General features: G+C 40.8%; 2 protein-coding genes across 2 annotated transcripts; one reads left to right on the top strand and one right to left on the bottom strand.

Moving 5' to 3' along the window:
- Positions 1–19,702: 19,702 nt before the first annotated feature.
- On the bottom strand, positions 19,703–86,026 carry CCNB3 (cyclin B3; the record flags this gene model as incomplete). Its single annotated transcript, XM_082864371.1, has 12 exons — positions 85,960–86,026; positions 72,424–72,555; positions 62,125–62,211; positions 57,222–57,319; positions 48,120–51,288; positions 47,105–47,200; positions 45,650–45,742; positions 28,010–28,147; positions 24,519–24,674; positions 23,533–23,682; positions 19,997–20,127; positions 19,703–19,775 (listed from the first exon to the last, which is right to left on the bottom strand). Exons 2-12 carry the CDS (start codon positions 72,517–72,519, stop codon positions 19,703–19,705), a joined length of 4,287 nt encoding a protein of 1,428 aa, XP_082720497.1. The 5' UTR covers positions 72,520–72,555; positions 85,960–86,026.
- A 5,855-nt stretch (positions 86,027–91,881) lies between these two features.
- On the top strand, positions 91,882–103,805 carry AKAP4 (A-kinase anchoring protein 4; the record flags this gene model as incomplete). The annotated part of the gene is given in 9 exon segments (XM_082864972.1): positions 91,882–92,049; positions 92,580–92,678; positions 93,754–93,804; positions 94,364–94,465; positions 100,708–102,015; positions 102,017–102,491; positions 102,494–102,606; positions 102,610–102,843; positions 103,650–103,805. Coding segments are annotated over 8 exon segments (2,538 nt in total). The 5' UTR covers positions 91,882–92,049.
- Between the last annotated feature and the right edge of the window lie 12,253 nt (positions 103,806–116,058).

Here is a 116,058-nt window from a genome sequence, read left to right as displayed (position 1 = left end):
CACTTATCTGTTCTTCTGCCTCAATTATTCTGCTATTGATCCCTTCTAGAGAATTTTTAATTTCATTTATTGTGTTGTTCATCACTGTTCGTTGGCTCTTTATTTCCTCTAGGTCCTTTCTATACGTTTCTTGTATTTTCTCCATTCTATTTCCACGATTTTGGATCATCTTTACTATCATTATTCTGAATTCTTTTTCAGGTAGACTACCTATTTCCTCTTCATTTGTTAGGTCTGGTGGGTTTTTGCCTTGCTCCTTCATCTGCTGTGTGTTTCTCTGTCTTCTCATTTTACTTAATTTACTGTGTTTGGGGTCTCCTTTTTGCAGGCTGCAGGTTCGTAATACCCTTTGTTTTTGGCGTCTGTCCCCAGTGGCTAAGGTTGGTTCAGTGGCTTGTTTAGGCTTCCTGGTGGAGACGACTAGTGTCTGTGTTCTGGTGGATGAGGCTGGATCTTGTCTTTCCGCTGGGCAGGTCCATGTCTATTGGTGTGTTTTGGGGTGTCTGTGGCCTTATGATTTTAGGCAGCCTCTCTGCTAATGGATGGGGTGTGTTCCTGTCTTGCTAGTTGTTTGGCATAGGGTGTCCAGCACTGGAGCTTGCTGGTCATTGAGTGGAGCTGGGTTTTGATGTTGAGATGGAGATCTCTGGGAGATTTTTGCCGTTTAATATTACGTGGAGCCGGGAGGTCTCTTGTGGACCAGTGTCCTGAACTTGGCTCTCCCACCTCAGTGGCACAGCCTTTATGACTGGCTTGAGCACCAAGAGCCTGTCCTCCACGTGGCTCAGAAGAAAAGGGAGAAAAAAAGGAAAGAAGAAGATAAAATTTTAAAATAAAGTAAAATAAAATAGTTATTAATATAAAAAATAATTATTCAGAAAAAATTTTTAAGTAAAAAAAAAACGACAGACAGAACCCTAGGCCAAATGGTAAAAGCAAAGCTATACAGACAAAATCACACAGAGAAGGATACACATACACACTCACAGACAGAGAAAAAGGGAAAAAGAAATATATATCTTTGTTCCCAAATTCCACCTCCTCAGTTTGGGATGATTTGTTGTCTATTCAGGTATTCCACAGATGCAGGATACATCAAGTTGATTGTGGAGATTTAATCTGCTGCTCCTGAGGCTGCTGGGAGAGATTTCCCTTTCTCTTCTTTGTTCGCACAGCTCCCGTGGTTCAGCTTTGGATTTGGACCCACGCCTGCGTGTAGGTCGCCTGAGGGCGTGTGTTCTTTGCTCATACTGGACGGGGTTAAAGGAGCAGCTGATTCAGGGGTTCTGGCTCACTCAGTCCAGGGGGAGGGAGGGGTACGGATGTGGGGTGGGCCTGAGGCAGCAGAGGCTGGTGTGATGTTGCACCAGCCTGAGGCGTGCTGTGTGTTCTCCTGGGGAAGTTGTCCCTGGATCACAGGACTCTGGCAGTGGCAGGCACCACAGGCTCCAGGAGGGGAGGTGTGGGTAGTGACCTGTGCTTGCCCACAGGCTTCTTGATGGCTGCAGCACCAGTTGTAGAGTCTCATGCCCATCTCTGTGGTCTGCGCTGATAGCCGCGGCTCATGCCCGTCTCTGGAGCTCCTTTAATCGGGGCTCTTAATCCCCTCTCCTCACGCACCAGGAAACAAAGAGGCAAGAAAAAGTCTCTTGTCTCTTCGGCAGCTCCAGACTTTTTCCCGGACTCCCTCCCGGCTAGCTGTGGTGCACTAGCCCCCTGCAGGCTGTGTTCACGCAGCCAACCCCAGTCCTCTCCCTGGGATCTGACCTCTGAAGCCTAAGCCTCAGCTCTCAGCCTCCACCCAACCCGGTGGGTGTGCAGACAAGCCTCTCGGGCTGGTGAGTGCTGGTCGGCACCGATCCTTTGTGTGGGAATCTCTCTGTTTTGCCCTCTGCACCCGTGTTGCTGTGCTCTCCTCCATGGCTCTGAAGCTTCCCCCGTCCGCCACCCACAGTCCCCGCCCACGGAGGGGCTTCCTAGTGTGTGGAAACCTTTCCTTCTTCACAGCTCCCTCCCACTGGTACAGGTCCCATTCCTATTCTTTCATCTGTTTATTTTTTCTTTTGCCCTACCCAGGTACATGGGGATTTTCTTGCCTTTTGCAGGTCTGAGGTCTTCTGCCAGCATTCAGTAGGTGTTCTGTAGTAGTTGTTCCACATGTAGATGTATTTCTGATGTATTTGTGGGGAGGAAGTTGATCTCTGCATCTTACTCTTCCACCATCTTTTTTGTTTTTTTGTTTTTGTTTTGTGGTTTTTTTTGCAGTATATGGGCCTCTCACTGTTGTGGCCTCTCCCATTGTGGAATACAGGCTCCAGATGCACAGGCTCCAGATGTGCAGGCTCAGTGGCCATGGCTCACAGGCCCAGCCTCTCTGCAGCATGTTTTATCTTCCCAGACTGGGGCACAAACCCATGTCCCCTGCATCGGCAGGCGGACTCTCAACCACTGCGCCACCAGGGAAGCCCTCTTCTGCCATCTTGAAGCTCCTCCTCATTCATTTTTGAATGCTATCTATTTTTTTCCTTTTGCTCTCAACCTATTATATTTGAAGTGAGTTTCTGTATGTGACATACAGTTGGGTTGTGTTTTTAATCCATTTTAATTTTTGTCTTTTCATTGGCATTTAGACCATTTAATATAATTATTGATATGACTGGATTTAGGTTTTCCATTTTACTGTTTATATTCTGTTTGGTTCCTCTGAATTATTATTCCTGTTTCCCTTCTCCTGCCTTCTTTAGAATTATTTAAACTTTTTTAGTAACCAATTTTTTTTTTAGTAACCAATTTTAATTTATTTACTGTCACTTTGACATCTCTTTGTCTAATTTTTTTGGTAGTTGCTCTAGGGATTACAAAACACACACTTTTCACAGTCTATTTAGAATCAATATTTTACCACTTTATTTGCAATGTAAAACCCTTTCCAGCATTTTGGGCCCTTTACCCTCTCCACTTTATGCTATCATTTCCTTATGTATTACATCTACATACACTGAAAATCCCATCAGAAAATGCTGTAATTCGCTTTCAATCAAAACTCAGGAGAAGAAAAATAGTCTATTATATTTACGCAGATTTTTACCATTTTTGTCTTCTTCCATCATTTGTAATGTTCCACTCTCCCTTCTGGTATCATTTCACTTCTGTATGAAGAAATTCCTTTAGCAATTCTTTTTCAGCAGGTCTGCTTGCTGTGAATTTTCTTAGTTTTCCTTTACCTAAAATTGTGTTTTAAATTTTACCTTCATTCCTGAAGGGTATTTTTTGCTGGATTCTCTGGATTGATAAATCTTTCAATATCTGAAAAATTGTTTGTTGCTTCTTTCTGATCTAGAGTTTCTGATAAGAAATCTACAGTCATTCAAATCAATGTTCCCCTATACATAATGCATCATTTCTCTCTGAATGCTTTCAAGATTTTTTTACCTTTATTTTTCAGTGGTTTTCTTATGATGTATCTATCTATGGGTTTCCTTTGGCTTATGCTGGTAGGGATTTACTCATTTTCTCGAATCTGTAGGTTGGTGTCTTTCACCAAACTTGGGAATTTTTCAAGCCATTATTTCTTCAAAGATTTCTTTTTTTCAGCACTGCTTCTTTCTCCTTTCCTTCTGGATCTCCAGTGGCATGACTGATAGACATTTTATCATTGTCCCATGTGTCCCTAAGGCACTGTTTATTTTTTTTCTAATCTTTTTTCCTCTGTTGTTCATATTATATAATTTCTATTTATCTACCTTCAAGTTTATTGACTCTTTCCTGACATCTCACTTCTGCTATTAAGCCCATCCAGTGAGGTTTTTTTAAAATTTCAGTTATTGTATTTTTCAATTCTGAGTTTCCACTTGGTTTCTACTTCTTTATATCTTCTATTTATCTAATTAGACTCTGTATTTTAACATTTGTTCCAAGAGTGTTTGTGCCATTCATTTGAGTTTTTAATAGTAGCTGATTTAAAGTCTTTGTCAGATAAGTGCAACATCTGCATCCTCTTGTTAATATCTGTTGATTGCCTTTTGCCATGCAACTTGAGATGATCATGGTTCTTTGTATGCCTGGTAAACCTGGAGTATATCCTGGACATTTTGATATGACATTATAAAACTCTAAGTCTTGCTTAAATTGTATGGAAAACATTTACGTTTTTGCTTTAGCAGTCAATCTGATTAGGTTCAGGTCACACGTTCCCACCAGCCTTCCGTGGGCTGATGGTTCAATGTCAGCTCAGTTTTCAAAGCTTTTGCAGTGTTATTCAGATCTGTCTGGTGTGTGTGTTTGTGTGTGACTAAGTGGTCAGTCTGGAATCTAGATGGATGCCTGTTATCTCAGTTCTTTGGTATGCTCATTCGGATCTGATCAACATAGGCACAGGTTAGTGGTGGGTATCTAGGAGGTCATTAACAAAAAACATTATGGGGTCAGTTTCCTCCTACCTCTCCACAGTCTCCCCAGTGCTACTCAATTCCTGGGACTTCCCTTTCAGTCCTCCAGTTGGAAATTGTTCACTTCTGCAGCTGTGCCACATCTGGAAACAAGCAGTGGGAAAAGAGAGATAAAAAAGCAACAGTGTGTGGCTCAGCTCTCTTGCGGCCAGAGCTCCATCAGAGACTAAGGGTTCCCCTCTCCAAGAGTATTGGTTCCTGAAGGCTCTCACTGCTGCCACTGTTGCTGCCACTGCATGATTGCCTGAGGGTTGGGATGTGAGAGAAGAGAAATAAAGGGAAAAATGGAGGATTTCCCCCCTTCTCTCACTTCTCAAGCAAGAACTAGAGGGCTTCTCCTAGAGTTCTCTGCCTGTAGTATAGTACTCACTTCCAGGTTTCCAAATGCATTAAGTTCAGGTCAGGGAATGGGGTGGGGGGAGTGGGAAACTCACCATTTGTTTGTTGGCTTCTCAAATGCTGGTGTCCTTCTTCAATCTTCCTGCAGCTACTTACTTTTCAGAACTCTCAAACAGCTGTGCCATGAATTCTGTCCAGGTTTTATGATTGTGCTCAGTGACAGATAAAGAGTAGCAAGTACTTAACCATCTTACCCAGAACTGTAATCTAGAATCGAATTTTAAATAAATCACTCTGGTGGTTATATGGAGGGTGAAGTAGAAGGGAACAAGACTGAAGATGGGGAGACCAGTTAGGAAAGTACTCTAGTAATCTAGGCAATAGATGAGATCTCAAACCTGGGCAGTGATAATAGAGATTATGATGAAAATGCCAATTCAAGAAATATTTGGGAGGTAAAATTGATGAGACTTAACAAGGTCACCCTCTTACAAGGCCATAATTGAAATATGTAAGAAAGGAACTGACAGTGATCAAGACTGATGGCTCCATTAAAAAAAATATACTTAGGGATAAATATAACAATAGACATATAAAAGTTACACTCTGATAACTATAGAACATTGTTGAAAAGAAATACTTAAATAAATGGAAAGACATACCATGTTGCAGTATAAGTCCTGACATTTGGATTTTCTCTTTTTTGTAATGCAAATGTCTGACTTAAGCTTTGATTGCCCAGACATCACTTCAAAGAGGCACCCACTTCGAAGATGGCTACCTCAAAAAACACATTGCTAGTCACCCCCACCCCAGTTCCTACTCCTTTGTTTTAGCAATCTTGCTTGATTTTGATAACTGACCATTTGGGTTGCTTGTTTTTTCTCTTCTCTAGCTTCAAATTCCCCTCTTCTATTTTCAATTCACCAATAATGAGTGAGCCCCAGAATCCCTAGTTTCCCACCTTCAATAAAAGCAGCCAGCTAGGCTTGCTCACTCATTCTCTGTCTCTCTGTATGTCTCTCTGTCTCCCTCTTCCCGTTTCTGTCTCTGTGTGTGTCTCTCTCTCCCCCAACCCTTGACCTTGCTATGTGGCTCCAGGTGTGCTGTGTATTTTCCAGGACCTGTAAGCAAAAAACTTGTCTCCTTCAAAGTTTTTCTGATGGTTATTGCTGGGGGGATCTTGCAATCATAAGAACCACAGGGCAAGCCAAGCCACAACATTGGTTTTGAACAGGTTGAGACCAGCACAAAAGACATTTTCATAGATTAGAAGACTTAATATGGTTAAGATGGCAGTTCTCCCCAAACTGACCAATAAATTTGATGCAATCTCTATCAAAATCTCAACTTTCTTTTCAGAAATTGACAGGCTGATGCCAAAATTCATATAAAAATGCAAGGGACCCAGAATAGCCAAAACAATCTTAAGAAAAGAGGAATGAAGTTGAAGAACTCACATTTCCCAATTTCAAAACTTACTAAAAAGCTTACTAAAAAGCTAATAATCAAAATGTTATGGTACTGGCATAAGGATGACATATAGGTAAATGGAAGAGAATTGAGAGTCCAGAAATAAGCTTTCACATTTATAGTCAATTAATCTTCAACAAGGGTGCCAAGATAATTAAGTGGAGAAAGAATAGTTTTTTCAACAAATGGTACTGGGGCAACTGGATATGTTACCAAGGCTGTTGCCCCAGAATCATATCCCTGTCCCTTCCTTGAATGTAAACCAAGTGCTCTTACCTAAGTTTCAGGAGGAAGCTGCAAAGAGAAAAACAAGAACTGGTTAGAACCAGCTAGGCCCAATATGGTGGAAGATTTGACTTCCAGTAGGCCTTGAGCCTCACGATATGCTCATTGTAATACATTAGTAGGCTAAATGACACACCCACCAGTGCCTTGACAGTTAACAATTGCCATGACAACAATCAGAAAAGTCCATACAAGGACTAAAAAGGAGTGTTGCCTCAGTTCTGGTCCAAACCACACTTCTATTCTCAGATAAATCATGAATATTCCTCCCTCTCTTTCCAATTCCCTCCATTTTACATCAATCCTCCTATATATATGGTGTCTCCACCCAAATTGGGTTGAGAAGCTGATTTGCAAATGAGGTTCCCACTTCCCCATTCTTTGGCTATTGAATAAAGCTTGTGCTGTTCCAGTCTCAGCATCGGTTTCATTACTGGCAAATCGGATCGGAAAAAGAACCTCCCTGGCCAAGACAACAGGACTTGGCCTGGGCTAGGACCCCGGCGTGGGTCCAGGCGACCAATTCAGTAACATGTCCACATTCAAGAAAATGAAGTTGGACCCCTATATCACATCGTATACAAAAATTAATTCAAAATAGATTTAAGACCTAAATGTAAGAGCTAAAACTATAAAATTCAGAGAAGAAATATTGGGGATAAATCTTCATGACTTTAAACTAGGTAATGGTTTCTTAGATAAATTAAATTTCATCAAAATTTAAAACTTGTATGCTTCAAATAACACAATCAATAATGTGAAAAGACAATCCACAAAATCAGAGAAAATGTTTGCAAATCATATATATGATCCAGATTATATAAAGAATTCTTACCACTCAATAATAAAGAAATAAATAACCCAATTAAGACTGGGCAAATAATGTGAACAGACATCTCTCCAAAGAAGATACATATATGGTGAATAAGCACAAGGAAAAAAATGTCCAACATCATTAGCCATCAGGGAAATGTGAATCAAAACCACAGTAAGATACCACTTTATGCCCATTAGAACTGCCATAACAGATAATAAAGAATGTTGGAGAGGATGTGGAGAAACTGGAACCCTCATACACTGCTGGTGGTAATGTAAAGTGGTCCAGCAATTTCCCTCTTCAGTATATACCCAAGAGAAATGAAAACACATGTCTACACAAAAACTTGTACATGAATGTTCAAAGCAGAATTATTCATAATAGTCAAAAAGTGGAAAAAATCCACATTTCCATCAACTGATGACTGGATAAACAAAATGTGGTATACCCATACAATGGAATGTTTTTCAGCAATGAAAGGAAATGAAATACTGACACATGCTACAATGTGGATGAACCCTGAAAACATTATGCTAAGTGGAAGAAGCTAAACACAAAAGGCTACACATTGTAAGATTTAATTTATACGCAATGTCCAGAACAGATAAATCTATAGAGACAGAAAGTAAATCAGTAGCTGTCTAGGGTTGGAGGGTGGGGATGGAGACTGACTGCTACTGGGTATGGGGTTTCTTTTTGGGGTGATGTAAATGTTCCAAAATTAGATCATGGTGATAGATGTACAACTCTGTGAATATATGAAAAACTATAGAATTGTACACTTTAAGTGGGTGAATTGTATGATATATGAATTATATCTCAATAAAACTGTTAAAAAATCCATAAGGTTACAAAGAAAACCAGTTATACTGAACTAGAAGAATCAAAATATAAACACAAATTCTTGATAAAGAAATAGATGTGCTTCTTTAGAAAGGCATTAAACAACAAGATCCAGATCTAATAGTTACCTTAACTCTGAAGTAGTGATGAGTGTAAAATAAATTTTGAGACATGTGCAATGATTATAACAAAAATGATTGATGGTTCCACTAGCACCTCTAAAGAACAATGGAGTTGGGGAAAAGGAGAGGAAATAAACCAGTTGTTTCCCCGATGAAGCTCCAGAATTGAAACGCAGGTACAAACAAGACACTTCCTTTTAGTGAGGCTGGAGATTTGCAAGACAGCTTCCAGCCTAGTGCTTTTAGCATGTTTACACTTAGTTGGCTGTGCCAGCTAAATCACTGCCAAGCAGCTTGGACCTCTGTGGCTGTACCCTTTAGTCATCCTGCAAAGCAGTGGGATGGGGCAAGAGGGAACCTAATGATATCTGGTCATCAAGGCAAAGCAAGTTGGGAGGGAGAATGGAAAATTGACACAATGGGTAAGAAAGCACTAAGACTATTTGCAAACAGAGCGACCAACAAGGGTTTAATCTCCAAAACATACAAACAGCTCATGCAGCTCTGTGTCAAAAAAACAAACAACCTAATCAAAAAATGGACACAAGATCTAAATAGAGGGGAAGGCGGAAGATGGCGGAAGAGTAAGACGCGGAGATCACCTTCCTCCCCACAGATACACCAGAAATACATATACACGTGGAACAACTCCTACAGAACACCTACTGAAGGCTGGCAGAAGACCTCAGACCTCCCAAAAGGCAAGAAACTCCCCACGTACATGGGTAGAGCAAAAGAAAAAACAGAGGCAAAAGAATAGGGACGGCACCCGCACCAGTGGGAGGGAGCTGTGAAGGAGGAAAAGTTTCCACACACTAGGAAGCCCCTTCGCGGGCAGAGACTGCGGGAGGCGGAGGGGGGAGCTTCGAAGCTGCGGAGGAGAGCGCAGCAACGGGTGCGGAGGGCAAAGCGGGGAGATTCCCGCACAGAGGATCGGTGCCGACCGGCACTCACCAGCCCGAGAGGCTTGTCTGCTCACCCGCCGGGGCGGGCGGGGCTGCGAGCTGAGGCCGGAGCGCAGGGAGAGGACTGGGGTTGGCGGCTTGAACATAGCCTGAAGGGGTTAGTGCACCACAGCTAGCCGGGAGGGAGTCCGGGGAAAAGCCTGCACCTGCCGAAGAGGCAGGAGACTTTTCCTTCCCTCTTTGTTTCCTGGGGCGTGAGGAGAGGGGTTTAAGAACGCTGCTTAAAGGAACTCCAGAGACGGGCGCGAGCCGCAGCGCGAACCCCAGAGACGGGCGCGAGCCGCAGCTGAAAGCGCGGAATCCAGAGACGGGCGCGAGCCGCGGCTGAAAGCGCGGAATCCAGAGACGGGCGCGAGCCGCGGCTGAAAGCGCGGAATCCAGAGACTGGCGCAAGCCGCGGCTAAAAGCGCGGACCCCAGAGGCGGGCGGGAGACGTTAAGGCTGCTGCTGCCGCCACCGAGGGGCCTGTGTGCGAGCACAGGTCACTCTCCACACCCCTCTTCCGCGGAGCCTGTGCAGCCCGCCACTGCCAGGTTCCCGGGATCCAGGGACAACTTCCCCGGGACAGCGCACAGCGCGCCTCAGGCTGGTGCAAAGTCACGCCGGCCTTTGCCACCGCAGGCCCGCCCCGCACTCTGTGCCCCTCCGTCCCCGCCAGCCTGAGTGCGCCAGAGCCCCCAATCAGCGGCTCTTTTAACCCCATCCTGTCTGAGCAAAAAACAGACGCCCTCCAGCGACCTACACGCAGAGGCGGGGCCAAATCCAAAGTTTAGCCCTGGGAGCTGTGAGAACAAAGAAGAGAAAGGGAAATCTCTCCCAGCAGCCTCAGGAGCAGCGGATTAAAGCTCCACAATCAACTTGATATACCCTGCATCTGTGGAATACCTGAATAGACAACCAATCATCCCAAATTAAGGAAGTGGACTTTAGGAGCAAGATCTATGATTTTTTCCCCTTTCCTCTTTTTGTGAATGTGTATGTGTATGCTTCTGTGTGAGATCTTGTCTGTATAGCTTTGCTTCCACCATTTGTCCTAGGGTTCTATCCGTCCATGTTTTTTTTTAATTTTTTTTTCTTAATAATTAATTTTAATAACAATATTATACTTTACCTTCGTTCTTTCTTTCTTTCTTTCCGTCCTTCCTTCCCTCCTTTAGACAACGAATCATCCCAAATTGAGGAGGTGGTCTCTGACAGCAAGATTTAGGATTTTTCCCCATTTACCTCTTTTAGTGAGGGTGTATGTGTATGCTTCTGTGTAAGATTTTGTCTGTATAGCTTTGCTTCCAACATTTGTCCTAAGGTTCTTTCCGTCCCTTTTTTTTTTTTTCTAAATAAGAATTTTTTAATTCAATAACTTTATTATACTTTATTTTATTTTTACTGTATCTTCTTCCTTTCTGTCTTTTTTCCTTCTTTCCCTCCTTCCTTCCTTCCTCCCTCCCTCCCTCCCTCCTTTCTTTCCTTCTTTCCTTCTTTGCTTCTTTCTTTCTTTCTTCCTTCCTTCCTACCCTCCTTTCCTTCTTTCTTTCCTCATACTTCTACTAATTCCCTCTACTTTTTCTCCCTTTTATCCTGAGCCGTGTGGATGAAAAGCTTTTGGTGCTCCAGCCAGGAGGCAGGGTTCTGCCTCTGAGGTAGGAGAGCCAACTTCAGGACACTGATCAACAAGAGACCTCCCAGCTCCACATAATATCAAACGGCGAAAATCTCCCAGAGACCTCCATCTTAACACCAGCACCCAGCTTCACTCAACAACCAGCAAGCCACAGTGCTGGAAAACCTATGCCAAACAACTAGCAAAACAGGAACACAACCTCACCCATTAGCAGAGAGGCTGCCTAAAATCATAATAAGGCCACAGACACCCCCAAACACACCACCAGACGTGAACCTGCCCACTAGAGAGACAGATCCAGCCTCATCCACCACAACACAGGCACTAGTCCCCTCCACCAGGAAGCCTACACAACCCACTGAACCAACCTTAGCCACTGGAGACAGACATCAAAAACAGGAGGAACTACGAACCTGCAGCCTGCAAAAAGGAGACCCCAAACACAGTAAGATAAGCAAAATGAGAAGACAGAAAAACACACAGCAGATAAAGGAGCAAGATAAAAATGCACCAGACCTAACAAATGAAGAGGAAATAGGCAGTCTACCTGAAAGAGAATTCAGAATAATGATAGTAAGGTTGATCCGAAATCTTGGAGATAGAATGGACCATAGATTGGACAAAATGCAAGAATCAGTTAACAAGGACCTAGAAGAACTAAAGATGAAACAAACAACGATGAACAACACAATAAATGAAATTAAAAGTACTCTAGATGGGATCAATAGCAGAATAACTGAGGCAGAAGAACGGATAAGTGACCTGGAAGATAAAATAGTGGAAATAACTACTGCAGAGCAGAATAAAGAAAAAAGAATGAAAAGAACTGAGGACAGTCTCAGAGACCTCTGGGACAACATTAAACGCACCAACATTCGAATTATAGGGGTTCCAGAAGAAGAAGAGAAAAAGAAAGGGACTGAGAAAATATTTGAAGAGATTATAGTTGAAAACTTCCCTAACATGGGAAAGGAAATAGTTAATCAAGTCCAGGAAGCACAGAGAGTCCCATACAAGATAAATACAAGGAGAAATACGCCAAGACACATATTAATCAAACTGTCAAAAATTAAATACAAAGAAAGCATATTAAAAGCAGCAAGGGAAAAACAACAAATAACACATAAGGGAATCCCCATAAGGTTAACAGCTGATCTCTCAGCAGAAACCCTACAAGCCAGAAGGGAGTGGCAGGACATACTGAAAGTGATGAAGGAGAAAAACATGCAGCCAAGACTACTCTACCCAGCAAGGATCTCATTCAGATTTGATGGAGAAATTAAAACCTTTACAGACAAGCAAAAGCTGAGAGAGTTCAGCACCACCAAACCAGCTTTACAACAAATGCTAAAGGATCTTTTCTAGGCAAGAAACACAAGAGAAGGAAAAGACCTATAATAACGAACCCAAAACAATTTAGAAAATGGGAATAGGAACATACATATCGATAATTACCTTAAATGTAAATGGACTAAATGCTCCCACCAAAAGACACAGATTAGCTGAATGGATACAAAAACAAGACCCTTATATATGCTGTCTACAAGAGACCCACTTCAGACCTAGAGACACATACAGACTGAAAGTAAGGGGATGGAAAAAGATATTCCATGCAAATGGAAACCAAAAGAAAGCTGGAGTAGCAATTCTCATATCAGACAAAATAGACTTTAAAATAAGGACTATTAAAAGAGACAAAGAAGGACACTACATAATGATCAAGGGATCGATCCAAGAAGAAGATATAACAATTGTAAATATTTATGCACCCAACATAGGAGCACCTCAATACATAAGGCAAATACTAACAGCCATAAAAGGGGAAATCGACAGTAACACATTCATAGTAGGGGACTTAAACACCCCACTTTCACCCATGGACAGATCATCCAAAATGAAAATAAATAAGGAAACACAAGCTTTAAATGATACATTAAACAAGATGGACTTAATTGATATTTATAGGACACTCCATCCAAAAACAACAGAATACACATTTTTCTCAAGTGCTCATGGAACATTCTCCAGGATAGATCATATCTTAGGTCACAAATCAAGCCTTGGTAAATTTAAGAAAATTGAAATTGTATCAAGTATCTTTTCTGACCACAACGCCATGAGACTAGATATCAATTACAGGAAAAGATCTGTAAAAAATACAAACACATGGAGGCTAAACAATACACTACTTAATAATGAAGATATCACTGAAGAAATCAAAGAGGAAATCAAAAAATACCTAGAAACAAATGACAATGGAGACACAACGACCCAAAACCTGTGGGATGCAGCAAAAGCAGTTCTAAGGGGGAAGTTTATAGCAATACAAGCCCACCTTAAGAAGCAGGAAACATCTCAAATAAACAACCTAACCTTGCACCTCAAGCAATTAGAGAAAGAAGAACAAAAAAACCCCAAAGCTAGCAGAAGGAAAGAAATCATAAAAATCAGATCAGAAATAAATGAAAAAGAAATGAAGGAAACAATAGCAAAGATCAATAAAACTAAAAGCTGGTTCTTTGAGAAGATAAACAAAATAGATAAACCACTAGCCAGACTCATCAAGAAAAAAAGGGAGAAGACTCAAATCAATAGAATTAGAAATGAAAAAGGAGAGGTAACAACTGACACTGCAGAGATAAAAGAGATCATGAGAGATTACTACAAGCAACTCTATGCCAATAAAATGGACAATCTGGAAGAAATGGACAAATTCTTAGAAATGCACAACCTGCCAAGACTGAATCAGGAAGAAATAGAAAATATGAACAGACCAATCACAAGCACTGAAATTGAAACTGTGATTAAAAACCTTCCAACAAAGAAAAGCCCAGGACCAGATGGCTTTACAGGCAAATTCTATCAAACATTTAGAGAAGAGCTAACACCTATCCTTCTCAAACTCTTCCAAAATATAGCAGAGGGAGGAACACTCCCAAACTCCTTCTACGAGGCCACCATCACCTTGATACCAAAACCAGACAAGGATGTCACAAAGAAAGAAAACTACAGGCCAATATCACTGATGAACATAGATGCAAAAATCCTCAACAAAATACTAGCAAACAGAATCCAACAGCACATTAAAAGGATCATACACCATGATCAAGTGGGGTTTATTCCAGGAATGCAAGGATTCTTCAATATACGCAAATCTATCAATGTGATAAACCATATTAACAAACTGAAGGAGAAAAACCATATGATCATCTCAATAGATGCAGAGAAAGCTTTTGACAAAATTCAACACCCATTTATGATAAAAACCCTGCAGAAAGTAGGCATAGAGGGAACTTTCCTCAACATAATAAAGGCCATATATGACAAGCCCACAGCAAACATCATCCTCAATGGTGAAAAACTGAAAGCATTTCCACTAAGATCAGGAACAAGACAAGGTTGCCCACTCTCACCACTATTATTCAACATTGTTTTGGAAGTTTTAGCCACAGCAATCAGAGAAGAAAAGGAAATAAAAGGAATCCAAATCGGAAAAGAAGAAGTAAAGCTGTCACTGTTTGCAGATGACATGATCCTATACATAGAGAACCCTAAAGATGCTACCAGAAAACTACTAGAGCTAATCAATGAATTTGGTAAAGTGGCAGGATACAAAATTAATGCACAGAAATCTCTGGCATTCCTATATACTAATGATGAAAAATCTGAAAGTGAAATCAAGAAAACACTCCCATTTACCATTGCAACAAAAAGAATAAAATATCTAGGAATAAACCTACCTAAGGAGACAAAAGACCTGTATGCAGAAAATTATAAGACACTGATGAAAGAAATTAAAGATGATACAAATAGATGGAGAGATATACCATGTTCTTGGATGGGAAGAATCAATATTGTGAAAATGACTCTACTACCCAAAGCAATCTATAGATTCAATGCAATCCCTATCAAACTACCACTGGCATTTTTCACAGAACTAGAACAAAAAATTTCACAATTTGTATGGAAACACAAAAGACCCCGAATAGCCAAAGCAATCTTGAGAACGAAAGAAGGAACTGGAGGAATCAGGCTCCCTGACTTCAGACTATACTACAAAGCTACAGTTATCAAGACGGTATGGTACTGGCACAAAAACAGAAATATAGATCAATGGAACAGGATATAAAGCCCAGAGATAAACCCATGCACATATGGACACCTTATCTTTGATAAAGGTGGCAGTAATGTACAATGGAGAAAGGACAGCCTCTTCAATAAGTGGTGCTGGGAAAACTGGACAGGTACATGTAAAAGTATGAGATTAGATCACTCCCTAACACCATACACAAAAATAAGCTCAAAATGGATTAAAGACCTAAGTGTAAGGCCAGAAACTATCAAACTCTTAGAGGAAAACATAGGCAGAACACTCTATGAAATAAATCACAGCAAGATCCTTTCTGACCCACCTCCTAGAGTAATGGAAATAAAAACAAAAATAAACAAATAGGACCTAATGAAACTTCAAAGCTTTTGCACAGCAAAGGAAACCATAAACAGGACCAAAAGACAACCCTCAGAATGGGAGAAAATATTTGCAAATGAAGCAACCGACAAAGGATTAATCTCCAAAATTTACAAGCAGCTCATGCAGCTCAATAACAAGAAAACAAACAACCCAATCCAAAAATGGGCAGAAGACCTAAATAGACATTTCTCCAAAGAAGATATACAGACTGCCAACAAACACATGAAAGAATGCTCAACATCATTAATCATTAGAGAAATACAAATCAAAACTACAATGAGATATCATCTCACACCAGTCAGAATGGCCATCATCAAAAAATCTAGAAACAATAAATGCTGGAGAGGGTGTGGAGAAAAGGGAACACTCTTGCACTGCTGGTGGGAATGTGAATTGGTTCAGCCACTATGGAGAACAGTATGGAGGTTCCTTAAAAAACTACAAATAGAACTACCATATGACCCAGCAATCCCACTACTGGGCATATACCCTGAGAAAACCAAAATTCAAAAAGAGTCATGTACCAAAATGTTCATTGCAGCTCTATTTACAATAGCCCGGAGATGGAAACAACCTAAGTGCCCGTCATCGGATGAATGGATAAAGAAGATGTGGCACATATATACAATGGAATATTACTCAGCCATAAAAAGAAACGAAATTGAGCTATTTGTAATGAGGTGGATAGACCTAGAGTCTGTCATACAGAGTGAAGTAAGTCAGAAAGAAAAAGACAAATACCGTATGCTAACACATATATATGGAATTTAAGAAAAAAAAATGTCATGAAGAACCTAGGGGTAAAGCAGGAATAAAGACGCAGACCTCCTAGAGAACGGACTTGAGGTTATGGGGAGGGGGAAGGGTGAGCTGTGACAGGGCGAGAGAGAGTCATGGGCATATACACACTAACAAACGTAGTAAGGTAGATAGCTAGTGGGAAGCAGCCGCATGGCACAGGGATATTGGCTTGGTGCTTTGTGACAGCCTGGAGGGGTGGGATAGGGAGGGTGGGAGGGAGGGAGATGCAACAGGGAAGACATATGGGAACATATGTTTATGTATGACTGATTCACTTTGTTATAAAGCAGAAACTAACACACCATTGTAAAGCAATTATACCCCAATAAAGATGTTAAAAAAAAAAATTAAGTTCCAAAAAAAAAGATCTAAATAGACATTTCTCCAAAGAAGATATACAGATGGCCAACAAACACATGAAACGATGCTCAATATCAATAATTATCAGAGAAATGCAAATCAAAACTACGAGGTAACACCTCACACTGGTCAGAATGGCCATCATCAAAATGTATACAAACAATAAATGCCGGAGAGGGTGTGGGAAAAAGGGAACCCTGCTACACTGTTGGTAGGAATGTAAACTGGTACAGCCACTATGGAGAACAGTATGGAGGTTCCTTAAAAAACTACAGATAGAACTACCATATGATCTAGCAATCCCACTCCTGGGCATATATCCAGAGGAAACCATACTTCAAAGAGATACATGCATCCCAATGTTCACTGCAGCACTATTTGCAATAGCCAAGACATGGACGCAACCTAAATGTCCATCGACAGATGAACGGATAAAGAAGATGTGGTACATATACAATGAGCCATAAAAATGAACGAAATAATGCCATTTGTAGCAACGTGGATGGACCTAGAGATTCTCATACTAAGTGAAATACTGAGCCCACGTGCTACAACTACTGAAGCCCGTGGGCCTAGAGCTCGTGCTCTGCAACAGGAGAAGCCACTACGATGAGAAGCCCACACACTGCATCGAAGAGTAGCTCCCACTCACTCTAACTAGAGGAAGCCTGTGTGCAGCAACAAAGACCCAACACAGCCAAAAAATTAAATAAATAAATAAATAAGAAGAATGGGGCTTCCCTGGGGGCACAGTGGTTGAAAGTCCGCCTGCCAATGCAGGGGACACGGGTTCATGCCCCAGGCCAGGAAGATCCCACATGCCGCAGAGCGGCAGGGCCCGTGAGCCATGGCTGCTGAGCCTGCGCGTCTGGAGCCTGTGCTCCACAATGGGAGAGGCCACAACAGTGAGAGGCCCGCGTATTGCAAAAAAAAAAAAAGGGAATGAAATAATGCCATTTACAGCAACATGGATGGGCCGAGAGATTATCATACTAAGAAAGTCATACAGAGAAAGACAGATACCATATGATATCATTTATATGTGGAATCAAAAAAAAATACAAACAAACTTACTTACAAAACAGAAATAGAGGCATAGATGTAGAAAACAAACTTACGGTTACCAGGGGGGAAAGGGAGGGAAGGATAAAATTGGGAGATCGGGATTGACATATACACACTACTGTATATAAAATAGATAACAAATAAGAACCTGCTGTATAGCACAGGGAACTCTAGTCAATACTCTTTAATGACCTATATGGGAAAAGAATCTAAAAAAGAGTGGGGGGCTTCCCTGGTGGCGCAGTGGTTGAGAGTCCGCCTGCCGATGCAGGGGACATGGGTTCATGCCCCAGGCCAGGAAGATCCCACATGCCGCGGAGCGGCTGGGCCCGTGAGCCATGGCCACTGAGCCTGCGCGTCCGGAGCCTGTGCTCCACAACGGGAGAGGCCACAACAGTGAGAGGCCCGCGTACTGCAAAAAATAAAATAAAATAAGAATAAAAATAAAAAAGAGTGGGTATATGTATATGTATAACTGATTCACTTTGCTGTACACCTGAAACTAACACAACATTGTAAATCAACTATACTCCAATTAAAAACTAAAACAGACTCACAGATTTTGAAAACAAACTTATGGTTACCAAAAGGGAAACATGGAGGGGGGAGGGATAAATTAGGAGCTTTGGATTAACATACACACGCTACTATATACAAAATAACCAATGAGAATCTACTGTATAGCACAGGGAACTCTACTCAATATTCTGTAATAACCTATATGGGTAAAGAATCTGAAAAAGAACATATACATATATGTATATGTATAACTGAATCACTTTACTGAAACTAACACAACATTGTAAATCAACTATACTCCAATAAAAGTTTTTAAAAAATAAAATTTGAGGAAACAATAAAACGTTTTTTAAAAATAGAAAGCACTAAGACATCTAAGGTCATGACATGCTCTCCCTCCTGTGTCCAACCCTTCAGAAAAGGAGATATGACCAGACTAGCATAGGGATTCTTGGGTCAGAATTGGGGAGTCTTCAATGACTGCCCCCCCTACCAGATATCCATCTCCAGGACTAATTTTCAAAATATTTGACAAGTGATAACAATCAGCCACACAGCAATCACAACAGTTGCCAGCCACAGTACTAGAACAGAGTCCTGGAGGTCTCCTGCTATGACAGATATTACTTGATTCAGTTGCTAGATTGTGGGGAGGTCCCAGAGGTCCTAGAGGCAAGATTGAGGCAGTGGCTCTTCATCAACCAGCACAGAAGATGTTCAAGTCCTCTGGTAACAACTGAAGTACCTGTACCAGTACACATTACCCCAAAGATAGGGGAGAGAGAGAGAGAGAGAGTAGAACCTCCTTAAAGCTTTATGAATGAAGGATTGAGCAACTGGTTGATGCTTACATTCATGGGACATCTTGCTGATTTCACAGGTGGAAATTTCTCCTCTTTACTGAAAGACCAAAAGAGACTTCAGTGCACCACTCAAAGTTTTTTTCAAATTTAGACTCTAGAAAGACACCTTACTACAAAAGTAGGGGTACATTTCAGTGAAAATCCTTATCCCTACCTTTTCATCATCTAGGAAGAAGCAAGGAAAGCTGGCAACCTGAAATGGGGACCAAAGGGTATTGGCCCACGTTTCCAGCTGCCCCAGATCTGAACACTGAGGCCTGTCGGGTAGTGGGGTCTCTTTGGACTACCCCTCCCACCACAAGTCTACAGACTCATTCATCAGTTCACACCTAGATCAATTCCTCTTCCTGTGAAGAGAAAGTCTCCAAACAGAGAGGGAAATTGGATAAGCTAGACCCTGAGGCACAGCCTTTACTAGGCAGGAAAAAAAACAGGGCTATGTGTGGGGCTCCTGAGCAATAAGGGGGGAAGTGAGCCATGTTAACAACAACCATTAATTTTTATTAAATTTCTAATCAAATACAACAATAATTTCTTCTCTTTCATAAAAAAACACAAATATTTACAACATTATCAGTTTGGGAATAGACAAACAGTAAAAATGAAGAAAAGTGATGAAAAGACAAATTCAAGGACAGAATAAATACAGCTTATTTACACGCCTGCCTGGCCCCGGTGGCTGCTGCCAGAGTACCAGACCCTCAGCCTCAGAATTAGCAGCAGTTCAAAATCTCCTCCAGTTTCAACACGTCCAAGGGTGGGATTTTGGTGACTTCAAAGAAGACCCTGCAAAAGGAAGCGGGGTCTGCTCAGTGTAAAATAGCCCAAAGCAAGCAGGCTCCATGGAATAAGTGGGACATAGGCCCTTGGTTCCCTATCTTGCTTTAACTCTGGAGCAGAAAGTAAGGTAAAAAGTACCTGAATCTTTCTTTTCTCTTAAATTAGGTTAGTCTGGGCCTCCCCATGACTGAGCACAAACCCAGCCTCAACTGGAGCTTGGTACTTACTGGTGGGAATACTTGGAATGCACAGTCTTGAGCCTATTGCACAAACGCAAAGTCAGCAGGATGTTCAGCTGCCTGACCAAGGGGTGAAGATCAGAGGTCTTGTAGCCACTGTAATACTCCAGGGTAGGAGCCTGGAAGAAGCAACATGGACAGTGACTTTTACAACAGGAAGCAGATACTTCCTGTCTCCAATACCCAAATCGAAACTTCCTATCCATAGTACAGGCAGGGAAGAAAGTCAAACAATTCAAAGACTCATAGAGCACAGACACCGACCAATAATTATAGGGTACTACCTAGAAGACTATGTTCCAGCTGCAGGCTAGTGATATGGCTATATCCATATGCACCAGCTGGATATTAGCCCTAGCCATAGGTATTTAAACTGAAATCCACCAAAGAATTTAAGGAACAGGACTGACTTTGTTACTTACCCTCAGGTTAAGAGCCAATGGCCAGGCAAACCTCAGAACAAACTTGAGGTCCCAACTAAATAGCCAGCAGGAACTTAAGGCTGTTCCTCCTCTCTGGCTCAAACAGCTATCATTTCATGCATTCATTTTCTCAGTCAACTTTAAGGATGCCTATCATGTGGCAAAAGGAATATAGCAGAGTGTTTAAGAGCAAAGGCTCTGGAGGCCTGGGTTCAAATTCCAGCTCCATTAACAGCATGGCCTTGAGCCAGTTACTTAACCTCTAGGTGCCTCAGTTTCCAAATCTGCCAAATAGGGACGATTGCAGTAATTATATAACAGGCTTAAATGAGTTAATAGACATAAAGCACACGGAACAGAGTCTAGCACATACCCAAACAATGCTAGCTAGGATATTACCAAGCCCCATACAGGATGCTGGGAATACAAAGATGACTAAGAGATGACTAAGGCTCCTGCTCTTGAGGAGTCTGTAGTCTAGTTGGGGAGACAGACATGCACACATAGAATTATAAAATGTGTGGGAAGTGCTACAATAGAAGGGAGCATGGGACAGTGGAGGAACAGAGCTGCAGGACCCATGAATTTTGGCTGGGAAAGTCACAAAAAGCTTTGCAGAGGAGGGCACATCTGCAATAGGTACTGAAAGTCTAGTGGGAGTTCCACAGGTAGAGAAAAGAAAATTCATTATTCTGTGAGGCAGTGGTTTTCTTAAAATGTCTTAAATTATTTTCCCTGAACTCATGTTTTCCCAAGTATCTTACCTGGAAGCCCAAATATCTTACCTGGAATTGGGGGTGGGAACTAAGAAGCCCACCAATTTGGATCCCTTTACCTTTTACATGGCCCCTGGGCCCCTGAGATACTTCTGCAGGAATCCCAAGGCTCTACTGAATACTCTTTGGAAACCACTGCCACAGGCAAAGGGCAGTCATTGGCATGCTGAGCAGGGGAGTAACACATGGGATAATACATCATATTGGGTGTGTTAATTAAGATTAACAGCCCTACTGTCACTGCCCCAATTGTTCACATTGTTCAATTGTTCACTGCCCCAATGCTTCACATTGATAATTATAAAAGCCCACTCACTGGTGTTGATACGTTCACATACGCTCTCTCATCTAATATACCTTCCATACTGCTATATACTAGTACTGTTTCCAAAACATACAAACAGGAAGATGTCACTCCCCTGCCTTAAAAACTTGCAATGCCTTAGTGTACAATAGATCTTTCAGCATGGCATCAAAGGCCTCTCACAATCTGACCACACTCTACCATTCTGGTCTCACCTCTCACCATTCCCTACTCATACATCCTCTGCTCTATCCATAGGAAATGTCTGATTCTGCCCTGAATACATCACACTGTTTTCTTATTGCCTTCACATCTTTTCAATTGTTGTTCCCTCTGCCTAGAATGTCTCTTCTCAAGGTTCCTACTCATCTCTCAAGACCCAACTCAAAAGTCACCTCCTCTGTGAAGACTTTCTCATCTATAACAGTATATATAGTGTAGAGGACTATGGATCCAGACTACCTGGGTTCAGATCAGGGCTGACACTTAGCTGATACTCACTGGTACAGCCATGCCAAGTGTCCAAACACTGAAATATTTTTATACTGGTTGGCAAGCAGTTTGCTGCCCTGAGCCTCTCAACTGTCCTCCCTCAGGACCTACCAGCCTTCCCCAGGACCCAAAGGTAAAAGCCTGGGTCAGCATGGGGCCTCCAAGATCATGGCTCCAGGGCTACGGCCACATCCATTCTGATTATAGAGTAGGTATATTCTTTGAACAGACTCCTAGTTCCCAAAATCCTAGCTCTGCCTCTCATTAGCCAAACATGGGAAGTTATTTCTTATCTGTACAATAGGAATAATAGTGCTGATCTCATAGGGTTGTTGTGAAGATTGAGTTAATAGACAAAGTGTTTAGTTCACTGTCTAAGAACTCAATAAATGCTAGCCATTATTATTACGTATTCTTTCTCATCGCCATCCCTGCCATTTACTTAATGCTTTCTCTGTCCCAAGAAATATCAGTGCCTTGTCCAAATTCACACAACTGTTTATAGGGTTTTTCCTCAGCACACAGAGGTTTCTCCATCAGTAGTGGTGCTAGAATTTCTAGGCTGCAGGGTCTTAGGAGTGGTTGGGAAGAGTATGCTCATTTGTAAGCATACTTTTTCTATTGGATTGCATGTTACACGTCAGTAAAAATTCATAGTTTTCTAAAGTTACTTTTATTCACAATTTTTTATAAAATTGAGAAAGTATCAAATATGCATTTTATTTGTATTGGGGAAGGAGGCTGTGGGGGCCTTCCTCCTCAGAGAAGAGCACAATAGTATATCTGAGTCCCCTGTTATACACATGGACAGTTGCTTTCACTACTCTGTTCTCTGGGTCAGTGCTTTCCAAATCCTGTTCCAATGAGCTCCCTTGGGGGGCCAACCTTGCTGAGGGGGCTGCAAGGAGCAGGGGTGGAATGGGGTAAGGCAAGAAGTGGGTCCACGCCACTCCCTGCTGCAATCAGAATAATTTCACATTAGTCTGTTTTGTGATACTGGGCTTTCAGGTAAGCTGCCTTTGGAAGAAAGGGTACTGTGATGAAGAAAAGTGAAATAAAATACTTTAAAACCATGGCTCTAGAAACCCTTTAGGCAGCCAGGCCCCTAAGATGTCAAGATGTTAAAGGATTCATAATGGCAGGTATGTAGTAGTTTTGTCACAGAGTTTCCCACAGCCCTAGTTTACACCTTCCTCCTGAGCTGACCCTGTGCTTTTAAATCCCTATCCCTGGGACTTTCCTGGTGGTCCACTGGTTAAGAATCTGCCTTCCAATGCAGGGGACGGGGGTTCGATCCCTGGGCAGGGAACTAAGATCCCACATGCCACGGGGCAACTAAGCCCACGTGCCGCAATTACTGGGCCCACACACTCTGGAGCCCATGTGCCACAACTGAAGAGAAGCCCGTGTGCTGCATGAAGAGCCCACATCCTGCAACTAAGACTCGATGCAGCCAAAAATAAAATAAATAAATAAATATGTTTTTTTTAAATCCCTACTCCTCCTTCCCCACCGCACACAAGTGTTTACCAAGTGTCCGAGCTTCTTCATGTAGAGGGCAAGGAGGAAGGAGCCAGCAGCTAGCTTGGAAGCCCTCTCCTGGACATAGTCGTATTCCTGCAGGGTCATTTCACAGATGAAGCGGGACAAGGTCAGTGTCTTCATGCTGGCATGGACACACTAAAGGCAGGAAGAAGACTGGCTCAGCAATCAATTCAGAACACTGGCACCAAGCAGAAAACCCCCTGCACTCACTCACTCCAGTTATCCCACCTTGGGCCTAAATGGCTCTCTGCCTGAACAATGTACCTCTTTTGCCACCATGACTCACACTAAGGACCCTGCCCCCAAAGCACAGAATCTTTAGGAGGGGGGATTACGAAATTGGCAGTGGTATTTGCCATTTTCAGGGTTTTAAACCAAATTATCAAGTGTGATTGTGGTACCCTCCACCTCCCCTTTCTTTGAAGAGCCGAAGGCCTCCAACTGTTGACTTTTCACTGGGTTCCAGACTAGGAGGTATTTCATGCTCCAAAAGAACTCCTTCCCTTTTCTTGTTTGAATATGTGTGTGCGTGTGCGTGTGTGTGTGTGTGTGTGGGCGCGCATGTGTGTATACACACACACACACACACACACACACACACACAAATCCTACAACAAGACACACTTGTATAATACAAAGTGACTTCCCCTGTAACCAATATTCAGGTGAAGGAAGAGAACTTTGACAGCATCTCCCCTAAACTTCCCAAGTGTCCCTTCCTGATCAAAGAATCTTCTTCCCCTCCCCTACTCTGCCCTCACCTCAAAACTTTATAGGCATACCATGGAAATATGCAATTTTCTTCCCCCCACACTCCATAAAGATTGCCAATCTAGGAGGGTGGACTGAAGAAGAAATTCCCCTGTCCCCAGTTGTCCCTTTCCCTTTTCCTACCACTCAAGCAGCCACTCTGGGAATGGAGGGGACTAACCCAGCAGTGGTAAAATGAAGATGTACCTGCCCTGTCTTACCTTAGCATATCTGCGCAGAAAATGATAGGCGATGGGAATGTTGATATCAAATTTGAGGGTTTTTAGGATGCTGATTTCCATGGCGAGCATCTCATCTCGCTTATAAATATCATCACAGATGTACAGGAAGTCATCCACACAAGGTGGGCTGGGCTCCTATGGGTGGAGAGGAGAGGCAGTCACAACCAGGCTAAGACAGCCCACTCCTCTCTGCTTGGAGATGAAAGGCAGGGGAGGAGAGGGGTGAAGGATAGGAGGTAATAACATTCCCTGGCATGAACCTTCAGGGTAGCTCTGAGAGCCAGCTTCTGGTTTTTGAGTAGTACATCTGAAAAACAAAATCAGAGAGATAGGAGGAGAGAGGATAGGGCCTCTTGTGGTAGATTCTTATAGCACTGGAAGCGGCATAATATGGCACAGGGACTGGAAGCACTGATCTCTCTTGTAATGAGTGAGAGCCAGAAATGGGAAATCTAAGGCCTACTCTTGGGGAAACAGAGGGAAGGAGACCACAGGAAGGGAGCTAGAGATGGAAAATAAGCCCGCACTTTGTTTTCTTGTCTAAGGAATGAATAAAGATGTTTGGGAGGGGGCACTACTGGGGTAATAGGCAGTGAGAGACAGAGAGAGATAGGCACAGAGGGAACCTAAGCAGAGACTGAAGACCAAGGGATGGGAGATGTGCAAGGGGGCTAGACTGGGAAGGTCCAAGCCAAGCCAAGGGTGAGAAGAAAACCCCCCTCCACAATCTGGGGCACCTTTCCATGTCCTGTCCTTTGCAGGTTGAACCTTAGTTTGGGGGAAAGGACTAGGAGGCAGGTAGACCCCTGAATCTTTTCTCTAGCTGCACCTCACTGCCCACCCCAGCCTTCTTCTCACACCTTTATTTTCAGATCACAAACTGGACCAACCCTCTGGGTTTGCAGACAGGGAATTTGAGGCCCAGAGAGAGGAAGTGACTTGCTCAAGGTCACACAGCAACCTAGTGACAAGACCAGGACAAGAAACTCTCCCTTCTACTGCTCTACTCACCAGGGGCTCCTTCCTTTCTTCTCTTCTCATATCATCTCCATACCTCCCCTTGCAAAAGTCTTTCTGTACTTCTCAGTCCTGTGAGGGGAAGACACCCCTGCTCCAAAAAACTTAGTGGAGGTCCTTTGTCCTGATAACCAAAAGAGGGGTGCTCCTTGTTCCAAAATTTGCTAACGAGAGCACCTTGCACACTCCTTCTCCCTCCCGCTCTTGGTTGTCCAGGAACCCCCAGCTGCTTTTTTAACCCCCTTGAGGCTGAGACAGGGAGCACTTGCTTAAGCCACAAGGACATCCCTAGGTAGGTGGAGGAAGGAGGAGAAAGGGAGAGACGTGAAAAGAGAAAGGAAGGGGAGCAAGGGAATGAACCAGGAAGCCAGTGAGCAGGGAAGGAAATGAGCTAGAGAGGGAAGCAGGGAACAAGGGAGAGAGTGAGGGAGGAGGAAGAGAAAGAGGAAGAAAGGTAAGGAGGAGGCTAGGGAGCAAGGGCAATCAGGAGGGAGGGAGGATGGGAAGGAGGGAGAGAACCAAGGAGAAAAGGAGCCAGGGAGGGAAAGAGGGTGGAAGGGAACAAGCATGAGTGGGCGGGAGGGAGTGACCACGGAAGTGAGTGAGAGGGAGCTGAGCAGAGAGGGAGCAGGGAGTGAGGGGGAGCAAGGGAACCAGGGAGCAAGACAGTAGGGAAGGCAGTGAGCCAGAGAGGGAAATGGGGAGAACGAGGGAGGGAGGGAGGGAGGGAGGGAGGAAGGAAGAAGAGAGAGAAGGAGGAAAAAGGAAGGAGACAGGGAAGGAGGGTGTGAGGAAGTTAAGGTGGGGGGAGTCATGGTGCCAGAGTACCATGGAGCAAGGATGGGAGATACGGAGGGAAGGAGCAAGCAGGGAGGGGAGAGAAGGAACCAGCAGAAAAGGAAGGGTGAGGGAGGAGGGGAGGAGGAAGCAAAGGAGGAGGGAGGGGAGCACACACTAGAGAAGCAACAGGGAGGAGAGGGAAGGAGGAGGAAGGGAGAGAGGGAGTGACAGAGGGAAGAACATTAGCTAGGGAAGGAGAGAAGAGAGTGAACAAAGGAAAGGGACAGGAAGGGAGGGAGGGTGGAAGAGAGGAGGGTGGAGTAGGAGGGAAGGCGCAATGGGGTGGGTAGGTGGGTGGGAAGGCATGGAGGAGTGAGGGATAGAACCAGGGTGGAAGGGAGAGGGTCATGGAAGGAGGGATCAAGTGAGGAGGGGAAGGAGTGAGCGAGAGAAGGATAGAGAAAAGGAGAGTTAGAAAGAGCAACAGAGAGTGGGTGGGTGGGATGGAGGGAGGGGCCCAGCATGGAGTGAGCGAGTGTACAAAACAGGGATTGAGGGATCAAGGGAGGGATTGAAAGAAGGCTGGAGGGAAGAAGGGAGCTACCGAGCAAGGGCAGAAGTGGAACAGGGCAGAAGTGGAGCGAGGGTGGAAGTGGAGCAAGGACAGAAGTGGAGAGAGAGCAGAATTGAAGAGAGGGTGGAAGTGCAGTGAGGGCCGGAAGTGGAGTGAGGGCCGGAAGTGGTGAGAGAGGGAGGCAAGTAAGGAGCAAAGGAGGGGTGGAGTTAGAGAGGGAGGTACTGATCGAGGTAGGAGCTAGTGAGTAAAGGAGAGAATGAAGAAGGGAAGCAGAAAGCTAGTTAGGGACAGATCTGAGTAGGGAACACAAAGACAAATCCACAGTTCTAAAGGTTTTTGTACTCATAAAAGTTGCTACTTCTCTGTTCCTAAACCCTAAGGTTTTATACTATTAGCCTATCTGAAGGAAAAATGAGAGTAGAACAAGATCATTTAGCATATAAGGAAGAGGAAAGACTCAGATAAAGTAGTTAGATGGATATGGTTATGAAGGAAAGGCCAGCTACTTGCTTTTATACTGCTACTTCAAAAATAACTAATTTACTTGGACTCACTACCATCTACACCAGGCCATTTTCTCTTAAATGTCTCCAGCACCTAGATTTGGAAATGCTTCCTTATATAAGCAATTCAAGACTCCACTAGATAGAGGTGGAGTTGCTGGAAGAAGAAAATGGGGTGGGGACAGAAAATTATGGTCCAGAAGGAAGCTTTAAAAAGAACAATCCATTTAACTAGTAATATGTCCACCTACACACATCTTCAAAGAGGAAAAGGGAGAATTTTGTTGACGCCAGGAAACAAATACACCAGCATTTGCACCCAACACCAGTTTCCCTGCTTAGGAAGACAAAAAATCGGTAGGAAAACTTATTTGTGTGCATGTATGTAATTGTATACACACACAAATACACATGTGAATGTACACACATGTGTATATATATGTATATACATGTATATAATATATACATACACATATGCATGCATATATATACATACATATGTAAATGTGCATACATACATACATACATATATATCTGGCTTGGATAGAAACCGATTGATTAGTTTTCTCCAGGTCCTATGGACTCAGGCTCACCTCAAATTTTGCTGCAATCAGAAAAGCAGTGGAACCAAGGAGTTGTAGCTTGTCCCTCTTGCATATTACCTCCATAAGGTAGTGATCTACCAGCTTCACTGCCAAGTACAGGGTCTCATGACTCATCTCAAAGGTCATCTGGAGGAACACACAAACAGGGCAGGAATCCACGTATTGTCCAACTCCAAAGGCACATCCAGATAGATGTAACTACCTGGTCTGTGGTATTGAGGACAGTGGTGCTACCAGGCCTGGCCAGCTGAAACTCTGCTATGAATGCAAGAACTCATTCAGTTAGGGGTCTGGCTATATCTCTAGTGTCTTTGAGGACCCTGGCATTATCTATCCCTACACATTTGGGTAAGTGACCAATCTTACATCAGAGGGAGATGCTCTGCCTTCTCTATGAGCACCTTGAGTGAACACACCCTCTCTCTTTCATCTCCAAAACTTAGATTCTTGCTTTCCCCATTTGCTACTTTGTAGTGTAAACCCTGACGGTTGACTTTTTGTAATGCAAGTGCCTGACTTAAGCTCTGATTGCCAAAGCATCCACTTCAAAGAGGCATTCAGATAATAGGGAGACATCTTCAAGATGGCAGAGGAGTAAGACGTGGAGACCACCTTCCTCCCCACAGATACATCAGAAATACATCTACACATGGAACAACTCCTACAGAACAGCTACTGAACGCTGGCAGAAGACCTCAGACTTCCAAAAAGGCAAGAAACTCCCCACGTACCTGGGTAGGGCAAAAGAAAAAACAGAGACAAAAGGATAGGGACGGGACCTGCACCAGTGGGAGGGAGCTGTGAAGGAGGAAAAGTTTCCACAAACTAGGAAGCCCCTTCACTGGCGGAGACGGGGTGTGGGGGGGGGACACTTCGGAGCCACAGAGGAGAGCGCAGCAACAGGGGTGCAGAGGACAAACCAGAGTGATCACCGCACAGAGGATCGGTGCCGACCAGCACTCACCAGCCTGACATGCTTCTCTACTCACCCACCAGGGTGGGTGGGGACTAGGAGCAGAGGCTCTGGTGGGTCAGATCCCAGGGAGAGGACTGGGGTTGGCTGAGGGAACACAGCCTGAATGGGGTTAGTGCGCCACAGCTAGCAGGGAGGGAGTCCGGGAAAAGGTCTGGAACTGCCTAAGAGGCAAGAGACCATTGTTTCAGGGTGCGCGAGGAGAAGAGATTCAGAACACTGCTTAAAAGAGCTTCAGAGATGGGCACAAACCGCCGGCAACCACCACAGACAACAGAGATGGGCATGAACTGCTAACGCTGCTCCTGAAGCCACCAAAACTCCTGTGTGCAAGCACAGATCACTATCCACAGCTCCCCTCCAAGAAGCCTATGCAGCCCACCACTGCCAGCGTCCTGTGATCCAGGGGAAACTTCCCCAGGAGAACACAAAGCACACCTCAAGCTGTTGCAATGTCACTCGGGCCTCTGCCTCCACAGGCTCACCCCGCCTTCTATACACCTCCCTCCCCCCGGCCTGAGGAGGCAGAGCCCGCGAATCAGCCACTCCTGTTTTTTTTTAACATCTTTATTGGCGCACAACTGCTTTACAATGGTGTGTTAGTTTCTGCTTGATAACAAAGTGAATCAGTTATACATATACATATGTTCCCATATGTCTTCCCTCTTGCATCTCCCTCCCTCCCACCCTCCCTATCCCACCCATCCAGGTGGTCACAAAGCACTGAGCTGATCTCTCTGTGCCATGAGGCTGCTTCCCACTAGCTACCTATTTTACGTTTGGTAGTGTATATATGCCCATGCCACTCTCTCACTTTGTCACAGCTTACCCTTGCCCCTCCCCATATCCTCAAGTCCATTCTCTAGTAGGTCTGTGTCTTTATTCCCGTCTTACCCCTAGGTTCTTCATGACCTTTTTCTTTTCTTAAATTCCATATATATGTGTTAGCATACATTATTTGTTTTTCTCTTTCTGACTTACTTCACTCTGTATGACAGACTCTATCTAGGTCCATCCACCTCATTACAAATAGCTCAATTTCATTTCTTTTTATGGCTGAGTAATATTCCATTGTATATATGTGCCACAACTTCTTTATCCATTCATCTGATGATGGACACTTAGGTTGCTTCCATGTCCTGGCTATTGTAAATAGAGCTGCAATGAACATTTTGCTACATGACTCTTTTTGAATTATAGTTTTCTCAGGGTATATGCCCAGTAGTGGGATTGCTGGGTCGTATGGTAGTTCCCCTTTAACCCCCTCCTGTCGACACCAGAGGGCAACCTACATGCAGAGGCAGGGCCAAATCTGAAGCTGAGCTCCAGGAGCTGTGCAAACAAAGAAGAGAAAAGGAATTTTCTCCTTGCAGCCTCAGAAGCAGCGGATTAAACCTCCACAATCAACTTGATGTACCCTATATCTCTGGAACACCTGAATAGACAACAAATCACCCAAAATTGAGGCGGTGGACTTTGGGAATGAAGAGGAAATAGGCAGTCTACCTGAAAAATAATTCAGAATAATGATAGCAAAGATGAACAATCTTGGAAATACAATGTTACAAGAGACAAGGAAGGACACTACATAATGATCAAGGGATCAATGCAAGAAAAAGATATAACAATTATAAATATATATGCACCCAACATAGGAGCACCTCAATACATACGGCAATGGCTAACAGCCATAAAAGGAGAAATCGAGACTAAAATCGACAATCACAGTAGGGGACTTTAACACCCCACTTTCAACAATGGAAACATCATCCAGAAAGAAAATAAATAAGAAACAAAAGCTTTAAATGATACGTTAAACAAGATGGACTTAATTGATATTTATAGGACATTCCATCCAAGACAACAGAATACACATTCTTCTCAAGTGCTCATGGAACATTCTACAGGATAGATCATATCTTGGGTCACAAATCAAGCCTTGGTAAATTTAAGAAAATTGAAATTGTATCAACTACCTTTTCCGACCACAATGCTATGAGACTAGATATCAATTACAGGAAAAGATCAGTAAAAAATACAAACACATGGAGGCTAAACAATACACTACTTAATAACCAAGCGATCACTGAAGAAATCAAAGAGGAAATCAAAAAATACCTAAAAACAAATGATAATGAAGACACGACGACACAAAACCTATGGGATGCAGCAAAAGCAGTTCTAAGAGGGAAGTTTATAGCAATACAATCCTACCTTAAGAAACAGGAAACATCTCAAATAAACAACCTAACCTTGCACCTAAAGCAATTAGAGAAAGAAGAACAAAAAAAGCCCAAAGGTAGCAGAAGGAAAGAAATCATGAAGATCAGATCAGAAATAAATGAAAAAGAAATGAAGGAAATGAAAGCAAAGATCAATAAAATTAAAAGCTGGTTCTTTGAGAAGATAAACCAAATGGATAAACCATTCGCCAGACTCATCAAGATAAAAAGGGAGAAGACTCAAATCAATAGAATTAGAAATGAAAAAGGAGAAGTAACAACTGACATTCATTGCAGAAATACAAAGGATCATGAGAGACTACTACAAGCAAATCTATGCCGAAAAAATGGACAACCTGGAAGAAATGGACAAATTCTTAGAAATGCACAACGTGCCGAGACTGAACCAGGAAGAAATAGGAAATATGCACAGACCAACCACAAGCACTGGAATTGAAACTGTGATTAAAAATCTTCCAACAAACAAAAGCCCAGGACCATATGGCTTCACAGGCGAATTCTATCAAACATTTAGAGAAGAGATAACACCTATCCTTCTCAAACACTTCCAAAATATAGCAGAGGCAGGAACACTCCCAAACTCATTCTACAAGGCCACCATCACCCTGATACCAAAACCAGACAAAGATGTCAAAGAGAAAGAAAACTAAAGGCCAATATCACTGATGAACATAGATGCAAAAATCCTCAACAAAATACTAGCAAACAGAATCCAACAACACATTAAAAGGATCATACACCACGATAAAGTGGGGTTTATTCCAGGAATGCAAGGATTCTTCAATATATGGAAATCAATCAATGTGATAAACCATATTAAAAAACTGAAGGAGAAAAACCATACGATAATCTCAATAGATGCAGAGAAAGCTTTTGACAAAATTCAACACCCATTTATGATAAAAACCCTGCAGAAAGTAGGCATAGAGGGAACTTTCCTCAACATAATAAAGGCCATATATGACAAACCCACAGACAACATCATCCTCAATGGTGAAAAACTGAAACCATTTCCACTATGATCAGGAACAAGACAAGGTTGCCCACTCTCACCACTCTTATTCAACATAGTATTGGAAGTTTTAGCCACAGCCATCAGAGAAGAAAAAGAAATAAAAGGAATCCAAATTGGAAAAGAAGAAGTAAAGCTGTCACTGTTTGCAGATGACATGATACTATACATAGAGAATCCTAAAGATGCCACCAGAAAACAACCAGAGCTAATCAAGGAATTTGGTTAAGTAGCATGACACAAAATTAATGCACAGAAATCTCTGGCATTCCTATACACTAATGATAAAATATCTGAAAGTGATATTAAGAAAACACACGTATTTACCACTGCAACAAAAAGAATAAAATATCTAGGAATATACCTACCTAAGGAGATAAAAGACCTGTATGCAGAAAATTATAAGACACTGATGAAAAAATTTAAAGGTGATACAATAGATGGAGAGATATACCATATTCTTGGATTGGAAGAATCAACATTGTGAAAATGCATCTACTACCCAAAGCAATCTACAGATTCAATGCAATCCCTATCAAACTACCACTGGCATTTTTCACAGAACTAGAACAAAAAATTTCACAATTTGAATGGAAACACAAAAGACCCTGAATAGCCAAAGCAAACTTGAGAAAGAAAAATGGAGCTGGAGGAATCAGGCTCCCTGATTTCAGACTATACTACAAAGCTACAGTAATCAAGACAGTATGGTACTGGCACCAAAACAGAAATATAGATCAATGGAACAGGATAGAAAGCCCAGAGATAAACCCACGCACATACAGTCACCTTATCTTTGATAAAGGAGGCAAGAATACACAGCAGAGAAAAGACAGCCTCTTCAATAAGTGGTGCTGGGAAAACCGGACAGGTACATGTAAAACTATGAAATTAGAACACTCCCTAACACCATACACAAAAATAAACTCAAAATGGATTAAAGACCTAAATGTAAGGCCAGACACTATCAAACTCTTAGAGGAAAACATAGGAAGAACACTCTATGAAATAAATCACAGCAAGATCCTTTTGACCCACCTCCTAGAGAAATGAAAATAAAAACAAAAATAAACAAATGGGACCTAATGAAACTTAAAGGCTTTTGCACAGCAAAGGGAACCATAAACAAGACCAAAAGACAACCCTCAGAATGGGAGAAAATATTTGCCAATGAAGCAACTGACAAAGGATTAATCTCCAAAATTTACAAGCAGCTCATGCAGCTCAATATCAAAAAACAAACAATCCAATCCAAAAATGGGTTGAAGACGTAAACAGAGATTTATCCAAAGAAGATTTACAGATTGCCAACAAACACATGAAAGAATGCTCAACATCATTAATCATTAGAGACACGCAAATCAAAACTACAATTAGATAGCATCTTGTATCGGTCAGAATGGCCATCATCAAAAAATCTAGAAACAGTAAATGCTGGAGAGGGTGTGGAGAAAAGGGAACCCTCTTGCACTGTTGGTGGGAATGTAAACTGATACAGCCACTATGGAGAACAGTATGTAGGTTCCTTAAAAAACTAAAAATAGAACAACCATATGACCCAGCTATCCCCCTAATGGGCATATACCCTGAGAAAACAATAATTCAAAAAGTGTCATGGACCAAAATGTTCATTGCAGCTCTATTTACAATAGCCAAGAGATGGAAACAACCTAGGTGTCCATCAACAGATGAATGGATAAAGATGTGGCACATATATACAATGGAATATTACTCAGGCATAAAAACGATTGAAACTGAGTTATTTGTAGTGAGGTGGATGGACCTAGAGTCTGTCATACAGAGTGAAGTAAGTCAGAAAGAGAAAAACAAATACTGTATGCTAACACATATATATGGAATCTAAGGGAAAAAGAAAAAATGGTCATGAAGAACCAGGGGCAAGATGGGAATAAAGACACAGAACTATTAAAGAACAGACTTCAGGATATGGAGAGGGGTAAGGGTAAGCTCTGACAAAGTGAGAGAGTGGCATGGACATATATACACTAGCAAATGTAAAATAGATAGCTAGTGGGAAGCAGCCACATAGCACAGGGAGATCAGCTCGGTGCTTTGTGACCATCTAGAGGGGTGGCATAGAGAGGGTGGGATGGAGGGAGATGCAACAGGGAAGAGATATGGAAACATATGTATATGTATAACTGATTCACTTTGTTATAAAGCAGAAACTAACACACCATTGTAAAGCAATTATACTCCAATAAAGATGTTAAAAAAAGAAAAAAAAGAAAATTACAGACCAATACCACTGATGAATATAGATGCAAAAATGCTCAACGAAATACTAGGAAACAGAATCCGACAACACATTAAAAGGATCATACACCACGATCAAGTGGGATTTATCCCAGGGATGCAAGGATTCTTCAATATATGCAAATCAATCAATGTGATACACCATATTAATAAATTGATGACTAAAATCCATATGATCACCTCAATAGATGCAGAAAAAGCTTTTGACAAAATTCAACACCCATTTATGAGAAAAGCTCTCCAGAAAGTGGGCATAGAGGGAACCTACCTCAACATAATAAAGGCCACATATGACAAACCCACAGCAAACATCATTCTCAGTGCTGAAAAACTGAAACCATTTCCCCTAAGATCAGGAACGAGACATGGATGTCCATTCTCACCACTATTATTCAACATAGTTTTGGAAGTCCTAGCCACGGCAACCAGAGAAGAAAAAGAAATAAAAGGAATAGAAACTGGAATAGAAAAAGTAAAACTGTCACTGTTTGCAGATGACACGATATTATACATAGAGAATTCTAAAAATGCCACCAGAAAACTACTAGAACTAATCAATGAATTTGGTAAAGTTGTAGGATACAAAATTAATGCACAGAAATCTCTTGCATTCCTATACACTAATGATGAAAAATCTGAAACAGAAATTATGGAAACACTCCCATTTACCATTGCAACAAAAAGAATAAAATATCTAGGAATAAATCTACCTAAGGATACCAAAGAACTGTATGCAGAAAACTGTAAGACACTGATGAAAGAAATTAAAGATGATATCAACAGATGGAGAGATATATCATGTTCTTGGATTGGAAGAATCAATATTGTGAAAATGACTATACTACCCAAAGCAAACTACAGATTCAATGCAATCCCTATCAAATTACCAATGGCATTTTTTACGGAACTAGAACAAATCATCTTAAAATTTGTATGGAGACACAAAAGGCTATGAATAACCAAAGCAGTCTTGAGGGAAAAAAACGGAGCTGGAGGAATCAGACTCCCTTACTTCAGACTATACTACAAAGCTACAGTAACCAAGACAGTATGGTACTGGCACAAAAACAGAAATATAGATCAACGGAATAAGATAGAATGCCCAGAGATTAACCAATGCACCTATGGTCAATTAATCTATGACAAAGGAGGCAAAGATATACAACACAGAAAAGACAGTTTCTTCAATAAGTGTTGCTGGGGAAACTGGACAGCTACATGTAAAAGAATGAAATTAGAACACTCCCTAACACCATGCACAAAAATAAACTCAAAATGGATTCGAGACCTAAATGTAACACCAGACACTATAAAACTCTTAGAGGAAAACACAGGAAGAACCCTGTATGACATAAATCACAGCAAGGTCTTTTTTGATCCACCTACTAGAGAAATGGAAATAAAAACAAAAATAAACAAATGGGACCTAATGAAACTTAAAAGCTTTTGCACAACAAAGGAAACCATAAAGAAGACAAAAAGACAAACCTCAGAATGGGAGAAAATATTTACAAATGAATCAACGGACAAAGGATTAATCTCCAAAATATATAAACAGCTCATGCACCTCAACATTAAAGAAACAATCAACCCAATCCAAAAGTGGGCAGAAGACCTAACTAGACATTTCTCCAAAGAAGACATACAGATGGCCAAGAAGCACATGAAAAGCTGCTCAATATCACTAATTATTAGAGAAATGCAAATCAAAACTACAATGAGGTATCACCTCACACCAGTTAGAATGGGCATCATCAGGAAATCTACAAACAATAAATCTGCAAACAGGGTGTGGAGAAAAGGGAACCCTCTTGCACTGTTGGTGGGAATGTAAATTGATACAGCCACTATGGAGAACAGTATGCAGGTTCCTTAAAAAACTAAAAATAGAATTACCATATGATCCAGCAATCCTGCTACTGGGTATATACCCAGAGAAAACCATAATTCAAAAAGACACATGCACCCCAATGTTCACTGCAGCAGTATTTACAATAGCCAGGTCATGGAAGCAACCTAAATGCCCATCGACAGATGAATTGATAAAAAAGTTGTGGTACATATATACAATGGAATATTACTCAGCCATAAAAAGGAACGAAGTTGAGTTATTTGTTGAGACGTGGATGGATCTAGAGACTGTCATACAGAGTGAAGTAAGTCAGAAAGAGAAAAACAAATATCTTATATTAACACATGTATGTGGAACCTAGAAAAATGGTACAGATGAAGCAGTTTGCAGGGCAGAAGTTGAGACACAGATGTAGAGAACAAACGTATGGACACCAAGGGGGGAAAACCGCAGTGGGGTGGGGATGGTGGAGTGCTGAATTGGGCGATTGGGATTGACATGTATACAATGATGTGTATAAAATTGATGTCTAATAAGAACCTGCAGTATAAAAAAATCAAACAAACTAAAAAAACAACTAATACTAAAATTTCTTTGGGTTATTTGTATGGAAATATGTTAATATAAATGTTTCAGACATTACCTGAAATTTCTAAAAATCTTATATGTTCTGTTATAATGTTATAAGTCATAATTCTAGTTATTACTTTAAAATGTATATCTCAGAAATAACTAAATTACCTTGTCAATTGCATTATTATGAACTTTTATCAAATCTTTAACCATGGTCATTTTTAAGTCTTTTGTCATGTACAGACAGTTCTGGGTGCACTCTGATGCTTTTGCAAAAATGTTCCTATAAAAGGGTTTCATCTTCAAGTAATTCATGGAAAAGACTCTGACAAGTACAGGTTTCTGGTAACTGACTATACTGCTGAACTGAATGAATCAGCATTTTCAGAACTCTAATGGAAAACTGATGAATTCATAAAAGTGCTAACAAAAGATGAAGATAAAAAATTAATTTTATGGGACTGAGTGAACTGATGAGGATGATTATAATTTTTGTGACTTTCTGTTTGAATAAAATAAAAATCCCACAAGGACTCAGAGGCAAAAAATATACAAATCAATTTTCACTGCAAAGTAAAGGAGCTGTTACAGCGGAGGATTACTGGACTGAATGTCAATATTATAACATAGTATGAGTGTGTTTCATGTTTGGTAATTGCAATCATTGTTGCTTTTGTTGTGGTCATCCATTTACAATGCTTGGTGTCAGTTTATTTATCTCTTGTAAAAATAAAACACTGTGTGTGTGTGTGTGTGTGTGTGAAAAATTTAAAAATTAAAAAATAAAAAAGTAAATTAAATAAAAAGGAAATAAGAGAAGTCTGAAGTCAATAATCTAATCTTCCATCTCAAACTACGAAAAGAAGAGCAACTTAAACACAAAGCAAGAAAAAGGAAACAATAAAAATTAGCATAGATATCAATAAAACTGAAAACAGAAAAACAGAAAACAAATAAAAGCAAAACCTGGTTCTTTGCAAATATCAATAAAAATGATAAACTCCTAGCAAGACTGATAAACAAAAAGAGAGAACACACACATTACCAAATATCAAGAATGAAAGCATCATCAGGAAATGCTATGAACATAAATACAACAACTTAAATGAAAGGACCAATTCTTTGAAAACCACAAAGTTCCAAATTTCATCTGACATGAATAGATAACTTGAATAATCTCATAACTATTAAAGAAATTATATTCTTAGATAAAATTCTTCAGAGAAAAGAAAAAACTTCAGGCCCAGATAGTTTCACATGTGAATTCTACCAAACATTTAAAGAATGAATAATATAAATTCTGCACATCTCTTCTAGAAAAGAGAAGAGAAGGGAATACTTCCCAAATTATATTTTTAACATCTTTATTGGAGTATAATTGCTTTACAATGTTGTGTTACTTTCTGCTGTATAACAAAGTGAATCAGCTATATGTATAGATATATCCCCATATTCCCTCCCTCTTACATCTCCCTCCAACTCTCCCTATCCCACCCATCTAGGTGGTGACAAAGCACCAAGTTGATCTCCCTCTGGAATGCAGCTGCTTCCCACTAGCTATCTATTTTACATTTGGTAGTGTATATAGGTCAATGCTATTCTCTCACTGCATCCCAGCTTACTCTTCCCACTCCCCGTGTCCTCAAGTCCATTCTCTACGTCTGGGTCTTCATTCCTGTCCTGCCCTTAGGTTCTTCAGAACCTTATTTTTTTTGCTTACATTCCATATATATGTTTTAGCATATAGTATTTGTTTTTCTCTTTATGACTTACTTCACTCTGTAAGACAGACTCTAGGTCCATCAAACTCACTACAAACAACTCAATTTCATTTTTATTGGCCGAGTAATATTCCACTGTATATAAGTGCCACAACTTCTTTATCCATTCATCTGTCAATGGACACTTAGGTTGCTTCCATATCCTGGCTACTGTAAACAGAGCTGCAGTGAACATAGTGGTATATGACTCTTTTTGAATTATGGTTTTCTCGGGGTATATGCCCAGTAGTGGGATTGCTGGGTCATATGGAGTTCTATTTTTAGGTTTCTAAGGAACCTGCATACTGTTCTCCACAGTGGCTGTATCAATTTACATTCCCACCAACAGTGTAAGAGTGTTCCCTTTTCTCCACACCCTCTCCAGCATTTATTGTTTCTAGATTTTCTGATGATGGCCATTCTCACTGGTGTGAGGAGATACCTCATTGTAGTTTTGATTTGTATTTGTCTAATGATTAGTGATGTTGAGCATCCTTTCATGTGTTTGTTCGCAATCTGTAAATCTCCTTTGGAGAAATGTCTATTTAGGTCTTCTTCCCATTTTTGGATTGGGTTGTTCGTTGTTTTGATATTGAGCTGCATGAGCTGCTTGTATATTTTGGAGATTAATCCTTTGTCAGTTGCTTCATTTGCAAATATTTTCTCCCATTCTGAGGGTCATCTTTTCATCTTCTTTATGATTTCTTTTGCTGTTCAAAAGCTTTTAAGTTTCATTAGGTCCCATTTGTTTGTTTTTTATTTCCATTTCACTAGGGGGTGGGTCAAAAAGGATCTTGCTGTGATTTATGTCATAGAGTGTTCTGCCTATGTTTTCCATTAAGATTTTTATAGTGTCTGGCCTTACATTTAGGTCTTTAATACCTTTTGAGTTTATTTTTGTATACGGTGTTAGGGAGTGTTCTAATTTCATTCTTTTACATGTAGCTGTCCAGTTTTCCCAGCACCATTTGTTGAAGAGGCTGTCTTTCCACCATTGTATAGTTTGGATCTATCCTGGAGAATGTTCCACGAACACCTGAGAAGAAAGAGTATTCTGTTGTTTTTGGATGGAATGTCCTATAAATATCAATTAAGTCCATCTTCTTTAATGTATCATTTAAAGCTTGTGTTTCCTTATTTATTTTCATTTTGGATGATCTGTCCATTGGTGAAAGTGGGGCATTAAAGTCCCCTACTATCATTGTGTTACTGTCGATTTCCCCTTTTATGGCTGTTAGCATTTGCCTTACGTACTGAGGTGTTCCTATGCTGGGTGCATAAATATTTACAATTGTTATATCTTCTTCTTGGATGGATCCCTTGATCATTATGTAGTGTCCTTCTTTGTCTCTTGTAATAGTCTTTGTTTTAAAGTCTATTTTGTCTGATATGAGAATTGCTACTCCAGCTTTCTTTTGATTTCCATTTGCATGGAATATCTTTTTCCATCCCCTCTCTTACAGTCTGTATCTATCCCTAGGTCTGAAGTGGGTCTCTTGTAGACAGCATATATATATGGGTTTTGTTTTTGTATGCATTCAGCCAGTCTATGTCTTTTGGTTGGAGCATTTAATCCATTTACCTTTAAGGTAGTTATCAATATGTATGTTCCTATTACCATTTTCTTAATTGTTTCAGGTTTGTTATTGTAGGTCTTTTCCTTCTCTTGTGTTTCCTGCCTAAAGAAGTTCCTTTAATGTTTGTTGTAAAGCTGGTTTGGTGGTGCTGAATTCTCTTAGCTTTTTCTTGTCTGTAAAGGTTTTAATTTCTCTGTCGAATCTGAATGAAATCCTTGCTGGGTAATCTTTTTTGTAGGTTTTTCCCTTTCATCACTTTAAATATGTCCCGCCACTCCCTTCTGGCTTGCAGAGTTTCTGCTGAAAGATCAGCTGTTAACGTTATGGGGATTCCCTTGTATATTATTTTTTGCTTTTCCCTTGCTGCTTTTAATATTTTTATTTTGTATTTAATTTTTGATAATTTTATTAATATGTGTCTTGGCATGTCTCTGCTTGGATTTATCCTGTATGGGACTCTCTGCACTTCCTAGATGTGACTGACTATTTCTTTTCCCATGTTAGGGAAGTTTTCAACTATAATCTCTTCAAATATTTTCTCAGTCCCTTTCTTTTTTCTCTTCTTCTTCTGGGACCCCTATAATTCAAATGTTGGTATGTTTAATATTGTCCCAGAGATCTCTGAGACTGTCCTCAATTCTTTTCATTTTGTTTTCTTTATTCTGCTCTGCTGTAGTTATTTCCTCTATTTTATCTTCCAGGTCACTTATCCGTTCTTCTGCCTCAGTTATTCTGCTATTGATTCCTTCTAGAGATTTTTAATTTCATTTCTTTTGTTGTTCTTCATTGTTTGCTCTTTAGTTCTTCCAGAAAGAACTAAAGAACCAGAAAAATACAGTACACAAATATTTTTAAAAAGAACACTACAGATCAACATCTATCATAAACATAGATGCAAAAATCCTCAACAAAATATTAGCATATAAGATTTGCAATACATAAGAATAATACTCCAGAACCAAGTGGAGTTTATCCCAGGAATATGAGCCTGCTTCAATATTTAAAAATCAATATAATCCACCACATCAATAGGCTAAAGCCAAAAACAAAATCAATAGATGCAGGAAAAAAGCGTTTGACAAATTTAACATTGTCATGATAAATATGTATCAGCAAACTAAGAATGGAAAGTAAATTTCTCAACCTGATCAAAGGTAGCAGCAAAAACTCTACAGTTAAGATCATACTAATGGTGAAAGATTAACTGCTTTATTTCGAAGATCAGGGACAAGACAAGGTTGTCCACTCTTACTGATTCTATCAACATCATAATTAAGTCCTGCACAGTGCAGTAAAACACAAAAATGAAGTTAAATGTATACAGACTGGAAAGGGATCAAACTGTCTCCATTTGCAAATGACATAATTGTCTATGTAGATAACTTCAAGAAATCTACCAAAAAAAGAACTCCTAAGATTTAATAAGTGAGTTTTAGCAAGATCACAGAAAACAAGGTCAACACACAAATATCAATATTTCATATTGGCACTGTACAAATGGAAACCAAAAAATTTTTTAAATACCATTTACAATAGCTACAAAAAAGAAAATACTTGGGCATAAATCTAACAAAACATGTACAGGATCTGTATGGTTTTTTTAAAAAAAACAAAGAAAATCTAAATACATGAGAGACATACTACATTCATGGTTCATGGGTTGGAAGATTCAACATAGAAAAAAATGTTGATTCTATGCAAATTCACCTATAAATGTGTATTGGGGGTCCCCAAGACCACCTCCAGGTACAATGATTCCTAGGATGACTCACAGGACTCAGCACATAGTCACACTCATGGCTATGATTTATTATAGCAAAAGATACAAAGCAAAGAGAAAAGGAGCATGGGCAAAAATTGGTGAAAACCAGAAGCAAGCTTCCAAGAGTCCTATTCCCGCAGAGTCTCTCAGGATGCAGTTAATTCCTCCAGCAATAAGACGGAACAATACGTGTCAAGTGTTGTGTAACAGGGAAGCTCATTAATGACTCAGTGCCTAACATTTTACTGGGAGCTGGTCACATAAACACTCTACCTAACATGGACCAAAGTTCCAGACTCGCAGAAGGAAAGCAGGTGTTCAGAATAAACCATAGTGTTTGCACAAAGAGTTTAGGCACAGTTATCATTAGGGGAGAATTTTACAGCAGTGTAGGGAACTGCTTACCAATCAAGTTCCCAGATGCCAGCCAAAGGGCAACCTTGCAAACAGGCCTTTCTAAGGCTAGCAGCATCATGCCTGTTATGTTAACTCTTTTCTGCACAAGATGTAATTCAATTCCAATCAAACCCTCAGCGGGATTTTTTAGTAGATATAGACAAACTGATTCTAAAATTTGTCTAGAAAGGCTAAGACACTAGAATAGCTAAAACAATTTTGAAAAAAAAGACAGAATAGGGTTGGAAGAATCATGTTACCTCGTTTTAAGACTTACTATAAAACTATAGAAATAAAGGCTGCAATACTGGCAAAGGGATAGACACAGATCAATGAAACAGAATATTTTAAAAAAGTATAGAAATAGACCCACACAAATAAGGCAAACAGATTTTTGGCAAAGGTGCAAAAGCAATTTACTGGAGAAAGTATATTTTTCCACAAATGGTATTAGAACAATTAGACATCCATATGCAAAACAATGAAACTTGATTTCAAAACCTGCATACCTTATATAAAAATTAACTCAAAATGAATTATAGATTTAATGTTAAAGCTATAAAATTTTTAGATAAAATATGGGAGAAAATATTCATGACCTAGGTTTAAGCAGAGTTCTTAGATATGACACAAAAATTGCAAACCATACAGAAAACATTGAAAAACTGGACGATCAAAATCAGAAATTTTTGCTCTGTGAAAGACACAGATAAAAGAATCAAAAGACTACAGACTGGCAGGATATGTTTGTAAATCACACATCCAACAAAGGATTTGCATCCAGAACATGTAAAGAACTCTCATAACTTGACACAAAGAAAATAAACTACCCAATTTAAAACTGGGCAAAAGACACAGACACTTCATCAAAAAGGATATACAGATGACAAGTATGATGTTCAACATCATTAGCAAATGCAAATTAGAACTACGGTGAGATTCCTCTACACATCTATATGGCTAAAGTTTAAAAAAAAATACCCAGTGCTGACCAGGAATTCAGAGCAGCTAGAACTCTCATACACTGCAGGTGAGAGTGCAAGATGATACAGTCACTCTGTAGCACTTTCTCATTAAGTTAAACATACATTTATCATATGACACAGCAATCCCATTCCTGGGTATTGATGTTAGGAATGAAAACTTATATTCACATAAAACCCTGTAAATTAATGTTTATAGATGTTCTTTTCACAGTCTCAGAAACTGGAAACAACCCAAATGGCCTTCAATGGGTGAAGGGTTAAACTAACCTTGGTACATCCATACCATGGAATACTACTCAGCAATAAAAAGGAATGAACTATTGATACACACAACTTGGACAGACCTCAAGGGAATTATGGTGAGTGATAAAAGTCAATCCCAAAATGTTACAAAGGTCAAAAAGAGAAAAACAAATACCGTATGCTAACACATATATATGGAATCTTAAAAAAAAATTGGTTCTGAACATCCTAGGGCCAGGACAGGAATAAAGATGCAGACATAGGGCTTCCCTGGTGGTGCAGTGGTTGAGAGTCCGCCTCCTGATGCAGGGGACACGGGTTCGTGCCCCGGTCAGGGAAGATCCCACGTGCCGTGGAGCGGCTGGGCCCGTGAGCCATGGCCGCTGAGCCTGCGTGTCCGGAGCCTGTGCTCCGCAACGGGAAGGGCCACAACGGTGAGAGGCCTATGTACCGAAAAAAAAAAAAAAAAAGATGCAGACGTAGAGAATGGACTTAAGGACACGGGGAGGGGGAAGGGTAAGCTGAGACGAAGTGAGAGAGTGGCACTGACATATATACACTACCAAATGTAAAACAGATAACTAGTGGGAAGCAGCTGCATCGCACAGGGAGATTAGCTCAATGCTTTGTGACCACCTAGAGGGGTGGGATAGGGAGGGTGGGAGGGAGATGCAAGAGGGAGGGGGGGATATGGGGATATATGTATACATATAGCTGATTCACTCTGTTATACAGCAGCAACTAACACAACAATGTAAAGCAATTATACTCCAATAAAGATGTTTAAAAAAAAAGCGGGGGATAATAAACACACACAAATGTTAACACTGTTTGTACGTTGTGGGATCACAAGTAATTATAATTTCTTACTTTGCTATAATAATTATGAATTTTGTGCAATAAAAATAACAAAACTTTTTTATTAAAAGATTCAGTTCATCATTCCAGCTGCTAGAGATATTTTATCTGTTATCCATTTATTTTCTACCCCTACTCCCAGTTTCATGCCATCTGTGAATTTGATGAGATGATCTTCTCTGTTCTCATCTACATCACTTATAAAAATATTGATCAGAACAAAGTCCACTGGCAGTCTACTAGAAATCTCTTTCTTGCTTGGTAATGATCAGCAATCTTTGTGATCAATTTTACTTATTTAAGATTTACTCAAATTCTACTCTTATCTAATTTATTATTTTGCATCATTTCCATAAGATGACATTTTCATGCTTTGCTGATGTTCAAATATACCATGTCTACCACATTTCCCTGGTCTATCACTCCAAAGTGAGACTGAACCATTACTCTGGTACTTAAAGGATATTAAACTATATTACATTTTCTTCCCAATTATATAGTAAGCCTCTGCTGGGCATATACTATGCTTTATATTTCCTTGCAAACTCCACAGCAATCCTTTCAATTCCATTCATTCAACAAATATTTATTGACACCTACTACGTCCAGGTACTATTCTGGACTACCTTTGTTAGTATAAAGTGATAATTAAGTATTCATAACAATATTCCCTCAACATCCAACCCTCAACAAACAGCCATCTGCCCTGTTTGGGGCTACAATGTCCTTCCTATTACCCATCCCATCCAAAGCTTGAGAGACTTTGTCACTAACCCCTATCCAAATCACAAGATATACTTTTACAGGATTTTGAGAATGATTAAACTGACATACCATCATTGCCTTTTCTAGAAATCTCTCTCCTTCCACTGGGTTCTCCGAGTGTCTTATTAATAACATTCTTATAGTACTTAGTATATTCTACTTTGTATTGTTCTTATCTGCCTGCTTGTCTTATCTTGTCCCCTAGGTCATAAGCTCCCTGAGGGCAGGAATCATGGCTTATTCAGCTCTGTAGACCCAGTAAATTTTTACTACGTTTGGGACCTGGCAATGCTGACTGAATAATTGATAAAGAGAATATCAGCCCCTTAAGGCAGCAGTTGTCAGGCTTACCTGCACCTCCACCAACCAGTCCACGAGAATGGCCCTCATGTCACTGTTGATATCATTCTGCCTGGTCATGTATTTTTTAAGTATGAACTTTTCCTGGCAGCAAGAAGAAAGAAGTGTTAACAAATAAACTCTTCCTGTAGTTCAAAAATTGTAACTTGGGAAAAAATATTTGCAACTAATATCTCAGAAAAAAATTGTAACCTAAGTAATTTCCTCAGGGTTCTAAATCATTATTTTCAGCTGGTATCAGATAGGGGCAGATAAAAGTATCCTTTTCCAGACAAGTTTCAGTTATCCTTAGGAAATGGACACACATGATATTTAAGTGTCAGGGTGGATAGCGAGGAGTCCAGGAGAATATGGAATATGGGCAGGAATACACCTATGACTATAGATGAATACCAAAGAGATTCTGCCCCTTCTTTGCAATTCAGTCTAAAGCACAATACCAGGCTGTGTAGAGGAGTCCTTCTCAAACTTTAACATGCATATGTGAAAGATACTTGAGGATCTTTAAAATTCACATTCTAATTTAGAAGGTTTGGGGTGAGGCTAGGTTTCTGCATATCTTTTTTTTATTTAATTTTATTTATTTTTTATATAGCACGTTCTTATTAGTTATTGATTTTAGTTAGTGTATATATGTCAATATATATGTCAATCCCAATCTCCCATAAGATCCCCAGTGAAACCAATACTGCTGAGCTAAGGCCTGCACTTTTAGTATAGTAATCTCTTGCTTCCTCCAAGGTATACTAGAAAAAGTACAGGCATTGGAGTCAGTTAATCTATTGCTGTGTCTCTAGAGAGAAGATGAGATACTCATCTTTCCTCTTATGCATGGCTTGCTAAAATTCTAGTTAGTAGATAACCTTGGTCCCATCTGTTCCACTGAGAGACAGAAGAAAATCTGGAATTGATGAATATTAGTGGTAAAAGAGACTGGCAGATTTCAAAGGAGAAAGAAAATTTCACCAGGTTGGAGAGCTGGAATAAAAGGTCTGGTTTTACATATGATGCCAGAAACTTGCACAGAGAAAGGAAAAGATCCCTAAGAGCAGTCACTCAGAAAGAGCCTGCTTGACAATTTTTGTGTCTGAGATTAGCTCCTCAACAATTAGAGGTGTAGGCTTATGGTCTCCAAGGTAGTTAGACTTTAGTTCATATCCCAGATCTACCACATACTATTTGTGTTGACTGAGCAGTTTCCTCCAACTATAAAAAGGAGATAATAATACCTACCATCATGAAGTTATTGGGAAAATTAAACAAGATAATGTTTATAAATCCCTTAGCACAATGTTTAACTCATAGTATGCTACCAGTAGATGTCAGTTGCTGCTAATATTGTTTTCATCATCATTATTACCTCCCCTTTAAACTTGCATTTGAAGGATGTGTGATGAGAAAATGAGAACTGGAAATCATTGCCCCTCACCCTCACCACCTACACACCTCTCTCTCCTTCATGTAACTGAAGATATCCTTAGCATATATTGAGTTGAAAAATGGATCACTGTGGTCCTTGTCAATATCCTCCAGTGGGGTCATCTGCTTGGAAATCACCAGAAAGACATATTAAGAGAAAGATTCCAAGGAAAGCTTAGCACACATACATAAAAATGACTCCTTTCTTCCCACTGTCATCTCCTCCTAAGGTTCCTCAAGCCTTATATGTCCTGGGCCATAACAGAGCACCCCTTGGCCCTGTAATCCTCATACTGTTGAGTAACCAAGAAATGCTTAGTCCTCCTGTACATACCTGCTCTGCCCTAAGAAACAGACACTATTTTTACAGGTAAACTCAAGATTCTCCAAGAAAGACATTCTTGTCTTACTCTTTCAAATTATGTCACCTGTCTTCTTAGGTCCCTTGTTATGTCTCAGTGCTTTGATCTGGCCCAGTTCATCTTCTTGTTAGCCTTTTCCTCCCTTCTACACATTTAACCAGGTTGTTCTGCCTACAAGAGGGGTCTTTCTTCTTCTGCTTGCCAAATTTCATCCCTTAGTCCTTCCAATTTACAACTTAAAAACCATCTTCCTTGGAAGATGCCTCTGTGAACTTAATCCATCTTTAGCTAAGGTCCAATGTAATGCAGACTGCAATTACTAAGAAAGGCAATTTCCTGAAAGAAATTGTCTAGCCACTACTGAAAAGCATATATATACATACATATATATATATTATATATATATGTATATAATATATACACACACACACACACACACACACACACACACACACACACAAACACAGAGTATTCCAGACCCTTGGGGGTATTCCTGGAATAAATACTTTCTAATTGCTCAGGTACATCACTACGCCAATCACAAAGTCAAGAGATTCCACAAGGCCAACTTGATTTAATACCAATTGCTTAGGAAGGCAAAAAAAATCTCTTTGCTAGCAGCCACCTCCAGGCCAACAAAGAACACTTCATCTAATTTAAGAAGAAAGAAAGCAGAATACCTCCTTCTCTGATCTCTTGTCCTGAGATGAGAAAGGTTCATTGGAACTGGATTCACAAGTACTGGACTGGCTTGTGGTACTGAACTTGCCCACACTGGACATGGTGACAGTGCTGGACAAGCCTGTTCTAGAGTCAGGGGCAGTGGTAGACACATGTGGGCTGGTTTCAACTTGGAGGATGATGAAATCTTTGATAAAGGTGTCTTCTTTGTGAGTGAGATTCTTTTGCAAGGCCAATGGCTCCTTGGAAGACAAGTCTTTCTCACTGCTGGGCTTCTCCTGCAAGGCCAAGTGCTCCTTCAGGATAGGCTCCTCCTCAATTGTGGGATTCTCCTGCAAGGCCAAGGGCTCCTCAAAGAGGGTCTCTTTCTCACTCGTGGGCTTCTCCTGCAAGGCCAAGGACTCCCTCAAGATGATTTCCTTCTCAATGCTGGGATTCTCCTGCAAGGCCAGGGGCTCCTTCAGGATAGCCTCCTCCTCAATTGTGAGATTCTCCTGCAAGGTCAAGGACTCCCTCAGGATGGTCTCCTTTTCAATGCTGGGCTTCTCCTGCAAGGCCTGTGGCTGCTTAATTAGGGACTCCTCTTCAATGGTGATGTTTTCTTGCAAGGCCAACTGCTTTTTCAAGAGGAACACCTCCCCCTGAGCAGTGGGCTTCTTCTTTAAAGATAATTGCCCCTCTATGCTCACTGCCACCTCAGTGGAGAGCTCTTCCTTCAGAACCAATGGTTTCTTGAAAAGGAATTCCTCTTCAGTGGTGCTTTTGTCCTGCAAAGCCAACAGTGCCTTCAAGGAGTCCTCTTTGTTATCAGTCTTCTTCTGCAAGGCAAAAGACTTCCTGAAGAGGGACTCATCTTTGTTGGTAGGTTTAACATGCAGTGAAAATGGCTCCTGAAAGGGGAATTCCTCCTCAGTGGTAGACCTCTCCTCCAAGGTCACTGTCTCCTTAATATATGATTCTTCTTCAGTGGTGATATTCTCCTGCAAGGCCAATGGCTTCTTTGAGAGGGACACCTCTTGCAGAGTGGTGTGCCTCTCTTTTAGTACAGATGGATCCTGGAAGAGGAACTCTTCAGTTGTAGACTTTTTTTTAAAGGGCAACAGCTCCTTAAAGAGTGACTCCTCTTCAGAGGTAGTCTTCTCTATGACCAGTGGCTTCTTTAAGAGGAACGTCTTCCCCTGAGTGATTTGCCTCTTTTTTAAAGATACCGGTGTCTTGGTTAGAATTGTCTCATCAGTTGAAGACTTCTTCCTAAATGACATTGGCTCCATAAAGGAGGAGTCCTCACCTTCACCAATCATATTCTGCAAGTCCAACTGTTCTTGGAAGATAGGCATCATCATTTGAGTGGTACACTTTTTCTTCTTTAAAGATAATGACTCCTTGGTAGAGATTGCCACATCTGTGGTATGTTTCTTCCTAAATGACACTGGCTCCATAAGAAATTCATCTTTACTGTCTATATTCTCCTGCAATGCCCATAGCTTCTTTAAGAGGACCACATCCCCCTGAATGGTGTGCTTCTCTTGCAGTGCAGATGGTTTCTTCAAGAGGGACTCCTCCTCAGTGGTAGGCTTTTTTTTAAAGGATAATGGCTCCTTAATGAGTGACTTCTCTTCAGAAATGGTCTGCAATACTAGTGGCTTGGTCAAACAGGACATCTTACCCTGACTGGTACACTTCTTCTTTAAAGACAACAGCTTATTAGAGGAGGTTGCCTCCTCAATGGTACGCTTCTTGTTAAAAGCCAAAGGCTCCCTTAAAAGGGACTCCTCCACAGTTGGAGTCTTCTGCAAGACCAACGGCTTCTCCAAGATGGACAACTCCTCCCAAGTGGTGTGCCTCTCCTGCAATGCTGATGGCTCTTGGAAAAGGGACTCCTTAGTGGTAGGCTTCTTCTTAAGGGATAACGGCTCCTTAATGAGTGACTTCTCTTCAGAGGTGGTCTTCTGTAATACTAGTGGCTTCTTCAAGCGGTACCTCTTCCCCCGAGTAGTATGCTTCTTCTTTAAAGGTAATGGCTTCTTGGAAAGGGTTGCCTCCTTAGTAGTATGCTTCTTCCTTGAGGAAATTGGCTCCATAAGAAATTCATCTTCACCATCCTTTTTCTCCTGCAATGCCTCTGGCTTCTTCAAAAGGGTAACCTCCCCATCAGTGGTGTGCTTCTCTTGCAACACAGATAGCTCCTGGAAGAGGGACTCCTCCTTAGTGGTAGGCTTCTTTTTAAAGGACAATGACTCCTTAATGAGTGCCTTCTCTCCAGAGATGGTCTTCTGCAATACTAATGGCTTCTTCAAGTGGGCTATCTTCCCCTGAGTAGTGCACTTCTTCTTTAAAGATAATGGCCTTGTGGTGAAGGTTGTCTCCACTGTGGTAGGTTGTTTCTTAAAAGCCAATGGTTCCTTAAAGACGGAATCCTCTGCAGTGTCGATCTTCTCCTGAAAGGCCAATGATTTCTTCAAGATGGACACCTCTTGTTCAGTGGTGTGCTTCTTTGGCAATGCAGATGGCTCCTGGAAAAGGCACTCCTTCTCAGTGGTAGGCTTTCTCTTAAAAGACAACAGCTCCTTAGCGAGTGACTTCTCTTCAGAGGTGATCTTCTGCAATACTAGTGGCTTCTTCATACAGGACATCTTCCCCTGAGTGGTACACTTTTTCTTTAAAGATAACAGCTTCTTGGTGGGGGTTGCCTCCTCAGTTTTAGGCTTCTTCCTAAAGTTTATGGGCTCCATAAAGAAAGAATCCTCTTCAACACTGATGTCCTGCAATGCCAACTCCTCCCTCGTGCAGGACTGCTTCCCCTGATGTGTGCACATATTCTTTAAAGATAATGTACTCTTGTTGATGGCTGCCTTCTCAGTTTTATGCTTCTCCCCAAAAGTCACTGGCTCTACAACATCACTGTCAGTCTCATCCTGCAAGGATAGTGGCTTCTCTAAGAGGGACACCTCCCTCTGATTTGTGCTCTTCTTTAATGACCCCTTGATGAGGATTGTATCCTCAGTAGTGGGTTCCTCTTTTAAAATGAATGGCTTTTTGAAAAGAGATGCCTCCTCAGTAGTGGGTGTCTTGGAGCTGGTAGATATCTCCAGAATGAATGGTTTATCTATAATATTTGGTACCATGGTGGTTGAGACTACTACTGGTGAGAGTTCCAGCTTATTATACCTGTAAAGGAAACAATGTCTGGGTAAGAAGAATGTAGTTCCTAGAATCCTCACCTACCATCTCGTTTTGTCACTCTACTTACTAAATGTATGGAAGTGGAAAGGGCTTCAACCCCAAGAGACAGACTAGAGGGTAAAAATCAATGGGTACCATAGTAAATCAACTAAGTAGCACACAGTATAGTTTCTATGACCTAGGTCCCCATACTTTTCCAAAAAATTTCCCCTGAAATCCATGTTATTTATGCTTTCTCATATATGATTTATTAACTTTATTTATATACAAAGGCTTTTATTATAATACTTACCACATTGTATGAGTGACTGGCTTATATATGTCTCCCTCACTAGCTGCATTTATCTGTCTTTGTCTAGCAGCACCAGGCATCTGATAAAATTCAGGTTGAAATTAATATTGTTTAAAGGCTTATGAGAGAGGATTATAAGAGAGAGGCTTATAAAAGGCTTATAAGAGAAAGTTGGGCTGGTACTTATTGTTCATGGTATCTAACCATATTCCTTTCACTCTAGGCTATTCACAAGATGCTTTCCTAGTGGAGATAATAAAAAAGACCAAAATAAACATTTGTTCACATGTGTCAGATGCAAAGCTTTGTTTTGAATAGGACTGCATATCCAATCAGAGTGACTAACCTGGTGTGACCAAATCTCTGGATGACTAGAAATCAGAATAAGAAAAGGGAGAGAATTAAAGGTAAATATGATCAGTCTGAACAAGAGTAAGTACCTTCAAAAGACTAGATATTATGATTCCTTTTATATGAAACATCCAGAGGAGACATATCCATAAGAGGTATATCCATAACAGAAAATAGGTTGGTGGTTGCCTGAAGCTGGGAAGGGGTAGGGAGGAGGGTAGAAAGGGACTGGGAAAGAGAAGGGACTATAGGTATGAGTTTCTTTGTGGGGGGGTGCTGAAAAAGTTCTAAAATTAGATGGTGGTGATGGCTATACAACTCTATAAATATAATTTTTAAAAAATTACTGAATTATTAAAAAAAAGAAAAGGAAGTGCCTCAAAAGGTTCCATCTGACCAGATAGGTTCCAGGTCCCTCCTGATGAGAACTTTTAGAAGTAGTCTTCAGATAGTCTAGTTATGATAGAGCATGCATTCTGAATCTAGACTGCCTGGATCCAAACCCTGGCTCCTCCATTTACTGGCTGGGTGACCTTGGGCAAGTTAATGCTCTACGCTTCACTTTTTTCACCTGTAAAATTAAGGTCATAATATTACCTCCCCTATAGAATTACTGTAAAGACTTGAGCAATTGATATGCATAAAAACACTTAAAACAAATCATTGTTAGAACAATTACATGCCAATAAATCAGATAATTTAGACAAACTGGACAAATTCTTAGGGAGATACAAACTACCAAAACAGACTCAAAAACAGAAAATCTGAACAGAGCTATAACAAGTAAAGACACTGAATTAATAACCAAAAACTACCCACAAAGAAAAATCTAAGCCCAGATGGCTTCACTGATGAATTCTACCAAACATTTAAAGAAGAACTAATACCAACATTTCATGAACTCAGGAAGAGGTAAGAATAGTTCCCAAGTCATTCTATGAGGCCAATATTATTCTGATACCAAAGACATCAGAAGAAAACTCAAGTCTGATATATCTTATGAACACAGATGCAAAAATCCTCCACAAAATACTAGCAAACCAAATCCAGCAGTATATAAAAAGATTATACACTGTGACCAACTAGGATTTATCCCAGGAATGCAAAATTAGTTTAACATCTGAAAATCAATTCATGTTATCACACCATATTAATGGAATAAAAATGAAAGCTACATGACCATCTCAATAGATCTAGAAAAATCATTTGACAAAATTCAATACCTTTTCATGATAAAAGCACTCAACAGGGCTTCCCTGGTGGCGCAGTGGTTGAGAGTCCGCCTGCCGATGCAGGGGACGCGGGTTTGTGCCCCGGTCTGGGAAGATCCCACATGCTGCGGAGCGGCTGGGCCCGTGAGCCATGGCCGCTGAGCCTGAGCGTCCGGAGCCTGTGCTCCACAACGGGAGAGGCCACGGCGGTGAGAGGCCCGCGTACCGCAAAAAAAAAAAAAAAAAAAAAAGCACTCAACAAACTAGGACTAGAAAGGAGATTCCTTAACTATGAAAGAACATCTATGAAATACCCAAAGCTAATGTCATAGCTAATTGTAAAAGACTGATGCTTTCCCCCTAAGATCAAGGAGAACACAAGGATGTCCAACTCTCTTTTTGGGGGGTGGAGGATTTGTCATGTAGTAGTGAATAACTAATATAGCACTGCTGACGCTTTAGAACTGAACCCCTCTGTTTTCTGAATAAAGTACAAACTCTTTGCCATGGTCCATAAGGCCCTGGTGATCTTGCTCCTGCCTGCCTCTCTAAATCCAGCTCTATAAAACACTGGTATAGAAAGTAGGTATTTAGTGTCTATGATGTCTAAAGCCTGGGGTGATCAGAGTAGGCTTCCTCAATAGAGTGACCAACTGTCCTTGTTTGTCTAGGACTGAGAGGGTTCCTGGGATGCAAGACTTTCAATGTTAAAACTGGGAAAGTCCTAGGAAAACCAGAATAAGTCAGTCATTCAACTCTTGGATGGTAAGGATGTTCAACTCTGAACACTTCTATTCAACACAGTACTAAAGGTTCTAGCCAGGGCAATTAGGCAAGAAAATAAAATAAAAGGGATCTAGATTGGAAAGGAAGAAGTAAAACTACTTATATTAGCAGATGACATAGTCTTATACATAGAAAATCCTAAGGAACCCACACACAAATACTATTAGAACTAATATACAAGTTCAGCAAAGTTCTATGATTCAAGATCAATATACAGAAATCACATGTATTTCTATATCCTTGCAATGAACAACATGAAAATGAAATTATGAAAACAATTCCATTTACAATAGAATCAAGAAGAATAAAATGCTTAGAAATAAATTTAATAAAAGAGGTGAGAAATTTATACTCTGAAAAGTACAAAAAAATGTTAAAAGAAATTAAAGATCTAAATAAATGAAAAGACATCCCATGTTCCTGGACTTAGTATTAAGATGGTAATACTCCCCAAATTGATTTACAGGTTCAAGGCAACTTCTATAAGAATCCCAGCTGGCTTATTAGTAGAAATTGATAAGCTGATTCTAAAACTTATATGGAATTGCAGGGAACCCAGAAGAGCCAAAACAATCTTGAAAAAGAGGAACAACGTTGGAGGGATCACACTTCCCAATTTCAAAACACACTACAGAACAACAATAATCAAGATACCATAGTACTGGCATAATGAAAGACACGTAGGTCAATGGAATAAAATTGAGAGTTCAGAAATAAACACATGTACAGTCAGCTGATTTTCAACAAGGGTGCCAAGACAGTTAAGTGGAGAAAGATTAGTCTTTTCAATAAATGGTGCCGAGGCAATTGGATATCTATCAATACATGCAAAACAATGAAGTTAAACCCCTAACATACACCAACAATAAAAATTAACTCAAAATGAATCAACAATCTAAGTTAAGAGCTAAAAATTTTAAACTCTAAAAAGAAAAAAATCTTAAAAGTAAATGTTCATAACCTTGGATTTGGCAATGGTTTCTTAGATTATGATACCAAAAGCATAAGCAACAAAAGAATAAATTGGATTTCATTACAATTAAAAACATTTATGCCTCAAGGAACACCAAGAAGAAAATGAAAAGACCTACAGAATGGAGGAAAAGTACTTGCTAATCATATATCTGATCAGGGACTTGTATCTAAACTATATAAAGAATTCTTACAACTCAATAATGAAATGATCAATAACCAAATATTTTAAATCAGCAAAGGATCTGAATAGACATTCCTCCAAAGAAGATATGCAAGTGGCCAATAAGCACATGAAAGATTCCCAAATCATTAGTCATCAGAGAACTGCAAATCTAAACCACAATGAGATACCATCCCACACTCACTAGAATGGCCATTTAAAAAACAAACAAACAAAAAACCCAGAAAATGGCAAGGATGTGGAAAATTCAAAACCCTCATCCACTGCTGGTAGGAATGTAAGATAGTGCAACCACTATGGAATACAGTTTGGCAGTTCCCCAATGAGTTCAACATAGAATTACCATATGACCCAGCAATTTCTAGTTACATATGCAAAAGAATTAAAAACAGGTGTTCAAACAAAAATTTGTACACAGGTGTTCACAGCAGCACTATTCACAATAACCAAAAGGTGTAAACAATTCAAACGTTCATCAACTGATGAATGGATAGACAAAATATGGTACATTCATACAATGGAATATTATTTGGCAATAAAAGAGGATGAAGTACTGATACCTGCTACAACATGGATGAACCCTCAAACATCATGCTGAGTGAAAGAAGCCAGATACAAAAGACGACACATTGTACAATTCCATTTCTGGGAAACGTCCAGTATGGATAAATCTATAGAGACAGAAAGTAGACTAGTGGTTGCCTACAGATGGGGAGGACTGAGAGGTGGTAGCTAAAGGTAGAGTTCCTTTTGGGGTTGATGAAAACATCCTAAAATTCACTGTGGTGATGGCTGCATAACTCTGTGAATATACTAAAAACCATTGAATTGTACATTTTAAGAGGGTGAATTGTGTATGTGAATTATATCTTAATAAAGCTGTTACCAAAAAAAAAAACCCACTTAGAATAATGTGTGATTACAGTGAACTCTCAATAGATGTTAGCTATTAGCTCTAGCACTATTATTAGGGTCCATTTCACTGAACTCTGAATGAGGACAAGAATGTTTATGGCATTTTGTGAGGATTTCCCTGCTAAAGTCAGAATGGTGAAAGAAATTCAAAAGAAAATAACACAGGGAATTAAGGTCAAAATACACATGCAAATCCCAGGAATTTCATTTCAGCAAGAAACTGAGTGGGCTAAATGCTAATCTTCTGGTATGATTTCTTTCTGCTGGGTAATTAGCAAAGTGTCCTGTGGACCTGGCATGTTAATTTTTAGGAGTTCCCCAAACTTTTCCCCTTACCATTTGGAACCCATGCTTAGCTGGGTTATAGCTATCTAGCTGATCTATTCTATTCTTCCAGAAAGAAGTAATTCCCACTGGAATGAGGAGAGGATATAAAAAGGTCTCACTCCACTTTCTAACTCTTCTTCTAACAGAAGATTTCCTAGGAGTAAATCCTTTTCCCGATCCTAGATGAGAATACTCCTATCTACTTGCAGAACCTGTGATCAGTTCCCTATAACAGCTGGACAACACACATTTCTGGCCTAAGGAGATAGTAATTTCTCTACAGTAAAAAGGAACAAGCCTCCCCCTAAGGTTTCTAATGGGATAAGCAGACTGGCAAACTATCAGCCAGCTGCTGAGAATCCCCTGAAAAGTTAAGTTGCGTCCACACTCTCAACCACAGAGTAGCTCAGTCAAGGACTGAAGTACTAAAATAGAGAAAGATGAGCACAAGAACTTTTGGCAAATTCCTCAATGACAACAGCTCTTTCAATATGCACACACCATGTGGGTGGGTGACAGAGGGAAAGAGGGGGAGGGGGAGGGGGAGGGGGAGGGGGAGAGGGGGAGAGGGAGAGAGGGAGAGAGGGAGTGAGGGAGTGAGGGAGTGAGGGAGTGAGGGAGTGAGGGAGTGAGGGAGTGAGGGAGTGAGGGAGTGAGGGAGAGGGGCAAAGAGAAAGAGAGAGAAAGATTGGGGGTGGTGGTGAGATGAGGCCTATAATTCTTCAGCAATTTAGTCCATCTAAGCACCCGGAGTTAATGTAATACTCACCACTGTAGCTCACTAAAAATGTTCTCAATGGGGACAAAAGGCAGTCAAAAGGATGTCACACCCTCTCCTTTACCATATAAAACAATGCCATCTGACTATCCTCGTACTCACCCACGAGCACGTGTGTTCCTGTTTATCTTCTTGGAAACATCTTTAACAAACTCATTACTGGCTTCTTTCTTGGGCTTGGCAGGTTGACTTTGAGAAGCCTGCAAGAAAAAAATAAAGGTGGGGGGGCTGGTCTGGAGGAGGAAGCAAGGAAATGGAGAGAGAGAGAGAGAGAGAGAGAGAACCTCAAATTAACCAATAGGTGGTTCTCACAGGAAGGTCCTGACACACATCCACACCCTGGACACCTTGTTTGGGTGTTCCCAGGAACACTGATCAAAACATCTTACAACCAGTATGGTACTGGTGCCAACTAGTCATGATGGAAGCTAGCAGTACAGTAGTCCTGGTGCATATTAGCTAAATAGCAGCCCTAAGTGATTTCAAGATACATATGATGTAGTTCTGATCTCCAATGTCAGGCATATTGGCTGGTAAATTCTCAAAAAGATGTTTTGTAAACATCACATTCCATTTTGACCCCATAAGATGTTCAGAGGGGGGAAAAGGTAATATAACTGGCTTTGCTGCCTGAGTATACCAAGATCAACTAGCTTTTCAGGATAGACCTCTAATACAACACTACCTGTGATACATCTATCCCATCTCACTGAGGGGATATTTATTTAACATGGGGCTCTGGAAAGCTCCACCAGAAACTCTAATCATGACTAATTCTATTAAACAGTAGAAGAGATCATGGGACTGTGAATAATGTCAGTAAAAATAATCTTAAAGGTTATGCCTTTAAAATGAAACAAATGGAATCTAATTATATTCCAAATAAATACCATAACCACACTGAAGGACAAAAGAAAGAAAACAGAAGGAAATACAAGATAATAAACAACTAATCCAAGTAAACACAGACTATACACCCTCACCATATACATCCTCAGTCAGGATGTGTTTGTGGGATGGTGGAGAATATTGCAAATAAATCTGGAACTCTTTTTAGTAGGTGTGTTTATTATGGTGGTGTGGAAGAAGTAATTCTGAAACTCTTTTAGATGTATTATAGTATTGAGTAAATGTGCTGATGATCTTGTGAACCATGGTTCTCATTGTAGAGAAGGAACATATAAACACGGATTGAGGAATACAAGAAAGAACCCTGTACGTTTTGGAATGGGAGTTGTGTGGACTCATGATTTCTTAAACAGGTATATGTGTATATACATCTGAGTATACAGGAGTGTGTGTATTTGTATATATAGATATATGTGTATATATATATATGTTTAAGTACAGATGTGTGTGTATCTATATGTATATATACATGCAGACATTTCCTAACTCTGTCTGCAGAAAGGGCAGAAAAAGCAGACACCCCAGTAGCACACCTAGCACTGAGATCTTGGTCTCTAATACCATTCCCCATTAAAAGGAACAGGAATTCTTCACAGAAATGGTTGACTCCATGCCAATAAAATAGGTACAAGAACATCCTGGAACATCCTGTTATGCTGGAAAGAAAATGTTCAAAAAAATGATGATAGTATGTCACAAAGACACAGTAGTCAGATTAAGGGGGGCCCTAGTGACCAAATTTGGGACAATTTGAGCACCAAAATAATAAAATACAATACTGAACAACAAACCACTGAAAAAACAGGAATTCATAAGTCTATACCAATAATAAATAAACAGGGAAGAAGGGAGGCCTCTGCTTGTAGACTGGTAAATGGGGAGCAAGTGCTAGAGTTGGAAAAATCATCAAAAAGATTGTTAGGCAAAAATCATCAATGAATGCTAAATCTAGGGGACATTTTGATGAAGAGTGGCTATTTGGAGGCTCTTAAGGGTGTGTCCCACAGATTATTAGTTGCAAGAGGAAAAAAAATAAACAGTAATTATATAGTGGAGAAACCAGACAACATCTTGACTGGGTGATCAAAATTAACCTCACCAATGAGGGACAGATGGATGTCATGTGCCTCCAGATGTGATACTCTAAGGACAGAACATCACCTATACAGTACTCCAGCCAAGCATATATAACATCAATCTAATCACATGGAAACATCAGACGAACACAAAATGAGGAATGTTCTATTTTTAAAAGGGGGGTTGGGTGGGACTGTATTCTTCAAAAATATCATAAAAAACAAAGAAAGGCTATGGAAGTGTTCCAGATTAAAAGAAGCTAGAGACATGACACGTAAACGACCCTAGACTGGATCCATTACTGGAGGGGAAAAAGTGCTTATAACATTGACTTTACAAAGTCAATGGAAAAAAATTGGAATATGGACAACAGATTACATAAAAACACTATATCAATGTAAATGTATAAAGTTGTTGACTGCACTGTGTTTATATAAGACTATTTCTCTGAGGAGAAATAGTATATAGAGACTCTTTCTCTATATACACTGAAATACCCTAAGTACTTCATGGTAAAGGACCATGATGTATGTAAGCAGATAGGATAAAATGTTAGTAATATGTGAATCTAGGTAAACAGCATATGTGTGTTCTTTGTACTGTTTTTTATTTTTGCAACTTTTTATAAATTTGAAATTATTTCCAAATGAAGTATAAAAAAATTATGCCTTTGTATCATCGTATCATAATAAGCAACTACAATCCAACAGGGAATTCTTTCTTAGGCCCTCAAGTTGTTGTCCACTTCTGCTCTTCAAAGAGCTTGACACAGTTTGCATTTTAATTTCACCTAAAGTTTTACAAACTCCTTATGTGTCAGGCTGAGATCCAGCTTTGGAAAAGATGTGCGTTCTTGGCAGGAGAGAGGTGGAGACCCTAATCCCCAGGGTGAAACTTTCAACTTGCCATATGTGAAGGTTCAAAGCACTAATATTTTCAGATCTAAGCTCAAGGGGACCTTTACCAGTATCTCCCCATAATTCTTTCACCAAAAAATAGGAAAATAGAGATGACAATCCTACTGGCAAAAAATAATTTAGGAAATAGACTTTATCTCCTCATCCACTGGCTTTGGACCAGCTCTAACAAATCAAAAGTCCTTCCCATGCTGAAAGGATAAAGGAGAGGGAAAAAAAGAACACTCACAGCAGACTAACTAATTAAAACAGATCAGCTCTTTTGGCAAGCCAGGACCTCACTGTGGTGAATGTTGAGGAGAAGACAGATATGGGGACATGAAAACGAAGTAATACTGACAGGAAGAAGCAAATCATCATAAAGGGAAACCCCAAAATTCAGAGTCCTCAATCCTCAAAGAAATGACCTCAGACGTCTGCAGAAATGCCCAACCCTGGAATGGCTTAGCTACACTGTAATGATAGAACTTTGTCTGGAAAGCACCAAAGATCATTCAAGGTGACCAGGACTTGAACACAAAAGGGAAATGGGCTTTCTGAGCTTCTGAAAAGCTAGAGGCAGAGATACTGCTCAGGGATGACTTGCATCCCCAACCCTGGACAAGTATGTGGCCTAACAGATGTTGAATTCAGTTGGAGAATCAGGAGGGTCCTAGCATGTGTTTCCTATTAATTTATTTGTGTTTGTTCTTTATGACTGATGACATAAACTTCACAACAAAAAGAGGACTGAGACATGGCAGGAAAGTTTTTCATATGCGGTTAGACTTTGCTTTGCACAGTGTCACTGGACTCCCATCAGGGACTCTGGAGGCCAAGGGAAGCTACATTAAGATGAGCTGCATCTGCTTCTGATTTCTGTGGCTACCTTATTTCAACCAAGTTTCTAGACCATGGTTAAATAAGTCAGGAAATGAATCTAACCTTACAGGTCTGTGTGGGAGGTAGCTCTTTCAAGCAATCTAGAGTAAATCTGATTATGCAGGAAGCTGTAACACAATCATACATGTTGTAATCTGCATGGGGAAAAGACTGTTTTAGCACAAAGGTGGTCACATAGCATCTAAAGAGCAGAGATACAAAGGGGAGAACTTTGCCAATGCTTATCCAATCCTGCCCAAGGGGGTAAAATATTATCTAGCAGATGTAAGAATTCTGGTAGCCACAGAAGGACACTATTATAGAGGGCAGGATAGGGTCCACTAGGGCTCTCTGTATCCTAGATGAAACAGACCTCAAAAACAACATTGGGTAAGTCTTTATCTGTGAAGTGGAGATAATTATAGTATCTGCCTCAAAGGATTTTATGAGGATTAAATGAGTGGATACAGGGAAAAATGCTTAGAATAGTGCTTGACACGTGGTAAACACTCAGGAGACATCAGTTATTATTATTTTCTAAGACAAAAGATTACCTCTGACTCGATTCTATATTCAGTTAGTAACTTCCTAACTAGTAAATTTTTTTTTGCTGGCGCCTTAATAACATCAGAAGGGAGGTAACTTGGAAGTGAACTCAGGAATTCTAGTCAAAATTGAGTTTCTAGATCTCCATAGTTGAAAACCAGATCATGGAACTGTGGTCATCAATGGTTCTGTACATCAGACGACATTTTTGATTGTCACTATGACTTGGATGCTGCTGGAACTTAATGCTAGGGACCAGGAATGCTGGCTGAAGTCAGTCATATACAATAGAAAAACTTTGCTGTTCAAAATGTCCATAGTGCTTGAATTGATAAACACTGCCCTAGACTACAATGAATCTACCAAAGTACTTACCTCCAAGGCCTATGCAACCAGCTGAGCCACCTCTGGACTTTATCTAAATGCAAGATCCCAAAGTTCTCATATTTCTCTACAATTTCATACCTGATAAACACTCATACTGCTTCCAGAGAGCTCCATCAATTAATCCAGATGGTATGTGGCAGCAGAAGAGCCACTGCAGTTTCTGAAATTGGGTCATTGATTCCAAATAAAATTGGCTCTCAACATTCTAGAGAGGGTCAGAGTTTGGTTAAACTGGAAAGGTCCCTCAAGGAAGAGGCTGTCTAAACCTTATGCAACACCATGGCAGAGAACTGGACTGGCATACTCACGTTGGTGAGATCTTCAAAAGCTGACCTCTTTTTGAGTGGTCCCTGAGGTGAAGATGGAGATATCTTTGCTTGGTAATTCTCCTCTCTCTAAAAAAGTAAAAGAGGTAAATGCGTATATCCAATTGTGAACAGTCTTTTCAGGGACGTCAGGTCATCTTTGGGGCTCAGGGGGGGAATGGCTGAATCTCCAAGCAACTGTAGATGCCTATAATAAACCCCAATAAACTACAACAAAAGGAAATTTTGGAACCCACTGCTTAGACAGTCACTGAAGGAGGTAATCATTGATGATAGGGACAAGGCTGGGAGGAGAAAAGATAACTGTCAGTGTAACTCTCAGAATGAGCAAACTAGCTTGGTGAAGCTAATTTTCTCTCTTACTTACTCCTCTCATATTCATGGCTATACTAGCCAAGATTAACCATCACCACCCCCACCACCCTGCAACTCCCAGTCATTCCTTTAATATGGATGTTCCCAGTTAAATTAGTTCAATAATTTAACAAAATTTAAGTGTCTCTTATGTTAAGTAGTTGATTTAAGACATTCTCAATAAGGACAATAACACACATACCTAGATACTGATCCAGGATCAGCTCTTTATTAGCTATTGACCTTGCACAAGTCACTTAGTTTCTGAGACTCAATTGCCTCATCAGTAAAACTGGAATAATAACCTACCGCATTTGAGGACCAAATAAGAGAAAACATGTTTTTTAAAAATCTATATAAAGTATAAATGGGCAGAAATAGTATTTTAAAAGTATATAGTCCAGGCTGATGGGTGGGGCTGGGTTTCCTCCCTGCTAGTTGTTTGGCCTGAGGCACCTCAACACTAGAGCCTACCCGGCTCTTTGGTGGGGCTAATGGCAGACTCTCGGAGGGCTCACACCAAGGAGTACTTCTCAGAAATTCTGCCAGTGTCCTTGTCCCCACGGTGAGCCACAGCCATCCTCCGCCTCTGCAGGAGACCATCCAACACTAGCAGCTCCACGTGTATGAAACTTGGAAGCTGTCACTCCACCCTGATAACAACTAGAAAATCAACAACTCTTACTGGATCTGTAAGAGAAGGTGGTGGACACAGGGCAAATTGCTGCCTCCAAGATTGAAGAGACAGTTTTTTGGAATCGGGAAGATGGGGGAAGAGTAAGACGCAGAGATCACCTAACTCCCCACAGATACAAAAGAAATATATCTACACGTGGAACAACTCCTACAGAACACCTACTGAATGCTGGCAGAAGACCTCAGACTTACAAAAAGGCAAGAAAATCTCCACGTAGCTGGGTAGGGCAAAAGAATAAAGAATAAACAGAGACAAAAGGATAGGGACGGGACCTGCACCAGTGGGAGGGAGCTGTGAAGGAGGAAAGGTTTCCACACACTAAGAAGCCCCTTCGCGGGTGGAGGCTGCGGGTGGCGGAGGGGGAAGCTTCCGGGCCGCGGAGGAGAGCACAGTAACAGGGCTGCAGAGGGCAAAGCGGAGAGATTCCCACACAGAGGATCGGTGCCGACTGCAACTCACCAGCCCGAGAGGCTGATCTGCTCACCCGCCGGGGTGGGCAGGGGCTGAGAGCTGAGGCTCGGGCTTTGGTCGGATCCCAGGGAGAGGACTGGGGTTGGCGGCGTGAACACAGCCTGCCGGGGGTTAGTGCACTACGGCTAGCCGGGAGGGAGTCCGGGGAAAAGTCTGGACCTGCCGAAGAGGCAAGAGACTTTTTGTTCCCTCTTTGTTTCCTGGTGCGAGAGGAGAGGGGATTAAGAGTGCTGCTTAAAGGAGCTCCAGAGACGGGTGCAAGCCGCAGCTAACAGTGCGGACCCCAAAGACGGGCATGAGACGCTAAGGCTGCTGCTGCCGCCACCAAGAACCCTGTGTGTGAGCACAGGTGACTATCCATACCTCCCTTTGGGGGAGACTGTGCAGCCCGCCACTGCCAGGGTCCCGGGATCCAGGGACAATTTCCGAGGGAGAACGCATGGCGCGCCTCAGTCTGGTGCAACATCCCGCTGGCTTCTGCTGCCATAGGTTCGCCCCACATCTGCACCCCTCCCTCCCCCCGGCCTGAGTGAGACAGAGTCCCCGAAGCAGCTGCTCCTTTAACCCCATCCTGTCTGAGCGAAGAACAGATGCCCTGCGGGACCTACACGCAGAGGCAGGGCCAAATCCAAAGCTGAGCCCCGGGAGCTGTGGTAACAAAGAAGAGAAAGGGAAATCTCTCCCAGCAGCCTCAGGAGCAGCGGATTAATGCTCCACAATCAACTTGATGTACCCTGCATCTGTGGAATACACGAATAGACAATGAATCATCCCAAACTGAGGAGGTGGACTTTGAGAGCAAGATTTATTATTTTTTCCCCTTTTCCTCTTTTTCCGAGTGGGTATGTGTATGCTTCTGTGTGAGATTTTGTCTGTATAGCTTTGCTTTCACCATTTGTCCTAGGGTTCTATCCGTCCGTTTTATTGTTTGTTTTGTTTTTCTTTTAAAAAAATTATTCTTAATAATTATTTTTTATTTTAATAACTTCATTTTATTTTATCTTACTTTATTTTATTTTATCCTCTTTCATCTTTCTTTTCTTTCTTCCTTCCTCCCTCTCTCTCTTTCTTTCTTTCTACTTTTTCTCCCTTTTATTCTGAGCCATGTGGATGAAAGGCTCTTGGTGCTGCATCCAGGAGTCAGTGCTGTGCCTCTGAGGTGGGAGAGCCAACGTCAGGACACTGGTTCACAAGAGACCTCCCAGCTCCACATAATATCAAATGGCGAAAATCTCCCAGAGATCTCCATCTCAACACAAGCACCCAACTTCACTCAACGACCATCAAGCTACAGTGCTGGACATCCTATGCCAAACAACTAGCAAGACAGTAACACAACTCCACCCATTAGCAGAGAGGTTGCCTAAAATCATAATAAGTCCACAGACACCCCAAAACACACCAACAGACATGGACCTGCCCACCAGAAAGACAAGATCCAGCCTCATCCACGGGAACATAGGCACTAGTCCCCTCCACCAGGAAGCCTACACAACCCACTGAACCAACTTTAGCCACTGGGGACACACACCAAAAACAACGGGAACTATGAACCTGCAGCCTGCAGAAAGGAGAGCCCAAACACAGCAAGATAAGCAAAATGAGAAGACAGAAAAACACACAGCACATTAAGGAGCAAGGAAAAAACCCACAAGACCTAACAAATGAAGAGGAAATTGGCAGTCTACCTGAAAAAGAATTCAGAATAATGATAGTAAAGATGATCCAAAATCTTGGAAATAGAATAGAGAAAATGCAAGAAACATTTAACAAGGACCTAGAAGAACTAAAGATGAAACAAGCAACAATGAACAACACAATAAATGAAATTAACAATACTTTAGAAGGGATCAATAGCAGAATAACTGAGGCAGAAGAACAGATAAGTGACCTGGAAGATAAAATAGTGGAAATAACTACTGCAGAGCAGAATAAAGAAAAAAGAATGAAAAGAATCGAGGACAGTCTCAGGGACTTCTGGGACAACATTAAACGCACCAACATTCGAATTATAGGGGTTCCAGAAGAAGAAGAGAAAAAGAAAGGGACTGAGAAAATATTTGAAGAGATTATAGTTGAAAACTTCCCTAATATGGGAAAGGAACTACTTAATCAACTCCAGGAAGCACAGAGAGTCCCATACAGGATAAATCCGAGGTGAAATATGCCAAGACACATATTAATCAAACTGTCAAAAATTAAATACAAAGAAAACATATTAAAAGCAGCAAGGGAAAAACAACAAATAACACACAAGGGAATCCCCATAAGGTTAACAGCTGATCTTTCAGCAGAAACTCTGCAGGCCAGAAGGGACTGGCAGGACATACTTAAAGTGATGAAGGAGGAAAACCAACAACCAAGATTACTCTAAACATCAAGGATCTCATTCAGATTTGATGGAGATATTAAAACCTTTACAGACAAGCAAAAGCTGAGAGAGTTCAGCACCACCAAACCAGCTTTACAACGAATGCTAAAGGAACTTCTCTAGGCAAGGAACACAAGAGAAGGAAAAGACCTACAATACCAAACCCAAAACAATTAAGAAAATGGGAATAGAAACATATATATCGATAATTACCTTAAATTAAATGGATTAAATGCTCCCACCAAAAGACACAGACTGGCTGAATGGATACAAAAACAAGAACCATATATATGCTGTCTACAAGAGACCCACTTCAGGACTAGAGACACATGCAGACTGAAGTGAGGGGATGGAAAAAGATATTCCATGCAAATGGAAACAAAAAGAAAGCTGGAGTAGCAATTCTCATATAAGACAAAAGAGACTTTAAAATAAAGACTATTACAAGAGACAGAGAAGGACACTACATAATGATCAAGGGATCGATCCAAGAAGAAGATATAACAATTGTAAATCTTTATGCACCCAACATAGGAGCACCTCAATACATACGGCAAATACTAACAGCCATAAAAGGGAAATCGAAAGTAACACAGACATAGTAGGGGACTTCAACACCCCACTTTCACCAATGGACATATCAACCAAAATGAAAATAAATAAGGAAACACAAGCTTTAAATGATACATTGAACAAGATAGACTTAATTGATATTTATAGGACATTCCATCCAAAAACAACAGAATACACATTTTTCTCAAGTGCTCAAGGAACATTCTCCAGGACAGGTCATATCTTGGGTCACAAATCAAGCCTTGGTAAATTTAAGAAAATTGAAATTGTATCAAGTATCTTTTCCGACCACAATGCTATGAGACTCGATATCAATTACAGGAAAAGATCTGTAAGAAATACAAACAAATGGAGGCTAAACAATACACTACTTAATAACGAAGTGATCACTGAAGAAATCAAAGAGGAAATAAAAAAATACCTAGAAACAAATGACAATGGAGACACGACAACCCAAAACCTATGGGATGCAGCAAAAGCAGTTCTAAGAGGGAAGTTTATAACAATAAATTCCTACCTTAAGAAACAGGAAACATCTCGAATAAACAACCTATCCTTGCACCAAAAGCAATTAGAGAAAGAAGAACAAAAAAACCCCAAAGTTAGCAGAAGGAAAGAAATCATAAAGATCAGACCAGAAATAAATGAAAAAGAAATGAAGGAAATGATAGGAAAGATCAATAAAACTAAAAGGTGCTTCTTTGACAAGATATACAAAATTGATAAACCAGTAGTCAGACTCATCAAGAAAAAAAGGAAGAAGACTCAAATCAATAGAATTAGAAATGAAAAAGGAGAAGTAACAACTGACATTGCAGAAATACAAAAGATCATGAGAGATTACTACAAGCAACTTTATGCCAATAAAATGGACAACCTGGAAGAAATGGACAAATTCTTAGAAAAGCACAACCTGCCAAGACTGAATCAGGAAGAAATAGAAAATATGAACAGACCAATCACAAGCACTGAAATTGAAACTGTGATTAAAAATCTTCCAACAAACAAAAGCCCAGGAGCAGATGGCTTCACAGGAGAATTCTATCAAATATTTAGAGAAGAGCTAACACCTATCCTTCTCAAACTCTTCCAAAATATAGCGGAGGCAGGAACACTCCCAAACTCATTCTACGAGGCCACCATCACCCTGATACCAAAACCAGACAAGGATGTCACAAAGAAAGAAAACTACAGGCCAATATCACTGATGAACATAGATGCAAAAATCCTCAACAAAATACTAGCAAAGAGAATCCAACAACACATTAAAAGGATCATACACCATGATCAACTGGGGTTTATTCCATGAATGCAAGGATTCTTCAATATATGCAAATCAATAAACGTGATACACCATATTAACAAATTGAAGGAGAAAAACCATATGATCTCAATAGAGGCAGAGAAAGCTTTCGACAAAATTCAACACCCATTTATGATAAAAATCCTCCAGTAAGTAGGCATAGAGGGAACTTTCTTCAACATAATAAAGGCCATATATGACTAACCTACAGCCAACATCGTCCTCAAAGGTGAAAAACTGAAAGCATTTCCACTAAGATCAGGAACAAGAAAAGGTTGCCCACTCTCACCACTCTTATTCAACATAGTTTTGGAAGTTTTAGCCACAGCAATCAGAGAAGAGAAGGAAATAAAAGGAATCCAAATCAGAAAAGAAGAAGTAAAGCTGTCACTGTTTGCAGGTGACATGATACTATGCATGTCACCTGAGAATCCTAAAGATGCTACCAGAAAAGTACTAGAGCTAATCACTGAATTTGGTAAAGTAGCAGGATACAAGATTAATGCACAGAAATCTCTGGCATTCCTATACACTAATGATGAAAACTCTGAAAGTGAAATCAAGAAAACACACGCATTTACCACTGCAACAAAAAGAATAAAATATCTAGGAAAAAACCTACCTAAGGAGACAAAAGACCTGTATGCAGAAAAGTATAAGACACTGATGAAAGAAACTAAAGATGTTACAAGTAGATGGAGAGATATACCATGTTCTTGGATTGGAAGAATCGACATTGTGAAAATGCCTCTACTACCCAAAGCAATCTACTGATTCAGTGTAATCCCTATCAAACTACCACTGGCATTTTTCACAGAACTAGAACAAAAAATTTCACAACTTGTATGGAAACACAAAAGACCCCGAATAGCCAAAGCACTCTTGAGAACGAAAAACAGAGCTGGAGGAATCAGGCTCCCTGACTTTAGACTATACTACAAAGCTACAGTAATCAAGACAGTATGGTACTGGCACAAAAACAGAAATATAGAGTGATGGCACAGGATAGGAAGCCCAGAGCTAAACCCACGCACATATGGTCACCTTATCTTTGATAAAGGAGGCAGGAATGTACAGTGGAGAAAGAACAGCCTTTTCAATAAGTGGTGCTGGGAAAACTGGACAGGTACATGTAAAAGTATGAGATTAGATCACTCCCTAACACCATACACAAAAATAAGCTCAAAATGGATTAAAGACCTAAGTGTAAGGCCAGTAACTCTCAAACTCTTAAAGGAAAACATAGGCAGAACACTATGACATAAATCACAGCAAGATCCTTTTTGACCCACCTCCCAGAGAAATAGAAATTAAAAAAAAAATAAACAAATGGGACCTAATGAAATTTCAAAGCTTTTGCACAGCAAAGGAAACCATAAACAAGACCAAAAGACAACCCTCAGAATGGGAGAAAATATTTGCAAATGAAGCAACTAACAAAGGATTAATCTCCAAAATTTAGAAGCAGCTCATTCAGCTCAACAACAAACAACCCAATCCAAAAATGGGCAGAAGACCTAATAGACATTTCTCCAAGGAAGTTATACAGACTGCCAACAAACACATGAAAGAATGCTCAACATCATTAATCATTAGAGAAATGCAAATCAAAACTACAATGAGATATCATCTCACACCAGTCAGAATGGCCATCATCAAAAAATCTAGAAACAATATATGCTGGAGAGGGTGTGGAGAATAGGGAACACTCTTGCACTGCTGGTGGGAATGTGAATTGATACAGCCACTATTGAGAACAGTATGGAGGTTCCTTAAAAAACTTAAAAGAGAACTACCATATGACCCAACAATCCCACTACTGGGCATATACCCCGAGAAAACCATAATTCAAAAAGAGTCATGTACCACAACGTTCATTGCAGCTCTATTTACAATAGCCAAGAGATGGAAACAACCTAGGTGTCCATCATCAGATGAATGGATAAAGAAGATGTGGCACATATATCCAATGGAATATTACTCAGCCATAAAAAGAAACGAAATTGAGCTATTTGTAATGAGGTGGATGGACCTAGAGTCTGTCATACAAAGTAAAGTAAGTCAGAAAGAGAAAGACAAATACCGTATGCTAACACATATATATGGAATTTAAGGGAACAAAATGTCATGAAGAACCCAGGGGTAAGACAGGAATAAAAACACAGACCTACTAGAGAATGGACTTGAGGATATGGGGAGGAGGAAGGGTAAGCTGTGACAAAGTGAGAGAGTGGCATGGACATATATACACTACCAAACGTAAAATAGATAGCTAGTGGGAAGCAGCCACATAGCACAGGGAGATCAGCTCGGTGCTTTGTGACCACCTAGAGGGGTGGGATAGGGAGGGTGGGAGGGAGGGAGACGCAAGAGGGAAGAGATATGGGGACATATGTATATGTATATCTGATTCACTTTGTTATCAAGCAGAAATTAGCACACCATTGTAAAGCAATTATACTCCAATAAAGATGTAAAAAAAAGTATATAGTCCAATATGTTTTTAAACCTCATAGGGGAAATTTTGTATTTTAAGAAAGGAGTTTGGTAATTCATATTAATCTCTTTTAGTGTATACAAGGGAGAGATGTGGGAAAGGAGGAAGGGTGAGTATTTTGGATCAAAGGGAGCTTCCTTTCTAGGTAGTGTTTATCTACACATGCCTTACCCCACTCCCAAATGAGCAAGACTATCTCTGTGGGGTTAGAGGTTAAGGTAAATCACGCTGTAGGGCTTTTCTGTTCCCTAACAGTTTTTATTTGGTGAAAGTCTCCTAAGTATCAGATTTCCTTTATGAATTGAGAACCCTGCCCTACCTATGTCAGAGAGTTGTTATAATATGAAGCAGAACATTGAGGTCAGACCATTTATTTTCCCTGTTCTCTATTTACATCATGGACAGTTAGCACATGACACAGTAAGTGATTACAAATTTAGAGAACTGGATTCTATTACGATAGAACAATCTAGCACAGTGGAGCAATCCTGAAAGAGCTGAGAATTACTTCTGTTTTTTAATTGATTAAGCTAAGAAATAAGTAAACTATTAGTCTCTTATCTAGTTCATGATAAATAATCCTAGTGGAAATAATTAGCAAAAAATAAATTACTATTTTCTCTCAAATTGGCTAAGAAATTAACTGTTGGTCTGTTATCCAATTCCTACTTAGTATTACTGGTAGAAATAACCAGCCCCAAATAAAATCAATGGGTGAAACTGAACTCAATAAAATTTATATTTGCAAGATGTGCCCTGAGAGAGTTGGATTTAGAAAAATAACTGCCACAGAAGAAAACTTACAGTGGCAGGACTCTAATTGGAAAATTTGATATGGACAAAAATCTGATCAATGTATCAAATCTTTCTTGCCAAATTTACATAGGAAAAACACATTTGGCCCCTCCAAGAAAATCATTTCAGTGAGACAAAAATGAAAATGATTAGAAAGTGTTTATCTGTGCTGAGAGAAAACCAATCAAGGAAAATAAATTGGCCTAATGATGTTTGCTCCAGGAAATACTCTTTTTTTTTTTTTTGGCGGTACGCGGGCCTCTCATTTGTTGTGGCCTCTCCCGCTGTGGAGCACAGGCTCCAGACGCGCAGGCTCAGCAGCCATGGCTCACAGGCCCAGCCACTGCGCGGCATGTGGGATCTTCCCGAACCGGGGCACGAATCCGTGTCCCCTGCATCAGCAGGCGGACTCTCAACCACTGCGCCACCAGGGAAGCCCCAGGAAATACTCTCTTAATGACAATTCATCAGGTTAGTAAAATTCTGATTAAAATATGAATGATGAGGAACATAGAACATCACAGGGTCGGAATGACAAACTATCCACAAGGTCAAAACAGCAGGCTTGGGCTTCCCCGGTGGCGCAGTGGTTGAGAGTCCGCCTGCCGATGCAGGGGACATGGGTTCGTGCCCTGGTCCGGGAGGATCCCACATGCTGCGGAGCGGCTGGGCCTGTGAGCCATGGCCGCTGGGCCTGCGCGTCCGGAGCCTGTGCTCCGCAACGGGAGAGGCCACAGAAGTGAGAGGCATGCGTGCCACAGCAGTGAGAGGCATGTGTACTGCAAAAAAAAAAAAAAACACTCAAAATGGGCCCATTCTTCAAATTTAATAGCTGTAAAAAGCATTATAATACATTTGTTGACCTAGTCTTCATACTCTCCCCAGGATGTACCAAGCAGCCACCTGGCAAGGCGCTTTGAGCATCTCAGAGAGAGTAAGAGTATAGATGTGATCACTAATGAGAACTGAGTATTGTTTGCTTTTGAAGGTTATGGAGGACGGCCTTCATCTTAGCCATGTATTTACGGGAAAGAAGAGTTGACACTTTCCCCCTAAGTCCTAATTTGATGGTCTTCTCCAACTACAAGGTCTGCCACCCTTTCCCACTTTCTCAGATTAAACCACACATATTTCAAAAGATGTAGGGATGAGCATAGGGACTGAACCAACACAGGAAGAGCTTATATGAAACACTGTTGGGAAGGACAGCTTGCTCTAACCTTTTCAGATGGGCCATGATCACTGGGCACAATTTTGCTGGACTGAGATTTCTTAGTCTCACGTCTGGAGCGTTGGGGTGGTAGTGGCAGTGGCATTTCTTATGGATTCAGCAGCATCTATCCAAGGCAGGGCTGCAATCAGAAAAGGACTCTTTAAAACACCATTCACCAGAAATATCAGAATTCTCTGGAGATCCTTGAGAAAACCCAGTCTCTCTGTAGCATCCCTAGGAGAAAACATACTTTGATTTAAGCAGATCTGGGCTCAAATCTTGGTTCTACCACACTTAACCATGGGCAAGTGACTTAAACTCCCTAGGCTTCAGTTATCTCATCTGTAAAATGGAGATAAGTATACATACCTCTGCAGGGCACTGTTCAAATTAAATGAGATACTCTATGTAAAAAGCTCAGTACAGTGCCTGTCACCCCCTGTGGGCACTGGGACTGTGGCCTAGCCCCTAGTTTAGCCTAGGAACACTGGGGACAAATTAACAGTTTTGCATTGAAAATAATCAAGAACATGACAGATCATATAGTATGGAGGCTCGCTGGTAGGGTTAATGTTCTTTAAAAGGCATGGGGTCCTGGCCACAGCAATTATAATGATGCTACAGAGAAGGCAAAAGAATACACTGCACACACACACACACACACACACATGCACAATAGGCCAGAGGGTATTCAAAGGCTGCATTCAATCAAGAAACTGTAATCCAGTTCCAGACACCCAGTAAGAAAAAAATAAAATAAAAAGATAACAGCAGAAGGAACTAACTTGTTGAAAATCACTTGACATAAAAATTTAACAGTCATTACAGACCTTGGGAGAGTCCTACCTTCATCCTATCTCAGTGTGGGATCCCATTCTACATTCCTTAAATTTCTTTTAGTTTGTGAGTTCCCAATAGTTATGATATACTTATGTATCTTACAAGCAAATACATAATTAGGAGGAATCAGTTCTTGGATATCCAAGAGACCCTTCCCACTCAAATACAACTGCCCTTCCAACTCCACCGATATTCAGTGTCCAAGCTCAACTGCATTTGACAAAGAACAGGCTTCCATAAGAGAGACCCTAAAGGCAATGCACCAGATACTTCAGGCAATGGAGATACAAACACAAATAAATCATGTATCTTACCCTAGAAGTATTCACAGGCACAGCTCTAACAGTAACATAAAAATATGACAAATGATTTAAAAACGGTAGATAAAAAGTACTTTAGAAACACAATGGCAAGTCAGTAATCTTGTGGGAGATTCCATCTGGACTTAAACGACAAAAAGGTTCCCAAGTAGACAGGGGAGCTTTCCAGGCAAAGAAAGCCTGAGCCTAGGCAGAGGGTTGAACATGCAGAGCACAGCAAGTTTGGTAACATCCTGGAGTGTGGAGTATAAAGAATGTGTTGGGGAGGAGTTAGAAAGAGGCTGCAAGCTAGGCTGGGGCCACGCTGGTAAGACTGCAGAGAAGACTGCAGTTTGAGGGGAAGGTTTAAGAAAGAAGAAAGGCTAACTTGGGCTTTGCTTTGGATGGAGAATATTAAACATTTTGTTGGCAAGGAAAAGTTAGTACAAGTATGTGCCTTCACATTTACTATGTCAGTTAATCCTCCCAACAAAACTGTGAGGGTAAGCAGGGCAAGTACAATTCTTTCCATTTTATAGTCCCAGATGAGTTAAGTGACTTACTACACAGGACAAATTATTAAGCAGCATAGAACATTCAGCTCTTTCCAGGGCTCTTTTCTAAAATACCATGAAGTCTCTCTGATCGTATGCAAAAAAGATTCCAAAATAGCCTACAGTCCAAAGTGAAAGGCCATAGTGTGGTAGTATGAGGAGTAATGAGGAGTTAGAATGAATAGACTTTTTTTTAAGAAGCAATTGGGCTCCTAAATCAGCCAACTTAGAGCATCTTAGAGCCTCAGTTTCCTCATTCGCAAAAGAGCTATACCACCTCTTACTTGCAGAGGTATTGTGTGGCTCAAATGTAAATTTGTACGTGCAAAGCTTAACCTGGTACTCAGAATAAATGGTGCATCTTATTCTCCTTCTCTTCCTCCAAATCCAAACCTATTTTCCATCTCATCCCTCAAAACTCAGCCAAGCAGCAATAAAGCTAAATTGAGTGAACCCACCCTTAACTGCACTGTATGAAAACCACTCACTCCACTATTATTATTCACACCTCATACAATTTTTTATGGATGACCAAAGACTCATGTTCTGAAATCTTTATCTTTCAAACGGAAAGAAAACATCAAACTGGAGTCAACAGGCCAGAAAACTTTCAGCTGATGACATCACAGGCTGACTAAACCTCAGAGAAAATAAGGTTTTTCAGATGATGGTTATGTATCACCTTCATTATCCTGAACAATAATCACTTGCTTTGGGGGACACAGACACTGACTTAAGTAACTAATTTCCCTGCCACTAGGTGGGGGGAGGGGATTGACATCACCAAAAACATGCTTTCATAAAAGGACACTCTGTAGAACACTCTCAACTTGTACCACCTACAGAACCCTTAGCCTTATTTGGACAAAAAAATTAAAATCCTTTCTGCTTTCCAGACTTTCCATCTCCCCTACATACACACTGATGAGTGTTGAAGACTCCATTGGGCATCCCAGGGCTGGTGCTGAAACCCACACAGGGGCAAGTTGGCCTTTTTAGAAGCCCAATTGCTCAGAGTCCAAAACTGTAGATCAAGACAATCTCAGGAAACAGTAGCGACTTCTTTTTATATATAAAGGCAGGTTACAGACAGCAAGACACTGGGGAGAGAAAGCAGCATGGTGTCAATGAAAGCAGCACTGAGCTGGGAAGGATGCCTAGGGTCTAGTTCTAATCCTGCCCTAGCTGGCTGAGTGACACTGGACAGGTCCCTTTTCCCTCTCCAGGCCTCCTTCCCCCACCTAATAAAATGAGATAGTGGGACCAGAGTCTCTTCGACATTTAAACCATGGTCAATGGACCAGCAATATTAGCATCACCTGGGAGCTTGTCAGCAATTTAAAATCTCAGTCCCCGAGGTAGGCCTCACCAAATCAGGAAGTGCAAGTTAATAACCCCAGGTGATCTGTATGCACTTTAAAGTTTAAGAAGCACTGTTCTAGGATCCCTTCAACTTCTGACATTCTAAGATTCCAAGAGGACCATAGCAGAGAGCAGTGGAAAGCCAGAGTTGGAGGGGTTGGAGGTGGTGATAGAAGAGAGCCAGTGGAGACAACAAGGGAGGAAGGACACATGTTTCCATCTTCCTTCATATCCTTCAACCTGTAGTTCAAAAGGCATCCCTCAAGTAGCATTCTCTAGCTTAAATACGTCTTGTGGATGAAATTGATCCTGCACAGTTTCGCTTGTGAAAAGACGTTATGTAAATGTACTCGCATTCAGGCATGTGTACTGGTAGCTCCATTTAAAAGCTGGGACCCAGTTTTGGTTTTTTGTTGTTTTTGTTTGGTTTTTTAGGTTTGTTGGTTTTCTTTGCTTTGCCATCTCACCCACTAATACACACTCCCTGCCCAACCTTGTACAGGGCTCTCTCCGCAGACTGCTGACTGACAGGAAAAAGCAAAGGTTTCGTGTCAGGGATCCCATGCATCCCGGCAAAAGAAGACAGTGAGTTACAAGTGACTGGAGTGAGGCTCAAGGACCCACCCGCGTGCGACACAACCGAACATTCAAGCGGGCAGTACAAGTTCAAAGGCGCCTACCTCATATCGAGATTGAGGGCAGAAGAGGAAAGACCACGGGCGCAGTCCTAGCCCAGGAGAGGCCCGGGAAATGACCGGAGCTCCGCGTCGCAGCAACTGGCGTCCGTCTCAACTTACCCCGTGCTCTCTCCAATCAGCCCAGTAGCGAATTTTGAAAATTACAGCCCAGGAAGCAGAGCAGCGGTGATTGGCCAGCAAGGGCAAATCAGCGTGCAGTTGAGACTTGAGCTCGCCTAGCAAGGAGGGGCGGGGCTGGGTATTTTTAAACTGAACTCTGCAGCTAATTGACTTCACAACGGGGCGTGGTTTCCTGTCCCCCTGATTGGACTGGGCTGGGCTGACAAGCGGGAGTGCTGCGTCTCTTTAAAGACTCGTTTTCATTTAAATAATCCTGCTGGAGGATGGCGAGAGCCGCTGCATTATGTAGTGAAGTTCAGAGCAATTAAAACATTAATATTAATAAGCTTTTGGGAATTCCCTGGCGGTCCAGTGGTTAGGACTCGCCGCTTTCACTGCCGTGGCCAAGGTTCAATCCCTGGTCAGGGAAATAAGACCCGCAAGCCGGCGCAGTGCGGCCAAAACGTGCCTTCGTGAGGGAAGCAGAGCAGAAATTATTGCCCTTATTTTATGGATAGCCCCCAAAGTGCAGAGAGCTAATAGTAGCTAACATTAATTGAGTGCTAGCTCTGTGCTAATTGCTATAATTTTTTTAATTGTTTTCAACACTGTCCAAAAAGGTAGGTACTTTTATTATTGCCGTTTTACAAACAACAAAACTCTAGCTTGCTAACTGCCTAATGTCACAATGCTACATTGTGGCAAAGCAGGTAATACAACCGATATGCTCATTCATTTCATTCCTACATTAATTAATTCATTCCATTCCTACATTAATTCATTCATTCAACAAATAATTATTGAGCACCTGCTTTGTTCCAGGAGCTAAAAATATATATATATGAGTAACTGACAAAAGACTTGAAGAGTGTATAACCCTGCCCTGTCTTCTGAGGAGGGAAAGAGAGAATGGAGATGCCAGGAATAAAATCTAGGAATTCCTGCATATACAACAGATACTCTACCACTAAACTGCATCTTTACACTTATTATTAGTCCATTCTCCTTTTAGTATCTCATAGCTTCTACATTAAATGGAAAATAGTCACATGATCCCAGGCCCTCTTCTCTTTTTAATATCCCTAGGTTATCACATCCAGATCCATGACTTTAAGTAGCATCTAAAAGCTAGCCCTGAACTCCAGACTCATAAATCCAACTGGCTACTCCACGTCTCCACTTGGATGTCTAATAGACACCTCAAACTTAACGTATTCACAACCTTCACCAAACCTGATCCTTCCTCCAATGTCCGCCATTTCAGAAACTGGTACCACATCAAGCCTGTTAATCAAGCCAGAAACCTGGGTATCATCCTTGATTCAAACTCTTTTCCACTACCTTACCCTACCAAATCCAATCCTTCAGCGAGTGCTGTTGATTCTACCTCAAAAATATATTTTATATCCATCCACTTCCCTCCATCTCCACTACAACCATAGTCTCTCGATTGGACCACAGTCAGAAGCTTCCAAGCTGCTCTCCCCCTTTCCAATCTGGCTCTTCTCTAATGCAAGTACAATACAATATGATCAGTCTTTTTTTAAAAAAAAAAAAAAGAGGTATCATGTCCCTCTCCTGCTTTTGTGGTTTCCCACAGAACTTAAAATAAAATCCAGACTCCTTACCCTGACCTACAAGTCCCACCTATCTCACAAACCTTGTCTCATACCACTCTTTCTCATTTACTCCATTCCAGCCATAATGATCTTCTTCCCAAACTTTGAATATACAGAAAATCCCTCTTCTCGGGAACTTTGCACATGACGTTCCCACTGTCAGAAACATTCTTCCCTCTCTTCTTTAAATTACTTTATTTTTCTCATGCTTTAAGTCTCACCTTAAATATCCACTCTTCAGAGAGGCCTTCCTTGACTATGTTATCTAGAGTAGGATTCTTCTCCCAATCCCTAATATTTTACCTCAGCCCCTTGCATTTCTTTTTTCTTTTAATTTTTAGTGGAGTATAGTTGCTTTACAATGTTGTGTTACTTTCTTGCTGTACAGCAAAGTGAATCAGTCATATGTATACATATATCCACTCTTTTTTAGATTTCCTTCCCATTTAGGTCCTTACGTTTCTTTTAGAGTAATTATTGCTATTTGTAATTTTTTAACCTACTTCCTCACTCAAGAATGGAAGGTCCACAACTGCAAGGACTGCACCTATTGTGCTCTTATCTCCAGTGATTAGTATTAAGAAGAGTTCACATTTATCAATTGCTTACAATATGTTTGACACTGTTCTGACACTCACAACAATACAATGAGTTGTTAATGTCCCCGTTTTGCAGAAGAGGAACTTGAAGTACAGAGAAGTTTAGTAACTTGCCCAAGATCACACAGCTAGTAAGCTATTGGATTGGGATTCAAACCCAAGCAGTCTGATTCCAGAAACCAAACACATAAGCACTACCCCATACCTGCCTCCTTGACAGATGGCTGAAAAATATTAATATTTGTTAACCAAGTAAAGGAGTATCTTCCTTTAAGGGTCATCGCTGTGGACAAGTGTCCCACTGGGATGCACTATAAAGGAAATATAGTATTAACACAAGTCACAAGTCTTCTTTAGTCAAAAGAGGAGAAGGTCCATCCACCAAAACAATAGCAACACAAAAATCACAAAACAAGCAATTTTATTTTTCCTGTTTCTTTCCACTTCTTCACAAAAACAAAAAAGTTATTGAGTAAAAATTATAATTTTCCAAAAATTAAATTTTTTTTTCTCGCAACTTTCAAACCTCCAGTGGACTTAACCTTTCCTTTGGGTAGCACTCAGAGGGAACACTAAGAAAAGAGGAGACAGCCCTTTGACTCTACCATTTTCCAATATTTCCCTCCACCCAGGCATACAACCCTTTCATGAACTCTCCTTTCCCCTCCCCACTACATCCCTGTATTAAAACCTGATAGGAAAGATCTGCTCTTACCTACCTCACTTTTACATGAAAATATATTTCACATGGATCCAAGATTTAATTGTGAAAATGAAACAATGGAAATACTAGACAAAATATTTTAAAAATTTTTATAATCTTGCAGAAAGAAAAATATTTCTAAACAGGACAAAAATCTAGAGATAGCAACAGGCTCAACAAATTTTAGTAGTTAAAAATTTTTAATTTTTGTTTGGCAAAACAAGTAAACAAAAACAAAAACAGGGTTAAAAAACTTAACAACAAACTGGCCAAAAACATTGTCAACATGAATGACAAAGGAATAATTTCCAAAATGTACAAAGAGAATTGCATGATCAGCAAGAAAAAGATGAAAAATTTGACAAGAAAATGAACAATTAGAGAAGAAATACAAATGGTCAATAAACATAAAATATGCTCAATTTCACTAAAAAGAAATGTAGGTTAAAACAACAATGCATTGTTTTGTTTAGGACATTGGCAAAGGTTTAATAGATTAATAATACTTTCTGTTGGTAAAGGGGTACGTAAACAGGCATTTTTATTCATTGCCAGCAGAAATAAAAACTTCCACTAACTTTGGGAGGGTTATTTGAAAATATCTAGTGATTTTTGTTTTCTTTTTTTGGCTGCATTGGGTCTTCATTGCTGCATGCGGGCTTTCTCTAGTTGCGTGAGCAGGGACTACTCTTCATTGCAGTGCGCAGGCTTCTAATTGCAGTGGCTTCTCTTGTTGTGGAGCAGGGTCTCTAGGCGTGCGGGCTCTAGAGTGCAGGCTCAGTAGTTGTGGCCCACGGGCTTAGTTGTTCCGTGGCATGTGGGATCTTCCCGGACCAGGGCTCAAACCCGTGTCCTCTCCATTGGCAGGCAGATTCTTAACCACTGCACCACCAGGGAAGCCCTCTAATGAATTTTTAAAGCTTGAACCCTTTTACCCAGAGATTCTGCTTCTGGTAATCTTTCCTACAAAAATACTTAGGCAAGTTTTCCAAATTTGAGAGAGACATAAACCTACAGATTCAAGAAGCTAAGTGAACCCCAAACAGGGTAAACTCAAAGAAATTCAAACAAAGACACATCATAATCAAACTTCTGAAACCTAAAGAAAAAACAAAACAAAAACCTTGAAAGCAGCAAGAGAGAAATGACACCTTTCTAACAGAGCAAAATTTTGTTGAATGACAATAGATTTCTTATCAGAAACCATGCAGGCCAGAAGAAGGTGACAATATTTTCCCAGTACTGAAAAAAAAGAGCTGTCAGCTCAGAATTCTATATCCAAGTAAAATATCCTTCAGGAGTGAAGGGGAAATCAAGTCATTCTCGGATGCCTCCCTTAAAAGAATAGAAAGTTTACAAAGTAGGAAAAATAGTAATAGAAGGAATCTTGTAACATCAGGGAGAAAGAACAGTGAAAAGAGTAAAAATACAGGTAGATACAACAGACTCCTGCTGATGCTGCTTTCTCAATTATGTCTGACAGTTATAGCAAAATGTATAACTGTCTGATATGGTTCTTAATGTATGTAGAGGAAATGTTTAAAACAATAATATAGATGTAGGAGAGTAAAGGGAGGAAAAGTTTCTAGACTTCCTCAAACTGATAAAATGTCAACTCCAGTAGATTGTGATATGTTGTGTATATATAATGTAACACCTAGAATATGCACTAAAAAAGCTATATACAACTCAACATCAAAAACACAAACACTCTGATTAAAAAATGGACAGAAGACCGGAGTAGACATTTTTCCAAAGGGGAAATGCAGATAGCCAAGAGGTACATGAAAAGATGCTCAACACTGCTAATCATCAGGGAAATGCATAATAAATCAAAACTACAATGAGATACCACCTCACACCTGTCAGAATGGCTATCATCAAAAAGACAACACATAGGGCTTCCCTGGTGCGCAGTGGTTGAGAGTCTGCCTGCCGATGCAGGGGACACGGGTTCGTGCCCCGGTCCAGGAAGATCCCACGTGCCACAGAATGGCTGGGCCCGTGAGCCATGGCCACTGAGCCTGTGTGTCTGGAGACTATGCTCTGCAACGGGAGAGGCCACAACAGTGAGAGGCCCCCGTACTGAAAAACAAAAAAAAAAGACAACACATAACAAGCGTTTCTGAGGATGCTGAGGAAAGGGAACCCTAGTACACTGTTGGTGGGAATGTAAATTGGTGCAGCCACTGTGGAAAACAATATAAAGGTTTCTCAAAAAACTAAAAATAGAACTAACATATGACTCAGCAATTCCACTCCTGGGTATATATCTATTTAAAAAATAAAAACACTAACTCAAAAAGATACATGCAAATCTAAATTGGAAAAGAAGAAGTAAAGCTGTCACTGTTTGCAGATGACATGATACTATACAGAGAGAATCCTAAAGATGCCACCAGAAAACTACTAGAGCTAATCAATGAATTTGGTAAAGTTGCAGGATACAAAATTAATGCACAGAAATCTCTTGTATTCCTATACATTAATGATGAAAAATCTGAAAGAGAAATTAAGGAAACACTCCCATTTACCATTGCAGCAAAAAGAATAAAATACCTAGGAATAAACCTACCTAAGGAGACAAAAGACCTGTATGCAGAAAATTATAAGACACTGATGAAAGAAATTAAAGATGATACCAACAGATGGAGAGATATACTATGTTCTTGGATTGGAAGAATCAACATTGTGAAAATGCCTTTACTACCCAAAGCAATCTACAGATTCAATGCAATCCCTATCAAACTACCAATGGCATTTTTCACAGAACTAGAACAAAAAGTTACACAATTTGTATGGAAACACAAAAGACCCTGAATAGCCAAAGCAATCTTGAGAAAGAAAAACGGAGCTGGAGGAATCAGGCTCCCTGATTTCAGACTATACTACAAAGCTACAGTAATCAAGACAGTATGATACTGGCACAGAAACAGAAATAAAGATGAATGAAACAGGATAGAAAGCCCAGAGATAAGCCCACACACATATGGTCACCTTACTTTTGATAAAGGAGGCAAGAATATACAATGGAGAAAAGATAGCCTCTTCAATAAGTGGTGCTGGAAAAACTGGACAGCTACATGGAAAAGAATGAAATTAGAACACTCCCTACCACCATAGACAAAAATAAACTCAAAATGGATTAAAGACCTAAGTGTAAGGCCAGACACTATAAAACTCTTAGAAGAAAACATAGGCAGGACACTCTATGACATAAATCACAGCAAGATCCTTTTTGACCCACCTCCTAGAGAAATGGAAATAAAAACAAAAATAAACAAATGGGACCTAATGAAACTTCAAAGCTTTTGTACTGCAAAGGAAACCATAAACAAGATGAAAAGACAACCCTCAGAATGGGAGAAAATATTTGCAGATGAAGCAACTGACAAAGGATTAATCTCCAAAATTTACAAGCAGCTCATGCAGCTCAATATCAAAAAGAAGTCAACCCAAACCAAAAATGGGCAGAAGACCTAAATAGATATTTCTCCAGAGAAGATATATAGACTGCCAACAATGCCAACAAACACATGAAAGGATGCTCAACAGCACTAATCATTAGAGAAATGCAAATCAAAACTACAATGAGGTATCACCTCACACATCAGAAAGGCCATCTTCAAAAAATCTACATACAATAAATGCTGAAGAGGGTGTGGAGAAAAGGGAACACTCTTGCACTGTTGGTGGGAATGTAAATTGATACAGCCACTATGGAGAACAGTATGGAGGTTCCTTAAAAAACTAAAAAGAGAACTATCATTTGACCCAGAAATCCCACTACTGGGCATATACCCTGAGAAAACCATAATTCAAAAAGAGTCAGGTACCACAATGTTCATTGCAGCTCTATTTACAATAGCCAGGACATGGAAGCAACCTACGTGTCCATGGACAGATGAATGGATTAAGAACATGTGGCACATATATACAATGGAATATTACTCAGCCATAAAAAGAAATGAAATTGAGATATTTGTAGTGAGGTGGATGGACCTAGAGTCTGTCATACAGAGTGAAGTAAGTCAGAAAGAGAAAAACAAATACCGTATGCTAACACACATATATATATGGAATCTAAAAAAAAAAAAAAAGGTTATAAAGAACCTAGCAGCAGGACAGGAATAAAGACGCAAACCTACTAGAAAATGGACTTGAGGACACGGGGAGGGGGAAGGGTAAGCTGGGATGAAGTGAGAGAGTGGCATGGATGTATATACACTACCAAAGATAAAATCGATAGCTAGTGGGAAGCAGCCGCATAGCACAGTGAGATCAGCTCGGTGCTCTGTGACCACCTAGAGGGGTGGGATAGGGAGGGTGGGAGGGAGGGAGACGCAAGAGGGAAGAGATATGGGAACATATGTATATGTATAACTGATTCACTTTGTTATCAAGCAGAAACTAACACACCATTGTAAAGCAATTATACTCCAATAAAGATGTTTTAAAAAAAAGACTTGCATACTGAAAACCACAAAACATCACTGAGAGAAATTAAAGACCTAAATAAATGTAAAGACATCTCATGTTCTTTGGTTGAAATACTTAATATTGTTAAGATGGCAATTCTCCTCAAATTGATCTACAGAATCAATGCAATCCCTATCAAAATCTGTATAGCAAAGAGTTAACATAACAGGCCTGAGAATGCTATCAATTGAAAATCCTGCTGGCAAGCTTGGCCCTTGGCTAGGATCCGGGAACTTGAATTTGGGGAGGGTTCCCACCACCCTAACTGATAAGAATAGCTCACTGTACTTTAACTGTTTGTGCAAACAACATGGTTTCTGATGAACACCAGCTTTCCTCCTGGGACTCTGGACTTTTGGTATGTGCTATATAGGCAGAGGGTGCCTGCATGACTGAGTCTCTAATGAGATTCCTTCACAAAACAACATTTCACACATGTTGTCACAACTCTTTACTGGGAAAAGTTATGCTAAGTGAAGGAAAGCAGTTACAAAAGACCACATATTGTATGATTCCACATATTAAATGTTCAAAATAGGCAAATCTATAGAAACAGAAAGTAGAATAGTGGCTGTCTAAGGCTGATGAGGTATAGGGTTGGGGGAGCTGAGGTGTGATAGGTAAAGGGTATGAGGTTTCTTTTTTTTTGGTGATGAAAATGTTCTAAAATTTAGTATGATGATGTTTTCACAACTCTGTGAGTATACTAAAAATCATTGAATTGTACACGTTAGGTGAATTACATGGTATTTGTATTACATTTCAATAAAGCTGTTATAAAAAATAACAGTAGCTAATAAAATATATTGTTCTTCTAAAAATATTCTGTTGAAGAGTGGCAAGGGAAAAACTCAGTGGAACCAGTTAGGAAGGTATTGAAATAAGCCAGGCAGTTTGGACCAACATGATCCAGTATTCTTGGCCGTGGCCAGGAACTTCTGTATGGTTCTGGGCATAGCAATTCTTGAACAGCCATTACCAATGATTGTCTTTCTTTTCTTTCTGAGATAGAATTGACATATAACATTATATTAGTTTCAGGTGTACACACTAATTTTCAGTTACGTAGATATCCTTAAGCACTTACTAATATAGACCAACCTAGTACTATTTCTTGCAGGGTAAATGAAAATGAGTAAAACAGTCATTCTCCTCAAGCATTTCTGTATTTGGAAAGCATTTCTGTATTTGGAAAAAGCTCCTAATGAAATAACTATAACGCAAGGCAGAGTGTGATAAGCCCCAAAGCAAAGTGAATATAAAACTGAGAAGGACTTCAGAGGACACATGCTGAGTGATTATTTTAACACCATCACTATTGTCATAATCACTCTGACATCACCAAAAGTGATTACTGATTACTGAGTGGCTAAGTACATGAGGCCCTGTTAGGTTCTCTACAGAGTTGGACAGTCACTGCTTTCCTTGAACCTATACACATCTTTATGACAGGGCCATTAAGGAAATATATCAATAAATATAATATACACAAACATGCAGTTTTTAGAATGGCAGGAAGGACTCACCAATTTCCCTTTGAATTTGAGGAACGCCTTGGCAAAGTGGGCTTGTGTACGGGGGTGATATTTGTATTGTGTGCAAACACGTTTTCCAAGCAGCTGCGACCTCCTAGTGGCCACAGGAACTCATTACCCCCATTGCCATCTTGATTTGAAAGAGACAGGCACAAAAGATCTAACCCTGATAGCCCCACGGGGCCACACTACACCGCAAAGCTGAAGACTAGGGCAGTCTTCATCCTATTTTAATGATCCTTAAGTGTGCTTGTTGGGGGAGGTGGGGACCCGCTACAAGGGCTGTGAGGGAACCTGAGAGGCCTCGTGCTCCCAGATCCCCTTCCTCTCCTCCACGGTCTTTGTTTAAAACATTCACTCGCTGATAATGATACAATCTGGAGGGAAGCGTAAAAACTCTGTCATCAGTTAATAATTGAAGTATTTAAATATTTAAGTATTTTTTTGTCAGATGTTCGAGACAAGTTTGTGGGTTTGACAGGAAAAAAATATCCGATTAACAGCCAAGTTCCCTCAGCAACATCTCCAGCTCTGACACAGGATATAATTATATATTTATATGTTTATATATATAAGGTAAAAGGCTCTTTTAATACCTAGAAAAATATGTTGTACCTTTAACAAGCCACAGAGGGATTGGAATAATGCTATACATTGGATAAGAGCTCCCCACCAATCAGAAACGGAAAAAAAAACAAAACAAAGAAAACAAATACACACGGAAGAGGGGCTGGGGGTTGGGGGGTGGGTACTAACCGCCTCAGAATAATCTCCTCAGTATAACCGCCTTCAGAAAAAACAGCCTCCGGAAAAGCGATCTCCCAGGCCGGAGGTTGGACCCCACCATTCTCACCAGCAGGGGGAGATAACGGAGCAGCACTTGGTTCAGTCAGACCTGAAGCCACCAGATGGGGCCAAAAGATCAGAGTAGATACCCTCGATACTTTTCTTCTCAGGGAATTTCTCTTCTGCATCTTCGGACCCGAGAAGAAAGAAAAGACCTACTAATCTCTGCTCACACACACAGACACCCACCTCCAAGATGATGGTAGTGGCCAGTGCCAGACCACCAACCAAATGGCCTCTCTGCTCCAGCTACCCATTCATAAAATCAGAATCGAAACAGTACCCATTTCAGAAGATTGCGTGAGAATTAAACGAGTTAATGCATACAAAACACAGTACCAAACAAATTATCAGGCCCCATTCCAGACCTGCAGAACTAGAAACTCTGGGTCGGGGCCCAACTATCTGTTTTTAGGTTTTGTTTTTTTTAACACTTTACTTACATTTATTGGTTTATAACTCCAGAACAGCCAAAAAGAAGGGATGTACAGGGCAAAGTATGGGGTGGGGATAGGTGTAGGCAGAACTTTCATGCCCCTTTCAGGTACATTACCCTCTTGATCCTGGGAGATCCCCAACTGTTTTAACAAGCCCTTCAGGTGATTCTGATGCACGCTGAAGTGTAAGAATTATTGCTCAAAGAAGAAGGCTTCCCCCTCAAATAGCTAACCAAGGTTTTTGTCATTATTACAGATTCCATGATTATGTGGCTTCTGACTTGTTTCCTGCCTGAAATTCCAAAGCCATCATTTGTTTCTTGAGCCCACCTGTGTGCCCAGTAGTGTGGCAGATACAATGAAAGAGACAGAAAACCTGCCCTCCAGGCTTTCAATGTAGGTTATCCAGGAATAGGGAAAGTTAATTAACTCTAGGAGGCCAGACCTAGTCAATGTTAGATAAATTATACAGATGATAAACAAATGTTCTAGGAAATCACAGGAAGGAAATTTCACAATTATAAGAGGGAGGGGCCTGACTAGAAATGGCCACTGCCAAGCCAAGCCCACCCCTCAAAAATAGCTGTAAGTCATTTTCTACAAGGCAATAGAACAGACCTTAGCTGCCTAATTTAGTCCCTACCATATCTGAGGAAATTCCACCGTATCTGAGTCTGCTTTCCTTTAACAGCTGCCCTCTGAAATTTAAAAAATGAGAATGTTTATAGCTTTTAAAGAGTCTTTTATTTTCTCCCTCCACTGCTTCAATCACATAGGAAAAGACAGACAAATATGCACAGTACAGACATAATATAAATACTTGACAGAAGTAATTATGCAGCACCATTGCCGAGATGTTCAGAATAGCTATCTAATTTTTCACTTTAGTGTGGTTGCATGAAGCTACTCTAAATGACATTGTGTATTCTCATGGCTGGAAAACAGTTCAGGAGAAAAAGAAGTGGAGTTCCCATTTGTATTGGTCCACAATAAATAATGTCTGATAATCATTAGCATCATGGCCCATTTTCCAAATGGTCACTGTGTCATCACATAAACTAAATTAGGTAGGCTAAATCTGAGTCTGGAAGATCCTTAGTGGGACTAACAGGCAGAAAGTGATTTCATGTAGGCTGATCATTCAACTCATTTAAATTTCATTTTGCCATTATTCATAATAATTACATTACAGACACAGGTCCCATTTTTATTATCTTAATAGCTCTTTCAAACCAAATGCAAACTGAAAGCATATTTAAAGTGCTGACTTGTATAATTATTCACAAGTTTGTGTGGAAGAGATGTTTGGGTAGAATAAACAAGGTTAGAAAACAGATGGTGATTAGAGGAAAAAATGATAACCAAAGCTTCTGTGTTTAACATCTCTGTGTTTGGCTCTTAAAGGTTAACCTAAGTGCATACTACTTCACACATACTCACACACTAACATAGCATATTCCTTCTTTTTATTTATTTATTTATCTGTTTGTTTGTTTGTTTTTGGCTGCATTGGGTCTTCGTTGCGGTACACGAGCTTTCTCTGGTTGCAGCAAGCAGGGGCTACTCTTCATTGTGGTGCACGGACTTCTCATTACGGTGGCTTCTCTTGTTGCGGAGCACAGGCTCCAGGTGTGCGGGCTTCAGTAGTCGTGGCACGTGGGCTCAGTAGTTGTGGCTCACAGGCTCTAGAGTGCAGGCTCAGTAGTTGTGGCGCACGGGCTTACTTGCTCTGTGGCATGTGGGATCTTCCCAGACCAGGGCTCGAACCCGTGTCCCCTGCATTAGCAGGTGGATTTTTGACCACTGCGCGACCAGGGAAGCCCCCATATTCCTTCTTTTAACTCTTTGGATATCCCTTCTCCCCCATCTATCCCCATCTCTAGTCAGTACAGGCCAGTCTGAGAGCTTCAGCAGGAGAAAGAAGAGGCAGTGGATACACTGTAACCTATGACTAAACCTCCTTACATTTCATTATTGGTTTCCCATCCAATTCAAATGCTGCTCTTGTTTGCTCCTGGTTAGCCTCCAAGATGACAGGATTGGGGTGCCAAGGGACAGGCCTCTAATCATCCATAATAGTTCTCTCTTTGTCAGTTAGGGGATATGGTAAGACATTTTCTAGGCCAGGATCACAGTTGTTTCCTTCTGGGCTGGGAGACAGAGTTTTTCGGTTTTTTGGTGGTTGTTGTCTATTTGTTTTTATCTTAGGGGTATACATTCTTGTGATTGAAGAATAAATAAACATTTTCTTTATTTGCTTCTTATTCCACAGACATGAGCCAGACACAGGAGCTCCAACTTTTTCTTTAATCATCAAAAGTTCCCCTTGACAAATGGGTGGTATAGGAAAAGCAGGTCCTGTATTATGGATTCTAACACATCACCACTGACAAAGCCTCCCTCCTTGACCCAAACTTATTTTTAAATAAAAATTGTATATATTTAAGGTGTACAACATGACGATTTGATATAGTCAGGCTCCTCTGAGCTGCCTTCTCAACTAGGCCTCAACCTTGGCCTTATAAGAACTACAACTTTCAGCACAATTCCATCCACTCCCTACATTAAGAGACTTGAACAAACACCAGCATAGTTTCTGTCACCTCAAGGCCATGTCCCTAGGATGATGACCCCAGCCTCTTTAAAATGCCTGCCTGAGAAAGTTCAAAAGTGCCAAAAGAATTTATTGTTTATTCCAGCCAAAACCTGACTATAGCCCCCTGACCTCCCTTTTCTCAGAACATTTACTTTAGAAAACTTGTGATTGTAAATCCTTTCTCTGTCCTTTTGAGATGTGTCTTCTACAACCCAGGAAAATCTTTCTCAGAGACCTGGGAGTCATCCCTTTGAAACGTAATCATCAAGAAAGATAGGGCCCCTATCTCTCAGTCTCTATGAAAGGGTAGGAACCTAACTTTGTTAGGTTAGCAAACACAGTTAGTTAGTACCAGTTAGCAAACACGGATGCCTTGATCACATTGATCAACCTCCCACCCCAAAAATTTCCCTCAGCACTTTTCCTTTAGCATTCCCCAGCATTTAAAAAGCCTTTTGTTTCAGTGGAGTTGAGTTCTGTTCATCTGAAGTAAGGGCTTCAATAGCCTGAATAAAATAGGTCTTGCCACCTTTAACAAAGGTCCAGCTCTGTTTGTCTCTGACGCCATGAATTGACAAGGTCAAAATTGTACAGGAGGGTTAAGACATGTAATTTTAGGGTAACAGATAAAAGAAGAAATGGAAGTAGAACCAAGGATATGAAACTCTATGATTTAGGTGGTAATCGCAACTGATTTTTAATTCAGATACAGTTACTCACACGAGGTTAACGTGAAGGCAGGTGAAGAACGGACAAGGAGAAAACAAGATGAGACTTGGGCACAATGAGAGCATTTGGTTATGGGCTAATATTTCCAAACTGGGGCTAAACTGAAGGCATCTCAAAGTGTAATGGATAATGCTTTAAGGAATACTGTAACCAGCCATCTAGCACTGACCATAATGTAAAAGAATAAGTGGGGCTCAGGTCTTTTCATGATTTGAGGAGTCTGTGAAAGGCTGACCCTGACCTAAGTGGATTGGGTTTTGGGAGGGCTAATTATGTCTCATGATAAAGGTTAAAGCTTGCTGGACCACTTAGACACCCAGAATCCTAAGGATAGAGCCCCTGTGTTTGTGCTGTCACTGGTCTCTACAGAAAGAATGATGTCATGAAGTAGAAGTTCTGGTACCAACTGGCAGTCAAGGCTTTAGGGTAGCTTGGAGGGTTGAGGAAAGTAGCAACAACTTGAGTCAGACTGGAAGGGTCATCACAGCATCCAAATTTACAAGAAAAAATCATTCCAAGTTCCTACGAAATAGCCTACTCTGATACTACAAAGGTAGGGGCATCTTCTGACTTCTTTTTGACTAGCCAAGGGGGTGTCTTGATGATGAGGTGAAACTACAGAAGCTGCTAAGGCAGCCTCAAACTTTCTACTTTCATATTTTTATTCAGGATACCCAGAAAGGACTTTAACATTTCTCTGTTTCTACATAAATCCAAAGATCTCTTGCCACATAACTCTAAATATCTAGAGGGAAACCCAAAGAGAAATAAGCTAAGATGTGAAACTTAATACTGTTTTATTCACAGAGGCTGGTGGTCATTCTGTATAAGAAAAATACAGACCTCCACTGGTAACTAATACGACTAGATTGTTCTGGAAGTCTAGCCTGAAGAGTAATGAGAAGGGAGGTCTTAAGGAGTTGTGAGCTGGACAAAATGTAAACGAAATATGTGTACCCTTCTAGACAGAACAGAAAAAATGTACAGCAGACAACCTGATGTGCTTTTGATGAGAAGGGCTACTGAGTTTGCCAGCCTGCCCCCCCCCCTTTGCTAAGGTTGCTACAGTTTCAGGCATTATGACCCAACAAATCCTGTTATCATGTGCCAGGGTCAGAAGCAGCGAGGAGAGCCTGGCTCCTTCAGTCTCATCCAACAGCTGATGGGGTGGCAGCCAGCAGCAGGTGCCCAAGAACTTGGCATTTCCCACTTCCATCTCAAGGGGCACATCTCCCTTCTAGGTAGCACATTTTCAGCCAAAGTCTAAAATAACTTCATTATCAAGGTAATAAGTTCGTAAATTTTATTTTTTACAGTTTTTTTTTAGGATTTAGACTGAGGCTATATCCAAATCACATGAGGAACCTCTATGCCTCCCCCTCTTTTTCTCTAGGCTAGTGATCTCTAGCTCTTGAAAAAAAGAAACTCCCTCTTCTGAGGATGTGGAAAACCTCTTCCTAAAACTTTTTCAGGGATTTCTAGAGATTTTTGAAGGGAGAGTCCAAGAAGATCTGGGGAAATGAGATGGAGGGGGGTAGGGGGAATGGTAAAGTGTCAAAATGTAGTAGTATCCTGTGAAAGGCTAGCCATCAGAGGATAGTTGTTACTAAAATGTTGAGAGTGAGAGAGGCAGAGGGAGGGAGGGAGAGAGGAAGGGAGGAAGAGAGAGGGAAGGAGGGAGAATGGAGGGGGGGAGGGAGGGAGAGAGAGGGAAGGAAGGGCTGAGGGAGAGAAGGCAGAAAGAAGGGGGAGGGAGGGAGGAAGCTAGAGGTTAAAGGGGTCTAATTTTTGAAGGAAGTGAAGGGAAAGGAATTTAACTGCCCTCTAATACTTGGCCCAAAAGGTTTCTCTTGTTAAATTTTAAAGATAAATCAAATTCAACCCCAGATACCAAAACAATTCTACTGAGCTCTTAACTGTATCTTCCCAAATGTGTCTTATATAGGGAAAATCAGTCAGTGGCTTCTGTCATTTCCTTTTTACTTTTAGTTCCAGGCTGGGGTGGGAGGTGGCAGCGGGGTTGAAGGAAGTTGGCAGAGATTATTCTCTCTTTCAAATAAACTTTGTCCTATGGGATCAGGGTCTGGTCTTCCCGCAGACATTTGTCTCTTAGTTATATTTATGGCTATCAGACTGAGTGTTCCCAGTATTCAGAAACTTTTTCTATATATTGTTTTAATAAAAAGAATTATTCACTTTACTGGTATTGACCTTAGTCTTTTCTAGTGGCTCTATGTGGTAGGTAATTTCACTTTCTTTAATGTAATGAGAAAGACTCGGTTTAGACTAGGTTTAGCTAAAATTCAGTTAAAGGGGATGAGGTGAGCTTGACTCTTTGAAGATACCCAAGAGTGGATAAAGAAAAGAGGATACAGATGAGATTTAGTTAATGAGGTTGGGGAGAAGTAAATCACTAAATTTAACCCCACAGTCTCTAGACCTCCTTTTAAATTTACTTCCCAGCCTGTCATTTTTCCTGACTGGCATTTTCCCAAGTCAATATGATACTCCCATGGTTCCAAATACCTGGTTTGGGGAATCTAAATTAAAGAAGACTATGGATTGAGCTAAAAGATAATGATCTTGATCATCAGGTTCAAACATTTCAGAGTGTCCTTCCCCCATGGCTTACCCCACCAGTTCCTAGCCTAAACCTATATGAAACAGAGATGGGTTTCAGAAACCCCTTCAGGGATTCTTATTCAAACTGATTTAGTTTCTAAAAGTCATATATAAGACTTTCAGATTTATTTTCTTTCTCTTTCCAGATGTCTGATAATAATATTGACTGGTTACACAGCCACAGGGGCATGTGCAAGGTAGATCTCTACAGCCCAACAGGACAGCAAGATCAGGACCAGAAAGTGGTAATATACAAAATGACTCCTACAAAGAAAGGCTTGGCATTTGGGTATAGATATCCTGGAGCCCAGGATAGACTAATGGATAGTGGTACTGTGACTTCTCCAAGGAATCAAGCTCAGTAAGGTCTGTGGGGGACCAATGTGCTCATACATCACACAGGGACAATTCAAGGGAGGGGCAAGATGAGGAGTGATGTGAAGGAACTGAGGAGGGGAGGCTTGTGGGGGAGCCTGAGGGGAGCCAGGGGTGGTGGTTGCCTAGTTACCAGCCTCTATTATCTCACACCTCTGAAGTCATAATAATGTCGCCTAGCTACCAGTAAGTTACCCTAAAGCTGGACTCCTTCAGGAGGGCAAAATATGTATTTTTCCTAATGAATAACAATAAAAAGCACCTATTAAACACAGAAATGTTTATCCATGTACCACTTAAAATCTTCTATGTCATCAATAGTAAAAACACCACATCTTGGCAACATTAGTGTAGTAGAAAGTGCTCCAAACTGGGAGCCAGGGGAATCGAGTTCTAATAGGAGTTCCACTTTTGAGTCTGTGTCAGTAGGGCAAGCCATCTCTCTTCTCAGTTTTCTCAATAAATGTGGATATTGTATTTTGGGCCCCTTTCTCTCACACGTAGGTATTCTCATTTAGGAAATATAGTAACATTAAGATTCTGTCTGCCTAGAAGTTGAGACACAGATGTAGAGAACAAACGTATGGACACCAAGGGGGAAAAGCCGCGGGGGGGTGGGGATGGTGGTGTGCTGAATTGGGCGATAGGGATTGACATGTATACACTGATGTGTATAAAATTGATGACTAATAAGAACCTGCTGTATAAAAAAATAAATAAAATAAAATTCAAAAATTTTAAAAAGATTCTGTCTGCCTAATAAAAATCATTTGTCTATTGTTTATTAAGTACTTAACTATGTCTAGGTGCTCTACTAAAAGCTTTACACGCACTATCTCAATCAATCCTCACAAGAACCCGATAAGGTAGGTGCTACTATCATCTCCCAGAGAAATTAAGGCCTTTTCTCTAGAATTTTTCTAAATTCATCTTAATTTGATGCAGATATACTTTGTTGATGTGTCCACCCTGAACATGGAAGATAAAGATTCTAAGGTGGGTACTCTCTGCTTCCCTCAGAGTTGGAATGGGTGGGAGGATGCTGAGAAGGGTTAACAGTTTCAGCATGAGGAAAGGGAAAGGTTGTGGCAGAGGGTGGAAAGGTGACGGGGACTCAGGTGGGAAGCCATCATTCTCATGAGCCCATGATCCCTGGTTTGGAATTTACTGTCATTCTTGATACCGAATCTCATTTTATAAGCCACCTAAGTCGCTGGTAGGACTAAAAGAATGAAAGCATGGAAGATAGCATGTCAGAAAAGCAGGGCGGGGGGGAAAACCCTGTCCAAAAGGTTGATGTTTAATGGAATATGGTTCCTGAGACTGATGGCTTTGTGAATACCTTCAGTGGGGTGGGAGGGAGTAGTAATTTGTAGAGGGAGCTTTATCTCATTCTTCAAAGACTAGCTAGCCTTACAAGCCTACCTTTCCTTCAGAAAGAAAGGGGATAATAGGAGAAATGACGTTCATGCTTTGAAGTAGTAGCCTAGCGGGTCAGCTTGGAGAAGTCTCAAAAAGCAACTTTTCACAAGAATCTTGCCCTTTAATTCCATAGGATGCTGCTGGTTCCAATTCAGAAGGTGACTTAAACCTGGAGAATCTGGAAGAAGAAGAAATTATTGTGATCAAGGATACTGAGAAGCAAGACTCGTCTAAGGTATAGACTTAGCCTCTGAGTCTACCCTTTCTCATTCCCAGAGCCCAGTGCTGAATCTGAGGACTCTGGTTCAGAGATAGTAAGAGAACTATTGTCAAACAGGCCCAAAATACAAATATTATGATATTCTAGAGAATACAGGCCTAAGCTCACAGTCACAGTAAGTTAAATGCTCAGGTAACTCACAATGACACTATCACAGAGGCTCAGAATGCCCTCTCCTAATTTCAGGTACCTACAGCAAAAAATCTCGCTACGCTTATCTTAACAAAGATATGGGCTTATAAGCAAGATCCTTTGCAATGTTCTTTGCTGGCTTGTAATGGACTTGTGTGCCCCACATTGCCCAGTGTCCAACAATGAAGAAAGAGGATATGAAGAAGAGCGAGTCCACAACAACCAAAAACTGTAGTTGCCCTACCCTGTTGTCTAAGAGATTACCCAGGCTGTTGGGTAGCATAAAGTTCAACGCAATTACACTTGCACACCACTGTCAGATATGGAATCCTTTTGTTTTTTGTGTAAATATCCCAAATTACACCTGGCAGGCTGGTTTGGGGTAGGCATTAGAGCACATGACAAGTCACTCTCACTGTCCTAGGAGCCTAGAGTAGCTGATATTGGAACAGGATATTTGGCTTCAGTGCAAAGGAGTCAAATATTTCTTGTTGTGTTCCTAGGCTCATATTATAACCAGAAACATCATTTTTGACCCCAGATGCCTTTGGAGTGATGAGAGTAGCCCCTGAGGAAGGGAAAACCAGTTACAAAATATTCTCCAAAGAGTCTTGGGTTCAGTTGGGGGTGGCCAACTCCATTTTGGGGTCTTAATAAAAGGATATACCTGGTGTTTGGGGTTTTTGGGGGGTTTTTTGTTATTGTTTTTTTGAAATTTATTTTATTTTATTTATTTTTTTATACAGCAGGCTCTTATTAGTCATCCATTTTACACACATCAGCGTATACAGGTCAATCCCAATCTCCTAATTCATCACACCAACACCCCCATCCCCTGCCACTTTCCCCCGTTGGTGTCCATATGTTTGTTCTCTACATCTGTGTCTCACTTTCTGCCCTGCAAACCGGTTCATCTGTACCATTTTTCTAGGTTCCACATATATGCTTTAATACACGATATTTGTTTTTCTCTTTCTGACTTACTTCACTCTGTATTACAGTCTCTAGACCCATCCACGTCTCTACAAATGATCCAATTTTGTTCCTTTTTATGGCTGAGTAATATTCCACTGTATATATGTACCACATCTTCTTTATCCATTCGTCTGTCGATGGGCATTTAGGTTGCTTCCATGACCTGGCTATTGTAAATAGTGCTGCAGTGAACTTTGGAGTGCATGTGTCTTTTTGAATTACGGTTTTCTCTCGGTATATGCCCAGTAGTGGGATTGCTGGGTCATATGGTAATTCTATTTTTAGTTTTTTAAGGAACCTCCATACTGTTCTCCATAGTGGCTGTATCAATTTATATTCCCACCAACAGTGCAAGAGGGTTCCCTTTTCTCCACACCCTCTCCAGCATTTATCCTTTGTAGATTTTCTGATGATGCCCATTCTAACTGGTATGAGGTGATACCTCATTGTAGTTTTGATTTGCATTTCTCTAATAATTAGTGATGTTGAGCAACTTTTCATGTGCTTCTTGGCCATATGTATGTCTTCTTTGGAGAAATATCTATTCAGGTCTTCTGCCCATTTTTTGATTGGGTTGTTTGTTTTTTAAACATTGAGCTGCATGAGCTGTTTATATACTTTGGAGATTAATCCTTTGTCCGTTGATTCATTTGCAAATATTTTCTCCCATTCTGAGGGTTGTCTTTTCATCTTGTTTATGGCTTCCTTTGCTGTGCAAAAGCTTTGAAGTTTCATTAGGTCTCTTTTGTTTATTTTTGTTTTTATTTCCATTACTCTAGGAGGAGGATCAAAAATGATCTTGCTCTGATTTATGTCAAAGAGTGTTCTTCCTATGTTTTCCTTTAAGAGTTTTATAGTGTCCAGTCTTACATTTAGGTCTGTAATCCATTTTTAGTTTATTTCTATGTATTGTGTTAGGGAGTGTTCTAATTTCATTCTTTACTAGTGTAGCTGTCCAGTTTTCCCAGCACCACTTACTGAAGAGACTGTCTTTTCTCCATTGTATATCCTTGCCTCCTTTGTCATAAATTAGTTGACCATAGGTGCATGGGTTTATCTCTGGGCTTTCTATCTTGTTCCATTGATCTATATTTCTGTTTTTGTGCCAGTACCATGTTGCCTTGATTACTGTAGCTTTGTAGTATAGTCTGAAGCCAGGGAGTCTGATTCCTGCAGATCTGCTTTTTTCCCTCAAGACTGCTTTGGCTATTCGGGGTCTTTTGTGTCTCCATACAAATTTTAAGATTTTTTGTTCTAGTTCTGTAAAAAATGCCATTGGTAATTTGACAGGGATTGCATTGAATCTGTAGATTGCTTTGCGTAGTATAGTCATGTTCACAATATTGATTCTTCCAATCCAGGAACATGGTATATCTCTCCATCTGTTGGCATCATCTTTAATTTATTTCATCAGTGTCTTATAGTTTTCTGCATACAGGTCTTTTGTCTCCCTAGGTCTGAGGTGGGTTTCTTTTAGACAGCATATATATGGGTTTTGTTTTTGTATCCATTCAGCAAGCCTGTGTCTTTTGGTTGGAGCATTTAATCCATTCACGTTTAAGGTAATTATCGATATGTATGTTCCTCCGACCATTTTCTTAATTGTTTTGGGTTTGTTTTTGTAGGTCCTTTTCTTCTCTTGCATTTCCCACTTAGAGACGTTCCTTTAGCATTTGTTGTAGAGCTGGTTTGGTGGTGCTGAATTCTCTTAGCTTTTGCTTGTCTGTAAAGCTTTTGATTTCTCCATCGGATCTGAATGAGATCGTTGCCGGGTAGAGTAATCTTGCTTGTAGGTTCTTCCCTTTCATCACTTTAAGTATATCATGCCACTCCCTTCTGGCTTGTGGAGTTTCTGCTGAGAAATCAGCTGTTAACCTTCTGGGAGTTCCCTTGTATGTTGTCGTTTTTCCCTTGCTGCTTTCAACAATTTTTCTTTGTCTTTAATTTTTGCTAATTTGATTACTATGTGTCTTGGTATGTTTCTCCTTGGGTTTATCCTGTATGGGACTCTCTGTGCTTCCTGGACTTGGGTGGCTATTTCCTTTCCCATGTTAGGGAAGTTTTCGACTATAATCTCTTCAAATATTTTCTCGTGTCCTTTCTCTCTCTCTCTTCCTTCTGGGACCCCTATAATGTGAATGTTGTTGCATTTAATGTTGTCCCAGAGGTCTCTTAGGCTGTCTTCATTTCTTTTCACTCTTTTTTCTTTATTCTGTTCCTCAGCAGTGAATTCCACCATTCTGTCTTCCAGGTCACTTGTCCATTCTTTTGCTTCAGTTATTCTGCTATTGATTCCCTCTAGTGTATTTTTCATTTCACTTATTGTATTGTTCACCTCTGTTTGTTCTTTAATTCTTCTAGGTTTGTTAAACATTTGTTGCATCTTCTCGATCTTTGCCTTCATTCTTTTTCCAAGGTCCTGGATCATCTTCACTATCATTATTCTGAATTCTTTTTCTGGAAGGTTGCCTATCTGCACTTCATTTAGTTGTTTTTCTGGGGTTTTATCTTGTTCCTCCATCTGGTACATAGCCCTCTGCCTTTTCATCTTGTCTCTCTTTCTGTGAATGTGGTTTTTGTTCCACAGGCTGCAGGATTGTAGTTCTTCTTGCTTCTTGTCTGCCCTCTGGTGGATGAGGCTATCTAAGGGGCTTGATGGGAGGGACTGGTGGTGGGTAGAGCTGACTGTTGCTCTGGTGGGCAGAGCTCAGTAAAACTCTAATCTGCTTGAATGCTGATGGGTGGGGCTGGGTTCCCTCCCTGTTGGTTGTTTGGCCTGAGGTAACCCAACACTGGAGCCTACCCAGGCTCTTTGATGGGGCTAATGGCGGACTCTGGGAGCACTCTCGCCAAGGAGTACTTCCCAGAACTTTTGCTGCCAGTGTCCTTGTCCTCACGGTGAGCCAGAGCCATCCCCCGCCTCTGCAGGAGACCCTCCAACACTAGCAGGTAGGTCTGGTTCAGTCTCCCATGGGGTCACTGCTCCTTCCCATGCGCACACTACTTTGTGTGTGGCCTGCAAGAGTGGAGTCTCTGTTTCCCCCAGTCCTATCAAAGTCCTGCTGTCAAATCCCGTTAGCCTTCAAAGTCTGATTCTCTAGGAATTCCTCTTCTTTTTGCTGGACCCCCAGGTTGGGAAGCCTGATGTGGGGCTCAGAACCTTCACTCCAGTGGGTGGACTTCTGTGGTATAAGTGTTCTCCAGTTTGTGTGTCACCCACTCAGCAGTTATGGGATTTGATTTTATCGTGATTGTGCCCCTCCTACCATCTCATTGTGGCTTCTCCTTTGTCTTTGGATGTGGGGTATCTTTTTTGGTGAGTTCCAGTGTCTTCCTGTTGATGATTGTTCAGCAGTTAGTTGTGATTCTGGTGTTCTTGCAAGAGAGATTGAGAGCATGTCCTTCTACTCTGCCATCTTGAACCAATCTCTGGTGTTTGTTTTTAAAAGAGGAGCCCATACTTACTACACACAATGCAGGTCTACTTTATTGCAACTGAAGCCCTTTTGCAAAAAGTGGACCTTATTATGACTTCACGTTTCTAGGAATTCATGGTGATGAAGCAATGAATGGAGCAAAGAGGGCAATGGTACTTAGTGCTGAGTAGATGTGTACACAATATGTATACCCATATCCAAACATGGGCATACACAGTCACAAGTATAGATATACACATATACGTTTACACAAAGTGACATACACATAGATATATACATGTATATATGTTAACAAAAAATAATTTATAAAATAATTTATAATAATTTGTAGCCAGGCCAAACACATGCCTGGCTACATGTGACACTGACAAACACACACAAGCATTGAAATAACAAACTTATGTATAGTGATCTAGTCATAACAATGACTTACACACATATACAAAGATATACAGTTATACAGAGTCAGACACACTAATGTGCCCACATGTGATACACATAAACATTTATATATACATCCAAGCACACTATGCATAAACACACACTCACATTGATACACACAAGCCTTGATCAAAACAGACCATGCAGACTCAGGTACAGGCATACTCACTTATAAATATACCTCATGTTGATACACACACATACAAACTTTAACAAAGTGACACATTAACTAACACACATGCTTGTGTACACTGATACACATATTGACACAAATGCAGTGACATCCCCACTCATGTACTCACAGACACACTCAAATGCCAGTGTGTATGCAACATTGACATACATCAATCATTGACATAGTATATAAATATAACATAAACTGATACCTAATATATCGATATACACAGTCATTATACAATCACCTATTTATTCATACTCATTTTTAACATACATATTTATTAATATATTATACATTAATTATATATTAATATATTGATGAGTATGTATGCTAATACCTGAATGTATGTTTCAACATATATAAATACATTTATCGCTGCATGATACATGCTATTGGATTTATATCATAAACACATATGCAGCTCTCTCAACTTGACACTTGCTTATTTTCATATTCAGAGACACACTGATATACACACACATATTTTTACATTCACATATATGTACAAAATATACATACTAACATGCACATGCTGGCCTCTACAGTTGACATATACAATGGGTATGATGTCAGCACATTATGACACATGCTTACACACGGTGACATCACACACTGTGCATTGACATACACATATGCACACACACACACACAGGCACATTTTCACACACTAACAGTACAAACTGACACATGTTCCCACTCGTGAATTGATATATTGATGTGTATATACACACACGACAGAGACACTGACATATTTTTGACATGTATTGAAATAAGCACACATACTCAGATGAAATTGACAAACATATTGATAACACTTGTGTATAGTTAAGTGTACAAATGTATCTACTCTGAGCTTTTGTTGCTGTCACTTGTGCTTGAACGTGTATTAATGGATATAATTGTGTGTTATGCGCCCATGCAAATACTAAAGGCCAAATCCCTAATCTGTGCAACTTGGAAGATATATCTTCTAAATACAATAGGGGAAAGAAGTAGCCTAGCCAAAGCCTTATGGATAGGTCTTCTTTTTTTAGATGGAGAGGTCAGTGTGCCTTTTCAAACAAGCTCCTTCTAATCCTATAAGTGTCCTCTATCGTCTACTCAGTGATCTTCAGAAATACGCCTTGTGTTTCCAACAGGCACTTAGCCCCTCATCCTCTAGCTGTAGACGTCAAGTAGGAGACACAGAGGGCAAATATCACAAACTGCCCACTGGGAACTGCTACAGAGGCTATGCCAATCAACTGAAAATGGATTACGTGGCCAAAGGACCTCAAGGCCAACATCTGGAAATGACAGCGGCCAAAAACACCAACAATAACCAGAGTCCTTTCACCCCACCAGCCAAATCTCCTAGCAATCAGAGGACAGTTATCTCCCCTGATGGAGAATGTTCTACGGATGACCCTTCCTTCTATGTCAGCCGACTATCTCCTCTGGTGATCCAGATGGCCCGTAAGAAAATCAAGGAGAAGTTGGAAGGTGGAAGCAAATGTCTTCATCATTCAATCTATCCACCCAGTGGGGACAAAGGGAAAAACAGCCCTCGTAGTGCTGTGAGCAAGATCACTTCTGAAATGGCCCATGATGCTGTGGAAGTGACCTCTGCAGAAAGGCAGGGCACTGGGGAGGAGTGTAGGGAAGGTGGCCGAAAAACCTTTCTGTATAGTGAATTATCCAACAAGAGCAAAGGTGGAGACAAATACATGTGCCAAAGAGACAACAAAGAATTTGCAGATTCGATCAGCAAAATGTTCATGGTTTATGCAAATCAAGTGGCATCTGACACAATGTTCTCTGTCATGCAGAACTTGAAAGTTCATAGCTCTGGGAAGCCAATTCCAGCTTGTGTGGTCGTGAGGAGGGTGCTGTTAAAACACACCAAGGAAATTGTGTCCGATTTGATTGACTCCTGCGTGAAGAACCTACGTAATATCACTGGGGTCCTGATGGCCAACTCAGACTTTTTCTCAACTGTCAGGAGGAATCTGTTCAACCATGGGAAACAAAACACTGCTGATATCATGGAGGCCATGCTGAAGCGTCTTGTCTGTGCTCTTCTTGGGGAAAAAAAGGAAACTAAGTCTCAGAGTTTGTCATATGCATCCTTGAAGGCTGGGTGCCATGATCCCAAATGCAAGAACCAAAGTCTCGAATTCTCAGCCATGAAGGCCGAGATGAAGGGGAAGGGCAAAGGTAAAATGAAACCAGAGAAGTGCAAGTCATTGACCAGTGCTGAGAAAGGCAGTGAACATACCCTCAAGGAGAGCCTGACAATGTGGAACCAAAATCAAGGCAGTCAAGGCAAGATGGCTGGCAAAGCATGGACCAATAAGGAGGAAAAAGAGAGAGAAGATCAGCCGTTCCATGGATTCACTGGCAAAGGACTTGATTGTCTCTGCCCTTAGGCTGATCCAATACTATCTGACCCAGCAGGCCAAGGGCAAAGATGCATTTAAAGACTGTCCTTGTTCTACCACCAGCTATATGACTCAGAGTGCCCAATACGAAAAGTGCAGAGGTAGCCAAAGTGTCAAGGCACTTTCAATGAAACATCTAGAATCTCGTGGAGCACCTGGATCATCCACCTCTCAAAAGGAGAATGAACACCTGGACTCCCAGAGGCTGGATATGTCAAACATCGTTCTGTCACTGATTCAAAAACTGCTTAGTGAGAGCTCCTTCAACTGTGGAGATCTATGTGAAGGTGAGAACAAACGTTCTGAGCCCAGGACAGACAAAGGAGCCTCCATGTCCAAGAGGCCTGACAAAGGGGAAGAAAAATGCCAGGACAATCAAGAACTTGACTTTATCAGTGGATGAAGCAAGTGAGCCGACAATTTATAGATCAACTGGTAGAATCTGTGATGAAGCTGTGCCTTATCATGGCTAAGTATAGCAACAATGGGGCAGCCCTTGCTGAGTTGGAAGAATAAGCAGCCTTGGCCAACAACCCCAACTACCAGGCCGGTGGCCCCAGATGTAGTCATGATGCTGCGATGTCACAGAACTATCAAGACTCTCCTGGAACTGAAGTCATTGTCAATAATCAGTGCTCAACAAGTAGCTTGCAAAAGCAGCTCCAGGCTGTCCTGCAGTGGATTGCAGCCTCACAATTTAACATACCCATGCTCTACTTCATGGGAGATGATGCTGGACAACTGAAGAAGGTAAGCAATGCAACAAGGAACAAGAAGAAAGAGGGTTAGAATGGGTAGGGGCAGGGAGGCGGTATTGTACTTAGAGCCCAAGAAGCAGTCCATTTTTTTGAGTCTGTTCTTTATCATGTGACTCATGAATTACTCTCACCTCATAAAGACACAAAAGTGATGAACCATTAGTTACATGGGGCTCTGGACAACTCAAGTCCTGTGTACTTCCAAGAGGAGGAGAGTGAGATTAGCTCATTTTGTCAGTGATCCTTTCAACAAACTATTTGGTAAAACATCAGGGAGCAATTTTTAAGTCTTATGTTTTGCACATGTGTGCATGCACACACACACACACACACACACACACACACACACACACACACACACACCCACAGCTGTGTTTCCTACATTAGATGGATTCCAGAGAAATAAAATACTGAACCAAATTATCCTCCCTATTTCCAATCTCATGTACTTTTTTTTAGGGAGGCAGGGGAATGGCAACCCCTAACCTTGACCTAGAAATCAGTACAGATTAACTGAAGGATCCCAGTACCTGATGAAAAGTATTAGTGAACACAATTGATTCCAGAGTTTGTTTTTTGAAGCTCAAAAAGAAAGGACCTTTGGCATTTTAATCTATGCCATTAGAGGAGGGTCCAGAAAAAAGGAAAGCCATGTCAGCAGCCTCCAGTCCTGGACCTGTGGCAGCCTTTAATCCTAGAATCATAGGCAGGAAGGTGGGTGGGGTATAGTAGACTTTCTCCGTCGGGGCCCTGGCTCCAAAAGCATCATGTGACTCAAGGTATCTGCTCTCTCCACAGCTTCCTGAAGTTTCAGCTAAAGCAGCAGAGAAGGGGTACAGGGTAGGAGATCTTCTTCAAGAGGTCATGAAGTTCACCAAGGAACAACCACTGGATGAAGCCGTGGGAAACATGGCTAGAAAACAACTGCTAGACTGGCTGCTCACTAACCTGTGAGCCAACAATTCTTTCTCCTCTCTGTTTACTCCCCACCCCCAGCAGCATTCTATCCCAGCTGGAGCACCCTCTACCATCAGACCAGTGAACTGCACGCTGCACGACTGTATTTTCCAATACATCTGAGCAGCTGGACTGTGCAAATACAGGGTGTCCAACAAACTGGGCAAGAACTTGAATAAAAAAAACTTTTTTTAAATTGTGTCATTGTTTTCTTGGTCAGATATATCCGAGGCAAGGGAGGGGAATGCGTCCAATTTCAAGGACTGGTGATACAGTGTTGGACTTGTGTCCGGATCTCACCCTGGGTTATTTTCTAAGCACCCAAGACACAGGGATATAACCCATGTCCAAGTTCCTAAGTCATCCGGTTTATCCAAATCTCAGTTCACAAGCTATTTAGAGTTTTGCCACCTGTGGTCTCCCTGTTTCTCCCAGAATTTCACAGTTAACTTGATAATCCCCCTTCTAATCCCAAGGATGCAGCTTTCTTGATCACTTTTAAGAGTTTGTAGATGGGCTAGCTTAGATGAAAAACAAACTGAAGAAAGTATATTACCCACGGACACACATACACTCCCAGTGTTCACTGCACATGGTTAAACACTATCCAGAACTACAATGGGATCTGATCCTCCCCCACACATAATAAAGCTTCCTTATAAGTCATTTCCTCCAACTGATGAGATTTCCTTGTTTTCCAGCAGTCTGAGAGAAAAATTTGCAGAGAACAAAGCTACAGAATGGTAAATTCTTCACAGCCACCTTATGTGAATCCCAATGTCTCCTTTGAGACTAGCACTAAATTCCTAGATTTGCTCTATGCTTCTCAGAAGTCTATCACAATGCTATAATTCATTACAAATCAGATCAAGACAGTGGTTTCAGCCCTGTGGTCCTCTGTTAGCTAGTTTGCTGTGGCATTCCTTGGCACCTTTGAGGTGCTTGTGGCTTAGTAGAACAGGCACAGATGTGGCTTCCTTCTCGACTCAAAAGTTAAAGCTTTGGCCTCTTACTAGTTGCATGGCCTTAGAGTCACCTAGGTAGACTCTGAGCCTTTTCCTTTATCTGCAAAATGTAGACAAAAATTACCCTCTCTGTTTAGAGGTTAAACTAGAAGAATAGATGTAATGATGCTTTGCAAGGAGAATCTTGTTACAAATTAGATATGGGATTGAAGTTGTACCTCTCAAAGCCCATCCTAACACAGTTGCAAGTGCCCCTGATATATTTCCAAACTGAAAGCAAGATCCTCTGAGTGTGGGACCCAGAAAGGCACATTTTGGGGGAGATAAGAAGCATACAGACAAACTTTGACAACTTCTCTACAATGCCTGGACCAGTCAGATAGAAGTAAAGGTAGGCTCCTTCAAAGCCAGGATTTTAAAACTCCCCAGCCCTTCTAAAGCTAATCAAACCTTTTCTAGTCTCACCCCGACCCCATGAAAAGCTTTGGAGTTAAGCTACCACATAACATTCTCTTTGTCCTTGAAGAAAATCCTTAATAAACAAATCCCGGGACCAGGTCTGCATTTCTGATGACTCAGTCCTCCCAGAGCACAGCTGGGTCCCATAGTACTTTACTTCCTTGATTAACTCGGCTCTTGACTTACTCCTGATTTTTATTATGAGGCGGCCTTGGGGATTCTTTGGAACGTGGAAATAGAGCAAAGGAAGTTATATGTTCTGTTAAATGAGGGCCATTGGGGCAAAATGGTCTCTAAGGGCCCTTCCAGCTCTGACATTTGAGGATTCTAAGAGTTTCTCTTCCATAATTTCTCAGGGAAACTTGTGTGGATGAGGTAAGATCAGGGTGAGGAAACTTGATTTTTGCCAGAGCTAACTGACAGACTCCAGCAGAGAAAGGAATGCTTTGGGCCAGACAGGGCCCTGACAAGGATCTGGAGGAGCTCAACAGGCCTTGGGGTTTATTCCTGGAGGGTGAGACCCTGACCTTTCACCCCTCTAAATGGGGAAGTGATCCCAGGCATCCTATTAGCAATGTGGCCACTGCCAGCAGCTAGAAATGGACAAAGGCTTCTGCTGAGCTGAAAGCCCCACATATAGGAAAGGGATGACAGGAGCAGAAGGAGAAGGAAAACAGGATTATCTCCTGGCAGGCAGTGTCACTGGTTTGATATCGCTGACAATTTTAGTCTTTCTGAACATCAGGCCTCCATTTCACAAGAAAGTTGTGAGCAGAACTCATCTGGGAGGTTACCACAGGGCCAGGCCTAGGCTGAGGTGAGGCAAGAGAGACATTTTCCTCAGAGGCAAAATTTAAGGGGGCAGCAGAAAAAACTTGGTAATCAAAATCAGTAGTTTTTTTTTAATTGAAGTATAGTTGATTTACAATGTTGTGTTAATTTTTGCTGTACAGCAAAGTGACTCTGTCATACATATATACTTTTTCATATGCTTTTCCATTATGGTTTATCACAGGATAATGAATATAGTTCCCTGTGCTATACAGTAGGACCTTGTTGTTTATTCATCCTATATCTATAATAGTTTGCACCTGCTAATCCCAAACTCCCCAAATCAATAGCTTTAATGTACCATTTAAGAAATCAAAATTAATGCAGAGTATCAAAGTGTCAAATATTGTAATAAAGAGGATTAGTAACAGTGCCAGGCCAAAACATAATGGAGCATAAGGTAAAAGGAAAAATTGGTAAGACCTTTTATGGGAGGACCACTTTACGGGAGATTGCCAAGGCAGTACTTAGAGAATGTATAGCCCTGAAAGCCTTCATCAGTACAAAAAAGCAACAATGAATTAAATCCCTGCCTAGAGAACTTCGGGAGGGAACAAATAACAAATCAAACAAGTTTAGGAAATGGGAAATAAAATTTAGAGCAAGGAAACAAAAGACAGAGAAAGCAAAGTTTCACTTAAACCTTAAAACACAATCAGGGGTGAGGAGAGGGGTATTGCAGTGTTCTCTCTCTAGCTTAACTTAAGAGTATATCTTTCCAAAGAAAGCTCAGATTAATTCTCGTTAAAAACAGGAACCACACAAGATTGCCCCGGTTAAAATTCTACTTTACAATAGTTCTAATGATGGAAGAAGAAAAGTAAAAAGTAGAAATACAGGAGTAATAAAAATAAAAATGCCACCTTTGCAAATGATATATTTGTACGTCCATGAAAATCAAATCCCCAAATATGAGAGGTAGTGAATGAGCTTTGCAAAGGTATAGGATAGAATTTACTTGTCAGCTGTAAGAATTTGCCATCAACTATAAAACAACTGCAGCTACTTTCTCCTCACTGACTCAGAGACATGTAAAAAGTCCAACAGTTCCACTGCACTGAGGTCTCTGTGGTGTCAGAACATGAAAAAAAATCTGGAAGAACTGATTGAATTTCTGTATCCTAGAGCCACCCAGCCAGAAAGAGGAGAGTCTAATTACCATAGTGACAATAATATTAAACACGTATGTATTAAGGAAGGCAAGAAATGACATTTACGGAGAACTTACTTAGTGCCAGACACTACCAGGTGCTTTAGTTCTTTTAAAAACCTTGTGAGATGGTTTGTTATTAGCTGCTTTTTACAGCTGTGAAATTAGATGGTCAGGTTTAAAGGCCTTTTTTAAAAGTTATACATCAGTAAGTGGGAGAGTTGGGATTCAAATCCAGGTTTGCCTCATGCCAAACACTATGCTTTTTCCATTCTATCACACTGTCTTCCCATTAATTCAGAATCCATGTTTATTAAACAACTATAACACATGAATGAGAAAAAGAAAAACAGGTAAATAGAAAAATAGACCATGCTCTTAACTAGTAAAACTAAGTAAAATAAAACACTTTCTAATTCAACATATAGGTTTCATATAAAGCCAATTTAAATCTTTATGGGGTGGTCTCAAAGTATCTCCCCCAAGATAGTTATTACTTACCAAGGGGAAAGAGTAACTTTACAATGGATGAGCCCACCAGTAACAACTTAATTATGTGATAAAGGTTAACACCTTCAGTAAAGACACATTGGTATCATGTACCTCCTGATATAATGTCAACAGAAGGGCATTCTTGCCAAAAACCCATGATCCCAGTCTAATCATGAGAAACTACCAGATAAACCTAAATTGAGGGACATTCTACAAAAGAGCTGACCAGAATTGATTCCAAAGGGTCATGAAGGGAACATTTTAGAGTTGTGGAAATGGTAACTATGTATCTTGATAGGGGATATGTATACATTTAACATAGGTGTATACATTTCTCAAGACTGATCAAACTGTACACTTAAAATTAGTTAACATTATTCTATCTAAATTAGATCAATAAAGTTTAGTTTTAAATATATTTAAACTTAATACCTGTAGGAAAAAAAACCCTTCCACTGTTCACAAGTTTCTTTGCTCCTCTGTCTCTTTCCAGAAAGCCTCCAATTCAGCAAGTCTTTCTGACTTCAGGCTCTCAGCCACCTTTAACTTGCAGCCCTCCCTCCTGCCCCTTCCACTTGTTTGTGGTGGCCCAGAGCAGGACCCTGGGAACTCCCCCTTTATGAGAACTTCCCTCCCAGATCCCAGCTACGTATCCAAGGGGAAAAGGTTTTCAGCTCACCCCTCTTCTTGTCATAAAAGTCTCCTTCTCAGAAAAAACTTCCTTCATCACCCGATCTGCCACAGTTACTCTTTATTACATGACCCTGTTTTATTTTCATCACAGTAACTGATACATCCTCTTTATCATAATTTACTTGCCTATTGACCGTCTCTTCCCTCTAGAATGGTAACTCCAGGAGCACAAGGACCTGCCTATCTTGTTCACTACTGTATCCTCATTGCCCAGCACTGTGCCTGGTACATGGTAGCCATTCAATAAATATTTATTGAATGAATAACTATCCACCTATTTCAGTGTTCCCTGATGGGGACAAATAACATTAAATGGGGAATCAGAAAATTTGTCTTTAACCATGGCCACTTAATAACACTTCATCACTTGATATAGTAGCCAAGTATGTTTCCTCACCTCAAAAATCAGGATGCTAATCAATATCTTTCAATATCTACCTCTCTGGAGGTGTTGTGCAAAGAGGCAACAAGCAAGGTGAAAATGTTTAAAAATAGACCTAAATGTGCCCATTAAAACTTCAATGCAAAATAATAATAATAAATCTCTAACATTTACTGAGCTTTTACTATATACCAGACATTCATCTAAGTGCTTTCCATTACTTTGTCCTTTAATCCTCCCAACAACTCTATGAGGTAGGTACTCTTTTTTTTTTTTTTTGAGGTAGGTACTCTTATTGTTCCACATTGTAGATAAGGCAACTGAGGCCCAGAGAGGCTGAGAAACTTGCACAGTTAGAAGTGGTAGAGTTGGTATTCAAACCCAGATAATCCTGGCTCCAAAGCTCCCACTCTGTGCTGCTTCATAGAATACCAGGGCCTTGTCCATAAAGTCATTTGTCAGGATAAGTCCTGGTGTAGTGCAGAATGGAGTGGACACATCTAGGAGGTGACAGGAACCTCTGGAGTGGGATGGATGGTTGGCTAGAAGGAATCCAGGCTGGTAGAAAAGCAGAGATTTCCAAAGGGTACTGCAGGCATAAGCCAGGGCCCAGAAGAAGGCCAAAAGCTACCCTCAAAGCAGCAGTCATCTCAACAAACAAGCAGATACAGCTCCTGGGACTCACGGAACAGGGAGTACCCCCAAGTTCAAGTACAGCTGATGCTCAAAATGCCTCCTCAGGGGACAAACTGGTAATTCACATTTGCTCACAGTTCCCAGGGCCACAACTGATGGAGGGTGGGTCCTGGGGGTTAGGGGGGAGGGGAACCAGAGTGAAAAAATACCTCCAGACAAGCTGGCAGGCATGTGCCCTGGGGGGAATAAGGGTGGTCCCTGATGGTGTCCATTCAGTGTTCCCCAGAGCCAGGCTGCACGAGGCAGAGGGGAAGGAGGCATTATGGAATACTTGGGGTGCTTAGGGCCTTTGTCAATGAGTATGAAAGTTGTTTCAATATTTTAACAGGCAGTAGGGTTGTACTGGTGCCTAAAGTCTGAATGCCAGCCCTAGGTTGGAAATTCTTTACTTTCTCCTATCTTTCTCAAGCCTCAGGGCCTGGCTAAAAACTGAATTTGAGGTGTCATCTGAGGTGCATCCAGCTGAGGAAAGGGTGGAAGGGAGGGACCCCACAAGTTGCTCCTTCTGGCTCACATAGCTCCATCCTCACTTTGATCACGCTGTATTATAACGTCCTGTTTACATGTCTGCCTTTCCTCTAGACTGGAAGTAGCATGTAATAAATGGATGTGACATATATATGGAATCTAAAGAAAAAAATGGTTCTGATGAACCTAGGGGCAGGACAGGAATAAAGACGCAGAAGTAGAGAATGGACTTGAGGACACGGGGAGGGGGAAGGGTAAGCTGGGACAAAGTGAGAGTGGCATGGACAATACACTACCAATTGTAAAATAGATAGCTAGTGGGAAGCAGCCTCATAGCACAGGGAGATCAGCTCAGTGCTTTGTGACCACCTAGAGGGGTGGGATAGGGAGGATGGGAGGCAGATGCAAGAGGGAGGAGATATGGGGATAGATGTATATGTATAACTGATTCACTTTGTTATACAGCAGAAATTAACACACCATTGTAAAGCAATTATACTCCAATAAAGATGTTAAATAAATAAATAAATAAATAAATAAATAAATAAATGGATGGATGGATGAATGGATGGATGGATGGATGCAAAGGGCCTCCCACCTACTGGGCAGCCAGCCAACCAATGTTTGTTGAGCAACAGCTAACGTGGATTGTGTGCTGATTCTGTGCCATGTCTCTCATCTGATCCTCACAGCACCCCTCTTGGTAGCCCCACTTTGCAACTGAAAAAATGAAAGCAAAAAAGATCAGAAACTTGCCCACAACTGGGATTAAGCCCAAGCAGCCTGATTCTGGAGTCTGTACTCTTAACTACTGTGCTTGATTTAAGTGGCTGGTGGGTGGCCATACGTGTGCAAAAGTTCAGAGATGAATAAAGTGTGGCTTGTTTAGGAAGCGGGGAGACATATGTAGCTGGAATGCAGAGTGTGTGAAGGGGAGGTGATGGGTGACAAAGCTAGAAAACTCAGCTGACATCCGATTGCAAAGGGCCTTGTATATCATGTTTAAAATTTTGGACTCACTTCTAAGGTCAATGAAAAACCATTTGAAAGGTTGGAAGCCCAGCAGTTTCAGGGTGAGATTTATGTTCTGGAATGTTCACTCGATCTGCTGTGGGACGGATAGATTGGAAGGAGTGCTGCTCAACTGTTATTTACTTCCTTTGTTTATTTCTGGTTTTTTCCTCCCTTTCATTTTTCATTTTTAAAATGCCAACCTCACTGGACTTTACTGACAGTTAAAAGGATTTATCCACATCAGGGCCAGCACATCTCTTGGAGGGCAGGTGGGGGGAGGTAAAGTTTGACTGTCAGGAAAACCCCAGCTGTTATGGAGCCAATTGGTAAAGGGGAGAGTGGTAGGTTTTCACTTGCCTTCCCTATGCCTGCACTTTGTCTCACCGCCTGTATTTCACACTCTCACTCTCACCAGATGCTAAGAACAGTCGACTCCAGATTCCATGTTCCCCCCAACCGCCAAATGACAAATGGATGTATTTTTTCTGACCCTGAAGGGGTTTCACACAACACCTCCCAGAAAATATAAATCCTTTTCCAGAACTCAGCAGGAGGCAGAAGCAAAGTCAAACAGCCTGACCTGCTAACCTTCCTCTTGGGGTTTGATAGCATCTGTCTCCCAGAAACCTTGCTTTTGAAAAAGAGATTTCTCCTGTCTGAGATTTCAGGTGCCTGTCAGCCAGCCCTGTGGCACAGACTATCTGCTGGAGGGAAGAGGGGGCTTGCCAGGGAAATCTCCTCTGGCAACGAAGGGCCCACTTCTGAACTGATATAGCAACTTACTTCTCATCCCGATGCAGCTTCTACACCAGGCACACCTAGAATGATTTGTCATATATCTTTATCTGCCTTTGAGTATACTCTTGGGGTTTCCATCCTACTTCCCTGGCCCTTCCTTCTCAGTCCCTCATGGAATCCTCTTTCTCTGCCCATCTGATAAATGTTGGAGTACCCCCAGATTCACCCTCACCTCATCTTCTCACCACTCCCACTCCCTAGTTGCACCTGCTTTACAAAGGAAGGCCTAGCTGCAACATTGCCAAAGAGGACTAGTGCCGAGGTTTGGGTCCCGAAGGAAACCAAGAACCAGAGGAGGTAGAGCTGGGTCTGAGATGAAGTTCCACAGTGGTGCTTCTTTTCTGGGGAGGGGGGGTGGCCCAGAACTTTTAAAATGCATATCCCTAGGTCCTGTCCAGGGAAGGTCTTCGTTCGTTAGCTTGAGGCAGCAACACAGGCATGTGTATTTTGAAAAATCTTCAAGAGATGGTCTATCACTCCTTTTTATTTTGAAAATAATTAAAACCTGCAGAAAGTTATAAGATTGGCACAATGAGTACCCATATACCCTTTATCCAGTTTCACCAACTATTAATATTTTGCCATCTTGCTTTATCTATCTATCTAGCACACAACTGACTAAAATGGTGAAACATGTGGGGATATATGTTTATGTATTTTTAAAAATGGTGAAAGTATAATTATTATTCTATAATATAATAATTATTATTTTGCTGAACCATTTGAAAGTTAGCTGCAGACATCAGGATATTCAAGTACCTCAGTGTGTATCTCCTAGGATCAAGGACATTCTTCCACATATAATTCATACTCATTTTCCTTAAATATCCCAATAATGACTTCTGTAGACATTCCCCTCTATCCCATCCAAAAGACACTTATTGCATGGAGTTATCCTTTAGTCTCCTGTCATCTAGAACATTTCCCCGGCCTTTTTGCTGGTCTTTTATGACACTGACATTTTTCTAGTCCAGGCCAATAGTTCTGAAGAATGTCTGAGAGATTCTGATCTACAGCCAAGGTAGAGAACAACTTAGAGAATACTTTAGTTTGGAGAGATCATAACCAGTCAATGAACAGAAGGGCAGGCCTAGGGCCAAAAATAGAGACTCAGGAACGGTGTGAAAACTGAAAGGAGGTCAGGAGGGAAGTGAAGAAGTGTGGCGGCTGGGCAGATTGGATGGCCTAAAAGTAAAAGGTCACAGCAGCTATTCTTCCCAGGGTTACAAATACTGAAATACACCCAGCAGTGATTCACCCGGTGACTTCTTCAGTCCTCTCACCTGTCTCCTGTGCCCCAAGCCCCTTTGCTGATCTGTCATGGCATTTATTGAACATATACTCTGTGTCAGGCACTGTTCTAAGCACATTACATGTATTACCTCATTGAACCTTTACCACCACAATCTCTCTAGGAGGCAAGAACTGTGATTGTCCCTATTTTTTTTAATTTTTAAAATGAAGTATAGTTGATTTACAATATTGTGTTAGTTTCAGGTGTACAGCAAAGTGATTCAGATATATATATATATATCTCAGATCCCTTTTTCCCTGACCAGGATTGAATCCAGGCCCTCTGCAGTGAAAGAGTGGAGTCCTAACCACTGGACCACCAGGGAATTCCCCCAGATCCTTTTCTGTTATAGGTTATTATAAGATATTGAATATAGTTCCCCGTGCTGTACAGTAAATCTGTTGTTTATCTACTTTATATATAGTGGTGTGGATCTGTTAATCCCAGCCTCCTAATTTATTAAATTAGGAGTGATTGTCCCTATTTAATGGATGAGGGAACTGAAGCCCAGTGGGGTGGTAACTTGTTCAGGGTCACACAGCTAGTAAGTAGGGTCCCAGAATTTGAATCCAGGCAGTCCTGTCTCTAGAGCCTTCACTTTTTTTTTCACTTTATTTTTAAAACTATTATTCAATAAAATTGACTTTTTCTTCGTTTGATTTTCAGTTCTAGGATACAGAACAGTTCCATCATCCCCCAAAACCACCCTGGTGCTATCCCTTTATAGTCACCCCTCACCCCCTCCTGTGGAGAATGTTGTCATTTTTTGTTTTGCTCCTTCTGGAGGCTGTGTTTCCAATGTCAGGGTTTTTTAAATTGTGCACTGTTAAGCAGGTCTTTCCTATGCATTCGCCAACCAGTAGTCTGTTGCGTCCTCGCGAAGAACAGTTAGTTCAGTTTTCCATCTGCGTTATGCTAATTAGGAGCAGTTTAATGCACCCAGGGGTCAAGAGTAAACAGCTCTGTCGGGCGGCTTTCCTGAGCTCCTCATACTTCCTTATCTTTCCAGTACTTCCTCGTTCCCCAGGCTTCCATGTTTGGTTCTCTGGGCTAGAAAGAACCCATGTCCAGGATTGCGCTGGGACTGGGAGGGGACAAGTGGGAGGGGACAAGGAAGGGGGTGACAGAGACGCCTCTCCCTCTTAGAGCTGCAGGTGCATTGAAGAGAGAGGAAGGGTCTTCTCCTTCAGAGTTTTGGCTTCTGCCATTTCCCATACCCGGCTGTGGGACTACCTGGTGACCGGGGCGTGAGGGAACAGAACAAAGAGGAGGGAGAAGAAAGCACCAGTGTATTTTCCGCACTCTGTCTGGGGCTTAGGATTTCCCTTTGCTGCTCCTCCATCCAGAACTAGAGGCTTCCTCCTGGATCTCCTTTTGCACCACTCTGCTCACTTCCAGTTTTCAGAATGTGTTGAGTTTGTGGTGGGAGATGCTGGAGGAACAAAAGTGGTAAACTTACCACCAGTTCGGTGTTACTTTTATTTCTAGTGTTCTCTGATTTGTCTGCTGATATATGCCGAGTTCTTAAAGAGTTGTTCATGCTTTCTGTACAAGTTTTAGAGTCAGGCTCAGTAGGCGATAAAGAGAGGTGTGTGTTTACTCGGTCATATCCAGAATCAAAAATCAACCCTCACTTTTAAACCCCATGCCATACTGCCTCTCCACACAAATGTCCCAGAGACACTATGAGCTCATCATGTGCCAAGCGGATTTCATTACCCATTCATTCACCTAGTCTTACCTCTTCCAATGATCCCTATCTCAACCATCACACCATCATTTGCACAGTTGTCCAAGCCCAAATCCCAGGCATTGTCTTTGACCCCTCCCCCTCTATACTGTCCACATCCAATCATTCATTGATCCTTGCTTCTCCCTCCTTATTTCCATGATCTTAAATTATTCAGGTCTTTATTCTTTACCACCTGGATTATTGCTACAGTCAGCTAATTGGTGTGACAGGCTGATATTTTTATTTTTTTATTCAACTTTCTACTTTGTATTGGCTATATACACAAAAACACACAAAATTATAAGCCCAATATATTATTATTTTACGCATTTTTATGGAAGTATAGTTAATTTACAATGTTGTGTTAGTTTCAAGTGTACAGCAGTTATAAATATATATATATATATATTCTTTTTCAGGTTCTTTTCTATTATAGTTTATTACAAGATATTGACTATAGTTCCCTATGCTATATAGTAGGTCTTTATTGTTTACCTATTTTATATATAGTAGTGTGTATATGTTAATCTCAAACTCCTGAGTTATCTCCCCCCCTCCCTGCTATCCCCTTTGGTAACCATAAGTTTGTTTTCTATGTCTGTGAATCTATTTCTGTTTTGTAAATAAGTTCATTTGTATCATTTTTTTAGATTCCACATATAAATGATATCATATGATATTTGTCTTCTCTGTCTGACTTACTTCACTTAATATATGATAATCTCTAGGTCCACCAATGTTGCTGCAAATGGCATTATTTCATTCTTTTTTATGGCTGAGTAACATTCCATTGTATATATGTACCACATCTTTATCCACTCATCTGTTGATGGACATTTAGGTTGCTTCCATGTCTTAAGCCCAATATATTATTGATAAATTACCACAAGCTGAACTTACTCTGGTCAAGAAACAAAACATTACCAGCATCCAAAAGGCCCTCTTTCGTGCTTCCTCTCAAATACTACCCCTTCCCTTCTCCCTGTAAGGTGACTGCTATACTGGCTCTCAACACCACAGCTAGGCTCTGCCATTTTAAAAACTTTATGTATAAATAGAATCATACTGTATGATTTTCTTGTGCCTAATTTCCTTAGCTCAACACTATGTTTGTGAGAATCAATCATGTTGTTGTGTGTTGTTTTATTCTCACTTCTGTATAATATTCCATTGTATGTTAAATCATATATTTTATGATGAATGGATATTTGGGTTATTTCCACTTTGGGCCTATTAAGAATAGTGCTGCTACGAATACTCTTATACATGTCTTTTG

Source organism: Leucopleurus acutus (assembly GCF_964270905.1).
Source record: "Leucopleurus acutus genome assembly, chromosome: X".
NCBI lineage: Eukaryota > Metazoa > Chordata > Mammalia > Artiodactyla > Delphinidae > Leucopleurus > Leucopleurus acutus.
Note: the sequence above shows the minus strand (reverse complement) of the source record. Positions and strands in the feature narration are given on the sequence as shown.